This window comes from Lytechinus variegatus, chromosome 12 (assembly GCF_018143015.1).
Source record: "Lytechinus variegatus isolate NC3 chromosome 12, Lvar_3.0, whole genome shotgun sequence".
NCBI classification, from domain to species: Eukaryota; Metazoa; Echinodermata; class Echinoidea; order Temnopleuroida; family Toxopneustidae; genus Lytechinus; species Lytechinus variegatus.
Window position 1 is genome coordinate 22,875,461 of NC_054751.1, and position 118,892 is coordinate 22,994,352.

Sequence of the window (118,892 nt, forward strand, 5' to 3'; positions counted from 1 at the left end):
CTTCAGATTTTGATGAAATTTTCAGCATTTTGCTGCTTTGATTTTTCTCTATTTATTCAAATCAACATTTTTCTGGGGTGGACTTGACCTTTAACCCTATCTAGGCCGGGGGGGGCCTCGGAGGCCCCCCCCTCAACAAATCGCGCAATATTTTCGCCGCGCGAAATTTTTTGACCGCGCCACTCGCTGACTTTTTACTTTCAAGTCTTGCGCAACTTTTGAGACCAACTTTGCATCCTCCGGGTACGTGGTTCCGAAATTACGCAACATTATGTAAGTGCATGTCAGACCGAAAATTGCTCAAAAACGTGATTTCGTGTACAAAGTCAATGCAAATTGTGTTTTCAACCAAAATTCATAAATGTATGATTATTTTTAGTTTTGCTGCTCTAAATGTATTTATTTTATGCTTTTTATGATCACAGAAGAGTCCCCAACAAATTTCATTGAAAAAACAATGAAAAACAAAAGGTCAAAAAACAAAGAAATACATAAGAAATTGCAAAAAACAATAAAATACATAAGAAAATGATTTGATATCGCAATTTTTTTCATGTACACTTGCTAAGAACACCACAAAGAGTTTCTATACCAAAAATTAGTACATTTGGAGCTTTATTTAGGGAGTTAGAGGAAAAAGTATGATTTCGCATACTAATTACGCATAAATTAGCATAATCACTTAATAGCGACTCGCACGAAAAAAATTACTATACAATCTTGGAGATTATGTCCCAGGCAACCAGCATGCCAATTTTCGGCGCGATCGCGCGGTCGACGGCCGAGATCTTAGGGGGGGGCCTGGGAGGCCCCCCCCCGGCCATATGAACTCCCAAAATACCCCGGCCTAGATAGGGTTAATGAGATACCTTTCTGTAATCTTGACAGGGTGAAATCAATGATGCTGATGTGCAAACCATGTGACTCTACAGAGATCACCTGACCATCTAGCATAAAGGTCACCTGATCATCCTTGGTGTCTCCAACCAGCACATTGCCCCAATGCAGGTCACGATGCTCAAACTCCAGCTCTCTCTCGGCTACAGCCAAGGCTCCGGTCACCTGTCTTATCACACTAACTGCCTGGTAGATGTTCTCAAACTGCCGGAAGATAATTGATACTTTCACGTTATATTCTTGGCAGATGAAAAAGGGGGTTTACCTTTACCACTCAAAGCATGAATGGAAATAAAAGAAGGTACATTAGTGTCTTCCCTCAATTGCATTAAGCCATCAAAAATATTTGACTGGCACAAAACATTACATTACGCTCTTAAGTAGATGACCAAGAGTTGGTTATCTTAGATGACAACTTAATGTCAGAATAAAGTCCATATTTCCCCTACAGCAGCCGTACGGCGAGTCGAAAACAATTTTTGTACTAGCTACATAGAGGTGGTCTTAATAAAATTGGATAAAACGGCTGTTTTTGACTCGCTGTATGGCCACTGTAGGGGAAATATGACCAAAGTATAACTGTCAAATTACACAATTTTCAGGTATCCTACAGGTGAAATTATCTGTGAAATGCATATAATGTTTGTTGAATGCCAACAAAGATGTGTCAATAACTTCACAGAGTCATTTTACCAACAGTATGACAGAGGTCATTTGGGCTTGGCAGTTAGCATATTATTGAAAGGCTATGTTCCACTTCCCAAATTTGCAATCAATGAGTGTGTCTATGTCACTTCACCAAGGTTGGTTGGACATGTGTCTTTAAACCTCTTTATTGCACGATGATGTCCAGTTGTGAGTTATGCATACCTCAAAGCTCTCAAGATCTTTGCCTCCATCGGCAAACTCAAAGACGATGAACAACTGATCACTTGGAAATATATCTAGGATAAAAGATATGTCGACAAAGTTTAAATATATGGAAGAGGGTCTTTGACAGCCGAAAAGGAGGATGAAAAGAAAATTGTGAAAAAAAGCTTAATACCATGCAATAAAACAGAATGTTATCATTTCAAAAGCAACAAAATCTTTCCTTCCACTTCAAATTTATAAACCATTAGACTTGACATGAATCAAATTTCAATATAACAATGAAAAAATGGTACATGTGGGTAACTGCTCACAAATAATTTTATGAAAATTTGAAAGATCATAAAAAATAAAATTTTGAATTACAACTAAACTGAAAAAATTCTTTGAAATTCCATCATCAGACATGACCTCGCTCATAATTGTAAAGGAGGAGGCACAGAATACAGACCTGTATATCATAAATCAGGGTGCTATATAAGAACTTGCCCGATTGCCAAGGGCAAGTAAAAGTTAGAGTCAGGCAAATGATTGAAGTAAAGACCAAAACTACTTGCCCAAATTGGGCAAGCAGAATTCACACAGTAGAAAGCAAAATTCTCAGAGTAGAATGACCAAAATTAGGGTCGATACTTGATATTGACCATAATTTTGCTCATGGCAGGCAAGATAAAATCACTTTGGAAAAAAAAATGCAATAACAAGGTAGATCGGTTCATGTCAAAAGAGAGAAAAGTGTCAATGGTTAATAAAACTTAAAACTGCAACACTTTCTTTTGAAGAGGTAAAAAAAATTTCAAGGATTTTTTTCGGGCAAGTGCAATAGATTTTGGGGCAAGTATATTCCAACTATTTAAAAATTTACTTATCCGATTGGGCAAGCGCTTCTAAAAAGTTATGTAGCACCCTGCATAAATATACAAATAAATAAAATAATAAAACCCTCGTAACAAAACAAAGAAGCTAAACCTAATATTCTTACCAGGTCTATCATTCTCCGAGGTCTTCCTGTCGTCATATTTGTCCCACTCATCAAGAAGCTTCTTAGGGTATGACCCCTTGACACATGACACACGATTGACTCCAATGAAGTTTGTTGTCATGGTATCCTCACCTTCTCGAAGTACACTTAGCTCCCTGTATATCAGTGACAAATAAAATGATAGTGAATCCTGATTCAACCTAATTTTCACTTATGAATAAAATTGATCGTCAAGTGCAAAAATGATTCTACGTAGGTGCATATAATATTAGCAGCTCAAATAATTTTAAACAGTAAAAAGTTGTCACGGGAATGTTGAGCACACAAAGATTTGGGAGGTCAAACCATTATTAACGCACAATATTTTATCCTCCCAAACACTTGGCTAGAATATTAAGCCACCCAAAACTCTGATCTACCATCAGAATATATAGGTAACATATTTACATAATATTGACTGGCCTTGAGGGTAACATCAAATATGTCGCCTGCAACAGAATCATATTTGGACGAGGGCAATATGGTTCTCTTAAGGGCGACATATTTGATGTTTCCCGAAAGAAGAGCCAGTCAATATTAATATTATTACCTAAGGCTGTACAATGTGTAATTCAAGCTACTATTTGGAACAATTTATATGCCTGTTTGCTTATCACTACATGTACTTCTGATTTCAGGTTATTCACGACCTTATCGGAAGTAATCATTAATAAGCAATTGTGACGTAACTGTCCGGAGAGGGCAACATGGCAAATGTTTACCTAGTTGGTCTCGGATTGAAAGTAGCAAGCAAAATATGACTTTTATTTATCTGCTAAGTTGCCTTGTATAGGTAATAGTAATTAATACTGACCATGAAATAACAATTTCAGGGAGGATCTCTTCAAATGGTTTCTGACTTTCTTCATTCACAGGGAAGTCCCCTTCAACAGGTATGATCTGAAACAGAAAATGAATGAATCTCAAACCATCAACCACAAATGAGAAGCAAAGATAAATACAAATGATGCATAAAAGTGTACAATGCTCAACAGGAGAATATTCAATTGCTCATCATTCTCGCATCTATTTTGAATATATTCTGAAATGTGATTCTATATTGAAACCACATATATACTTGAAAGCAAAATCTTGATAAGACCACAGCACAGACAGTATTGGACTTTCTTTTTAAACTTCAGTACAGTCAGAAGTTTTAAACTTCTGACTGTACTGAAACAAGACAATCAAAACACGAGAGGCTCTTGAAAATAGTATGGTAGATCCCAAAATGCAATTTAATTGTGTTGTTTTGGCCTTACTCAAATCTAATTCTCATAAAATCATAAAACTGAAGATTTTAAGGGCAAATAGATGAAGTACCATAGAACTACTGATAATCCTGAACTCATTGTCCTAGGATGTTCTAGGCCTTCACCAATCTAGAATCTAGATTTCTTTGACTGCAACAGATAATAATTCTTTGCTATTGATGATCCTTCACCAATAATTCATGGACATTCCTGGCTCTACCAACCTAGAAAATTAAAGTACCCTGAGAGTTTAAGGTTGTTATACTGTTGATAGTCAACACATAGATCCATATTCTGGTAATTAAAGCTAATGAAAGTAGTTGCAGTAAAACACTGATTTTGTGAGAAAGTCTGTAAAACCAAGGTTAAGTATTACTATATCATATCATCATGGATCTAGATTTGTACATTTACATAAACTGAACTTTGTGAAATCATAAAATCTAAGCTGAAAAACGATCACACTGAAGATCGCCAACACAGATAGGTACACGCAGGTCAGTGTATATTATTATTGCTGGAATAAAGACCTGAAGGAAGTGCCCGAATCTGCGCTTATTTTGCTTATTTCTCAGCAATTACACAATTTCTTCCAGAATCCTTTCGCACATATTTTTTATTCATACAAACAGACACTTGGGTGGTCATTATATTGGATTCTATAAAAAGTCTTATTGAGATCGTTACCAGAACTGGAATTTATCTTTAAACCCAAGTGTAGCCCTAGTCTAAACTAGAATTTTAGGCCACACTTTTATGGATGCTGAGTGTCACAAAACTTCTCCCACATTCATGGTAAAGACATCTTACCTATCAAGTACTAAAAATTCCTTGTATTTTCCTTTTCTAATTTTTATGACAAAATAAATTCAACAACCTTTTCTGGCAGGAAAAATTTGGAATCGGTGAATGAGTTGACGATTGGCATTCCATAAAAGTGTGGTCTAAGTTAACCAAGGTTTGACTATACCATGGCTATAATACTAACTTTAATTAATCACTTTTCATGAAATCCATATCTAAGCGCTATTAGAATACCACCTATAATCTTTGGACAACAACCATGAAACCAGTCTTACCTTGAGAGCAACAGACTTCCTACTGTTGGTGGTCCTGAAGACCTCACCATAGACCCCTTCACCAATCTTGACACACTTCTTCATCATGGCTGACGGTATGCAAGCTGAGAAGGTGATGAAATCTTCCTGGTCGCACTGGGCGAGCACCTTACATTTAGGGGACAGCAGCTTGCCGGTCTTCCTGTTCCTAGTCGGCGTAAGGGCAACCTGATTTGTGTAAAAACGCATAACAAAGAAAAAGATTCATAGGCTAGCAAATGAAATGTGTAGTGTAGTTTTTCATGAGACATAGTACATGTAGTTGCTAATGCTATTATTCTGATTTTCTGCAACAAATTATCAATATAATGATGATCAACACTACTATAGGCATGTACATGACCATTGTACCATTAAGTCTGTATAAAATTGAACCCACGCCCCCCACCTTCAAAATGAAAAAAAAAAGAGGGGGAGAGACAGCATTGTTCCTGAAATTATATAAATGTGATCTTCCTTCATCATTAAGTGTATTTTTGTCTTTACTTCAAGATGTCTTCATTCAAATTGTATAATTTTTCAGCTTACCATATATTATAAAAGTCAATCATAATCACCAAGCATGAAACTAGACCCCAATAGCCTGTATTCTTGAAAGAGGTTTTAGATGCACCATGGTACAAAACCATGGACTTATCAGATAGCATTTTTTTGTACATAATAACGCTTATTTCATCGCAGACACTAAGAAAAATCCAATTCCATTTGTGCTTACAGTAGCAAAGGGCACTAAAAGGGAAGCACTAGAAATCTGCATAATCCATGGTTTTGCCCTATGGTACAAATTCAACCTCTTTTGGGATTATGGGCACATAATTTCTCACAAAAAACCCTAGAGATCTATCAATTCAACCACGTTTGTAATCTCCTATCTTATAAAAGAAATATTCATACCTTGAAGCTGTCAAGAGCAAGCCTGCTGATACTTTTATTGACTAAAGGTGTCTTGATACTTTTTGGTTCATCTAACATGGTATCTTTCCTTTCTCGAGGGAAGCGCCGATGATTGTTCTTTGACTGGCACAGTGATTCATGGTCTCCTGATACTTCTGCTGCATCAGAACAAATGCCAGAACTAAGCGATATCCTTTCCAAAGAAACTTGACAAGAACGGAGTCTGACCCCACTCTTAAAATCTGCACCTTGGTCCTGTTCTGGATCCTGGTCTAGATCTTGTTCCCGATCATGGTCCTCATCATCAAACAGGTCCATGGAACCATGTCCGAGCTCTTCTATGGATTCATTGGATATCCTGCTCAGCTTCACACTGCATTCGCGAGTCCTGCAAAGCTCATAGGAATCATCCACCGAAGACTCATCTAGATGGATAGCAGAAAGACGAGATGCCACCTCTGCCACCTGATCATGCTGCCTAGTCCTTAACCTTCTTGGTGCGAAGAGAAATGAATCATCATCACTGAAGCTTAAGATCTGAGGAACGACAACCCTCTGACGTTTCGCACGTCGACGTCCATGACTGCCTGGCGAGAATGGGACATCACGCTTAGCTCTGCGTCTTGTGATGCAGCCTCTGTTACCAAGAGATTGACCGAGGCTACGTTGATGCGCTTCACATGGTGTACTGGTCTCCACCATCCCACTACCAAGTGTTAACCCATCCACTATCTCTTCATTCAAGATGGGACTGGTCGCATCATCACTACTGCTACTAGTTTTCTTCTCTTTTGCGATATTGAAGATCAAATCAAATGAAGAATTGGGTGCCTTAACTCCCACTTTCCCTCTCAATATCCTTCCAGTTTTCATGTTATTTTCTAACACATCAAGGTCTTTCTCCTCCTCTTCCTCTATGCTGTTTGCTTTGACTTTCTTGTACTGCCGGCTCAGTTTAGAGAACTGTCTGTCCTTTCCAGTTTTGTTCCCTTTTGAATTCTTTTCTTTGGATGCATCTGTATTTCCATCATTATCTTCCTTGGCATATCCCTACCAATAAGAAAAACAGACAATCATTTACAAACTTGTAAAAATAGCAACTTTACCTCTTCACTCTTTGCATTTTATTCAGAGTTCTCCCATTTCAAATGGCAAAGCATTACCCTTTACTTGGGAAGTTTCAACTCTGTCAATGTTTATTGTTACAAGTTTATTAAATCAATTCTCAATCAGGTAGTCTACATTTTGCTAACTTGGCAATTAACAATTTTATTGCATGAGATGCTAATAACAGGCATTCAAAATTAAAAGAGTTGTATGTTCTTTGATAAACAAAGCCTTGAACCATGAATGACAAAAATAAAATGTATAGGGATTTTGAGCTTTGAAATTTGAATCATGAAATTACTTCCAGCTATTCCAAGAGAAGCTTTGGAAGGGTGTCATTATGGTGAAATCTTGGCCCCGTTCACCTACAAAAGTAAAAAATAACCAAGTTTGCCAATGACCATTCAATGATTTTCTCTTACCTCAAGTGCGGCATTGGCTTTCTTTGCTGCTTTTCTCTGTGGTTTCTTACTTTCAACAACATCAGCAGGAAGAATGTTTTCTTTCTCTGACACACTGGAAAGTTAAACATTGTAGACAAGAATTATATCACTTCACTGAAAAATTGATTTGAAAAAAGATAATAATAAAGAAAATTGCAAGGGGGTTATTTTAGAATCAATCACATTTATTGTCAGTTTAAAATACTGGGATGTTTAAACTCTAGAATTCAAAAAGGTGATATTCATACAACATTTTTGATTGGCAAACAGGTATGGACTGGTTGTCAGGCTACTCCATATATTGCATTTAGCAGCGACGATTGAATTTGACCGATTCTATCTCCCTATTGTACAAGCCACAGAACCCACCGTATTTTTTAGATATGTATTACATGTAAACTTTAAAGGTACTATAATGAAAAACTGAAGAATTAAATAAGGATTTTGGTAAATGTTAATGACCAAATATAACTGGTTAATAATTTGATTTCTGTTAGACTCCTAAAGAATGAAGTGTTAGCATCCCCAGACTGGTTACCTACTAAAGTACATCCTTACTTTATTGCAGCGGCATCTGAGGAGGCATTTGAATCATTATCGGGTGAGCTGAAAACGTTGGATATCTTGCGTCGTCCTGCTAAGAGGTTTGGTGAAATCCAGTTGTCTTGTTTTATTGTCTTCTGTTTGAGGCGTCCATAGGTCTTTACGACCCGCCCATCAAAGGCCATAGTGCCACGTATTTCTGATTGGTATGTCAGCACCTGTAATTGTAACAAAATAATAAATATCTAGAAATCAGTGTTCAAGCTAGACCCATTTTAGTGGTGGTTGCTAAATTGCTTGGCATTACAAAGTTTTTTTCATGTCTAGTTAGTGGTCTTAAAGTTTAGAGAAAAGGAACATCAATACAATAACAATCTGACATTAGCAAATCTTTGAAAATAAATTAATTATCAAATATAAGATTTACTTTAATGTAAATTATGCAAATAAAACAAGATTAAAGATGAAAATGAATGCAATCCTCTTTGCAAGAAGTTACATGTACGTTTTGAAACACTATTAATTTGAAATTGGTGGACAGAAACAGTGTCTTCATGAGTAGTGGTCAGAAATCTGTGCCCGACCACTGCCGCCCACTGTAGCTATAGCATCGCTAGAAATACATGTATGCCCTTCAGCCTCTGCCCTTTTGACAGGGGGAGTTCACCCTAAAGCCGGGACTGTACCTGTAAGTCTAGACTAGTCAAACTTTGATTCTATCGGCTCATGATCACTAAAAAAAAAAACCTGGGTTCTGATCGGTCGCAGGTCAAACCGATTGCGATCACATGCGATGTTTTGAAATCAGCCGTGAAATATCTGTGAGAACAAATACTGGCCCAAAATCACCAATTTTGAGGAAAACCGGAGCCTCATGGACACGGAGGGAAATACGGGTGAAGAGTAACATATTAAGGGCATTATCGTGGTTTATGTCACCAGTCCATTCACTGCCATTTATTTCATCAATGGCGGTGACTTCTTTCCACTCCCATTGACTTTGAATGAGCGCACACACACAACTTGAAGAGAGGTGACTTTAATTTCACCGATTCACGATAAGGTAATGTTGTAAGTTAGAGCAATTACGGGATCGGAGTTCGGTTCGAAAGTTTTGCTCCTAAAATCGAATTCGGTTCGGATATCGGATCGGAAGATATTCAAAAACAAAAAAATACATTAAAATTTGTATGTGGCCGGCATGTGGACAAATGCTGCAAGCTACACTGATGGCAGAATTTGTTTTGATCTCCGACAAAAGCGGAGGAAGAAGATGATGATTTGTTTTGATCTCCGACATAATCGGAGGAAGGCAAAGAAGATGACGTTCCAGCGCGCGACACTACCGCTGATCAACGATAGGCCTCTTCTCTACAACATCGTGGTGATGGCAGAGTCCGTCGTGAACTTTTAGAGGTCGCATTACTTACCGAAAAGGACGCACTACTATCCGAAGTTGTTTCGGATGATATTCACCTTCTCTACAACACCGTAGAGATGGCGGAGGTAATGGTAAACTCTTAAAGGTCGCATGACCTCTAGAAAAAGATGCACTATTATCCAAAGTTGTTAACGATGATATAATTCACCTACTCTACAACATCGTAGTGATGGCGGATGTAATCGTAAACTCTTAGAGGAAACATATTCAGATAGTCATGAATATTACTGTGCATGTCAGCGTGTTCAACTACATCTTATTTGCCTCCGCTTAATTAAGATCAAAACATACATGACATATCATCGTCTTCTTGTTATTTTTCTTCTTCCTCCATTTTTGTTGGAGATCAAAACAAATTATCACCAATTCATCATCATCTTTTTGTTCTTCCCCGATTATGTCGGAGATCAAAACAAATCATCATCTTCTCCTCCACCTCCCTTCACTAATATCGGAGATAAAAAATTTTCTTCTCCTTTATCTTCTTTTCCTTCCACCGCTTTTGTCCGAGATCAAAACAAATCACCAGCGCTTTTTGACGGCAAACATGTCGCCATGTGTGTTTTTTTTTTGTCTTGTTATGTTTTGGTTTTTCTGATCTGATTTTTTCCCCACTGGTCACATATCAGAGTTCGGAAAAATGTAGAAAAAAGGGGAAAATCGGATCGGGAATTGGAATAAAAATCGGTTACAACATTACGATAAGGCCATTTCAAGTTGTTCATCGATCTTTCTCGTTATATTTTTTTCTTTAATTTTTACAATAAACATGATTTCCATCCCACCTTTGTGACTCGAAATATCCGGACTGAGCTGATTCACCGTCTCAGCGGTAAGGCCGAATCAGATATCAGTGGAGTGGAGCCTGCACGAACTTCGCTCGAGGTAACCGTACATGAAACGCAACACCTGGGACTACACAAAGTCTAGACGAGATCAATTCTCAGTAAAATCTAACTAACGTTAGGGCTTGTCACGTCATCTATTCACAAATCAGATACCATTTCATTAATAACAAAAATTATTAAAATCAACGGCAATCAACACAAAAAGTGACCGTAAATACTAATATGAGTGTGCTTACAAAGATTATTGGAGAATTGTTTCTTTCAGTAGCGCCTGCAATCCAACCTTTCGACAAAATATATTCAAATTAACCGGTTCTCAGTATCAGCGATTGTGATTGGTCAAAGTCATTGTTGCTGCTCCTTCTTTTTTTATTAAACCGTCTGTCATTGGTTAAGAGTGCTGAAGGCGTTGCTAAACTATAGGTCAGAGAGAAAAAAAATACTTTCCAAAATCTTAAAAACATCGTTCACTTGTTTGTTGATTATACACCCACCTTTGATTTAGTTATGCATTTATTTGTTTTTCTTTGTTTATTTACTTATTACTTCATTTATTCAGTTATTCCTTCATTTACTTATTCCTTCATTTATTTATTTATTTATTCATTTATTTATCAATCATTAATGCATTCATATTCATTCATTTATTTACTTATCTAATCATGTCTCTGAAATTGAAACGATATTTATTTATATTTCATGATGAATGATGGTTTTTATGCAAGGTGGCATGCATTCTAAAATGTTTGCTTTTTCTTTAATATTTGTTTATTTATAATGTTTTATTATTATTACCATGTAGCAAGTGTATAAGCTCATTATATATTTTTTCAATTATTGATTTGTATTTATATATGCAATTGATTTGTATGATGTCGAAAAAAAAGATGGATAGGCATATAGAAGTGAATAAACCAAATAAATTCAAAATCAAACTCAAAGTTACCGAATTAGTGGTCTCCAACTTGACCCTGTTCAGTAACAATATAAAAAAGTAAACAGTAATAATAAGAAAAAAGATACACAAGCATTATGATAAACATGTAGGCCTATATTTTTTTGAATAATTGGTGTTTTCAATTATAAGCATGTTCAGAATTGAATTATCAATCGTAAAAATCAAGTGTAAGATCAATTACTTTGGTTTGTGTTACAAGACCCTGGATTAATTCATTGACAAGGCCTTGCCTTGCATAATTTGAAGTTTGCATCACAATTTATAGCTCCACTTTCCCCTCCTTTTCCATAAATTAAAAAATAATAGGGATGCCCCCCCCCCCCGCCTCCCCCTTGGCACAAACTGTCGGTCTGTCTATATTTCTATGACATAAGAAAAAAATCGGGACCAATGAGAGCGATAGGATATCTTAATTCCATGACATTGATATGTCTCAATTCGGAATGATCGAAAACCTCTACAAAAGAAGAATTTTAGAAATTGGATCAAGGTGAAAACGGGGTGAAAAACTATACGTCATGGCACCTCCGATAAATGGATAGTTAATCCTCCATCGATCTGATGAACAATACCATGACATAATACCACCATTTTAGTCCATAAACCTTCACCCCGGGGCTAGTATTAAATTGTTGGAAGGGGGAGACCCCGCCAAGACCCCCGCCCCTCCTCATATCTCGGCCGTTGATCGCAAAATCCTGCAAAAAAAAATTAACATGCGCATCATTATTTGCGATAATTTTGGGAAAATAGGCCATAGATGAAGCTCAAAAAGTGCTAAAATTTGGTGCACACGCTCTTTGTACACGATTACTTTAAAACGTAGGCCTACTTTAGCAAATAGGGTATAACACATTGAGAAATCTTACTTCTTTTTTTATTCCTTGTGAACTTCCTTGTTTTTGTTACTTTGTGTTCTTATTGTTTGTGAGGTTTTTTTTCAATGGAATTCCTCGGAGATGATATTCAGATCATAAAAATGTGAAATTAATTGTTTTGATGCAAAAATAATAAGGATAGATTTTACATTGAAAGAAGAAGAAGAAATTTAAAAATAGAAGAAAATATCAAGAAAAAAAAATATGGATATTCAAAAGGCAAGGTTTTCTTTAAACATACATTTTATGAATTTTCAATCTCAGTTGTGTGAATCATTTGTAATACGTCCATGTGTGAATTGAATTTAAATATGATGATGATGAAGATGATTTTGATGTGATGATGATGGTGGTGGTGATGATGAAGATGATGGTGGTGATGGTAGTGATAATGATAAAGCAGGCGCAGATCCAGACTGGGTCGGAATTATCAATTTGCCTGAAAATTTTTGACGAAAAAAAGGGTCATCAATGAAATTGCCGGACGTTTCATCCCACAAAACTTTGACAAGTAAAAACAAAAAACAAAGAAACAAATCAAAACAAAATGAAAAAACGTTCATTTTATGGGGTGCGCAAATGATGCATTCTACATGCTGCACAAGTACATTTTCTTACATTTTATGGGATTTTTTTTTATTGAAGGACTTTGCTGCAGATCATTTCCTCACATCTACATTTAATATATAAATTTCATTTTTAATTGAAAAAAAAAATCACCTTCTAATTAATCATACATATGTTACACCTAATAGCCAGAAGAAGAATAAACTGTATATTATATATCCATTATGGAAATTGAATCATAATACGAACATCAATCACCCCACTTAACATTGTACAGACCTGATTTATGTATCAGTGCTAATCAATTCGCCATGTACAAAATCTTCTATTGTATTTTATTCATGCATCTTCTATAATCATGGACCTACTATAATCATAAAAATATGGTTTCAACTATTATTGGCTTTAAATCGGAGAACTGGTCATATTTCTGACAATATGATGAGATATAACATTTTGTAACAAGTATAGACAGCGAATTTAGAGCAGACACCTTGTTATACTCATACTACGTCAAGAAGAAAATTGATAAATGAATTGTAATTTTCATTACAATTTGTTAACGGAAACTTTTTTACGGAGATAAATTTTGAAGCTCTTCAGATCGCATGCACAGTCTCGCTTTTGATTCCTGTACAGTAAGGTGTCTTTTTCATTTTATCAATGTGTAGGCCTGTTTTGCATCGCTGAGTGTGTAATTTGGATACTTTACTCCGAAAACATAAAAAACAAGTTTTTATAATTATATACATCCTCAAGAAGTATGATTTGCACCCGGGTTGTATTCGTCGTCGCATCTCTTTTCTTATTCATTTCTGGTCTGTCTAGTTCGACAGAGATAAAAGGTAAGTGATATTTTATAGGAAGAAGAAGTTTTGGTTTAATGGTGGCACAGGTGAGTGTCGATCACCAGAGCTGTGAATGACACCGTTCAAGATTCGAAACTTATTGTGATTCTTGACTATTGTATATACTAGTATCCATTTACACCCCAATCATACATTGTTTTTGCCGCATTTGAAACAGCAAACCTACGATGAACATTTTCACGTTCCGTGCTAATTGCGCATGGGGCAGCGGAACGGCTTCGAGAGTGTGGGGAGGGGGTCTCCATTTTTTCAAGTTATTTCAATTTATTTTATTTGATTTTAAACAGAACAAAGTAATGTGGTCGAAATAATTACAATGAAATTATCCAGATAAAATAAATTGAGGCGTATACAATATATATTTATCTATAAGTAAAAGTTAAACAAAACACGGAGTATTATAGGCCTATGTAAGCAAAATTATCATAAACAACATAAAATTAGATTCTGAGAAAATGGAGGGATCCACAGATTTTTGTTTACATTTTTGTATGAGCGTTTAGTGAAAATAAGTGCAGAGTGGAAGACCCCTCAACCCCCGCGGTTCCGCAGCCCCTGATGCACTTATCAGAAGGACTAATTGTAAGTTCCACTTTGTTGAACAATTGCAATAGATATGTTATGACGCTCATAATTGTTGTTGATTGTCATTAATTTTATTGGTATTATTTTCGTCATTATTGCGGTAGATGTTGTTGCTGATGTTGCAGGTAATGTAACAATAAGATTGGTATAAAAAAAATCTGAAAGTTTTAAGAACTTCGAGGAAGGAGCAACTGCCTCCAGAAGAAAAAAAAAATGTTTTCTTGTAACAATTCTGGTGCTTTAATAATTATGTTAACGTTTTTGGTTCAATACCGTAATGAACTGTTGAATATCATCATTTATGTAAAATATTTGAGAGTACCCGGTTTAATTCTCGATCTGATTTTCATTTATAGAATCTGATTTATCTCCATCGGCTGATGATTGTGACAATCCCACTTTAACATCAATGTTTAAGGCACAAAAGAGACAGGTGTGTATATAATTATCAATATCAATCTTTCATGCTTTCAAATATACATTTAATATCTACGCTAAAGATAAATCAACTATGTACCGGCAATTATTGTTATTTTGTGAAATAAAGTAAATGAATTCGTTGTTTAAAGGGACCATCCGGAAATTGAATATCATCCCCCCCCCCCGGCATCAATTATGTCATTTTTAACAAGTTTAGAAAAGTGCCTCACGTTAGGATGGAGACAAAAATAATGGATGTTTCTGTTTTTATTTTCACACAATAGGCCTATTGTTCTTTTAATTCTCATTGTACTATATATAACATTTTTGCTGTGTCTACACTTTCATTTAATCACTAAAACAATTTAATGCTGCAAAACTTTTTTGAAGTAAAAGACAGTGTTTATTGTACCCAACTAATTTGATTTTTCTTTTATTTGTTTTGCAGAAACGGAGCGCACCATTACGAGGTATCAGTTTAAGAGATTTTTAAGATAAAAATAATTGTTTTTAACATATTAGAAACCTATACCCTTGTGGTATTCAGTTATTCCTTAGTTGTTAACATGGAAATTACCCGAAAGTTCCGCACATGTCTTTCAAATTTAGTGATTTAACATAGTTTTTGCCTTTGCATGTTAAGAAAAAATCCCGGGAACAAATTAAGGGTTACCCTTACTAATGGCAGACCACTTTCTGGACAAATTAATGATATTTGAATTGTAAACACGCTTTAAATGATAAAAATCTAGTAAAAGAAAATGTTGCAGATGTCTGAAATAAACTTTTGTTTATATTCAATTCAGTTCAGAAAGTGGAGAGCACAGGGAAAAGGACACCTGTCCTTTTCTTTTGAAAAAAAGCACTTTCTTAAAACAAAGAAAAATTACTTATTTACAGTGGCGTAATGGGGCAAACATTTTGAAGGGGATGTCGTATCACGTTAATTTCTGAGAAGCTGTGAGCGAGCAAAAATTTTCACATTTTTATAACGGAAATCCAATTTTGTGATAGATTTTGACAACAAATATAAAAAAAATGTATTTCACCATTCGCTCTATTTTTTAGTCGTAACAAAATTGGGGGAGGGGGCAAGAGCTCCAATTATGTACGTCATTGCTTATCCACCCCACTCAAATGACTCGTGAAGCTTGATTATCCTTACAAGTTTTGTAATTAACGTATACAAATGAGAATATTGTTTTCTTGTTTGAAAGGAGTGCACTCGTTAACACGTAAAATGGGCCCTTCTCAGGTGAAAGGGGAACAGAACACGTTCATAAGGGGTACTTTTCTTGGGCAAAAAAGGGACACTGATACGAGATGGGGGCACTTACAAAAATGCAAGGGGGCACTTGCTCACACATAATACGGGTCTTTTTCAGGTGTAAGGGGCACAGAAAACGTTCGTGAGTGGGCATTTTTCGGTAAAAATTGGCAAAGATTCGTGAAATGGCGCTTTCTAACACTTAAATCGGAGCCTTCTCAGGTGAGAGGGGCACAGAATACGATTGAGAGGGGCGTTTTTGCTTTTAAAACATGGCACTTATGCGAGAAAGGGCACTTGGTAACACCTAAAACGGGTCCTCCTCAGGTGAAAGTGCCATAGTACACGTTCGTTAGGGGGTATTTTTCGGTAAAAATTGGCCAAGATTTGAAAAATAGCACTTTCTAACACATAAATCTTGGCCTTCTCAAGTGAAAAGGACACAGAACACGGTCGAGAGGGGGCCATTTTTGCTTTAAAAAATGACCCTTATGCGAGAAAAGGTTATACCTAAAATGGGTCCTCCTCAGGTGAAAAGGGCACAGTACGCGTTCATGAGGGGGCATTTTTCTTGCGTAAAATGGGGCATTTTTTCAGTGCTTCAAAAAGTGGGGGCACTGTGCCCTCCTGCCCCCCGGATCGCCGCCCCTGAAGTTAAGGTTGTGCTTACCTAGGGTTAAAATGTTAATGTGGGTAGGAAAATTATTTAAAAATGTTAAGATGCTCCTGTTTCATTTCAGTCGGTGTAAAATGCAAAAGAAAAATAAAATTTTGAGAAATGTACCGCACGGTCAGTTTGCTTTCGCCGTGTTTCCTAGACACAGCGTGAAGATGAGGATTTCTGTGCAAACAGATTTCTGCGAGTTTTACAGAAATCAGCGCTCACTCAAGTGTAACATTCAGCCAAATTTTTTTTTTTTCATTTGAAAGATGAGGCCATAATCTAAGAACATTTGTAAGATAAAATTATCCCCGTAACTTTTTCATGCAGTTCCCAGGACTCTTTCAAAGTGTAAACTTTTTATTGATACGCACTGTAGGCATGGGAGGGTGCTTGTGCCTTTCACGACCAATGCGTTTTCTCTGATCTAAAGTTGATTTTAAGCCCCGATGTATTTTGATGTACCTTCATTACTGCTTAATATAGCTTATTGCATTTTTTTTTGTTGGGGGTAGAGCAAAATTGCATTCAAAGAATGAAATCAAATTCGTAAACAGTGTCTGTATCGCACTTGATATAAATATACTGTATATTATGATATATTTTGAAGATATATGCCAAATGCCAACTTACATGGATACACCTTGTTCGGTAAAACTTTTCAATAAATATGATTGTTTTCACCTTTTAATATGGTGCAGTAAGCTTTATTTTGCACTGTAGAAGGGGCGGGATTGTAGCCCATAGGAAGGGGGTGTGAATTGAAAATAATGCACCAGTAACCGCACATTTGCATCATTGGACACTGGGTTACAAATGGCAAACTCCCATTCTAAACGGCGGAGAGCTTGACATTTTTACGTGCTGTAGGTTAAGATTCTACATGTAAACTTAATTGGGCAACTTGGTGGTACCCTATACGCAAAAATACTTAAGGTTGCATATTTTGACATGTTTACGTGTAGTAGACGGTCTCATAGGCCATGTACAAGACCTGGAAAAGTTGTTAGGTACAAGGTTTTTTTGTTGATTCGTGTTCTAGATGGGTATTGAAGTAAATTCAGCTTGGTTGCCACCTTGGCAACCTTGAGCAATTTTTTTAATTCGCCTAATTAGCATAATCATCTAATTAGCATATGTACGATATGTAATATACTACTTCTCTTAAACAGAAAGACTAAAAACATAAATCATATCATTTTTCTAAGAGGTCCTGTGACGAGGAATCGATTTATAGCAATAATTTAAATATTTAAGTTATGCAATTATCGTAATCAGCCTAATTAGCATAATGAGCTAATTAGCATAAGTGTAATATATACGTATTTGTGGATGTCTATCCAAAAAAATGCCCAATATGTAGATAATGCATCTTTTTTAGGGTTTTCTATAGCGAGGAATTATTTATGACATTATTTTTTTTTCATTTTAACCAATATAATCGCTGTAATTAGCATAATTCACTAATTAACATATATGTGTGTAATATATATAAAATACATATTTCTTTGTCATTTCATATCGAGAATGCCCGAAAAATGAATAATACAGCTATCCTATGTTTTCTATGGCGAGGAATTCATTTATGACATTATTTTTTCCATTTTAACCAATGCAGTCGCTGTAATTAGCATAATTAGCATAATCGACCTAATGCACTAATTAACGTATAGTGGCATGTAGATTTATTTGTCAAAGTACTACAACAGTCTGAAAACATAAATAATACAGCTATCATATGGTATTATTCTATGAGGAATTCTTTTGTGAAATTATTTTTCCCGGTTTAACAAATGTTATTTTTTAATTAGCGTAATTAGCATAATGCGCTAATTAACTTATGAGCAATATTCTACATATGAATATATATTTCTTTGTCATTTTATATCAAGAATGCCCGAAAACATGAATAGCACAGCTATCCGATGATTTCCTATGACTAGGAATTCACTTATGACATTATTTTTACCTTTTTACCAATGTAATTTTCGTAGCATAACGCACTAATTAACATACATGTGCAACATATAAATATATATAACGGTGTGTATATATTTGTGACATTTTCTTTTGTGACATTATTTTCCCCGTTTAACAAATGTTATTGTGCAATTAGTGCAATCAGTATACTGCGCTAATTAACATAATTCACAATATAATTACACACACACACACACACACACACATATATATATATATATATATATATATATATATATTCATTTGTCATTTTATATTTAAAAAAATGCCCGAAAACATGAATAATACAGCTATTTCATAGTTTTTCTATGACGAGGAATTCATGGTGTAATTAGCTTAATTGGCATAATGAGCTAATCAAAGTGGAACGCCTCTGGCAGTCTCGCCTGCATTACGCGATTTTATATAGCAGCAGTTTTGACTTTGAAAACAGCTATTGCATAAAATATTCACGTAAGAACAATTTATATGATGTCCATTGATCCAAAATGGTCTTAGACCATGATCAAATGACCTAACATGTGTGCAAAACAATCCTTCGTCCTTGATTACCCATATGTTTATGTTTCATGAACTAGATCCATAAACTTTCTAAGATATGATGCCAAGTTAAAAAATACCCCTAACATGGCCAAAGTTCATTGACCTTACATTACCTTTGATCTTGGTCATTTGACCTGACATGCGCACAGGATATATAGGGATAGGCCTACATGGTTGCATTTATTTCCAAGTTTCATTAACTACATGTGGATCCATAAACTTTTAAAGTTATGACAATTTCACAAATACCCCCAACATGGCCAAAGTTCATTGACGCTAAGTGACCTTTGACCTCGGTCATGTGACCTGAAACTCAAACAGAATATTCAGTATTACTTGATTACCCTTATGTTTAAGTTTCGTGAACTAGGTTCTTACACTTTCTAGGTTATGACGACATTTCAAAAACTTATCCTTGGTTAAGATTTCGATATGTATTCCCCCAACAAGATCTTAGTTCATTGGCCGTAAATGACCATTGACCTTAGTAATGCGACCTGAAACTAAGGCAAGATGTTCAGTAATACTTGATTACTTTTATGCCCCAGTTTCATGAACTAGGTTCATATACTTTCTAAGTTATATGACATTGACATTGCTTGGTTTATATGATATCAATGTTGACGACGCTGCCATCGACGCCATCGTCGGAAAAGCGGCGCCTTTAGTTTCCCTCTGCAATGCATGCGAGACAATAACTACAGTGACAACGAAATATATGTATTGCACCTGTATTTCAATTACCACTAACCATATGATAGCTGTATTTTTCATGTTTTCAGGCACATTCGATATAAACTAACATAGAAGAAATATGAAAAAAAATGAAAATCCATAATTTATTGTTCGAAATAGACATGAAATACTCCAAAAATTGCTTTTCCCAATTGATCGTGGGCCCGGCAGCCGCTGAGCAGGGCCAGATCGACGAGGCTCTATCTCTTTAATCGTTGAACGTCAAACAGGGTAGCAGCAACTCCCATCTTTTAACGTCTTTTGGTCTGACGCGGCCGGGGGTTTGAACCCCCGAACTCCCGGTTGTGAGACGGACGCTCTACCAACTGAGCCAACACACTGGTCATAGGAATACATGTCTTGATATATTGCACATAGATGTTGATTAGTGCATTGGGCCAGTAATTCTAATTAAGGCATTGACATTGGTTAAAATGGAAAATTACTGTCATAAATGAATTCATCAACAATTGATGACAAAATGACCTGGAAAATTCATACAAACCATATTTCAAGATTCAAGATTCAAGATTCAAGAAATTTATTTCATTTCCAAAACAAATATAAATCGAATGCAAATACAAATCAAAGTACGAATACAAAATAATTTTTAACTTAGCATAATTATATAACAAACGCTTGTATGAGCGTATATGGAAATGAGGGGATCCACTAAAAAAGCATTGCTTGTAGAGCGTGGATCCCCTATAGCTAGTTGAATAAATGATTTATATAAAGCAATTAAGACAAGACAAAGCAATAAAAATTAAGTAAATATGGAAATTCATTCGGCTGAACGAATATACAATATCATAAAAATGGGAAAGTAAAATGTGATAAATAAAATAGGAAAAACTATTTTAGAGTAAGAAAGGAAATGATAGCAAAAATGGAAATAAGGTGACAAAAATATGGGACATGTATTATCAAAGACACACACACATACAGACACGCGAACAAAGAAAACAATATAGTGACATATTAGAGGATGGAGGAGAGAGAGAGAGAAAAAAGAATTAGGCTGACCGATAGAGGGAGAGGGAGAGGGGGGGGGGAGAACAAAATTTGAACATGGATCAACGAGAGCGCTAGCATGAAAACACAGATTTGGGATTGATACCCGGGTGATAAAGGAAAATTTAGTGTTAAATACAAGATGCATGGAGCTAACAGAGAAACAAATCAACTTCGTTTGTAGGATACTAACAAAAATACTTTTAATTTTCTCTTAAAGGAGTTAATGGAGGGGGCCTGTTGAATATCATTGTGGAGAGAGTTCCAAAATTTTGGGGCTGTAAAAATGAAAGTACTTTGAGCAAAAATAGTTCTTAGCATTGGTAGATGAAAGTGATCGCCATGTCTGGTAGGATATGTATGATTACTGTTATTTTGAAGAAACATATCGTGGAATACGGAGCGAATCATGTCGTTTTTATAGTTGTACATAAACTGTCCTAGTTGAAATAAATACAAGTCTTGGATTTTAAACAAATTATATTCGAGGGATAGCGGGTCAGTGTGAGAACGGGGATGTGAAAATGAAATGATACGAAGAGCTTTTTTTTGTAGTAGTAATATTCTGTTTAGTAAATTTTTGTGTGTATTGCCCCAAACCAGGATTCCGTAGTTGAGATATGGTAATATAAGAGAAGAATATAGAGTTAGTAGAGAGGTAACAGGAATAAATGTTTTTAACCTATTTATGATGCCTATGTTACGAGAGATGGTTTTGCAAATATTGTCAATGTGACATTTCCAGGAGAGTTTGTTATCTACATGGACACCCAGGAATTTGATTGACGAAACACTTTCCAGCTGAATATCTTCAATACATATATCAAGAGGCAACGAATCTATAGTATTACTGAATACCATGTATTTGGTTTTTTGAAGATTGATTGATAATTTGTTAGCTCTAATCCAACTCAAAACTTTAGTTAATTCATAATTTATTATTTCAGCAAGAGTAAGCGGATTCTTGTGGGAAAAAATAAATTTGTGTCATCCGCAAAAATAATGAAAGATAGAATACTGGATGCTCTGCTAAAGTCATTTATATACAAAATAAAGAGGAGTGGTCCCAGGATACTTCCTTGCGGCACACCACAGCTAATATTGCACATATTTGAGGGGTGATCATTGAAAGAAACAAATTGTTTTCTGTTGGAAAGGTAGTTCCTGAACCAATCCAAGGCCTTCCCACGAATACCATAATGCGAAAGTTTATGAAGTAGAATGTCGTGGTTTATTGTATCGAAGGCCTTGGAGAAGTCCAGGAAAATACCAACCATATGGGAAGACTGATCGACTGCATGAGTAACTTTTTCAACAAAAGATAATAATGCATGAACTGTACTATGCTTTTCTCTAAAACCAAATTGGAAATTAGAGAAAATGTTATTATCACAACAAAATTTGATTGTTCTGTTATATATTATTTGCTCAATCTTATCTAGAAATACTGGTATAATGTATAAACTTAATTCAATGTTTCCACTCAATATTATGCAAATGTTATATTCCACTTTATTACTTCCGTATTTAAACTATGGCATTCTTGCCTGGGGAAATTCTAGCAAGCTTCAACTTGATAAAATTTTGGTTATTCAAAAGAGAGCAATTCGTATAATTTCCAATGCCCATATACGGGCTCATACAGGTCCTCTCTTTTTAGAAAAGGGTGTTTTAAGAGTTTCTGATATTTTCTTTCTGCAATTGGGTTCTTTTATGTTTCAACTGAATAATAATGACTTGCCTCCGGCACTTAATATATGTTCATAAAAAACAACCAGTTGCATGACTATCCAACACGCCAAGCATTTTCATTTCATCTTCCAAAAACCAGAACAAAATTTGCCCACAATACTATTATTTATTCAGGTCCCAAATATTGGAATTCTCTCAATATCGATATAAAAATATCTGTTAGCTTAACTGCATTTAAAAGAAAATTGAAAACGTCTCTTTTGAGAAAAGAACCCAACTGTAAGCTTTAAATACACAATATATATTTATCTATTTGTACTCAATTGCGTATTACTTTTAAGACGGTCAGAGAGTGGATTGGGCACCTGGTAGCGAGGGAAACTCTTTTATCAACCACATACCTCTTCTAAGTTTTGCTTCGAACCTTTGATACTTTTTCTCTCCTAGCAACTATCAAGTACTTTTCTTTTCCTCGTCTGCCAGGTGCTCCATGCCCTCGCTATGTCCGTATGTTTACCATTGTAATGATGTATTCATATTTACAGCAGCAGATACCCTTACAAAGGACCCGTCTACTATTTCACTGGCATACGATCAATTCTGTCAAAATATTTTACGTCATACTTAAACTTCGCAATCGTGAACAGCAATATAATAGACGGGTCTTCTTTCCTTCTTTCTTTCTTTTATGTCTTGTTTTGTCCTTGTCTTGTCTAGTAACCTGTGTGCCCCTGATCTTTGTAACGTTCTCTGTTTTCGTCCTTGTCCAGTTTCTGTAACTTTCTCCGAACTCAGTTCTATTTTTTCTATAATTATTTGTAGCTATCAATGATTACACATGAATTATTTGTTAAGGGCCTATCCACAACAAGCTTTTGCTTTACTTTAGGTCCATACACTTAGAATCTGCTTTTATATTGTAATTATGCATAGTATTTGGAAAGAGTATTATGTTTTTCTTTGTATTTTGATTGATTTGTGGAAAATAAAATGAAAAAAAAAGAAAAAAAAGGAAAAAAAATCAACATAGAAAACATTAGAAGAGCTGTATTATATATGTTTTCAGGCCGATGTAGACATTACTTTGACACAGAAATCTATTTATTGCAAATATAATTAATTAGCGCATTATGCTTATTAAGCTAATTATAACAATAACATTGTTTAAAGGAAAAAGATAATGTCACAAAAGAATTCCTCATCATTGAAAAACTATAAGATAGCTGTATTATTTATGTTTTGGGGAATTCTCACTCAGTATAAAATGACAAAGGAATATATACATTGCACATATATGTTAATTAGCGCATTATGCTAATATACTAATTACGACAATTACATTGGTAAAAAGGGGAAAAGTAATGTCAGAAATTAATTCCTTGTCATAGAAAACCATGGGATAGCTGTATTATTCATGTATTCGGGCATTTTCGATATAAAATGACAAATGAATATATGTATTGCACATATATGTTAATTAGCGCATTGTGCTAATTATACTCATTACGACAATTACATTGGCAAAAAGGAAAGAAAATAACGTCAGAGATTAATTCCTCGTCATAGAAAATCGTGGGATAGCTGTTTTATTTATGTATTTGGTATTTTCGATATAAAATGAGAAAGGAATATATGTATTGCACATATATGTTAATTAGCGCATTGTGCTAATTATACTCATTACGACAATTACATTGGTAAAAAGGAAAAAATAACGTCAGAAATTAATTCCTCGTCATAGAAAATCGTGGTATAGCTGTTTTAATCATGTTTTCGGACATTCTCGATATGAAATGACAAAGAAATATATATTTTTATATGTACTACACATATACATGTATATGTGTTAATTAGTGCTATATCCTAATTATGTTAATTACAGCAATTACATTGGCTAAAATTGATAAATAATGTCATAAATGAATTCCTCGCTATACAAAACCCTTAAAAAGATGCATTATCTACATATTGGGCATTTTTTTTTTGATAGACATCCACAAATACGTATATATTACACTTATGCTAATTAGCTCATTATGCTAATTAGGCTGATTACGATAATTGCATAACTTAAATGTTTAAATTATTGCCATAAATCGATTCCTCATCACAGGACCTCTTAGTAAAATGACATTATTTATGTTTTTAATCTTTCTGCTCATTAGGCTAATTAAAAAAATGCTCAAGGTTGCCAAGGTGGCAACCAAGCTGAATTTATTTCAATACCCATAAAGAACGCAAATCAACAACAAAAAATTGTACTTAACAACTTTTCTAGGTATGAAAAATATACGTTTTCAGATTAACGAACATCGAGGTATAGGCAATTTACGTGTTTCGGAATTACGAAGTGTAACCCTCCAATAGATGCCTTTATAATGAAAAGGACTTTTTGTTGTATTTTCTATAGAGACTGGGTGCGACGGAAGTGGTCAGTCCCCCCTGATGACTATCACATGTGACCAGGGATCGACGATCAATATCACCGAAGGAGCTTGTGTCAGGGTTACTGATTGTGATGCTTATGACCCCTCCCTAGACAGTCAGTGTGATGACAGAGGCAAGACGACTGGCTGGGCTGCATATTGCAGGACCACCAATCCATGTACGATCACCGGGACATGCACTGCAGGTCAAACATGTCCTGGGGAATTCACGTATATCTACGCAGATTATAAATGTAAGCAGAATAGTTTAAACCAGGGAAACGTTAGTAATCGCACGGTACCCCCCCCCCCTTGCTCAAAGATGGGAGGAAGAAGAATATGTGTAACTCTTATACCCCTATTCTTTATCCTATTTTCAAACCTTTTTCTTTTCTTTAAAATTTCGAAAAACATGCCAAATATCATAATTCTTAAAAAAAATCAAAAATCCTAATTCTAGGGGAAAATCATATTTGTCACTTTCCACTTAAAACTCATAAACTATAAAATCCTACTGATTGTCAGCTCTGTATACCTCAATAATGAAGAAAAATAGTGCGTGTATGTTTAATGAAATTTGATGCATTAACAAATCCATCTTATTACTCGACAAAAGGAATAAATCAATAAACAGTATACCTTACAAGCGTAATGAACCAAAAAAAAAGTTTGCGCCGGCCGGCCAGATGGCGCATAATATATGATAATATAAATACAAAAACATAATTTTGGTAATATATTGGACATAATATTCAGGAAATAGTATATCAAATACCCCTTTCTGTCTCATTTTTTATTTACTCCTTGGTCCTGAAATTTAGTGGTTCATGGCCTCCGATCCCCTCCCCTCCCGTGTCTGCACGCCACGTGTTTATAAATGTAAACATGATAAACGAGTGAATTAAGTTCGTGAATTTATGACTTTATAAACGTGATGATTTGGACGCACTTCTGTTTTCCTCGTATTCTGGTAGTTATTCATCGTTTTTTCTACTCGTTCATATAGGTATATCAGATGAGACAACCAGGCAGACTACATTGACAAGTGTAGGTATAAAAGGGCGTATTATAATTTTTGTGAAAACATAACCGTGTTCTAAAAGAGAGTATAGAGGGGGGGGGGTCGGGCGTCCAGACACTTTATATTTTCCATATTTTTGAAGCTTTTTTTGTATTTGGATTACACTAAAAATATGAATTCAATAGTTGTAATCATCTTCTATTTTGTTCTCTATATAATATTTCCTACCATTTTGTATAATCGACGAAGCTTCGCTTGTATTTTTTTTCAAATGACTTTCTAAAATTGATCGTCTGGACACACAACCTGTCCGGACAAAGAACAACTGGGTATATAAAATTAGTTTTATATTTTCACCTGTATGTGTGATCATCTTCCATTCAACCAATTAACATACATGAAACAAAAAACATTGGGTGATTTCAAGTCCGATGTTGGCCTTGGTGTTGGTGTTGAAATTTGGATTGCTTCCCCTATATAGCTCTAAAACTTATTCAGAGTTTTTAAAATTGATCCAGATCACATTATTGACATCTGAACAACAAGTGAGTGACTTTTCAGAACCATCTTCATTTTTATGTTTGGTGTTTTAATCGTGTAAAAATTGACCTAACACCAACACCAAAAGGTCAACACTGAACTTGAAATCACCCATTGAATTGTTTAGAGTTAGCCGAAAACTGTAGTTCTTTCATTCTCATGAAACCTATAACATTCTCCAATTCATTTTGTCAAGTTATAAAGTCATATACTAAGATTACATTTTGTCAGGGGATAAAAGATTTACACACACTTTTTTGGAGCTCAATGTCAGTATAGTTTATTGAATATACATTCATCACGTTCATTAAGATTTATTGCATTCCATTACCGTTGTACTTTGCAAACCATATCAGTTTGTCGAGTTGGGTTAAAAAAAACTGAAGATCTAAGCATGATAACAGCGTTCTTGAGTTTGATTAATGTGATTTTTCACCCTTCTTGGAGAGGGACAGTGGTCCTTACCTTACCAAAGCCTACTTCACAAAGTCAGTCGACCGGTGAATGAAAAATATCAAGATTATCGTATAATTGAATATTCAAATCAATACTGACGGAAGAGTGTTGATTTTTTTTACACCTCAATAAAAGCCCACTCCTGAAGAGTCTACCGAAAGCCCGTCTCCAACACCAGGTAAATAATTCTTATCCAAAACTTTATTCTAGAAGTTATCAAGCTCGATCGAATCACTCTAGTTGCTTTATAGTAATTTAGATTAAGAAACATACATAAATTATCATTATGGGTATTGTTTGTTTGTTTGTTTGTTTGCATTTATTTCTGCGTTCAAAAACACAATACAAAATTATTTATAATTACAAAATACAAAATAATTCATAATATAAACAATGTGGTCATATTACATAATAAATACAAATAAGGATGTGAGTATAAATTAATCTTTTATAAATGTAAACATATACATATAAGGTAAAAAATGAACGCAGGAGACCACCATCGTGAGCGGTTAGGCTTGAATTGATGGCGGCCTCATAAAAGATTCGTGACTAAGATTGATATTTACTGACCAAGTGGGTGCATTGCAAGTGCAGGTGCTGGTGCTGTGTATAGCAGTTGAGTAAAATCAGAATATTAAATAGCGAATGTGAATATTTGAGTGAATGTTTTAATTTGGAGGGTGTTGTTGATAAGATTGAATGATAGTTTTCTTTAGAGTGGCTTTTAATGAGTATATGGTTGAACACGTTTTAATATTGTTTGGAAGACCATTCCAAATGTCAGGACCATGGTGTCGTATTGATTTAGAGGCAATTACCAGTCTGGGGTTAGAGAGGTGAAAGTTTCCGGATATGCGCGTTGGGTAAGTATGGACAGTACTATTAAATTTGAACATGTTATCAAAGGACGAAGGGAGCAGTTTGTTAATATATTTAAACATAATTATAGTTATTTGAATAGTATATAAGTCGGCAATTTTTAATGTTTTCAGTTTAAAAAATAAAGGATCGGTGTGAGCCAAATAATGTGATCCTGTACAAATGCGAATTGCTCTTTTTTGTAATTTAGAAATAGAAGTAAGTTTTGTGGAACCACAATTAGCCCAAACAACGTTACAATATGTTATATACGGGAGTATTAACGAATTATACAATAGAAATAAAGTTTTGTGTGGTAAAATAAATTTCAACTTGGAAATTATTCCAATATTTCTCGAGATACATATAATGATATGGTGCAGATGTTCATTCCAAGACAAAGCTTGATCTATGATGACGCCTAAGAATCTAGATTGAGTCTTCCGCTCTAATGGTGTGCCGTCAATCTGTAAGTGAATTGGAGAATCTGTAATATGAGAATGTTTAAAATGGATGAAGTGGGTCTTTTTCGAGTTCAAGGATAGTTCATTAGCTTTAAACCACTGTGAGACTTTAATTAATTCAATATTTAAGATGTTATTTAAGGAAGTTATATTTTTATGAGAAAAAAATATATTTGTGTCGTCAGCAAATAATACAAATGATAAAATGGAAGATGTATTAATAATATCATTGACATATAATAAAAATAAAAGGGGGCCTAGAATGGAACCTTGAGGGACACCACATTGAACTGGAAGTAAACTAGAATCGTTGCCATTAAAAGTGACATATTGTTTTCGGTTTATTAAGTAATTTTCAAACCAAAGGAGTGATTGACCGCGAATACCATAATAATTAAGTTTTGAAAGTAAAATATTATGATTCAGTGTATCGAACGCCTTACTGAGGTCACAAAATATACCAATGACATGCTCTTTGTTGGCTATGGCGTTTGTTATTTTATCGTAAATTTGAATTAAAGCCAAGTTTGTGGAATAATTTTTTCTAAAGCCATATTGATTAGAAATTAATAAATTGTGTTTGTTGATAAATTCATAAAGTCTATTATAAACTATTTTCTCGAGGATTTTGGATATACTAGGGAGAAGAGATATAGGACGATAATTGCTTATTTCATGAGGATTGTCTTTTTTGAAAATTGGATTGACTTTGGCGATTTTGAATAAGTCAGGAAATATACCTTGTGATAGAGATTTATTAAAAACATGACTAAGAGGGTTTGCAAGCGGATGAATTATTTCTTTTAAAAGAGACATACTAATTTTATCATGCCCATGAGATTTGGAGCTATTAAGAGACCGTGTAATGTTGAGAATTTCTGTGGGGTTCGTAGGGTTCAGGAAAAATGAATGTGGATTAGGTTCGGGGAGGTAATCTGTGAAATGCGCATTTTGGCTATTGATCTTGCTTGCAAGTTCGGGTCCGATATTTGTGAAAAATGAATTGAATGAGTTTGCATGAAGGGAAGAGTCAACTTTGGAACCATTTAAAGTCATGTCATCAGTAGGTGGGGGATCTGCACTTGTTCCCATTAGTTCTTTGATGATTTTCCAGGTAGTATAAGTGTTTGAACTGGCATCTTTTATTCTATTAGTATAATACATTTTACGTGATAAACGAATTAATTTTGTTAACTTGTTGCGATATACTTTGTATTTTTTTAAATTGGCTTCAGTAGGATTGCGTAAATGTGACTTGTAAAGGCAATTACGTGTCTGTATTGATTTTAATAAACCTTTTGTTATCCATGGTTGTTTGGGTGTTTTTCGATTATTTTTTACTTTTCCTATGGGAATATTCTTTTCATAATAATGTTGTAATTTATTATTTAAGAGATTATACGATGTGTTTGCGTCAGTTTCATTATAGACATCCTCCCACCCCTCAAGTAATAAGTCTTGCTTCATTAATTCAATATTACGTTTAGATTCTTTTCGATATGAGTGTTGGTTAATTGATTTGGGGCACGGTAATTTCATTTCACAAGTTAGAAATATTGGTAGGTGGTCTGAAACTTCAGAGCATAGAATTCCTCCTATCATTTTATTATTCATGTTGCTATGTACGTTGGAAAAAATATTGTCAATTTGAGTAGATGAATTTGGGTTGATTCTAGTGGATTTATTGATGAATGAATGGAAGCCGAATGAGTACATTAGTTTCATAAAATTGATTGAATGATTACTGTCGACCGAGGGTAGGAAATTGATATTAAAATCACCAAAAATAAAAGCATGTTTATTTTCATTACCTATTGCATATAAATATTGCTCTAGCTCTTCACAGAACAAATCAAGATTAGAGCCTGGTGGTCTATAAATCAAACCTATGATGATATTTTTAAATCCTGTGTTTTCAATTTCAATGAACAAAGACTCTGCATGCAAGAGTTTCACATCGGAACGGATCTTAAATTTTAGTTTATCAATAATATAGAAGGCCACGCCTCCGCCTCTTTTTCCTTTGCGGTCTGCCCTTATCAACTTATAATTTGGTAAATTAAACAAATTTGGGGAATTATCATGCAACCATGTCTCGCTAATACCTATAACAGAAAATTTGAAATTATTCAATGTGTGTAAGAGATTTTCAAAATATTCGAAGTTTCTATTGAGACTTCTTAAATTTGCATGTAAAAGGGAAATATAATCGGAATTACTATCAAACATATTATTAAATTCTTGAGGTGTATAGTATTTGCTGTCATGTGAATTGTCTATGTAATTATCAAGAATAAAAGAGAGGGACTCCATCAAAATTGATAAAATGTAAAGTACCATAAACTAAGAAAGGGGTCAACTGCAAGGGTGCTTGTGGTATAGGTGCGCTTGCTAGTGATTGAACGGGTGTTCATGTATGTCTGTGGTGCAAATGTGCAGTCAATATCAATATAAATTACATGTACAAAAAGAACAAGACCCATCTTGGTCAGCAAGAACATATCATTGGAAGCATTAGAGCAGAGCTCAACCACCCAAGTACATATAAGATTTGAAATCATTACACTTTAAAAAAAAAAAATAAATAAACGGTCAGTTGAAAATGAATTAAGAGTATACCCAGAAATAAAAGTTAGGTACAAGTCTAGCGAACGATTAAAAAAAAGGAGATTGTATCAATCAATTTTAAGTAGCAGATTGATGCCCTTGCAGTGCAGGCCTATTAAACAGTCACTTTATTCCTGTTCTGGTGAGTATTTTGATAGCCATGCATGACGGAGTTGCCACGCCTTCTCTGATCAGACACGGGCAGGGGTGAACATGCGCGAGTTAATAATCAACATAAATGTCGGGCTGTTTTGGAAAAAAAAACATGTGATGAAATGTATTAAAGCCGGGTGTAATGCCTACATCAATCAGTATTTAAATACCTGACCCGTTGGGTGTTTTAGTGATTTAAAAGCAAAAATATGTGTGCATTGATCATGCATAAAATAGCCCGCTTTCTCTGATCAAACAACGCATGTGCGAGGGTGTCGGGAGACACACAAGTTAAAATTAACATATTTAACAAGTCAATGTTATTGGTAGGGTAGATTGAAATTAACCCATGCATATAATAGCGAACATAATAGATGGACGTTTGTTCATGCATGTATAGCCACACCTTCTCTGGCAAGGTCGCATGCGTGTTTTTAATCATAAAGCGAATCTGAGACACACGTAGGCATGGTAGGTGTATCTTCATGTTCAATATTGGATAGCCACGCCCCCAATAATCAAACAGTGTACGTACATGAGGCATGCAAGCACGCGACTGGTGTTAATGTCATACCATGCATGAACAATGGAATAAACCACAAGAATTCATTGATCGTTATACAATATTGAATTACAAATCGTTTAACATAGCTGGTATCAACACCAATAACAGAGATAATGAACCTTTATCTATTGCTTGTCAAAGAAATTGGATTACATCGTTTAAAATAGTTGAGGTGATCAATGAAATACCATGGATGAACAACGAAATTAACTACATAATATGCGTTGATTCTCATACAAATTGTTTAACATAGCTGGTATCAAGATCAATAATAAAGATAATAAACACCTTCATTTATTGCTTGTCAAAGAAATTGGATTACATCGATTAAAAATAGTTGACAAGGTAATCAATGAAGATGCAATTCATACATCCATGCATGTCTGAGTTGTCACACCTTCTCTGACCAGATACGGGGCTGAACATGTGGAGTTAATACACATGAATATCGTGTTGATTTGGAAATAATGAGATGTATTAAAGCAGAGTATAAAGCCCACATCGATCAGTATTTAAACACCTGATCCGTTGGGCGTTTTGGGGTGAGTTAAAAGCAAAAATAGGTGTGCGTTAATCAAGCATGCAAAAGCCCGCCTTCTCTGATCAGACAACGCATGTGCAAGATATCTGGAGATACACAACATTAACATATTTAACAAACCAATGTTATCAGTAAGGCATATGGAAATCAACACATGCCTGTAGTATTGAACACGTTAGTTGAATAGATGGAGGTTTGTTCACGCATGTGTAGCCACACCCTTTCTAGCAAGGGCGCATGCGTTTTTTCGATCATAAAACGAATCTGAGACACATGTAGGCATGGTAAATGCATCTTGTTCAATATTGGATAGCCACGCCCCAAAAATCAACAGCGTACGTAGATATCGAGTTGATTTGGAAATAAAGAAATGTATTAAAGCTGAGTATAAAGCCCACATCGATCAGTATTTAAATACCTGATCCGTTGGGCGTTTTGGGGTGAGTTAAAAGCAAAAATAGGTGTGTGTTAATCAAGCATGAAAAAGCCCGCCTTCTCTGATTAGACAACGCATGTGCATGATATCTGGAGATACACATCATTAACATATTCAACAAACGAATGTTATCAGTAAGGCATATGGAAATTAACACATGCCTGTAGTATTGAACACGTTAGTTGAATAGATGGAGGTTTGTTCATGCATGTGTAGCCACACCCTTTCTAGCAAGGGCGCATGCGTTTTTTCGATCATAAAACGAAACTGAGACACATGTAGGCATGGTAAGTGCATCTTGTTCAATATTGAATAGTCACGCCCCAAAATCAACAGTGTACGTAGATAAGGCATGCAGGCACGAGACTGGTGTTGGGCATGGAGTTGAAAGAGAGATGCATGAACAACATGATCAACCACAAGAATTCATTGATTGTGACTCAATTGGATTATAAATCGTTTAATACAGTTGGTATCATGAACAATAATAGAGATAGCACCTACATCGATTGCTTAGTCAAAACAAATTGGATTACATCGATTAAAATAGTTGAGAAAGTGATCAATGAAGGTGCAATTACCATATGAATTTATCTGAGCTTCGTTCAGTGTTATGGTTTGATTGTGAAGAGTCTATAGGCGATCGAACTATTAAAAAAGATGACAAAATTTTAAATAAAGTGGTTATCAATTCAGAGATTACATTAAGCAGGTAATTTTTTAGAAAAAGATACAGAGAACAATGGATTTTACACGCTTCTCTTTGTATCTAGCCATGGCATTGAAATGATGATATTGTTAAGAAACATGAAGAGGATTCAAAATGCCATGCTCCCCTTGTGCCCTCTCCTCCCTTCTCCTTTTTTCTCTGATCTATAACCAATTTGATAAAACGTCAACATTCTGTTGGTAAATATTAAATGAAAATTTACAATCCAAACAATATGCCTGATGGGTTTCTTTGATAAAGAAAAGCAGCAAATTTGATTTCATTGAATGTATATACACAAAGCAAAAACCATTAAGCATTGAAAAATGTGGATTATATATGTGTTTTCCTTAAGAAAAATAGTGTTGAATGCTTTTTGATGATTAGAAGTCGAAGTTATATTTAACCTGACCTGATCAGGGGTAAAAGAGAAGAAAAAAAGAATCGATTTTTTTTCTTGTTTTGTTTATAAAATACAAAATATAGGTTCAAGTCTAGAAAATGAATAAATATATTTCGTATTTTATCAATCAGTTTCAAAGAGTACACTCATGCCCATGCAGTGTAGGCCTATTTAATAGTCACTTTAATCCTGTTAAGGTGAGTATTTCATGTATATATGCAAGATAGCCATGCATGACGGAGTTTCCACGCCTTCTCTGATCACACATGGGGTTGAACATGCGGGAGTTAATGATCAACATGAATGTTGGGCTGATTTGGGAAAAAAAAAACATGTGATGGAATGTATTAAAGCAGGGTGTAACGCCCACATCAATCAACCTGACTCGTTGGGCGTTTTAGTGATTTGAGAGCAAAAATAGGTGTGCATTAATCATGCATAAAATAGCCCGCTTTCGCTGATCAAAGAACGCATGGGCAAGGGTGTCGGGAGACACACAAGTTAAAATTAACATATTTAACAAGCCAATGTTATTGGTAGGGTAGATTGAAATTAACCCATGCATATAATAGCGAACATAATAGATGGACGTTTGTTCATGCATGTATAGCCACACCCTTCCCAGCAAGGTCGCATGCGTGTTTTCAGTATTAATGCGAATCTGAGACACACGTGGCATGGTGGGTGCATCTTGTTCAATATTGGATAGCCACGCCCCCTATAATCAAACAGTGTACGTACATCAGGCATGCAAGCACGCGACTGGTGTTAATGTCATACCATGCATGAACAATGGAATAAACCACAAGAATTCATTGATTGTTATTGTTATATAAATCACTCATTTCCACCATGCATTTTAAGATAAATTTCCCTCTACGTAAAATCATTATCAATTATCTCATAAATTGTCTCCAAAAAAAAAATGAAAGGTTAGTCCACCCAGAAAAATGTTGATTTGAATCAAAAGAGTAAAATCAAACTAGCACAACACTGAAAGATTCATCACAATCGGATGTAAAATAGGATTGATATGACATTTTAAAGTTCGGCTTCTTTTTCACAAAACATTCACAACTCAGTGACCTGCAAATGAGCGAGTCGATGATGTCCCTCGCTCACTATTTCTTTTGTTTTTATTGTTTGAATTGTACAATATTTGAATTTTTACAGATTTGACAATAAGGACCATGACTGATCCATGAAATATCAAAACCATGGTAAAACCTCATCTTCAGGTAGAAATAAAACTTGTTTCACAGGACAATGAGGAAAAAATTAGAATATTTCATAATAAAATACAAAAGAAATAGTGAGTGATGTCATCAGTCCCCTCATTTGTATACTGATCAGGATGTGCATAACATTTTTATGAAATTAAGCGAAACTGTAAAATGTCATAACTTTCTTATTTTGCACTCGATTAATAGATGCATTTCTATTTTCATCGTATTCTGGAAGTTATTCATCGTTATTTTTATTATGCATAGGTATACCAGATGAGACAACTGGGCAGACGACATTGACAAGTGTATGTATTAAAGGGCATAATTATTTTGTGAAAAGTCGTCTACAAGAAAGTATAATCAATATTACATTTTCACTTGTATTAATGTATGCTCATCTTCCATCCTACCGATTAACTATACATGAAACAAAAACTTTTTTATTATTTAGTCAAATATATTTTATATTTCTTCCGTTCCCATTATATGCTTCCACGTCAATTCATCAAAGCCACATACTGAGATTACATTTTGTCAGGGGATAATAAATTTTCAATCTGTCTCCTGGAGCTCCACATCAATGCATTTATTGACACATTAATTGAATATGCATTCCATTGCCGTTTTTATTATGATTTACAAAATATTCCATTTTATCGAGTTAACGTTCTTGAGTGTGATTCATGTGCTATTTTTGCTCTTCTTGAAGAGGGGCAGTGCATGGGCCTTACCATACCAAAGTCAGTGGACATCCATAGGGGCCTACTGACAGAGGAATGATGATTTATATTTTTCACCTCAATAACAGCCTACTCCTGAAGAGTCTACCGAAAGCCCGTCTCCAACACCAGGTAAATAATTCTTATACCCAAAATTTAAACCGCAGGTATTAAGCTCCAGGTTGGGCTCGAAGTCACAATAATTATTTGTTTAAAATGTACAAAGCAATAACGATTATGATATTTCATTTCTTCCTGATTTTATGTTTATTCCCCATCTGCTTGAAAACACTGTATACAATTATCAATATGGAGTATTGTCTTACAGAAAAATTGCACATACTCGTAATATTCATACAACATCTATATAAAGGTACTTATGCCTTTTGTGAAATCTCATCTCTTGGTGGGTGGTGGATAATATTTATTATTTAATAATAAGTAAACTTATTTAGCACTTATTACTCGTAGGCCTAATCTGAATCGTCAAGTCAGTTTATGAAAACTTGTCAATACTCTTGAGGAATAAACCAAAGGCTTTTTATTCATATGATTTGTGATACAAATGCCCAATAGTATTACTCCTCTTTCCAAAGTATAATCACAACATAGGAATCCTTCATTCATGTTTATCATGTTTATTATCTATTAAAAGCGAATGGAGTGTTTTGGGGGAAATTTGGTATTGATAAAGATCACAATACACGTCTATATTTGTGATTTTTTTCAGACTTTACCACCATACACCAGTCATTACCTCCAGGAGCAAACGTTGTACAACAGAGGACATCCCTCTTCAAACGGATTGAAGGAAGGCTCCTTCAAAATCACGTGATCAAAGTCATACGTGGATTGTCATTGGTCGAATGCGGAGCCGAATGCAACAAGCGGCATAATTGCCTGTCATTCAATTTCGGCAACGGTGTCTGCAAGCTCAACAACGGGACAGTAGCGGGGAGTAATGTCGGCGCAGGAAACTTTTTTAGAGACGAGAGATTCAATTACTATGAGAAACAATGAAATGATATTTTACTGGTTCATTATTAATGTCACGGTGATCAAGTCACAAAGGGGATTTGAATTAAATTGAATAGAATAACTTTATTGTCCATAAGGAAGTTCCCTTTTTACTGGTTTACACACATGTAGATACAATGTTTATACACAGAACAAAAAAAACAGTCAGACATCTGTTTGACAGTGCTAATGCATCTGGATATGTTTATATAACGTTACGTTTACTTGTTAGAATTATAATTTATAACTTGGCGTTGTGGCGTGCGCTGTAATCCAAGCTGTGGGGGAAGTTACACATTGATGCAGAGGGTCGAGGTTCGAGCCCTGGTCACGTCTTTCGGATGGTGACGTTAAAGGTCGGACCCAGACGTAAATAATCATTTCTGATTGATACACGTCTGACAAAACTCAAACACACGCACACCTATCAAGAGTTTAGTGAAGAGACAAAAAGAAGTTGAAAATAAATATAGCAGCCTAGAAAAAAGAACCAAACTTACTTGATATGAGTTTTATTTTAGATACACTCTAAAAAATGGAATGTTAAATCAACATTTTGAAAGGTTGGAGGAGTGACAACATTTTCTAAATGTTGCATTTACCACTTTAAATGGTCCTACCCAACACTTAAAATGTTGGATTTAGCTTTATACAAAGTTGGATGTAACATTTGGAAAAGGTTGTCACTCCTCCAACCTTTTAAATGTTGATTTAACATTCCATTTTTTAGAGTGTACAATCAATTTGTCCCCTTGCCCCACTATATTGTTATTTTGTTTTATACATCATCTTCTGATTTATAAAACGATGTTTTATGTGATTTTAATAATTATGACCTTATTCAACCCCTAAAATAAAGTTTTTTTGGAAAATCGTCAACAATGTGTAAAATATCAAGGCACTTGAATTACTTACCCAATCACGCTGGCGTGCCCCAAGGGACTAAATTAGGTCCTATCCTCTTCTTGATTATGATAAATGATGCTTGTGAAAACACATCAGTCGATTGCTATAATATGTAGACGATCTTACTTTGTTGGAATGTCGTAAAGAAAATTATCCTTCTGACTTACAATCTACATTATACAATCTGGATCAGTGGTCCTCCCTAAACCATATGAAGTTGAACCCTTGCAAAAAATGTTATTCACTAACTGTGACATTCTCCAAATATCCTCCTGCTGATAACCTACCTCTACAAAAACTTCAATCTGTTAAAATTCTTGGTGTAATCGTCAAATCCAATCTAAAATGGGACCTACATATCATGGAAATCATCAAAAAATGTAAAGGGAAGTTGTGCATGGTTAGGCTTTTGAAGCGATATAGGTTCTCTCTACACTGTTAAAATACCCGTGATTTTACAGAAAATAAACAGAAGATTTTGCAGAAAGCAATAACAGAATCATTCTGTAAATTCATAAAACAGGAATTTTTCTGCAATTTAACATAACAGGTCTGTTAAAAAAAGGGGAAAAGGGTGTTTTATTCAAGGAAATTTGTAAGATTCCATACACCAAATACCAAATTCCTGTAAGATTACGCAATTCAATAAGATTACAGATGATCTCGAGACTCTGCTGCAGGAACTTCTTTTATTTTAAGGATAAATTTTCTAACAGTGTATCGGATCTGAAATTGGTATACATGGGCTACATTCGTCATATGGAATATTGCACCCCAGTCTTTTATGATGGGCTTACAAAAAAAAAACATGTGAAAAGTTTAGAGCAAATTAAAAAATGAGCTTAATTGTAGAATCATGTTGGGCCCAGACTACACAGATTATGCCAGTGCTGGCCTATTATGTGAAATATACTCTGGAATACAGAAGGGAGAAACTGAGCCTGGATTTCGCAATGTCTTTAACCAAACATCCAACATTCAGTACCTGGTTACCCCCTCCAAAAACTTAACCATCAATCTCCGACATACTCCTAGATATCAGCAATACAAATGTAAGACAAATCGATCTCGCAATAGCCCCATACCATATTTCATAGATCTCCTGAATAAAGACATGCCAAATCAATAAATTCATTGCTCATTTGAAAGCAATACCAGCCTACTTGCAATATCAAGTTTTTTCACCAATGAGGAAATCAACTCTTTTATTTAATATCCATATATTTTTATTGATCTTTTACAGCTTACTTATTTTGTTTTCATTATTCTTAATTTACCTTTTTCTCATTATCTTATGCACACGTATGTAAATTTTCATTGTCTAAGTATTCTTGCCTGTACACATATTTCTCATGTCAGTTTTTACAAAGGTTACTTCTTTTTAATGTTTGAAATGTGTAATGAGTCTTTTAATTGTTCTTACTTTGTATGCATGACCAATTCAGCAATTTGGCTGCGACTCATGATTTAGAAAAAAAAAATTGAATTGATTTGAATTGTTAATGCCTGTAAAGAATACCGGGAAATGAAACTAATGAATAAGCGTATATTGGAACCACTGCTGCTCCTTGGTTCTCGACAGCTTATGGCATTGGGTTTGATGTGATGAGTTTTGGGAAGAAAACTGTAGTCCCATTCAGTCACCTGTATTATCTACTGTCTTGTATGTGTTTTTTTTTTGTCACTGTTTTATTCACTGTTTTATTTCTATTTTTGTGTACTTTTTATGTTTGTGTTTATGCTAACTTATTATCTTTGCTCAATCCCAAATCCTTTTCATGGAGGCATAATAATTGTAAATATTGTGATTATATTGGAAAACTAATAAAACACATAGTTTAGAAGAAAAACTGAACACGTTTATCTCGAATCTGTGCATGCTTAATCAAGTATTTTTTTAAAAAAGGCTATCCAATACCCCATCTGGAAGCAGGCCCTATTTTCTTGGTCCGGTAAACAAAATGTTTGTAATTTAATGCAAATTTCAATGGAAATATTTAATTTGTTACTGCTCAATGTTTGGAGCAAAGTGATCATGCAACAATGATTTTGAACTCTTGATCTGAAAAGGGGACATTTCAACTTTCACGCACCGCTTAAAAGTTAAATCAACGAACACATCGGATTGTATATTGCTAAATAAATAATGCGAGCGCGAAGCGCGATCTGATTTTTTATCTACTGATTGCACATTGAATGAAAATTTCAAGTACTGTTTTAATTAACAGGATAATTAATAGTATATCAATCGACAAAAAAGTGCGAGATATTTTTCAACATATTGACCCGAATACGGACGAGACATTCTGCACTTAAATTCATGAAGCGGTTTACTATTCAAATGTTGCGAATGCGAAACGCGAACTGATTTTTGTAAGTACCTGCAGACTGTACACTCTGTTTTGTTAACAGCATTTGAATTCATGAACAGAATGTTATATAGAAATAACGCAAGCGCAGGCTACCACAAATGGTGCATTTTAAGTGCCTTAAACGCAAGCATATATAGGCTGCTTTTAAAGGGCTACTCCGGGCTGAAAATATTCATATTTAAATATGAGTAAAACTTACAAAGCAAGATGCTGAAATTTCATCAAAATCTGATGACAAATTAGCGAAGTTGAAAGTTTGTTGGTTCTTGAAGGACAAAAATTTGAATAAACCTAATTTCATATAATAAAATACAAAAGAACAAGTAGGGATATGACGTCACCAGTTTGTTCATTGAATATTCATGAAGACATACCTTGAACAGTTTTTGCAGGAATAATGAAAATCTTTAAAATACTATAACTTTGCTATTCCTTGTCCGACTTTGATAAAAAGTTTTAGTGTTTTGTTTGTTCTTTATCCTGCACCCGGTATAGGGCCTGGCTCATACAAAACACCCACACATACACACACACACCCACACACACACACACATATATATATATATATATATATTTATTTATATACATGTATAGATATATATGACTCATGAGACACAGACACGTATCTCACCAACAAATTAATGCGAGCGCAAAGCGCGAGCTGATTTTTTTTTAGTATACTGACAGGAAAAGCGTGCCTGTTTAGAACTGTTTGTAGTAACTCATGAGGAGGATACATATCTCACGACACAGATAGTACGAGTGCCGAGAGTGCGCTAAAAAATTTTATATTCTGACCTGAAAGTTTGATATTCTAAGCATTTTTGGTACCAATGATTAAGATTGGTATCTAAAAAAAAACAATAGATGCGAGCGCGAAGCGCGAGCTGAAAATTTTGATTTTTCGATCTGAAAAAATGACAGTTTAATGGACGTTTTTTTATAAAGAACAAGATACATATCCAGGAAAAAATGATTGCAAATCGAAGCAGGAGTTCTTTTGAGGCGTTAAAGTGAAAAGGGGACATTTGCATTTACCTATTTAATCATGAAAAGTATGGGGTTTTTTTTATTTAGGGGGGACTTACTTTTTGTTGTTGTGTGTGTGTGTATATATATATATGCCTCATGAGAGAAAGAGACATATCTCACCGACAAATTAATGCGAGCGCGAAGCGCGAGCTGAAATTTTTATAGTATACTGACCTGAAAACAGGAAAAAGGTGCCTGTTTTATAGTAACCCATGAGGATGATACATATCTCACTACACAGATAATGCAACTGCCGAGGGCGAGCTGAAATTTCTTTATATTCTGACCAGAAAGGTTGATATTCTAAGCATTTTTTATACCAATGATTAAGATGGGTATTTAAAAAAAACAATAGATGCGAGCGCGAAGCGCGAGCTGAAAATTTTGATTTTTCAATCTGTAAAAATGACAGTTTAATGGACGTTTTTGATAAAGAACAAGATACATATCCAAGAAAAGATGATTGCAAATCGAAGCAGGAGTTCTTTTGAGGCTTCAAAGTGAAAACGGGACATTTGCATTTACCTATTTAATCATGAAAAGTATGGGTTTTTGCTACAGAAATGATGCGAGCGCGAAGCGCGAGCTGGAAATTTTTATAATCCAATCAGAAAAGCGGGCATTTTGAGCACGATTTTAAATAAAGAACGAGTTGTGTATCTTATTCTCGCTTAATTGTTGAACATTACAATCTTGTTTTTTTTTGCCATATACGGAATTATTGGGGGGCAAAATGATATGTTTGCCCCCCAATATTGGTGGGGCGATTGCCCCCCCCCCCAGGATCGACGCCTCTGCAAATAAATTGAACTGAATGACCTGAAAGGTTTTCTATTTGTCAGTCATCTTCCCCTCTCGTTTTCTTCCTTCATTTTTATATTTTCCTTATCACTCCCATTCTTTTTTTTGGTGGTCTTCTTATTTTTTATCGGCCGGTCCCCCGGACTGGTAAATCAGATATCGACACTTCTTTAATTTTCGTTCCCATTCCCCTGTTTTTGTTTCTGCATGGATCGGAGTGTCAGAATATCTGTGTTGTATTGTATTGTATTTTATTTATTTTCCGATTTTTCAATTAAAAATAATAACAACGATAGATATACTTACAATTACAAAGAAATTATCATTAAAAGACGGAGGAAATATTAAAGAGTAGAAGGAATGAATAAATGCTCATGCATGTCATACAATATTCATTTGTAAAATATTGTAAATAACTCTTGTACTTTTCAGTTTATATGTTTTTGCTTTGCTTCTGTTTTGTGTTATTTCTTTCTTTACATGTACGTCTATACATAGTTCGTTATGGGGTGCCTTTTATAGAGGCTAAAATGGCTGGGAAATGATCCCGGGAAATGATACTGTTAGGTTAGGATTATAAAATGTCAAAATGAAATACATTTGACCCCTTTGTCGTGCATATAAAGGCAGGTGCGTAACAGGGGTCGGAGGCCAGGAGTGGGGGGGGGCAAGAGCCAAAAATTTCCCCGTCATATCATGGCCTTTTTATGATTGTGGCCCGAGCATTTCTCTCTTTCTTTCCCTTTCTCTCTTTCTCACTTTTCTCTTGTTCCCATTTTCCCCCCTTGTATTCCCCCCGGGAGGAGGGGGGGGGGGGGCAGCTCGCCCGCCTGTTACGCCAATGTAATAGGGGGCATGATCACATAAAATGTTTTCAAAAATGTATTACAAAGAACTGTGGCTTAATTTCTTTTTAACCTATTTGCATGCAGGTTGAATGCCAGGGGTCGAGTGAAGAGTAGAAGCCTATAATATTGACTTTTGATGGTAGCAAGACTCAACGATTACTATGAACCTTTTTAATACATTTTTTCTTTGTTGATTATAGTGGAGATGATGTGTGAAATTCTAACCAAATTTTATGATATGTCTATAGATCATTAAATAGCTTCAAATTGGTATTTTGCGTCGTTAAACTTCCGCGAAATTCAGTTATTACGCAACGTTGATATTTCGACTGCTAGCGTTTTGAGCTCAGACACCCGAAGTAGTTTTACCCTTTTTAGAAGAGGTGCAGTGAAAAAGATCAGAAATGGGATATGCATTGGTGCAAGGGGCGAGCAGAGGGATTGGATTACAATTTTGTCGACATTTGCTGAACAAACGACCGACGACATTTGTGATTGCAACTTGCCGACAGCCAGACAGCGCCGCGGAGCTTCAATCACTGCTGGAGGATTACCCGGCCAGACTTCAGGTACGTCGTAGTCCACATCTCTCCCGTTACCGCACTGTGCACTGGCCGCTGTTCATTTACCGCGGCAACTCAAACACGAACTAGCTGGCATTATCGTGATATAGCTATAGACCGTTCACTTCATACAGCAGCGCTTTATTCAGTCACACGCACTGTTCCCTATTTCCACCTCCATTCACTTTGTACACAAGTGCGCGTACGCAAATCTACGAGTGTTTCCCAAAACCACTATTTGGCCAACTAGCTCATAAAGTCATATCATAACCACTCATTCAATGAACAAGGTTATAATATAACCTTGTTCTCAGTTATATCTCCATGTGTGACAAAATAAGGGTGGCAATGTTTGGCTTATTTTCTCTTTTTCTTTGGGGCAAATGCTTGATTTTTTACACTGACAGTTTCCATTAGACCTGTTAATTCATACTGTTTGGCTCTTAATCTTATTTGAATTTGATTCTTTATATAATTTTTTCTTAATTAAAAATAGAGATCAAAAAATGAAAATTTTCTTGCCATATTACTTTCCACCAATAGAGGGCGTACACAAAAATATGCCCAAATTTCAAGTTTTTGAGCGCTCTGGTGAATACAAAAATTATTCCCACATTACTAATGATAAATAAATTAAAACTGTATGGAAATTAGTAATTTTGGTCACAAAAGTGATATTTTAATGATTTTTTAAAGTGTGTGCTCTATACAGCATTGGCATACCATAGTCCTACCTGTAGATTCTCCACAGGCCAGATGGTAGCAGTGAACAAGTGATCATAACCTTGTTCATTGAATGAGTGAACTAGCTTAGGCAGTGTAAGGCCTTGCCGCTGGTATGTAAAGGGGGGGGGGGGGGGTCTGCAAGTGCAATCATAAAAAAAAACTGGCAATAGTTTTTGCCATGACTTTTGGCCTTTTTATCTTTCCATATAAAAAAATTAAAGGCATAAAACCTTGAAAACAGAATATGACAAAAAGCTGTAAATTGGAGTTTTTTAATTTAGGTTACGTGACATTGATTGTCATTGACTTGTAGTAGTTTGTGCAAATTAATCTCGCCTCAATTAAGTTTTATGAGGAAAGGAGAAATCTTTAAAGGTCTTGCCTCAAATGATAGGATTCGAACCCACAACAAATGAGAGTGCAAAAATTATTATCCCATTGTGCCACAAGTTGATAGGCCTATCAAAGATCAAGTGGTTGCCAAGTTTATAGCCTTAATGTTAGTCGTTACAATTCAGGTTTGTGAACATTAATGATGCATGTGCAATCCTTGACTTAATATTTGATACTGGGAAGAAAAAGTTATAGGAAAACAAAAATTTAGCAACCTGGACAGCGGGGGGGGGGGGGGGGGGGGGGGTCACTCACTTGCTGCAGTACCAAGAAAAAATGTTGAATGATGACGGTAAACTTTCTTTTTTTAAAGGGTATTTTCAGTATTTCATTTGATGTTATAAAGAAAAATTGGTTTACTTTGTAACTGGGCCTTTGACATTCACACCATTTACATGTAGGGTTAAATTTGGATAAAGTAGGCCTATAGCCTCATGCTAATTACAACATTAAGTGGTAGCATTTGACAACCAAGGATAATGCAGGGACAACGCTAGACAGCTGGCAGCCCTCTGTTTCGAGGAGTTTTTAACATTTAAATATTTTTTTATTTCTCATACACAGACGGCTCGCGATTGTGCAGCCGCCATTAGGGGGTTAACAATGAAAATTCCCGTTGACGGGGCTCATCGATTTTTGTCTTTATTTCATAAAAATATATTTTTATAAATGGTTTTGGCCTGAAATGCACCAAAACAGGAAAAAAAACAGTGACTTACTTCGGCTGTCGTGCAACTCCCACTTCCTTCCCTGGTTCATCCGAACTTAACACATAAACATATGCCCATTGAGTCCCTGTACAGATCGAGTAAGAACTTCGGTCTCTGTAATTGGTGAGTGGAGCCACTGGAGTTCAGCGGAACAACCAATGTGACAGAGACCGCAGCCTTTTGTCTAGGATAAAGCTATTTAGGATCCAATTTTGAGATGGTTGGAAGAGCACAGGGCCCACTTCAGTCCACGAGTGACCCCTCCCCCTCTCTTCACATTAGACCCTAAATACTGTGATCTTACCATGAAATTGTCACCTATTCGGCCCACCTTATGGAAAATAAAAATTTTGCAGAAATTGTTCATCAGGGACTCAGTTTTATGATTATGAGGGAAGCAATGAAAGCTCTCCTAAAACTTTTCAGGGGAACAGTAGGGGAGCACTGAAAAAACTCTTCTTTGACATACAAGGAGCTTTTTTGTCCAATTAACAAAATAGATGGAGGAACTAAATTACATCCCACAACCAAAGGAGACAATCAGATATATTATGTCTATTGTCATTCTTGCTATGTGGTTATTGCTTACTTTGTAATTGTGTGTTATTTATAAATAAAAACCCTTGACAGAGCTCAGAATGAGGTTTTCGAGGTTTGCTCTAATACTTTAACACTGGTTTATGTCCCCAAAAAACAGTTCGCTGAGGCGAGCGATAAATCGCTCTACCTGAAATGGATTAAGGTGAGTGGTAGTGAGTGATTGCTCTTGCTTGCATTAAAACTGAGTGCTGCACTCACTGTTCACAGGCCTTGCTATAGTTCGTTTTAAACATCGTGAAACAGAAACAAGTTATGAAATTAAAATTGGTTCTATCGTGGGTCTAGATCTACTCTTGTTTCACTGTCACATTATCACTTATCTTCTGGAGTGACAGGAGTGTGCAATGTCATTTTCCGGTGCTTACCCTTTTCGCAAAAATATGAATATCTTCTGTGTTTAATTCCTCCATTCACCGGAAATCGGCATGTTTCAAGTTGCCGCAAGAGTAAATTAAAATGATGAGCTGACTTTTGGTAATGGTGTGCATCAGTTTGATCAACAAAGTGCTGTCTTAAAAATCTTTATCATAGACAAACTTGGGGGTAACTACATAATACATGTACATGTAGATGAAATCGGGTAAATGGTACAAGACAATATCAATGACACCAGTGAGGATTAGTCTGGTTCGTGCTGCATGGAGATGAAACTTTAAAGTCTGTATATCATGTGACTTGTTACGACCAATCATGATGCTTGAAATAATACATGTATCTAACTTTAAATGTACCGGTATATCACAACAGTTTATAATCACACCCATCTTCACATGTGGAATATCTTGGTGGCTTCAAACCAATATTTCATTATTGGAAACACTTTTTCTCTGGGAATTTTAAGAATATTTCATATTTAATTTTCATGAACCTTAACTTGGAAATATGATAAAACATCAATATCGATGTCTCATGTGCTCTGGCAGTTTGTTAGATTTTTATTTTATTGAAAAAAAGAAAGAATTTTACCATTATGAAATCCAGATATTACATTTTTCCTGATCGCTCCTAGCAAGTGAATTCCAAAATATGGCTTATTAGAATATGCATCAGATATACCCACACATATCCAGTTGAATATTAAACTCAATTAATATTTCAGAAACAATTGCATCTTTTCTTATCGCAGGCTCTCAAATGAAATTATTTACAGTTTTTTTTAATCTGTACCAGCAAATATACATGTAGATAATCAAATAACCACAAAGGTTTGCATCATTGAATTTTTCCTTGTATAAATGACCTGTATGTTGCAATGCAGGAATATTTTATCTGTACCCATTTGTAAGGAATAGTGATTATCATATACCATGGCACAGGGGCTTATTTCATGTCCTTATGCTTTTTAAAAATATAAACCATTCTCCTGATGATAGACTTTGAGCACACTGGTAAAAATTACAAATGAACAAAAAAAACCTGTCAAGATTGCTGATGATAATGAAAATTATATGTATCATTTTTATGTAGCACCATTTCTACTTTTATAAAATACCTTAGAAGACAGAGACTGAAAAAGAATACAAGAGAAGTTGTCATTCAAGTGCTCTTTCTAATGAATCAAGTTGAAAAAAAGATAAGTGATTATTTATAGAAAAAAAGGTTTGAAATCTCTATTGTTACATCATTGTTGAATAAGATTTATTAAGTTCCTGCAGAGTTTAGTATATGTTAAGGAAAGTTGTGAAATGATGATATTTGGATCAGGCCCGAAGTCAGGTTTTCAGTTAGGGGATTGATCTTGTTTGTTTTCTCCTCTCTTCTCATTTGCTTTGCATTTTTTCTTGCTTTTTAGAAATTGAAGGGGTTCAATCAAACTTCCCACCCCCCCCTCCCACACTGGCTAAGGGGCTTGCAGATTCATTTTAAAAAAAATTCTGTTGTTACATTTGCTTTGAGTGTAAAAGAAAATATTTTTACAGACAAATTTTAGAAATAAGAATTGTTTGTCTTTCATTTGTTTTGGTGTTGAAACAGATCATGCAGTTAGATGTATCAAATGAGGAAAAGATTGCATCTACTGCCAGAGAAGTTAAAGAGCATCTCCATGACAACAAGAGTAAAGGACTGGACCTACTCATTAACTGTGCAGGGATGCTTCATCCATCTGGGAGAGGAGAGACTAGTCTTAAAGCAGTATCTCAAGAGGTATGCCATTTCGAAAAATCTGTGGATGGATCTGTGGTTAACCATTGTTGTGAGCAGCAGTTTGATTGCTTTCTCTGACCGCACTCGGATATGAGAGAAAATTGATTGAATTTTATCCTACATGTGTATTAGTGTTTATTTACTTTATGATCCCTACACTACATCCAGAATATTTTTTTAAAGTCATTTGCGTTTTTCAGTGATACTCAGGTAAAGAGTTATTCCCCACTTTTTTTTTTAGACTGCTGTACGTAAGTCAGGTTATCATCATCCGTTAAAGTACAGTCCACCAGGTTGGTGTATCATCGTACTTATGAGATGATTGATGATAAAGATATTGCCCTTTCTCACTATGATAGTTGTAGGAAATATTTTTGCATAAAAGTGTTATTTTGCTGAGCATGCTCATTCTGGAAATTTTGCTTTGATTTTGCAATTCTTAAAACATTCCCTGTGTTCCCACAATTAATACATTTATAGAACCATTTTTCACAATTAGATAAGATTATATTGTCATTTTAGTGCAATATTTTTTTGTTCACAATGACTTGTTTTTCTACAGTGATAATGATATTTCCTGATGTGTGTGTGTATTACGCATTGATTTTTAAAAGAGATTTAAAGATTTTTGGGGGTGTACTTTGATTAAGAAGACCATATAAAGTAAGATGAAAATTTGTAAATTTTGATGTTTTATTGCCAACTTTATAAAATATGTGAGGTATGTATGAACTGAACCCTGAAGTACCTGCATTAATACTTGCTGTAATTGACTTGCTTGACAGGGTCTGATGTCAACCTTTGCCACCAATGCATTCGGTCCTCTTCTGATGGCCAAGTACTTTGGGGAACATCTGACCAAGGGGAGTGGAGAGTTTGGACAGTCATCATCAGATGGTCATTCAGGTGTACTGGTCAACATGTCTGCTAGAGTTGGTTCTATATCGGACAATGGTAAGTAAAGAGAGAGAGAGAGAGAGAAAGGGAGGGAAAGTTCCTCATCATTTTATTTTTTTTTAATTATTATCAGGGAAGACACTGCCATTAGAATGGGAACACAGTGTTTGAGTATAGATTTTCAAAATGGACCCTGAGAAGGCAAAGTTTATAGTCATTCCCAAAATATAGGGAAATGCTATCAGTTAAAAGCATGTAGGACACAGTAGTATCCCTAAATCATCATGTTGACCAATGGAAACCAAGTATTTACAGATGCCTCTCAGAATGTTTCAGACCAGGAAATATCTGGCCGCTCTGACACTGTTGTTTTCTGATGTGTATTGCAAGACACCTCATACCCCTTCCACTTGCACTGCACTGGCATTTCGTGTTTAACAACGATGCAATCAGATAGTTATATTAAACTCCTATCACTGACTTGTCTTTCCCTTTAGGCTACGGTGGATGGTACAGCTATCGAATGTCAAAAAGCGCCCTCAACATGGCAAGCAAGAACCTGAGCATAGAGTTCTCCCGAGGAAGACGGAAGGTGATCTGCGTCAGTCTCCACCCAGGGACGGTGGACACGGACCTCTCAAGACCGTACCATAAGAACGTCCCTGTGGACAAGCTCTTCACCTCGGAGTACTCCGTCGAGAGGATGATGAAGGTGATAGAAAACCTGACAGTTGAGGATTCCGGGAAGTTCTTTGACTTTGCTGGAAAGGAGATCCCTTTCTGATGATTGACAAAGCGATATTGATTCTTGAACTATTCTGGAACCGGAGAGCAAAAGAGGACACTACCAAATATATGTGCTGTGTATACTATGGTAAAAAAGGTCTCATCAATACCTTTTACTGGTATATATCAACATCAAGATGACTATTTAGTAGGAAGCCGATCAGTCTGTGTGTGATGTAAACCTACTCTTGCAATCCAATATTTGCCTTATTTATAGACCAAATTTGTAAGATTTGTAAGCACCATAACATCTGGCTGAAATGCTGTTCAGTGTATCTTGCGAAGTGGCTCAAAAGATATCGTAAAAACTTGAGTGATATTTGGAGAATGGTCATTATCAGTGATAAGCATGTGGTCATAGAAGATACTCTCTCTCCCTTTTTTATTTGTTGCAACATATTTGAAAAGAAAATTGGCTAACGTATTGAGAGAACAATAAATTATTCTGATACTGTCTTGAAAATATAACATTAGTTGCCATTTCATAATACCAATTTGAATGTCTCATTGGATATAATTTAATTCGCTCAAGTCAAAGCAATTTTTGAAAACCAGATTATATGAAAGCATGTGCTATATACCTATTCTAAAGTCAAATAAAGTCGGGTATATTTTTGTGTTCCCACAAGAACTTATTTAGGCTTAGTTACTGGTATATACATATTCTATCTTGAGTTAGGTTTTTCAAAAATCATATGGTATTCATAATATTCCTTTGTCTTTAAAGGTCATGTATTGAGGTACTCCCATTGCTCATGGCATTATCAGTTCAAGTCACAATACCTGTAAGGTCAACCTTTGTTGAGAGATCAGCTGTTTATGGGTTGATTTTTCCCTTGTGTGGTGAGGGTTACTAGAACATAAGTTTGATTTGAATTTATTTTTTTCATTCTTGTTTTTCATTTACATTTCATGATAATAATAATAATATAGGTATATTTACCCAGGGAAGCCACTTCAGTTCTGAAAACTGTTCTCCCAGCGGCCCCTGCTATTATTATTACCCCGGCTTTAGCTGGGCTGCCTCGATGCTCAAAGCATTCAAGGAATTTCTTCCTACCAGGTACCCATTCACCTCACCTGGTAATATAATAATAAACAAAGAATAATTGGATTTCAATGTAAAGTTGAAAAGGTGAACATGTAGAGAAAATTAACAAAAGTATTCAATAACCAAGTACAATAAGTGAGAGAAGTACTCTTTAATATAAAGACCAGAAAGCCAGAAATTATTTTTTAAAGACCATTTAGTCCTCTTGAGTGGCCAGCAGTCTCAATATACAAATGAATTGTATCATGAAAGTAGTGCAATACTTTTCAAAATAAATACTTTCCAGTGCTATGCATTATTAAAAGGATGTATATTATGGATATTTTCATTATTCCAATAACAAAAATCATGAATTAATTTTGCTTGTGAAAGCAAATTGATAAAAAAATAGTTCTTTTATAAAAAAATACATTCAGAATTCTTGAAGATATTATCTCAGTAAATGGGAATGTGATCTTATTGTTTCCCCTACTCTATATGATATGTATTTTTGTACATTATTATATTATTAAAGATTTTTTTCCCTTGAAAATGAAATTGTACTTGTCTTTGGAATTTGTTTAAGGACAAGCCCACCCCAACAAAAAGTTAATTTAAATAAAAAGAAAAAATCCAAAAAGCATAACAAATTTCATCAAAATCGGAGGTAAAATAAAACGTTACATTTTAAAGTGTCACTTAATTTCACACAAGTTATATTCAAATCCTTGGTGGTATGCAAATGAGGAGACTGATGAAATATTCCAATTTTCTCCCTGTTTTTGTGTGAAAGAACGATATACTATACTATATGGTTCAATCAAGTTTGATCTTATTATCAAATCTGTAAAAATGAACTATTGTATAATTCAAACAATAAACAAAAGAAATAGTGAGGGACATCATCGACTGACTCATCTGCAGGTCTCTGAGTTGTGCATATCACTGTTTTGTGAAAATAACTTTCTAATTTTGATGAAATTTTCAGTATAATGCATGTTCGATTTTTCTCTATTTATTCAAATCAACATTTTTCTGGGGTGGACTTGTCCTGTAAGGATTTGAGGGGATTAAAGTAGATCAATTGAAAACATTTCTTATAAGTTACGAGATTAAATGGTCTAAAGATTCATCAATCCACAGGTTTATAATAAGATGACCTAGGGCTCAATATCCTGAAGGTTGGATAGTAAAAAAACAAAGTAAAGTTTGCTGTTCCAAAGATGCATTAATTCAAAAATAAAACAAGGTTCATTATCTCAAGTCTGAAAATGGGGTTTATTCGTTTAGTTCATTAGTTAGTTGTATGAATCACCCTTGTTTCATTTAAGGACCACCAAACCTTGGGTATAAAAAACGTTTTTTTCATTATCAGACAAGTGATTCTTGGGAATAATGAAACTTTTTTATTGTTGGATTGATTAACATTTGGAGTATTTTCTTATTGGATTAACAAACCCCTTTTAATTCCAGACCAACAAACACCTCTGTACATGTCATTTGCATGTGTTTGGAATAATGAACCTTAGCATGAAGAACATTCAGTGTAAAACCGAAGACCAATCCATGCAAAGGATCCATAAGTTGTGGATGATCTCTGTATCATTTTCATTGTTATAACATCATCGTCGATTTTCATCATCACCATCATTATTCATCACCACCACTTCATCACACTTCTTCACCGAAGGCCTAACTTATATTTCCAATTAAAAAATTTGAATAAAAAAAAATTACAACTCTTGTACTTGATTCTAATATCTGAGCCACTCTTTATCTTCTTAACTGGGAACCAAATAAATGGTTGAGAAGGGGAGGGGACAAATCTTCAAAATCTGGGTGAGAAGAAAAGAAAATTTAGGGAAAGATTTTGCCACCAAACGGGGAAAAATAATGCGTTGGTAACAAGAATAGTCTCAACACAATGTCTTCCCAAAGTATCTTAATTTTACCAGTACATATTTCTTTAGTACCAAGTCTGACTTGAGCATGCTGTAGGTTTCCCAACCATAATACCAAGACCTCATTTCATTTCTAAACGAGTAGGAGCTCCAGTCTACAAATATCATCTTAGCCAATTGAATAAGAGAATTTCAGTATTCTATAATTGAACAAGGTAACTTAGAATTGATAATAAACTTTATGAATGGAGACCTTGTAAGATCTGGGGCCTGTTTTCAAAAGCAGTTGTAATCAAACGCAATTCTAAAAGTCATAGGTAACTAGATCTAGAACTGGACTATGATTGCAGGTGGGTGTTCCATAAAGTTGTTCGTAAAGTTACACACAACTTTATGAGTGACTGGAACATGTTTTTATGTTGTAAATGAATGACATAGGGATGTATCATCTAGAACAAGAAGGGGTCACCAGTCATGCGTAAAGTCATTTGTGTCTTATGAACAGCTTTATGAAACACCAACCAGGTCCATCATAAAACTGATCCATGATGGAGTTCCTCACCACTTACTCTTCCCAGAGATACCACGATGGCTCAGCCCCTTACTACAACATTGAACATAAAAATTAAAATCAGTACAACAGACCAGGTTCTTTGATGTATATTTGTTTCAAACATTTAATTGAAACATAAATGGCAGAGTTCATACAGGTCAAGGTCAACAGTTGGTATCAATTGTGAATGAAACTAATTGACATAATACAGTGATGCAGTAAGACACTAACATGGGGCTTATAACATCTTGGAATAAAATTGTAAATAAGATACATACAGACAATATCGAGAACAGAGCAGTAGAAATTTTGTATGAAAATAGTCTACGATCAGGGGGATATTTCATAAAGCTGTTTGTAAATTAAGAGCGACTTTAAGAACGACTGGTGAACCATTCTTACCCACTAAATAATCACCATTGAACTTTTAATCACCAGTCGTTCTTAAAGTTGCTCTTAACTTACGAACAGCTTTAAGAAACACCCACCAGGACACATTGAATTCAAAGCATCAGAAGACATATAATAATGAGGATGAAACAAAAACTGCTCGTCTTCAACATGGGGGGGGGGCAATAATTAAATTCACTTCATACATGAATGGTAGGCTGTATGTTTGAATATGAAAGGAACTCACTCACATATGTCCTAGCCATTTTTAAATGAATATACACCATAATACAGGGTATTCAAATTATCCACACGGATAGAAATTACTCTATGTTTCCTACCTCAATTACACGTCCAAGAGTTTTTATTAACAATTAAAATTAAGATACTACTTATATTTCCATAAACCATGCTATTAATAGTCATATCTTGGTTACATAATCTCATCAATAGCAAAATATTATTTTAAAAAATCATCGAAGACTATCAAAATTCTGTTGACTACAGAGAAAAATCTGTCTCTTTATACTTGAACCTCAAATCACAAGAAAGCAGACCTGGGTTCCATAACACAAAGGTTTGTGATCAATCAGACGATTGATTTTCATGATTGATAGCACATAACAGTCAATGCAACAATTGTAGAAAAAAATGTTCCACGATGATGACTAAGTTTTGTGTAACTAACCCCTGGACACTAACACAAGATTAGCACTAGTTTACAGGGCTTTCACACTTGTTACTATGTGCAATCAATCTTACAAATCAACTGTACGATCAATCGCTAACCTTTGTCTTACAGGCTCCTATACTTGCTCCAAAGATTAAGGCTTTGAAGCCAGTTGTTTATTGCTCCCTAATAGTAGCAAATTACATACATGTATACTAGTAATACATCTTGTTCATACATTTTACCATACAAGAAAATAGAATTATAAGAAAGATTTCTCTTTTTCTACATTGTACAGGCATACATGGAATAATAATAAAAAGCCTGTCAAATATTTATGATGTATGTACACTCTTAAATAACAATGACTTGATAAACAATAGATAAATAACATTATACACATTGATTATGTGGATGAATACTCATTTGGGCGTTTCCAAGAAAATGGAAGGAATTAGAATAGTTTGCTGTACTAACGATGCACGCACAGGAGTCCATTATGCGATTTATCCTCACTTGAGTTGAGGCTCTGTTCACTGAATGAAGCTGTTAGGCTGCGTGCGATATAATGAACATGCACAGCCTCAAGTATGGATAGGTCGCATAATGGACGAATGAATACATGCACCATTTGATTTATACGACTCTTCTAGATCGCGTTATTGACAAAATAGAAGAAATAAAAAGATGGAATATATATTTGCCTTTGGCAACTCATTTTCTCTGATAACACGATTATTTTTCCCTTTGTGTGAAAGCAGTTTTCATTCTTTTGTAACATGCGTCGAGTCATGAATCTAAGTGCGTACAGTCAGCCTTGTTGATGCGCTTACTTCGATGCACGCAAACACAAAATGTATGTACATACACATGCTCATTTGTACACACCAAGGGAGAGAGCTCAACCGTACAATGGAAAAATAAAAATGTATGGTTGCCATGTAATGGAAAATTAAATTCGCATGCAGCAAAAAATGGCTTTCAACCAATCAAATCACAAGAATCTTTGTTTGTATGAGTTGTATAAAATCTACTAGATTAACTGTAGCAATAAATAGAATCTGAAGTGGAGTTTAGAAGGAAGTCCACCCTGAATATAGCTTTGAATAGACCAAGAGGAATACGGCAGTGAAGTTTTGAGCAGTTTGATGAAGAAGTATGACAAATATAAAAACAGTTTTTCAGGTCATATAAATGGGCATCTAGTGCTATGATGTACTAAATGTATCCTGCATGGGATTCTCAATTTGCTTACTAAAATGGCAGTTCAAAGGGAATTAAGATTTTTTTTTTAATCTCATTTGTAACATAAGGGAACTGCTGCAAGAAGAGTTTCAATCAAATCAAACTCCACAAATAAAATGCAATTTGAATTTCAACCAATTAAAACCGCACATTCAGAAATTGTGTTCACTTTTTGAGTTACATTTATAAGCAGCTTTTACTACACTGGAGCCAGGTTCAACTGTATGTGAAAGCTATGGTCTAATGCGCTCCCCTCGTAAAATGAAATTTGACGACATACTAATACCAAAGTTATGGTACACACATACATGTATATGGATATTCAACATAAAAACTAGTACAGTCACAAAAGGAGAAAGGTGGCAACTTAAAAAGAAAATGAGGGGGGTAAAAAGAGAGGAGTGAGAAGGAAAAATGTGAAGAGATTTTGTGTGTGTGAAAATAGCAGAGCTGCCAACCTGAAAAAGGACATTTCAGTATTTTTAAAGCTGAAAATCAGTATTTTGACGAGGACATCAGTATTTTCAATGAAATGCCATAAGACAACACATTAAACAGAAACTTTAGATATCAGTGTTTTGCATGAAACCATCAGTATTCTTATTTTTCAGTACTAAATACTGAAAATCTGTACTACCTGGTACTTGGCAGCTCTGAAATAGTGCGAGAGAATGTGAAAGAAATATAGGACTTCAAATGGAGATGAAGATACAACAATAGAACGGGGCAAGAGAAAAGCGGGCATAAACAGAGGAAAATAAATAAATAGAACAATATTTTAAAGAGTACAATAAGACAAAGAAATGTATTCTGTATAACAGTTTTACAACATGGAAAGATCAATTATTACTAAAAAATACATACAAAAGACTATCAGTAAGAATATCAATCAAAAGGAGGCTATACACTGTATCTTGCATTCCCTCACATCTTATCGCCAAATGTGTTCATTGTTCAAAATATACCATCATATATCGGACCACTTTCAACCGTCGACAGTTTCAACCATTTCATTGCTGTTGAAAATATAAAACAAACATATCATTTTCACCTGTATGTGTAAGCACCATTATCATAAATCTCTATAAAATAATAAATTGTTCATCAACCCATGCAAAAAATAGACAGCTGTAATAACAATAAATCACTGACAGTCATGTCAGTAATTGTAGTGACATGACCCATTTTGTCTCAGAAATTAATTTCAATGTTTGAGTACCGGTAGTTGATAGAAATATATATTTATGTTATAAAATGCAAATAATCATACACAATGGCTCTACTAACAATGAAATTATAGTTTAAACCATGTAACTTGATCCAATCTGTTCAACTTCCCCACATAGGTAGCATGAACTTATTTACCTATAATTAACCTTTAAACTTGCTTTGTTACATTGTTACAATATTTCAATTCAGACCAAGACCATTCCTAGTATTTTTGTCCAACATAATATGAATGACCCGTTGAAAGTGTCAGTCATCATAATCACATCCATTGTATAAGAGGGGGACTACACAATAAATGGAAAATGACTGCAACTACAGTATATTCATTGTGCAATCGGTGCAAGCAGATATTCAAAATGTACTGTATATCATTGAGTAGTTTAATGTCATGATTTGTTATCTGCCAGAAAAAAAGATCCTATGAGTTGCCATGGAAGACCAACTATTTACATCAAGCATGATTTGCATAATAATCTACTGTATAGAAAACTATGGTGAACAGAATACCAAGCTCATAAAAAAAATCTGTCTAAAAATATATTGAGTAATAGGTCATTCCATGCCAATTCACCCAATGAAAGTGCAATTTTGCACCCGACCCTCTCAGAATTCGTTGTAAATTGGTACACATAAAATTCACCATGGCTCACGCACAAAACAAAAAAATTAGTCAAATCGGTCCGTCGGTTCTCGCGCTACGGCCCGCCGGTTTCTCCTTGTTTTGACAAAAATGGGCGTGACCTTCAACTTTCAATGGCCATTGCGTCGTAACATGTGGACCAATTTTCACGAAACTGGTACCAATCAAAAGGAAATTCAGAGAGGAATCCAAAACATGCATCAAATAATGTATTGGAGCGATTTATAAGGTCGTGACCCTTGACCTTTACTTTGACCTTGAATTTGACCCCTGGACAAATAATTTTTTGACTTGATTTTCGTGTATGTTAATTATTTGTATGATATTGACAAAATATGTTAAAACCAATGATGATATTTTATTTCTTCACCTTTAAAAACTCTTCCAAAGATACCATGAAATTTCACTCTAGTCCCACATACTGATATTCATGTTAGTAAAGTGTTCACCAGTTACATGATTTCTTCCAATCTTAAGTCACAGTATGCAAACACATGAAAAGAAATTAAGCTCATCATTTCACAAATGAAACATTAAACATTTATGCTCATGAATAGGTATCTGCTTAGGCATTTTGATGTTCTGCAATATATATCATATATATATATATATATATTTGTGTTAGTAAAGTGTTTAGTTTTCTTATCAAATTGTTGAGTATATGCTTATTTAAGGCTCCCATAATATATATATATATATATGATATATATTGCTGAACATCAAAATGCCTAAACAGATACCTATTCATGAGGATAAATGTTTAATGTTTCAGTTGCGAACTGATGAGCTTAATTTCTTATCATGTGTTTGCATATTATGACTTAAGATTGGAAGAAATCATGTAACTGGTGAACACTTTACTAACATGAATATCAGTATGTGGGACTAGAGTGAAATTTCATGGTATCTTTGGAAGAGTTTTTAAAGGTGAAGAAATAAAATATCATCATTGGTTTTAACATATTTTGTCAATATCATACAAATAATTAACATACACGAAAATCAAGTCAAAAAATTATTTGTCCGGGGGTCAAATTCAAGGTCAAAGTAAAGGTCAAGGGTCACGACCTTATAAATCGCTCCAATACATTATTTGATGAATGTTTTGGATTCCTCTCTGAATTTCCTTTTGATTGGTACCAGTTTCATGAAAATTGGTCCACATGTTACGACGCAATGGCCATTGAAAGTTGAAGGTCACGCCCATTTTTGTCAAAACAAGGAGAAACCGGCGGGCCGTAGCGCGAGAACCGACGGACCGATTCGACTAATTTTTTTGTTTTGTGCGTGAGCCATGGTGAATTTTATGTGTACCAATTTACAACGAATTCTGAGACGGTCGGGTGCAACCACTGGGTGAATCCAGATGGAATGACCCTAATACTATCAGAGTTCACAATCATAAATACACTTTTGCAGTTGAAATGTTGAGTTGTATGTTTACATTTTTTAACCATAAAATTTATGAAGACTTATTACCCAAAACTTGCATAAATCTACACATATTTCACTTGCAGAAATCCATACACAATCACAATAAAAATGAGAAAGTAGTAGAAATTGGATGTGATGATTATTAATGCAATTATCACGTCCCAATAATTGTTAAAATCAATTTTGTTATGTTTGACATCCCTATTTAAAAAAAACAAACATTGATCTCTTTTGAAAAGAGTGAACGGAATGCTGTTTGTGGTTATCAATAGCTATAAACAGAGTAATATTCAAACCGGAATTACACACATTAAATTAATTTCAATGCAAAAATTAGTATTATACATTTGGAATATTAGGTGAAGTCAGAGAGTATAATTGTTTATAATTTTTATTTGACTAACTTTCAAAGTTTACTTTCAAAATTACAGTAAAAAAGTTAATTGCAGAAAATATAATTACTTGTATCTTACATTTCTTTTGCAATTTGCTGTGTTATAATTTATGCACATCTGTTAATAAATCCTCTGGTAAACTTCCAGGTAAAACAATGTGTGTAATATGTGGCAGTGACTATAACTTTTAAAGCCAAATCCACTATAATTCTGTTATAGATCCAGAGGCGTAATCTCATTCTTGGCAGTGGATAGCTATCATGGTCTTATTTTTAGAATAAAATATGTCTATCCGAACCTGTTGCCCAGTTCCTATCCAAGTGGGTCATTCACCCTACCATAGCTGATCTGCAGTGTATATTACTGCTTCATTAATATAAAAAAACACTTGAACATTACTCTTCCTTATTAAACTATGCTGCTACTCAAGACCTCTTTCCTGTAAACATTGTTAAATTGAATCCTCTAGGCAATCATGAGCGACTCTTGTATTGGAGATTTTGAGAACCATTACATCTGTTTTTGTTTCTGAGCAGGAATATCTTTACCTCACTGATACTCTTGGAAATGAGAAGACTCAGAGATACATTCTTCCAACAATCACCAAAACATCTAGCTGAATGCATGGAATGGACTGCATACAAACTGACCCTTTAAAGCATAAGAAGATCATCACTAACACTGTATGACTTCCTCATTGTCAAGTTCTTTGGTCAGTTGTTGGACTTCTTGTTCCAGCTTTTTATTTTTCTGGCACATCTGCACATAGTTGAGCTGCAGCTGCTTCTGGTAGGCGATGACCCGATGTTTCTCCTCCTGCCAGATACCGTGCTCTTGGCGAAACTCTGCCGTTTGCTTCTCCTTGTCTTCATTCAAACGTGATATCTCCTGCTTTAAACTGGCAACCTCCTTTTGGAGCTGACCAACAGCCTTGGGATCCGTACGCTCAAACTTTGGTTTGTCTGGAACCGAGGGTACCATGGATAGTTTTGCAAGGTTCAAATGGCTTTCAGAGAGTGTCCTCACCCCTACAGCCACCCGACTAAGTTTTTCCTTGAGACGAGCGTTCTCTTCCTGGAGGGATTTTACATGCGATTCAAGCTGCTGTTTTGCTGCTCGTGTTCCAGACAGTTCCCTGTCTAAAGAGCCTGACCTTCGACCATTCTCAGGGTGTTGTCTATGTACCCTGTCAAGTTTCACTTTCAAGGCAGTCATTTCTGCATCTCGTTCACCAAGTTTTTCCCTGATGTAGGTGATTTCTGCGTGCCGTTGGTGGAGTTTCTCCTGACATGCTTTCAACTCTGCTTCCTTCTTCTGAAGTATAGAGTTTGACAGTGCTGGACCCGAGTTACGCTCTTGTGTTTGAAGCGTCAATACCTGTTGCCTCGCTTGCTTGAGCTCTTGCTCTCGCTTCACTAACTTTGCTTGCAGTTCTAATCTATCCTGTTCAAGACGTCTCTGGGTAGGATTTGTCTTATTATCAACACCATTACGCTCGTTCCCCTTTCCACGCTCTCGTAATCTTCCTTGAAGTCTCTTAATATCAGCATCTTTCTCTGCGATTCTCTTCTGCAACCGAGCAGACTCCATGTCTTTCTCAGTCTGCAGCTGCTGTAATTTTTCCACTGTCCTACCAAGCTCAAGTTCAACTACATCAATCTTTTTCGAATTATGAGAACTACCCTCCACGCTTCCTTTTGTCTTTTCAACTTTCTCTTCCTTCTCTTTCAGCGCACTGGTCATTCTTTCATTGACCTCTTTCAAGTATGCCACTTCACATCTTTCCTGGGCCAGTTCTTGTTCTTTTGTCTTGACAAGCGCCCCCAATCTATCAATCTCATCACCCTGGTTCTTTACCCTCAGCATCAAGCTGTCCCTTTGGTCCATTGTCTTTTTGGCATCAGCCTTCACCTGTAACAACTCTGATTCCTTCTTACTCAACAAATGCTGCTGGCCACCACTGGTCCTTTTAGTCACTTGCAACCTCGCTTTGTCCAACTCGATTTGCAATCGCTTCACATTCTCCTTTTCGTATTGCAGTTCGTCTTTAGATCGCTTCACGCTTTCCTCGAGACGCTTGATCTCGTATCGTTTGTTTGTGATTTCTTGCTGGCTTTCAGCTAATACTGATTGTTGTTCCTCCACCTTCTTGCCATTGTCTTTGAGTCTTGAAAGTTCTTTCTGTAGGTCCTCAAGCCTCAGCTTCAACTGTTTCCTATCCTGCTCTAGTCTGTAAATCTGCAGAGGACACCAAAGAATACAGAAACGTATGTGAAATTTTTTCATCCTTGACAAATTATTCATAATACATTATCCATAATTTCAGAACACCTTTCCACAATTAAGAAAATAGAATAATTATGATATACTGATTTTCAATTCAAGTCATTGTGTGCTTTAAAGAAGGGCATTTTATAAAACATTTTTCACCAAGTGATCAGCTGTTAATCAAGATATCTATGATGTTGCAAAATAGTACTGACACAGAATTGTTCTGACAGGTATGTGGGATCATGCCACTGCGCTGAGTCACTAATGTGGTCTGCCCACTGGATGCTCAGTGTATGAGGATCCTCTATCATTTGTCACCTTCAAAACTATTTAATGACTCCATTTTGTCTCAAACAGTTTAGGGCCTGTTGCAAAAAGACTTATGGTCAAGCATAGCTCAAATGATTCAAATACAACTTGACTTTCAATCAATACAATGTGCATATTAGGGACTTGTACTTGATTGTTTGGATGTAAAAATTGAAATATTGTATAATTCAAACAATAAAAAACAAAAGAAATAGTGAGTGAGTGACATCATCGACTCTCTCATTTGGATGTAACTGGCTCGTTCATATAACTAGTTTGTTAAACATAAGCGAAACTTTGAAATGTCATAACTTTCTTATTTTACATCCGATTTTGATGAAATTTTCAGCATTGTCCTTGTCTGATTTTTCTCTATTGATTCAAATCAACATTTTTCTGAGGTGAACTTGACCTTTAATTACATGTACTAGGAATGGATATGGTACCTCTCATTTTGTCAAATGTAAATTTGCCTAATTTTGACATCGTTAATCCATTAACTGGAGCAATTGCAATTAAAAATACAAGTATTGTGTAGCCCAATGAGCTTACCATGTTCTATCCTTCATAACTCATTCATACATACAGCGAGGAATGGTTTTATGAAACAGAACTTAGGCTTATGTAGTAAAAGGGTTATGAACCCATTCAGCCTGTTACAGTGTATATTTTATCCTTCATAATCTCCTTCATAACTTGCAGAGCGTTTTTAAGAAACAGGATCGTGAAGTAAAAAAGGTCATGAACGCACTTATCTTGCCATATTCTATACTTCATAAAGTCATTCATAACTTGCCAAATGCTTTTATGAAACAGGATCACGTAGTCAAAAAGGTAATGAAACGCAATTAGCTTGCCATATTCTATCCTTCATAAAGTCTTTCATAACTTGCCAAATGGTTTTAGTAAACAGAACTTAGGCTCATGTAGTAAAAGGGTTATGACCCCATTCAGCCTGTTACAGTGTATATTCTATCCTTCATAAACTCCTTCATAACTTGCAGAGCGTTTTTATGAAACAGGATCATGTGGTCAAAAAGGTCATAAACACGATTAGCTTGCTATATTCTATCCTTCATTAAGTCATTCATAACCTGCAAAAGGGTTTTATGAAACAGGCTCATGTGGCCAAACGGTTACATGAACCCATTCAGCTTGCCATATTCTATCCTTCTAAAATCTTCCATGACTTGCACTTTGCAGGACCCAATGCTCCTGTAGTCAAGAGTGCTCTGAAAGCTCTTTGACATTCACAATTAAGTCCTCAGTCATTCGGGTCAAACACAGTATGACACTTAGAGGATTTCTAACCTCCTTGATGATAATTAGAGCATTCATTCTATTTCCTGCCCATCCCACCTGTTGCATTGGCTGCTCTATATATTCATTTCATTAAATGAACAAACTGAACAGGAAGCTATTGGAATCTGTTATAAAGACCCACGGCACCCATGTGTCCAGAGAATGAAGTGATTAATAAAGTGTCATCATGAAAACTGTTATCCAGATATTGCCCATATGGATATGGTGTTATTTTATGTGTGTATTTCCCTCTACATGAAAAGAAAAACTAGCACATCAATGACGTGGAGCTCATCCGCCATCTCACCACGATTTAACACAAAAGTTAATTTCAGCCCAGTTGACACTGTAGTGAATTATATTGGTGACATAAACTGAGGAAACAAAATTGAAATTTATGAAGAAATTACATAAAAGAAGCATTTTTTTTGTGATTTATGAATAAATTTTGTATAAATTAGCATAACTAATTTTCTAGTCAAAATTTCTAAATTCTGTGTAGAACCTTGGTGAATCTCATGTAGCTCTCAGATGGAACAAAAAAAAAATCAAAATAAGTTAAGAAATAAATAAGAATTTCTTAGTGAGTTTTGAAAAATATGCATAAATCAGCATATCTAATGAGTTTCAAAATTCTGCGTTGAAATTTTGTATCCCCACCTAGAGCTTTCATTTAGAGCAAACAAAATTGAAACTGATCAACAAATGAAGGAGAAAAAACATTTTTTTTGTGATTAATGAATAAATTTTGCATAAATTAGCATAAATAATTTTCTAGTCAAAATTTCAAAATTCTGTAAAAAATTACCCTTAAGATTATAAGCATATTGAATAACTCATTTGTTCATATCCCTCTCCTAAATCTCAGAGAAAACGATACGGGAAATATAGCTATTAAGTCATTTGACTCTATCACCCATGACAGACCATGCTTAATAGAGTCACACATAAAGTGACAGCTTACGGTAAATATTGAATAATCCTATTCTGGTGGAAATTGCGCTTAATAACCAATAAGGAAGAGGATCATAGAATTCTTAATGAGAAAATTACAACCAATTATCCAGTATGCATCAATATGGATGATAAAGTCTGTGACTATGATGGTATAATATATACTTAATGAGTTAACATTTCTTGTGCTGAGTGAGATGGAGACAACATACCACACAACAAAGTTTTCTTGAAGCAGTTAACAATTATTTTTATCCTCATATAAAGATTTTGTAATTTTATAATCAGTATTGACGAGCACAACATTTTGATTCCTTTTAACATCACTATATTAAAAGTGAATCAATGTGCAAGCAGGTAAAAGAGATAGACTCTCTCAAGTATTCCTGATTATTGCTCATATTTGAATGTCACATATCTCATAATTTGGGTCTATTCCATGATGTGGGTACCTGTTTGGTTTGGTTAGTTACGATCACTTGCCTAAATTACCCTACAGCAGGATAATAGAAGGAAAAAATTGGGGCTCAGGGCAAATTCACCCTGAAAAGCCCATATCAATAGCCCTAGAAAACTAAAAGAAAACCCCTCAAAGTTCCATAGGGTCTAATGTAAACTGAATTTATAGTGTCACAAATTTGGGCTGTTGAGCTGAAAAAAAGTTAGCTCGGGAAATAAAATTTCTAAATTTTTCCTCTGATCAATACAGATTTTCGTTTTGCAGTGACTTTTGCACTTACAAAATGTCATGGTAACCTGCTTTGTGGTCACTGCACGCTAAGTCAGTGGGGTGAAACATTAACTGCTTGTCCACTATATGGCAAAGATGCTGTTTGAGGGAAACCCAAATTGTCGTCACCAAAAGGTGATATGCTAGGCAAAGTTAGTCAAGTTCAAGCAAGTGTCTTGTACTGCTTTACTCCACAGCCAATCTTGCTCTGAGCACAGACTATCATAACACATCTATGTAGTATTCTACTAGGCAACGTGAAATATTGAAAAAAAAATTTGATCGTGCTGCAGGGTAATTGAATCTGATGATAATTGACCAAACCAAACAGATAACGATATCAGGTAAAAAAATATATGAGGGCCCCTTCATTCCCAATTCCCTGTACTGTTAAAGCTCATCTGATGTTGCAGAATTAGGCAATGGGTTGTGAAACAGCCCCCTAAAAAATACATTTTTTGCCTGACCTACATAATACAGATGATTCGATGTAAAGGGGAAAATGAGTATGGAGAATGTATTTTCGTGAGAATCTATCTCCTACCTCTTGCTGTTGGGATCTCTGCTGTGAGAGAGAGGAATCCTTCTCCTGCTGGAGCTGGGTCTGGAGACGGTTGATGCGGCCCTCGTAGTCCCGCCGTTTCTCATCCTGGACCTGGAAGATGGTCTGCTCGTTGACCTCCATCGTGTCCCGCATCGTCACAAGCTGGTGCTTCATGTCCTGTGGAAGATAGAATAGAGCGGAGATGGGGGAGAGAGAGGAAGAAGTAGGAACGAGTGAGATGACAACAGAAAAAAAGAGCGAGAAAGGGTGAGAGAAGGAGAAAGAGAAGTTGAGAGAGGGAGAGAGAAAGACAAAGGATAAATTTAGAAAACAGAAAAGAGAAAAGAAAATTGTGATAAAATGGAGAGGTAAGATAAAGCAAGCGATAGTAGAAAGAAGATAGAAAGTAAGAGATAAAATATCAAAATATTTAGAAAGAGCAAAAAGGGAATAGAAATAAAACAAGTCATACATTGATTAAACAAAATCATAAATAGCACAATACCTCTCTTTTCAAAATGAAAGCACTTCGAAGCCACATAATACACATTCACCACTTGCTGATCCAAAATTCATATAAAAAGCTCCAAATGTGAAAAACTTTTGTAAAAACTGCTCAAACGACTGCAACTCCACAAACACAAGAAGCTCCAATTTGCCAAACCAACTTCGGAGAGGATGAATATTCCTCCCGTGTTTCATGAGTCAGAAGAGAGTAATGGAGAGTTTGATTCAAGGAGCTAACACAGAAGCTTTAATGGTTTGAATTCAATGGGTCTTAAGGAGGAAGACTAGCAGGAAGGTGATGACAGCTGTCAACAGAAAAGCAGCGAGCAGTAATCATTTATCATGATGATGTAATGGGTCATGGTAAGATGGTGATAAATGAAAAATGTTTCCATCATTTATTACCTTTACCTATGAATAGATAATTAGCAGTGGTGTGCCCTAACTTTTTAAATCTTTTATATTCCCCTGAATCTTACATCTATGTTGTACTTCAAAAGTATTGTTGAAGCAGGGCAACAGAATAAGAATCAAGACTTCTAATAACTTCAAATAAAATTTATAGTTTTTTTAATTCAATATTATTGCATTATTCTTGTAGTTTAAGGTTTTAATAATTCTATTAAAGATGAGGGAAAATAATGCTTTATTAATATCAGTGGTCTTTAAAGTAATTTAATGCCTATTTGCATTTTTTCAGTAAGTATAGTGGAAATATTATCCTCCTTTCCCTTTTTACATCATATAGTACTGATAATTCCTATGAATTCAAGTGAACGATAGCATTAACATCTTATTTGAATATCAGTAGATTGCAGGCATTCATTTTTAAAATCTTATTTCAAGCAAACAAAATATAAAACTAAAATGACTGACTTTTGGTGAACATAAATCACAAACAGATACACAGCAAAAAAGAAACCGCCAATACCACAAAAGTGCTCAGAAGTTGCGATATCACAATAATTGGATTAAATCAAACAGCAGGAAAAAGTAACAAAAGTGCAAAGCTAAAAATAATGACCAGTTACCCAGTGTGATAAAAATATATTAAGAAAAAATATTGACAAAATTTTGCAAACCATAATGAAGCAAATAAAAGCAAATGTTGTTCAAATGGTTTGTTTTGGGGTTTAAGTTTCAATCAACCTGTATTTGCATCATTAACTTCAAACCTATGGTGTGGAGATGCAGTTTGTCTATTGAGGGGGGGGGGGCTTGTCAGGCAAATTTTGATGGGAAAGTGCGAAGGAAAACTGCATTTTTGTGCTTGACAGAAGACATTCTTGCACCTCCTGACGATTACCATCAGCTATGCCCCTGCCGTCACAGATTGAAGCTGTTTATTTCTGAAAATTTTGTCTGATGAGCTTGCTATGTAATTTAGCAGGTGAAGCATTGTACCCCATAGTACATGGATGTGATGTGCATGTGACTGAGAGCAGTGAAATCATCTAGATTTAATCCAGAAAATAAATATGATTGGTGAAGCAGTGCATGACAGCAAAAGATCAAAACATTTGAAATAATTCACACAACTAACCTGATCATGCTTGTTCTAGAAGAAAATTAATAAAAAGATAAAGACAATGATCTATTTAATAGTTGAAAGACCATTCAATCAATTGTCGACAACAAATGAGATGTCAATATTGCAATGATGGAAATCTGTAAACTAATTCATGCACAAATCCAGTGGTTCTATGGTTTCAACTCAAAGGATGCATCCTGCATGCAGTATTAATCAACATAATTACCAGAAAAGATTTATTTTACTCCTATGAACTACATCAGACCATCTCAATTATTTTTTACATCACAAGAACATAAAATTAGGGTTTCTTTCTTCACCCATACTTCTATAGATTTACAATAATTTGTATTTTTTAGCATAGCCTATAATAAAATAATTTTATGGATATAAACATACAAATGATATTCTGGGCTATGTAAAACAAAGAGATACAATTAATAATAACTGATTGTATTTTATATGTGACTGGCCCCCGGTCAGATCATAATGTAAAAATGCTTGTTACACTGACCATATTCCCACAGATTGTCATCACATTCTTTCTTAAAACCTCAATGCAAATACATACTACCTCATGAGATTGAGATGTGCTATGTTTGAGTAACAGAACCAAATTCACCTTTTCTTCGTCTATCTCCTCAACAGGCAACATGGTTAAAACGTTGCAAATACAAAAAAATATGGTGCCCACAGGAAGTGAGAATAAACGATCAGTAGTTGTCAACTTGCACTCCACCGAATCCAGAAAATACAATTCTTTGCTTGGTTCTTGGAGCTCTGTTTCCTGTCTGTAAAATCCTCTACAACATATCTACAGTGGCACTTTAGTATGTCATCTCTGAGGTGATTAGTCACGCCATTATAAATACACGACGGACTGACTGACTCTCAATCAGATGAACATGGATCAATTGATTGTTTGAGGATTGCATAATGGCAAGCTACAAGGTCTAAGGGAGTGTTTCATAAAGCACCTTGTCGCTGACAAACTAGCCCTCAGCCAATCAGAAGCAAGGATATCTGTAGATTTTAACAGTTGTCAGTGATTCACAAACTATGATGGTCTGGGGAGTGTTTCATGAAGAATCTTCTCAGTGATTTTCACCGACAAACTTGCTCTTAGCCAATCAGATGCAAGGATTTCAGTAGACTATAACAGTTGTCAGTGACAATCACTGATAATCTTGTTACATGAAATGCCCCCTTGATGTATAATGGTGATTTGTACTTTGTTAAGGTACAAGGTTTCACTCTGAGGCATTACGAAGGCGTTATCTGCCGTTAACAGTTGTTCTCACATCAGTAAAGTGACACGATGACTGACTGACTCTACAACTGTTGTTTACAAGGATCATTACAAGGATTTGTAGGATAACTTTTTAATATTTACCCCTTATTTATTTTTATTTACATTTCTAAAATTAAAAGAAAAGGAAAATGTCAAGTTGTAATGTTTCCTTATATACCTTAACAGTAAATGGGGCCCAATGCAAATGACCCCAAACTGCAATATCTGAAACAGGTGAAGCATTATGAAAACAGCCGTTTTATTCATTTTTATTAAAACCAACTATATGTAGCTATTATAAAAATTGTTCAAAGAAGGCTGTTTTCGACTCACTGTATGGCCGCCGCAGAGAAAATATGACCGAGGTATTACTGATTGGTGGGCTAAATAACATTCTAAACTTGATTACATAGATAAAGGATTGCGTAAATATTTCCTACTTTATTGACTGCAAGATCCCAAGAAAAGAATTTTCAACAAAAATGTTGCAAAATTCTTGATGCAGGTGCTTCTGGCCTTTCCATTCAAATTGATAAGTTTTTTATAGATAGTTTTGAAAACTGTCATTTGGGGTGTGTGTGTGTTTATCCATGGCGATGTGAATCTGTCTGTCTTGTCCATATATGAAACCTGAAGGATTTTTTTAAAGCATTTTATTGGCATTTTTAATTTGACAAGTTTTTCAGATCTGACAACCTTCTTCAACTCTGATTGGTTGAGTAGCACAGGTGTTCTATTGCTAATATGGTATGTGTAATAGAGAATATCAGACCAGTCGTTCATGAAACTCTCCCCGGGATCCAGTATTGGGTATAACTATTACCTGAACTTTATTCCTTAGGATCCTATTCTCTTCTGCCAAATCTGATTCCTCAGGTACCGATGAAACCGAGACTGGAGCATAGACATGGTCTTCCCCGTAGTTCCTTGGCGATGTCAGGTTAGGATGGCTATGTTGCTTAGTGTCCTGCCCATGCGAGGCCACTAGGGGGCGCTGTCCATCTCCAGGGTACATGGACTGGCTATGGCTGCGGTGACGCCCTCCATTGCCGATCTTCCCGGGGACGGTTCCACTCTGATGGATGTTCGCCCAGCCACCACCGCGGTTGATGAAATTCAGAGACTGCGCCTGCTGGAGTTTCTGGTGCAGAGCAGAGCGTTGGGAGGCATCACCCTTGTGGGGGAGCGTGGACTGGTGGTGGCCGTTGGAACTATGGTTGCTTTGGTGCCCGTTTGTTCTATACGTCTGCTGCATCGGAGTGATGTCCTGTAGAGACATGGCCTTGGTGGGTGGTTTGCCAAAGTGCTTCCCGGCAGAGAAACCATGGTTATTGTTGGTCATCAGGATATCAGGAGGATGCGAGTACGTTGCCATGGTATCCGATAACGAGGGAGACTGAGGAGAGATCTGTTTGTATGTGTCTGTGGGAGAAGTGTTTGGAGATGCAAACCTGACAGCGATGGGTTTGATCAGCTTTTTTTCTTTGGTCTGAATGGGGGGAAATAGAAATATAGCAGTTATTCTATTAAATTGTAAAGAAAATTAAATACATTGTATGGGTATATAAGCAATGCACAATGTTATTCACCAGGCACTGTGACAGGATCTGAGGCACAAAGTTACAAGATAGATTATACTTTCTGGTTAACCTTATTCAAACATCACAGCTGTTTACTTTAAGCCTAAATATCACAAACAGCCCTTTACTGACTAAATGAATCTCTAGATGTAATATGCAGTTCAACCCATTGCTTTCTGACAAAGGCATTGCCATCAAGGAATAAAGATTATGATGATCAAGTTCATTTAAAATTAGATAAAAGGCATTGATTGATCACTATTAATACCAAAGGATATTTTGATTACTTTTTATTCCTCATTACATTATCTCAGCAATATGCCTTTTAGAATCTGTCCCTTAAGAGCAACAAGGACTTTATTTGTGATTTAATTCCTTTCCAGCAGGCAGCACTCTTAAATCTCTGAATGTACCAGCAAGTACAATCTGTCAACCAAAGGTCTTCACCTTTTCAAGCTTTCCACTAATTGGAGTGAGCTTTGGGGGACCTATCGACTCGGTGTCGTCGTTGGGGGCAGGGGGCTCCTCAAAGACAGAACTGTTGCTGTTTGTGGTGGTGTCGCTGTAGCCACGGTAACCACTGTCTGCCAGTAGACTGCTGGTGCTACCCATGGTGCCATTGCTGAGGACGGTGGTAGGTGATTGGTCGGCCGATGATGGTGGGATGTGAATCAGAGAGGCTTGATGAAGTCCGTACGATGTGGAAGAGGAAGATGTGACCATATCACACGCTGCCATACTCAACACTCAACTCAGCCATCGATCAATGGTGTCTCTGAAAATATCAATAGAAATTGAAATTGAAAATAATTTATTTCTAATTGCAACCAAACCTTTCCTCTAGGGGATTAATAAAATAAAATGAAAAGAAAATAATGTATGCCAAAATAAATAGACCAGTGGAGGTAAAAGGAAGAAAACAAGATCACAAGACTAGCAGAAAAAACAGCTTTGAAACTAATCTCATCTTTTCTTTACTAGAAAATCATACAATTCCAGGCAAGTGGAGACTCTCAATCATCATGATCACAATCATTGTATGGAATTAGAATGCAAGAGAACCAATTGCATTACATGTCAACACTTCCTACATGTATGCCCCCTTTTCAAACAATCATGGTGTGAAAGGCAGAGACAATCATGGACAAAACAAATTCTTTCACTCCAGAATCAATAATAATGAAGAAAAAAACAGTCTGAAAACAAGTATGACCAAGATGGACATTTCCGGATTATTCCATCTCCTCTCCACAATTTTCATTTTTGACATTCTTGAAAAATATTTTTGAGGGAATTATGCTGCAAAAAGTGACAGTTCTCCAGTGTTTACACATACACTTTTAAGCATGCTTTGTTAGTTGAACACTGTGTGTACACAGCTTGATGGGCAAGCATTGCTTAGCATGGCCGATCATGAAGTCATGTCTGGCAAACAATGGAAAATGACTATTCAAGTCAGGAATATTTATTGATGCTTCCCATGACATATCAACAAGTATATTTGTCTTTTGAAAGATCATTGACATTGTTTTTATCAAATTTAAATGAGAATTTATCACAGAATTTATCACAAATTCACGATGGTTCTCCTGTGCATATTTATCATTTCATTTATTAGTTTACTGTTTAATGTGTTTTTATATTCTAATGAACAGTGAACTGGACAGTGGACACACCCAGTGTAACACTGTAACATGCTTGATATTAATAATGGTGTGATGGTTTCTTTAAGTGTTTCAAGAGCAAGAGATATGTGTAATTATAAAAAAAAACTACAAGTAAAGACATATATTGCAGAGCAGGATAATGGCTTCATATTATTCTCTCTCATTAATATGCCTGTATACATGTACATGTTAAGCGTAGAAGAAAGTGTAGGAAAAAGCATATATGTTGAACTGAATCATTGAATACAATAACAAATCTATCAAGATTTCCCCCAAACCATCATGGTGAAATAAAATCAGGTGATTTGATGAGGATTGACTCAACTAAAAAACAGTCATTATAACAAGTATAAATGCTTTTCAATAAAAAAAAAAAATGTTTTGACTATACCTGTACTTGCATCATAACAGACATGTGATGAGTGTATCCTCCAGAAAAAATGACCTTTTATTTTTGGCAAGATCGGCCACTGACTAATAATAACCACATTTCTTTCACTCTGGTGTTATCATGGCCTATTTGATAGCGATACTGTTAAATATTCACCATACAAGTCAATATACCAGGTAAAAACCACTTGAATGTTCACCGAATCTCTCCATCTATTCATACTGATCCCAATAATAGGTGGGATTTTCTTTTTCTTTTTTTTTTGGTCTGTGGTTTAGCGTATACCTTGGCCACACCGCGCCAAAGCTTTTGATCCGATTCAATCTTTTATGATCAGTGTTGCAGTGATATATTTACTTAATATCATTGAATTTCACTGGGATTTCCTTGAATACTGTTCAATAAAACAGGGTTATACTGCAGTGATTGTGATGGTTCAAATTATATTGTATTTATATCTTATGACATGGGCCAATAAGCAAGAAATATTTTAATTTGGCCTAGAATAATTATCAGAATCTTCCACTCCTTAATTCTTTAAATCCCCCCAAAATGAAATATACAACATTCTTGATCCCTTGCAAAAGAAGTCAGAACTAGAACTAGGACCTTTGTCTTAACATTTGAAAAACTTTGAAATGTTTAATGAGAACCTTAATATTTGTTGTGAGATATGAAAAAAAAGAGAACAGAATAGTGTAATGACCAACAAATTAATAATAATTTGAAGTCGTGGGGGATAATTCAATCCACCCCCCCTACCTTTCAACAGCATGTGGCAATGCAATTTCTGTTTCCATCAGTAAATCTTTATACATTTCTGTAATAAACTCATATGAAAACAAAGCAAAAAATAAGGGAAATGTTTGAATAATACTGACCTTTGAGCCCTATTGTATGTTCTGGATTTTAGAATAGTTATTGGCTTTGATCTTTATCAGCACTTCAAATTTCAAGTTGTTGCCAAATGTTGCCAGTCGGAAAGATGAAATCCATGATTTTTCCCTCCAAGTTTGATTTTGTATTGTGAGCAAATATAATTTCTTTTGAGTTTTTGTTGATCAAATACTACATGTTGCATGTGTAGTCTCTCATCTCTGATGATTTTATTTTAAGTAACAGCTCATAGAATGACACATTTATTGTACATTTCAAAGTTCCAAACAAAATTTTTCTGGGCCCTCTTTAACATTTCATTTCAAAGCATATCCATTAAATATATCTCCGCAGTTCACAGAAGCATCTTCTGAAATGAAAAGTTGAAAATCATTGAAATTCACATATTTAGATTGTTAGATTTTGATGATGATAATGATGATGCACAGCATTTGTATAGCGCCATATATCTGTCAGACATTCAAAGGCGCATTGGAGGAGCCAGCCAATCTGGGTCGCCTAGAAGGGCGTGCACACAGAACTGTGACCCACAGGTCTCTCCTCTCCATTTTCATGGAATGAAGTTACAATTAATTTCATTAATACTATAATAGAATATTAGTTTCAACGCTCTGGTAACTACAGTCCGTTTTCCATGGTTTGAATTCAATTTTTATTACATAGGAGATTTGTGCTGAGTATGCATGTCTTTGTTGTTTTTTAAGAGGGGGTGGGGTTGACAAGGAATACTGCTTTTTTAAAATCAAAGTTGGAATAGACAGACTACATCCAGGGGCTCAAAGGTGTTTGGTTTGTGACTCAATCAATCGGTCTAGGATCTGCAGTCATTTTTAGGTCTAGGGGTCAACAACGAAGCGTTCTTGACCTTGTTTGCATTCAACAAGTGCATGTCAAAACCAGAGGGCTACAAAAAGTTTTCAAGTTTTCAAAGTGTTCAAATTGTGTTCATGAAGTACCCCCACCCTAAAAAAGGGAGAATCAAGCTTTGTACATTGATTTCTATCTTAAGAGCAAAGTTGTGTTTCTACACAGGATCCTGTATATTATGTAATATAAGTTTAATGTTTATGCTGTTCATTGCTTTATTGCTTGCATAACCTTTATTTCAGTATTTGTTTTCAATTGTTTATTTCATTCATTCATATATTTTATTTATTTATTTATTTATTCATTTATTTTTTATTTTTTATTTTTTTTTTTTGGGGGGGAAACCTGGACCATTCTTTCACACCCTTAGTCCAAGTTTCACAAATAAAACTGTTTGACTGTTTAAAACTGTTACCATGGTGATTTTTATAAAGACAAAGTTAAAATTGCACGTTTTGTAAAACTTAGGCCCCTGATCTATCTATATCCAGTCAAACAATCAAGGAGGTTTAATAATGGGTGTGGGGCTGTGTGACACTCTGACTCAATGTCCTGGTTATATATTTTAAAATATTTTATATGGGTCACCTCAAAATTGCCTTCTTTGTACTATATAACTACCCTTGTCAAAAATGGCTATGATGAAAAGGCAAGGCCCTAAGAACTATAATCTTTCTTTTCATTTTTATAGGCTACCCCTTCCAGTAATTTACCATCAAATAGTATTGATATAAAAATGCAGACCAGGCAATAAATAAAAGTAGTCCACAATATTATTTTCAGTACTATTAAAGTGCAGAGAGGAAATATTTATATTAAAGAGCATTAACCTATAGTAAAAAAAAAGTAATTCACTCTCCAGAATCTGAGAGGTTAGGCCTAATACAAGTTGACTAGGGGAAGTATATACATACAGAGGCCTAAAGTCAATATCAATAGTCCGAAGTTATCAATATCATAGGAAAATAATGATCAACTTTGGTATATACTGTCCTTTACAATTACAAATACATATTTTCTGACCTCCATGTTGGTTATTTACCCTTCTCTTGCCTTCTTACATTTTATGTGAACCCCTGATTTTTCATTTTCATGAAACCAATTTATACTAAACATTCATATCACTGAAAAAAATTAAAATCAATTTGCTTAATTTCCTCACAATTATTAAAGAAAAATGTATAGTTTTTTGGTCATGCTTTAAATCATCTCATCATGCTTTTAAAATCTCATCAAGTATACTTCAAATGCAAGGATATCTCAACTTCATAGCTGATTTTATTCCGAGTTGTCTTGCAAGAGCAAACTTCAATGCTCTATCCTTCTGATATAAGCATGATCTCTGAAATTTAATAAAACAATCATCCAGGCACTCAAAGCCAAAAAGGTCACGCTCATTATCAGCTAACCAACACTGAACAGAGAGCTCCATATGTACTACCCTTGGAACTCGTCATTGCCTCGACGTGTCTTCATTACAATGTAATTATACTGTGTATGCCAATGTCATTATTACAAGTATGCCTGGGAATTGAAATAATACACAAACTAGGGAGAAACTGGGTCGCATGATTTCGTAATAACAACCTGAAGTGAACTGCGTAAGTGGTGAACAATTATAAAATCCATACATCACTTTCATGAAATTGGATGGAGTTCACATACTACGAAAAAACAGAATACAAGAGAATAGAGAAAATTACTGTAAAAAAAATGATAAAAAATCCAAATCTAAGTGAAGAACACATTTTTGGGGTTAAATAATCAAAGATCAGATGATCCGCTATAAATACAAGTTATCAGTTGACAAAGAAATATTTTTAAAAAATCAACATACATGTATATGGACAGAATATATTTTTGTTGAATTATGTTGTTTAAAGAGAAATGGCACCTTTTGTGTCATATCTCTCTTTTCTTTATCATGTCTGAATTAAAAGAAAACCTGATAAATGATTAAACCCCAAAATGTGGTTAATTTTCATTCCATCGAAGCTGATTTTTTGTAGGTTTTTTTTCAAGCTATTCTCAACATAAATTCACAAATATAAACTTTTATTCATCACAATACGATAAAGAATGTTTTTTCTTTACTGAATCATGTTTTAACATGTCAAAACTCCTTGTAACATTTTTACATGAAATCCTGTAATGAAAATATACAAATCTATTCATTTTGAATTTTTACAAAATTTTAAGAGTCAACTAGAGTTTACAGTCAGAATGTATTCCTTAGTTATCTTGAAAAACCTATTGCAGAAAAAGAAAAATACAATTATAGAGCAGTTCATTTCCATTCCAGTCCATCGAAAATGAATTAGAAGGTATTATGACACTTCTTCAAAGGAAAGCACAAAGAAACAAACTCCAAAAGGAGAGTGAACTTACAATAATGATGATGCCAATCAAATTCTCCAGGCAATAAGCTAGCAATCATAAAGGCATAAGAAATACCCTCCGGCTAATTAATTACTCCCCAGCCTAAGCTTCATACTTAATGGGGAGATGGTTCATTAAATGCTAATGAGCTTTTATCTTTAGTAGATAAGTGTGGAGTTTACATAGTGAGTTAGAGTGAAGGATTTTATTCACAGATAGGGTGAAGATGTGGATGCAGGAGACAAGAGGAAGATACTACATGTGAGAACAAAAAGTACAGTGAGAACATCTAAATGAGAATCAACAGAAATATATCTAAAATGAGAGCTTTAATATAGAGAGAAGGAAAAAATCCAGAAAGGATTGAAATAGCAGAGAAAAGATAAAAATAATGATACCTAGAGAATGACAGAAAAAGAAAGAGGAAGATACAATAAGTGACAATAATGCAAAATGAATACAAGGAGTCTCAAAAATAAATCTGAAGAAATGACACAGATATTCTAATGAGGACAAGTGAGGGTAATGATATTTTCCCAAAATTTCACCTCCCAAGTTATAAAAGTTACAAAATTTTGATTGTCAGTTCCAATAATTTCCCACGTGTATGAGCAAATAAAATCAAGGAGCTTGAAATCTATGTAAGATGAGCTTGAATGTGAGTCTCCCTTGTAACATAGTTCTTGCATGAAGCCAACATGTGCTGCCGATTAGGGCATGGGAAAATATCCCACAGGGGCCAGATGTTTTTGTGAATAATTCATTAGATTAATAGACTTAATACATGATGCTAACTATATCAAGATACATGTAATAGAAAGATTAAAAACTTAGATCCCCCTCTTCCCCTTACATTCTAGGCTATATGAACATAAATTAGACAATAGACATTTTGAGTTCATAATTCATTTGAAAAAGGTTGGTTGAAGAACATTTCACTGTTTTTAAAGACGATATTACATTCAATCCATGAAGCAGTGTCCAAAACACATTATTAAATACAGAATCTCTTTATGATCTCTGAAAGATAATCAAATAGTTGCAACTGGAATTTCAAATCGGCCTATAGGCAATGATTACGCCTAGCTTAGCCGGGTAATATAGGAGTGCCTTGAGCATCAACAAGGTGGATATGTGCGCAATATAACTACCCTATATTTATCATTATTATTAATGATCTTCACTACACAACACTTCATCAGAAGAGAGATCTTCCTCATACTAGTAAATATATTTCAGTTGGCAAAATCATGTCAAAAATTAGTGATTTGTTTTGTTTTCAGAATAGCAGGGCCTATGATGGGGGGGGGGGGGGAGAAAAAAATTGAATGTACATCTCATTAGATAGCTCAATACTTTTTTGTCTTCTTTCATTAAGCAGTCAGCATTGCTGTATACAGTAATTTATTGCTTTCAAATTTCAATTGCCCTAATAATCACCTGTGTTTCAATAATGTAGGCTATATATGTTTTGGCATTAATTTCAAGTTTTAATTTGCTGCTGTGTGAAGAATATTTGGACAGTCAGACTTCAGTAAACATTCCTTCATTCCGTATTATGAAAGGAAAAGTGGGCATATGTATAGTTGTAGGCCTACTGGAAATCACTGGCTGTTTATCTCCATGTGTGTATATGATATGGTGATTATGAAAATATGCTCTGGTTGCATTTTCAGGATGAGGTACCCATATCAGAGGTGAGGAGAGCCAGTTGACATAATAATCTTATCAATCATACCCAATACACAAAACTGAATAAACAAATAACTAGAAAAATGTACCCAAATTTCTCAAACTCTATATTTAAAAACCACTCACAAAATATAGGCCCTATGCATCAGGTGCAATGTAGGCCTACTATGAATCCATCTTATAAGGTGGTTTCAGACCGCCTCGAAGTTCGCCAGTTCCAGGTATTCTCTGATCGGGAAATTTACCCCGATCAGAAAATACCAGGTATTTTGGTAATGTGAAAGCAAACTACGCGTAATTTCCCCGAAAGAAAATACCCGCTAAATAGTAGGTACTTGGTGAAATTACGAGAACTTTCGTGGGGATTTTTCCAAGGTCGCAGGTATTTTGGTAATGTGAAAGCAAATTACGGGAACTTTTAGCCCAGCGTGTCGTTGGGCGCGGCGGCTTGGGTGGCTGCTGGGCTAGTGATTTTGAATCTCGCCCCTTGCCTGCTTATCAGACCATACTGCGCATGCTCGTAACTTCGGGAACTTATCCCGAAGGATGTGTTTCGGGGCGGTGTGAATGCAGGAATAATTAACGGGTATTTTTTAGCCTTAAAAAGTTCTCGTAATTTAACGGGGATTCTTGTGATCGAGGCGGTTTGAAACCACCTATAGATAACAATGTTCATAATTATTCTGTCTTTTTTAATAGTTAAAATCCTGTAATATTAAATCATGATGAAAACTCACTGGTTTATTAAAGGCCAAATTCAGTAGATTTTTTATGAAATGACCACATTCCGACATTTTCAAAAACAACTTGACATGTTGTATACCAACATTAAAATTTCTACACACAAAGTGAATTTTATGAATGCTCATTATCAGATGGTTTGAAAGAAACATTCCATCCAATGTCTCTTATGGAAAATATTGACATTTACTCATTTCACGATCAATAAACATGGAATTCTTTTCCATTGTTTTGATTTCTTTTCCAGTGCTCAGGTAATTATTCTGGGTTGTTTACATCTGTTGTGCCAATTTCACATGTATGACCATGACAAGCTATGACGCAAAGATCGTGCAGACAGTGATACACATCAAGGCGTTGAACACAAATAAAAATCCACGCACTTGTGACTCTGATTAAAGGTAAAGCGGAGTTCTGAATATTTCACCATATGATGATTCTCATGTAGAAGAAATTGACTTCAGACAAGTAATGAGCACTGTAATGCGAGGTAAAATGTTGATTAGCACTGTCATAAAGGCAAGCTGTACAAACCATCAATTTGCCTAATATCTAGATATCATACATGTATCTTAATACGATATGGAAAGAACAAAATAAAAAGAGCTATTTTCTCTAAAAGTGCAGCATAAATGGTACTACCTTATGAATTACAGGAGTCATGATGTAATTTTTACTTTTTATTCAGACTGACTCACTTTTTTTTTTAATTGCAGAACCTTCCCAAAACAGTCCCTAATATTGCTATCATTCTCCAGGGAAACATTACCCTTGTTGGTCTATATTCCCCTACTGGAATGTCAACACTTGTTTTCTTTCAATTTCAGTTTCTGAAAACAAGTATTAACACGTTTTATGGATGGCCTTCTTTCTGACCCAAATTTAAGCTGAGGCAAGGTTACAGGAGACTGATCTACACTACAGATTTTTTTCAAAATAGAAAAAAATAGTATTTTCATATTTTCATACATTAACACAAACACGGGGGGGGGGGGAGCCACTTACATTGACAAGTGGATACCATGCGCGACCAAAAAGACACGTTAAAAGGATGTCTTTTTCAAGATAGGGCACGATACGTACGTAACGTGATAAGGGTGTCAAAAACACAAAAATAATGAAAAAGGGTATCTATTTCATTAGGAAAGCTACGTGTTTAGGGTCGAATTTGCGGGGATGATAAAACAAAATGAAAATGTTTCATAAAGGATGCACTACGTGTTTAGAGTCCGATTTGCACGACGTGTGGAAGGTGGGGCCGTACTAAACCAAAATAATGATGTGTAGGCCTAAATACTAAAAGTAAAAACGACGACCGACGGACTCGTGTCATATCACTGTATTTGTTTAGGGGTTCATTTCAGGGAATACTTGTCAAGAGTATCGTTTTGTTTCCAATACTTGTCAAGGGTAGGGTTTCACACGCCAATACTTGTGGGGGTGCATTTTCAAAATGTGGAAAATACGTGTTTAGGGTGCTTTTCGAGACGTCACGGTCGCGCATGGTATCCACTCGTCAATGGAAGTGGCCCCCCTCCCCCCGGGACAAACACAAAGACAAACAAAATTCATTAGTTTTATTTTCTTTTTTTTTTTCATGTAAAAATCAATCCTTTTTATCGATTCCTTTTGCATCCATCATTTTTGCTCACATTTTAACTGACTATGTGATCATACTATTTTGGCATAGAGACTATATTCCATTAATAAAAAGGGTCATATTTACAGATGTATATTTTGTGATGTGTGTTTTATCTTATGTAAAAAAATGTAAATACCAAGAAACTAATAATAGTAACAGTTTTACCTTGCCGTGTGAATACAGATTACAAGGGCTTTTACAGAAATTTTATAAGTTTTATGAGGGCTGTGGGGTCAAGGAATTCATATCAAACAGCAGACTTTATTCAATATTGGGTGAGATTTTGATGAATTATTGCTTTTTGCCAGAGGAAAGTCTCAAGTGATATTACTCATTCCAAAGATATTTAATATTTAGTTTCTATGATTTGAAAGCATGGCCTCTGCCCCCAGTCCTACCTATCAAGATTTATAACTCCCAAAAGTTCTGTCCACCCACACAAAATAACACTGTCCTGGTAACTTTTTCTTTTTCAAATATTTGGTAAAAAATAGCCTGTGAGTCTTGGAATCGCCTTATTTTTGTCTCCGCTTAACTATGTAAAAACAACATTTTATCATCTCCCTTTGAATTACCCCTTGAGTGGTAGAATTATTACAGGTTCTATTGTGCAACTACTGGTAACATTCCTCATCTGCATGATCTGCAGATAAGAGGTGTTGTGGCTCAGTGGATAAGTCACTGGATTTTGAATCAGGAGGTCCAGGGTTCGAATCCACCACAGCACTCGCATCCTTTGGCAAGGGGTTATGTTTGCCACTCTCTATCCAGGAGTAGTAAATGGGTAGGCCTACCCGGCAGGAAGAAATTCCATGAATGCTTGAGCGTCCGATCAGGGTACCCGCACTAAAGACAGGGTATTAGTATACAGCTCATCAAATGGTTTGAAAGAAACATTCCATCCACTTTGAAACATTGTATTAATTAATGTTGCTTATTTATTATTATCTGTGCTGATAATGGTAAACTGAACTTTTTCTGGAATCTCGGATTCAAATTTTGATTATGGTTGATAGATAATTTCAGACCTAAAATGCTAAATAAATGGTCAAATGTATAAATGTACATACAATAATTCAAATATTTTTCAATATGTTTATAGGTGTATCACTTTATATTACTTACAGATATAATGCATTCCTTGTAAACTCTGACGATCAACCCTGGAGAGGCCACTGTTCAAAAAGTAAATCCAAAATTTATCTTTGACAAAACAATTTCCTCTTTGTCTCCACACCTTAGCCTCAATCTACATGTATAGCGAGGAGTATAGTATCATGCATGTGTTTTTTCCATACTAAAACTCCAATTATTCCAACAAATGAACAATACCAGTCGCCTCTCACAAAAAGAAACAACAGGTAGGCCTACAGTATACACAGGAGTAACTGCAGGAATTCACAAGTTTCGTACTGAACACCAGTCAGCCCATCAAACAAACAGAGCTTTCGGCAGCCAATAACAGGTCCTTTTCACCCCAAGACAGACTTATTTAGCATCTAGTCAGGAGCGATTTTGACCCCCTCATAATACCGCGATTCTGATCGCTGAATGGGCGGGTAACAAGAGGTATGAGGGGTGGGGGTTATGGATGATGGACACCTTTAATGACTCAATGACTCACAAGGGCTCTTCTCAGGATGAACAAAAGAGGCCTGGAACTCTGTCAAATGCACGGACCTATTACAAAAGGGATGGCTTAGCTTTTCTAAAGTGTCCTGTAAGATGTCTTGTTCTTTTCAACCTTGGTTAAGTGTAATTTGTACTTTGAGCTTTTAATAATTGAGATGTATATGTGTCAACTAACTGTTCCTCAAGAAAGAAAAGAAGTACCTTGAGATAATGGTCCCTTATGTTCTTGCGGGTTTACTCAAGCTCTTTTTTCCATCATCTGATAATAAGATTGTCCTAAACTTCGAAAGAATATTCTGCAATCATTAACTCTGGACAGCTTATCAACCCCCCCCCCCCCCTTAAAAAATGCTTAAATCAGTGAATTCAATAGTTCTTATTTCCACATAAATATGTAGTATTGAATTTGCTAATAAACTAATTAATTATATTCCGCTTTCATATAGCGCTTAATACATGTACATCAGAAAAACATCAGATATAATATTATTTCCCCTAAAATTAATTGTACACTGTTGAGTGTAATGATTCATGTTACGTTTTTGGAGCATGAACTCATCCGACATGAATGCTTAATGGACATAACAATAGATCACAAGATCAAATGTGAATTTCCTGAATAACTATGGAGGGGCTTATTGTCTGGGTGGGGGCTCTATATGATATAAATAACTAAGTATTTCTGACTTCATGAATAATGCTTTACAATCATATTTAGATCAGATGAGTCATTCTCAATTACATACTTATGTTACATACTTTTCAATAATGGGGAACCGTATTCCAACTTAAAAAGCGGGAATTATCTCCAATCTCAAGGAACGGTTACAAACTTTAACCTTGTGTGTGGCATGTTTCCAATCACGGCTCTCTTGTGCGAAAGCCACAAGGAACTCATTCATTTGGCTTCGAAAAGAAGGATTTCATGCAAGATTAACTTTCAGAGCTTTCAAACCCTGAGTCGGGGTGATTGTAAAGGAATCCCTGCCGGCAATCATCTTAAAACGAAGCTCAGAGCATTCCTTAATATAGAGGAGAAAAAGAGTCAAGAGAGTCGAAAGAAAATGATTTTACAATTTGTTAAGTTGCTGAATTTACCGTAACCTTTTTGCAAAGGGGATTGCAATTCTGTATCGCAAGCACAAACATTAAACTAATCGTGCAAAATATATCTACCACACAATCTGAGTATGCAAAAAATAATGTAGGTCCTATTTCCTGATTAACTGCCTTTCAAAATTTATGAATTTAAAGGAATTGGCACCGTAAAAGTGTCACAATTTTCAATTTTATATTCATGTAATGTTGTTTCCACCAGTATTTTATTTCATTTTATAGGCAATATGACTACTTTATTCCAGCCGTACAGAAACCTTTCTCTGTTTTTTTTCTAAAATCAAGATCATAATCATATTTTGGCTCCAAGGTCATAAATAAAGCCCCTGTTGGTAATATGTGCACAATATGCCTAACTACACATCCTGATATTTATTTCTCAATAATTCATTTTGGTAATGTATTTCATTAGATTTTAATATTTTGTTTTTCTTTTTGTTCAAAATTTATTTTGTCAAACTCGTATGTGAATTATCCTGATGCATTAGCTTTAATATAAAGGCCTGCATATTACATTTGTTTTATTCTGTGAGTCATCACTTGAAGTAGAACCATTACAGTGTGAAAATCACATCAACTTGTGAAAACAGAGACTGTTACCTGACTTCTTATCTCTCTTTGTAACAAAACCTGTCTTAAAACTTTGTCTTTCAATTGCAGAGCAAAGCTGAAAGAGACACAAGATTGGAGTAACAATGACCCTGTCAATAACATTATCAGAGGAAAGGTAAATAAAGGCTTGAGGTGACTAACCCAAGCTATACTAGCTCAAGTTTACCTGACAAAGTTATCCATAGGCGGTGCTGCACCAGCCCGAGTTTGCTTAATCTCGAGATTTTAGCCCGATCGGCCCTCTTCACGATTAATCTCAAGATTCAAGAAACCCTGTCTCCACCATCGCAAGAAGAGCGATTCCTGCTCGATCGAGGCATCGATGCATAATATGGTCTGGCACCATGAATGAAATAATCCTGAGTGCGTCTGCACCCACGAATAAGCGGGATAATTCGTACAAAAAATAGTGCATTATTTTGAAAATGGTCCCAAAGTGACGTTGGAATGCAATCTCAAGATTAATCCTGCGAACTAGCGCGATAATTGCGTGTCCATTGCAAATAATCTTGAGATTATTCAGATCGGGACAATTTGCCGGATCAGAAACTTTGAAAACTCAGGCTGGTGCAGACGGCCCTCATGTGAGTACAGTTATGTGGGGGAATTTTGTCTGAAGGGAAAGGGTAAATTTAATTAGGGTGTAAGTTATGGTAAAATATTTGGAAATCGCTTAAAATGTAGGCCTGCGTCTTGATAGTAACTGACGTTGCTTGCCTGGCAATGCAGCATTTTGATATTCATCACCAAGATTCTGAAAGTTAACTTGAGTGATGAAGCATAAATTTCTTTTAAAATAACAATCTTGATAATTTTTTTCTCCATCACTACAGAACAGATACATGTACATAAAGCCCATTGCCTTGTTTCCTATAGACCTACTTTGAATCAGTAAAGGTGACAGGTACAAAACAAATCTGAGATTCATTGCGATGGTCTATGAGGGTCCATACTCAATGCATAATAGCTCCATGCTCAATGTATCTTCCTGGTATTAGTGCTGTGACCCAAACCTTCACAATCAATGGATGGAAAAATAAAAATAAAAGTAATTTCCCAATATAAAACTAGAAGAGAAATATACTGTATGAGCATTTGTTGAAGAAGGTAGGGAACCTTGAAGTGAATTGTAAACATCAAGGTGACTATACTGGATTTAGTTTCGACCTCACTGGGTTCTCAACGCTCTGTCAATCAAGGATGACAATTTAGATTTTTAAAACTGATAAAAGAAATAATAGTGTTCAGTATTCCTATGCCTTTATGTTGGAAATGACAACTGCAGTGAATAAACTTCAGAAAAATCATGGAGATAAGAGAGATCAGTTAGCCCCCCCCCCCGGAAAAAAAAATTTGACTTGGCACAAGAGGCTAATGAAATTTGGGTAGGAAGTGCATTTTTTTTGTCGTCGGTGGTTGTTGTCGCTAATATTTGCATTTCGAGGATGACATCAGCAGATCAAATGTGTTGGGGTTCGTACGATCCTGCTCCAGGTTCTTGGGCTCGCTATCCGCCACATCCGTGAATAAAACCGTCACGTACCTATATCCAAAATCCTGTAGTATAGATACCATCTCCCCATGATCTCGGACAAAAGGAAATCGGAGAACGGGCCAGTGATTTCCTTGGCTGCCTTGATATTTGTTACAATAAAACTATCAGAGGCCAGATCTTGAGCGGTCCCTCCTATTGTACATGTAGCAGCAATATCAACCTAATGGAGAACGCTAGAGTACGCGGGCATCGAATTTGCCCATGAACTGGACGCCATATCCAGCCATCTTGGATCATCCATGCAGCTCTACCAGGCCAGCAGTATCAGCGTACTGCCCGCCCAGCCCGCTGCACTCGGCATGCAAGAGGTGGCCAATACATGGTACGGCGCAATATCAGAGAAAAAAATGATTGAGCGTAGGGTCAGTGATATTTTTAGGGTCAGGGGGTTGCGCCAATTAAACATTTTTTCTTTAGTATCTCCATGTTCGAACCAAATATTGTGTGTATAGCAACCCTCTTCACAGCAGTAACATTTCTTTGTACATCAATAACTTTAGTTATCTTATAATTTGGAAAGAATACTAGTCTTGATTAGGTGGTCCAAGTGAGCCCATAGGCTAAAGGTTATCTGTCAGGGGCTATGGGACACTGTACAAGGTTACCAAAATCAAAAGAAATCTGTACGAAATAAAATAGAATGAAGTCAAACCAATTCAAGCATATTATTGCCATACAAAATTTGACACCTTCTGAAATTGGAAATGCAAGGACAATAACAACAAGGTATGATTTAATAAAATGGAATTGGTCTCCCTTCAAAAAGTGATAGCTTTTACTGCCAAGGTGATTCTGGCCCTTTGAATTGGAGAGTCCTGCTGAACCGTTTTACTTTATTTACCCAGGCCAGGCCTTCTTTTTGATAGGAGTATTGTGTTATTCTGTTTACAGTAAAGGGTCAATTATCAGCACTATCAAAGGATGAAATCTACTGATGGCTGGCATCCTACATGCAATGACTTCCTGCTTACATGAAGCTCTACATATGGTTCCGAAGTCCATGGACCAGAGTAGTAGGTCCATGCTTGTGTGTTCTGCAAACCCTCACTCGAGTTAGGGTCTGAATGTGCAGCCTACTAATGCTTCATTTACTGAATGCCCTCTCGCTCAGGATTTTTTTTGCATGTGCTAGTCTTTGTGTGGAGACACACTTGTTGATCAAAGTTCCAATCAGGGTCTGTGCCTGCAGACTAGGTCCATGCACAGTCCACATCAAGAAACTTGTTGATGAATAGATTCAGTACAGCCATGGACCTTCTAATCAGAGTAGGTCCATGGTACAGCAAAATGTCTGTAAACGACCCTTAATAACTACTGGACAAATTCTTTTTTTAGGGAGGGGAGGGGGGGGGGGGTGCAGGCCTATATTTTTGATCAGCCCAAATCCTAATTTACAAGCACAATGAAAGACTTAAACTGGTTTGGGGGCTGCCAAAATAAGACAGCATTTGGGGCAAAAAAAATAGAAAGCCAAAATCTTGGTGGAGGTAGAAAGAAGTAGATTTTAAGGCCTACAAAAATTACAAAAGTCAGTCCAATTATCTTCCTTTATTGTTTAAAAAATACTACAATCAAATATTCTATGAAATGAAACCTGAGTGAAATCAGTCAGTGATTTGACTTTAATCACTGCTCAAAAAATCCACTTAGGCCTACACGTACCTAAAATGACCACAAATTACCTCAAATTAAATCCTTGTGGCAACACTTTTGTTTGCACTCTTAGGTAAATGACCCATCACTAAAATTAACCAAACTATCCGCCTTTCCCAGAAGTCACATTAAAAAAACTAGTCCTTTATCCAATCAACGGAAACAAAGAAAGATCTGTTCCTCCATGTTGACAGATAAAATCTTTTCCTTTCAGTAATTCTGTCTATTCTGGAAAAAAGTTTAAAGCTCTATGGTTGAATGATAAAGAATAGGGAGGAAAGAATGAAGAGGGAATCAAAAGACAGGTGGAAAAACAAAGATACAAGTGTTTTCATTCATTACTGACAGCATGGCTGCTGATGCATGTCTATAGGAACATCCTTCCATTAATTGTCCCCTAAAGGATAACTTACTATTTTGGTAGCAATGAATAACCCATCATATAATAAAGAATAATTTTTTTATCACAAATCAATGAAAGAAAAGATCTATCCAATACAAAAGCATAGATCATTTATCATGAGAATACATCAATAATCCATGTTCACCGGTACACCGAATGTTTATGCTATGTACAAGAGTGTTGAATTCTTTTTATTAGAAAATGAAACTGACTCAATGTTTAAGGTTCTGTTTAAATACAGATTCTGCTCATCTTATTGGAGGAACTATCACTATTTTGAAAATCATTTGAAATGATGTTCACATAATGCTGTAACCGATTTTTATTCCAATTCCCGATCCGATCCGATTTTCCCCTTTTTTCTACATTTTTCCGAACTCCGATTTTTGACCAGTGGGGAAAAAATCGGATCGGAAAAACCAAAACATAACAAGACAAAAAAAAAACATGTGGCGACATGTTTGCCGTCAAAATGCGCTTGTGATTTGTTTAGATCTCAGACAAAAGCGGTGGAAGGAAAAGAAGATAAAGGGGAAGAAAATTATGATTTGTTTTTATCTCCGATATTAGCGGAAAGGCAGGTGGAGAAGAAGATTATGATTTGTTTTGATCTCCGACATAATCGGGGAAGAACAAAACAATGATGATGATAATTGGTGATAATTTGTTTTGATCTCCGACAAAAATGGAGGAAGAAACACAACGAAAAGACGATATGTTTTGATCTTAAGCGGAGGCAAATAAGATTTAGTTGAACACGCTGACATGCGCGGTAATATTTACGACTATCTGACTATACGTCCTCTAAGAGTTTACGATTACCTCCGCTATCACTACGATGTTGTAGAGAAGGTAAATATCATGGTGAACAACTCTGGATAATAATGCGTTTACCGTGATGTTCACCTTCTCTACAACATCGTAGTGATGGCGGAGGTAATTGTAAACTCTTAAAGGTCGCATAACCTCCCGAAAAAGACGCATTATTATCCAGAGTTGTTTACCATGATATTCACCTCTGTACAACGTCGTAGTGATGGCGGAGGTAATCGTAAACTCTTAAAGGTCGCATGACCTCCCAAAAAAGACGCATTATTATCCAGAGTTGTTTACCATGATATTCACCTTCTCTACAACATCGTAGTGATGGCGGAGGTAATCGTAATCTCATAAAGGTCGCATGACCTCCCGAAAAAGACGCATTATTATCAAGAGTTGTTTACCGTGATATTCACCTTCTCTACAACATCATAGTGATGGCGGAGGTAATCGTAAACTCTTAAAGGTCGCATGACCTCCCAAAAAAGACGCATTATTATCCAGAGTTGTTTACCATGATATTCACCTTCTCTACAACATCGTAGTGATGGCGGAGGTAATCGTAATCTCATAAAGGTCGCATGACCTCCCGAAAAAGACGCATTATTATCAAGAGTTGTTTACCGTGATATTCACCTTCTCTACAACATCGTAGTGATGGCGGAGGTAATCGTAAACTCTTAAAGGTCGCATGACCTCCCGAAAAAGACGCATTATTATCCAGAGTTGTTTACCATGATATTCACCTTCTCTACAACGTCGTAGTGATGGCGGAGGTAATCGTTAACTCTTAAAGGTCGCATGACCTCCCGAAAAAGACGCATTATTATCCACAGTTGTTTACCATGATATTCACCTTCTCTACAACATCGTAGTGATGGCGGAGGTAATCGTAATCTCATAAAGGTCGCATGACCTCCCGAAAAAGACGCATTATTATCAAGAGTTGTTTACCGTGATATTCACCTTCTCTACAACATCGTAGTGACGGCGGAGGTAATCGTAAACTCTTAAAGGTCGCATGACCTCCCAAAAAAGACGCATTATTATCCAGAGTTGTTTACCATGATATTCACCTTCTCTACAACATCGTAGTGATGGCGGAGGTAATCGTAATCTCATAAAGGTCGCATGACCTCCCGAAAAAGACGCATTATTATCAAGAGTTGTTTACCGTGATATTCACCTTCTCTACAACATCGTAGTGATGGCGGAGGTAATCGTAAACTCATAAAGGTCGCATGACCTCCCGAAAAAGACGCATTATTATCAAGAGTTGTTTACCGTGATATTCACCTTCTCTACAACATCGTAGTGATGGCGGAGGTAATCGTAAACTCTTAAAGGTCGCATGACCTCCCAAAAAGGACGCATTATTATCCAGAGTTGTTTACCATGATATTCACCTTCTCTACAACATCGTAGTGATGGCGGAGGTAATCGTAATCTCAATAAGGTCGCATGACCTCCCGAAAAAGACGCATTATTATCAAGAGTTGTTTACCGTGATATTCACCTTCTCTACAACATCGTAGTGATGGCGGAGGTAATCGTAAACTCTTAAAGGTCGCATGACCTCCCAAAAAGGACGCATTATTATCCAGAGTTGTTTACCATGATATTCACCTTCTCTACAACATCGTAGTGATGGCGGAGGTAATCGTAAACTCTTAAAGGTCGCATGACCTCCCGAAAAAGACGCATTATTATCCAGAGTTGTTTACCATGATATTCACCTTCTCTACAACGTCGTAGTGATGGCGGAGGTAATCGTTAACTCTTAAAGGTCGCATGACCTCCCGAAAAAGACGCATTATTATCCACAGTTGTTTACCATGATATTCACCTTCTCTACAACATCGTAGTGATGGCGGAGGTAATCGTAATCTCATAAAGGTCGCATGACCTCCCGAAAAAGACGCATTATTATCAAGAGTTGTTTACCGTGATATTCACCTTCTCTACAACATCGTAGTGATGGCGGAGGTAATCGTAAACTCTTAAAGGTCGCATGACCTCCCAAAAAAGACGCATTATTATCCAGAGTTGTTTACCATGATATTCACCTTCTCTACAACATCGTAGTGATGGCGGAGGTAATCGTAATCTCATAAAGGTCGCATGACCTCCCGAAAAAGACGCATTATTATCAAGAGTTGTTTACCGTGATATTCACCTTCTCTACAACATCGTAGTGATGGCGGAGGTAATCGTAAACTCATAAAGGTCGCATGACCTCCCGAAAAAGACGCATTATTATCAAGAGTTGTTTACCGTGATATTCACCTTCTCTACAACATCGTAGTGATGGCGGAGGTAATCGTAAACTCTTAAAGGTCGCATGACCTCCCAAAAAGGACGCATTATTATCCAGAGTTGTTTACCATGATATTCACCTTCTCTACAACATCGTAGTGATGGCGGAGGTAATCGTAATCTCAATAAGGTCGCATGACCTCCCGAAAAAGACGCATTATTATCAAGAGTTGTTTACCGTGATATTCATCTCTCTACGACATCGAAGTGATATGTTGTAGAGAAGGTGAATATCATGGTAAACTACTCTGGATAATAATGCGTCTTTTTCGGGAGGTCATGCGACCTTTAAGAGTTTACGATTACCTCCGCCATCACTACGATGTTGTAGAGAAGGTGAATATCACGGTAAACAACTCTTGATAATAATGCGTCTTTTTCGGGAGGTCCTGCGACCTTTATGAGATTATGATTACCTCCGCCATCACTACGATGTTGTAGAGAAGGTGAATATCATGGTAAACAACCCTGGATAATAATGCGTCTTTTTCGGGAGGTCATGCGACCTTTAAGAGTTTACGATTACCTCCGCCATCACCACGATGTTGTAGAGAAGAGGCCTATCGTTGATCGGCGGTAGTGTCGCGTGCTGGAACGTCATTATCTTATTTTCCTTCCTCCGATTATGTCGGAGATCAAAACAACTCATCATCTTCTTCCTCCGCTTTTGTCGGAGATCAAAACAAATTCTGCCATCAGTGTAGCGTGCCGCATTTGTCCACGCGCCGGCCACATACAAATTTTAATGTATTTTTTTGTTTTTGAATATCTTCCGATCCGATATCCGAACCGATTCCGATTTTAGGAGCAAAACTTCCGAACCGAACTCCGATCCCGTAATTGCTCTAACTTACAACATTATGTTCACATACATGAACAGATCACACTCGCAGGTTACTGCGAATGCTCAATTTTCTATGGCTCGAGAGAGGCTGATTCATACAAGTAGGCCTACACGTGGGCCTACAAGCTGTGTAATATGGCCCACAATTTTGTGTACATCAGTGATAACCATATAGGCCCTATCAAAATGGATTAACGCCTTTCAAATGCTGATCCTCACCCTCAAAACTATAGATGAATGTTGAGATGCTTATGAAAATTATTCGCATAGAGTATTATAAAAAATATGAAACCCTATATCAATGATGGTGTTTTAATTATAGTAAGCAACACTCTAGGACTTGGGCTACATGGACAATATTGTACAGAACACTATTTCTCTGTAAAATAAAACTTATGGCATTTTAATTTTGTTCCCCCTAATGGCCAAACAAGGTGTCAAGTTTCCCTCTGAATCTGATCATCTGAGTTCGAAAGGACAGGCAAGTCCATTTCCTAGGATAAACACTGTCTACCTGACACTCTCCAACAAACCTGTGACCTCTTGACCTCCGACCAGCTTCAAAGCATCAGGCTCTGAAAGGGAATTGCCCCTTCGGCTCTTTTAAACCCCGGAGTTTATATGACCCCTGCCGGCACATAAACACAGGATATTTTCTATTTCATAATTGTTCAAGTAACTAGTCATTTGACCATGGTTTCTTGTGAAAACATGGTGAGTTTTCTCTGTATATTACTTCACTTGTACGGTCATACATCACTCTATTATGAACCTGTATGGAATGTGGATTACACTGAATGGAGCCTGATATATCCACATTCCTTGTCGGAATAGGTAAGGCTTCCACATAAAAAACTGTATGAAATAACCTTCAGTGAATTGCTTTACCAAAGATTTGTCAATGAATGGGGATCCCAAAGATTTGATGACAAGTGGCTACTAATTCAGCATTTCAGGAGGGTTTTGATGAAAATAATCGTAATAATTATAACATATGTGTAATAAGTAGGCCTATGTATTAGACTTTATGTTTTCAGTCTGAAAACCTCATGACTACCCAACCCTGGATCCCTCTGTAATTCACTGTGTCAAATACTGTGGAGATATACCTGCAAAATTCTTCAATACACTATTTGAGGCCACTAAACAATGAAAACATTCAATGCATACCATTAAAATTTCCTGGCCCCATCTAGACATAGACCCATAATTGTAGTATATCCAATTATCAAAGCCTATATATCGAAATACTACTAACATTAATAATAATGAACATTAGTTGTAAAGCGTAGCCTACATCACTCACGCATAAAAGAGAGTCCATCTAAGGGCTTAACAATACAGAGGTTGGTTAGGAAAGAAATAGAAAATGAAGGCCCAAGCTGTGCCTTCTTGCACCTCAGTATGTGATCCATAATACGATTATCACACAATTATGAATTCTTTTTGTGCACCACATTAGATAGAGAGCACCTGCTCAATCAAATCATCTCCTTTTCTAAATGGAAGAAACCCCCTCAAGATATGAGGCATTTAACAGGCTTCAAACAAAGGTAGCTCAGAATGTAAAATGCTTTTCACACTGCCTTTTCTTAACCCCATACTATCCATAACCCCCGGACTATCCTTAACCCATACTAATATATTTTTTTGGTTTCAGACTGTCATTTTCAACCATATACTATTTACTTTATTGCCATATTGAGGATTCTTATCACATTTCTCACTGTACATGCCTTAACCCCAGACTATCGCAAAACTCTTGAATACTGATGACTTTACTTATTCCCCCCCCCCCCCAATACAATTGATTTTACTTCATTCATTTCAAATGTTTTTGGTATTTATTAATTCATTTTTTGATGTCACTAATTTTTAATAAGCACCTTTGTCTTGTAAAATACTAGGCGTGAACTATCGCGCCACGTAATATTCATGTGGAAGAAGGTATTAATTCTTTTTAAAAAAAGCTCCAAAAGGCAGTGGCAAAAATAGTCATTTTTGTTGCCAGTCACACCAAACAAAGAAGAAGAAGAAGCCACATAGATTCAAGATTTTCTGTCACCATTTCTGTGATTGATTAATGCTTAGCTCACTTTTCCTTAGCCCGGTTTGGTTTCACACTGCAGTTCTTAGCACCACAATTAGCTGGCTAAGTCGGCTAAAAACTCAAATAAAGCTGTCAATTACAACCCACTTATGCGGCTAATAGCAGCATAATTTGGTCGTAAAATCGGAGGAGGACCAGAGTTATCCGCATTATTTTGATGCTGCTATTATATGCATAATAGCAGCATCGGGACCAGATTTTGACTTTATGAACGCATTTCCAAATAATGCGGATAATTGCCATGGTGCGGTCACAAGGTCACCCTTTTCAAACACCTCCGCATCGGAGGGGGCGTGTCCAGTTGTCATGACGATTATCCGCCTTTTTCAGGACAGGCGCTCGTAAAAATAGTGCGGATTAATTTCGGAGTTTGTGAACGCAATTTTTATTGAATTATCCACATTACTCTTAGGCGGCTAATTGGAGGATGGGTTTATGAAAAGGGTATCAGATATGACTTTGCTATTAATATCAAGCACTAACTTCAAACTTTGAAAATGAATAATCTTTATGATACCTCAAATAGAATAGGGCCTGCTTTGGGTTAAATTTGATGGGGGTATGATGTACAGTGTAATGTTTTAGTAATCTTCGAAATCTTCAAAAGGATTTATGGTGTGATATTGTTTTCATTAAAATTTTAGACTCTGCACATGGCAAGTGGTAACACTAAACTATCCCATGAATGGTATTAAAAAGAGGTATCTTGCTGTGTCAAAAGTACACATGGGGTTAAGAGGCTTTAGGGACTAATGATTGGGAGGGGGTAATTACTTGAAAATGGAATTGGACCACAAGTAGGTCCATCCATCCACAATTGGTCAAGCAACAAATGAGGTCAGGGGGAATCACCATTTATGCCACTATACACAAGAAGAGCAAATAGCCAATTTACCAATCCATACTCAGATATATAGGCCTACAAAAAAATATACAAGTCTTGTCCTGATGATATTGATAGAGATAATGAAAAGGTTTCTCATTATTGACTATAGAAATTATAAACTATAAAGAAGTGAACAATGAATAGAGAGACAGAATAACATCAAGGACATTACATTAAGGGAATAAATTACAGACAAAAGAGAAGTATCTAGTGAACATGAGGCCTAAAAAAGGCATGTAAGGGCAAATTGCAGAGATACAAAAAGAAGGGCGGGGGAAACGGCAGGGTCCGGATTAACAAAAAAAGTTGCCACAAATAAAGCACGGAAATGCATCTGGAAAAGAGAGACAGAAAACAGCGAGAAAAGAAAGTTACTAAGAGAAACAGAGAGTTGAGGGAGGAAAGGGGGAAGAGGAAGCAAAACGGCAGACAATGTAAACATTTAACATGCATTATCCATCAATTAAATGCATGTTCATGTTTACACTGGTAATTATGAGATGTTAGTCAACGACAGACACATGATAATTACAACCATTAACACACCTGTCATCAATTGAATCATTATCCAACACTAATTACATTTTACCGCACCAGGCTGCAAACAAACCATGAGTCAATATAATGTGACTGCCTGATATATCGCAGCTTATCATAAAACAAACCTGTCAGTATGAATTGCGAGTCACATCACTTTCTCGTACGAGAACAGTCATATCATGTCTTCTTTGAGCCAAATTAAAGACCCAAATTACAAGGGATTTGGTTAACTATACTATACTGCTATCATCCATGTAAGTTTGAGCATTGACTTTGATCTGAAAAAAATATAAAAAATATTGCCAAAGGTTTGAGAAAAATTCCATTTTGATCATATGATTTGTGGCCTCATATGCAAGCAGCATTCCTACAGTATAGCGAATGGTAAAATATCAATGACATGACATTTTCTCAGAAAATTGCAAATTTTTAATGTTCCTTTTGTATATCAATTTAGATTTTTCATTTCACATCCGATCATGAAAAGAAAACACAAAATTAAGTCATCAGGAACCATTAAAAAATGAAATTCATGCATTTTATATTACATAACATATGGCTAGTTTTTGATGTCACAAATCTAAAACTTAAAATTCTATTAACTTTTTGACTTTAGCAAAGTTTCCTCAAAGTCAAACCTCCAGGTGAACTTCCCCTTTAAAGGTCATTACAATATGTCTACTCATGTTTTGGTAAAATTCCTAGTCTCAGGAATTGAATATTCATATTTCTCAAGACTTAAAATATGTATTTTGGAATTTTGATTACCATGCTACGCTTCTCAGCAATCTTTATCTTTTTGCTCTTGTATATTTTATCTGATCAATTTAACTCGAACCCAATCCTGCAACAAAAAATCAATTTGACAATGCATGAATACTGTGCTTATCCTTAAAATTGGTGTCTAAACAATACAATAGTGAGTCCTAGTTCTTACCATATATCACCATACAGCATCCATAAGTTGATCCATTCAGTTTACCATGTGATTAACAAAGTATGGCAGGGTAAGAGGTTCAGATCTCAGTATACACAACACCTAAAGAACAGGTCTGCTCCTGAAGAAATATGGAATAGAACAGAAAAATGGAGTTAAGATGGTTATTTGATGAGTAAGAACTTTTATAAAGAATAATAAAAGGGGGAGTACTGTTCCAGAACTCTATATAAAACATAATAAAGCAGTGCAGTGAATGCCTTATTCAGGTTTTTCTTTTCTCACCTCAAGTATACAAACAATACAATGCAGATCTGAGCTTTGAAATCAACACAGGCTCGGAGTGAAATGAACAGTGAAGGTTGTACTAAGTGGACAAAACCACAGAGCTCGTCCAGTGAGGGCCAAAAAATCAAAACCCTGTCAAGTGGTCAAGTCTGGATTGAATTGACACAAAAATGGGAAGAAGGGTTAAATTCCAAAGTAAACTTTTCCGAGTCCAAAGAGTGCTGGAAGCGCTTTGTGACAACAAGAGGTGTTCTGTTATGGAGACAATGCACCGTACTTCAAGCTCCAGCATGTAGGTGTCACTCTGGGGAACTATTGGACCAGTGTCATTGCTTTACACTACAGGCGCATGCAGCCATATAATGTTGTGCTTCATTCAAGCAGCGCAGGGGAGAGGGAGGCACACATGTATGATGATACAGTCGGGCTGCTTATGGTTGACAATTGGTGGAGGACGAAAGCAGTAAGGTTTATATGGGAAAAGCATGAGCTGGTGGGTCCGAGGGGGATGGGTCACGATGGGGGGCTCGGAAGGCATAAGATTTCATGAAGAGGTGTCAAAGCAGGTGGAAGGGGGAACATGGGAGTATTCAAGGGGTGTGATAAGGCCTTCATTCATGAGAACATGGGGTATTTGGGAGAGTGTGATAAGGGTATTCACAGTGGACAAGGGTATTTTGCAGGGGTTAAATTGGGATGTAGGGCCAACATTTTTAGTAAGTAGGGCCTGGGGTCGATTATTAAAAGAGAAGGTGCAAAAAATAAAGGGGCAATTATATCATGGACTGGGGCCAAATGCCCTGTATGTAGTATGCCTATTCACTGTGAATGAATTGGAAAAGAAACTTTAGTCCTAAGGAGGGACCAGGGATATTATAATCAAGAGTTTTATTTGTCATAAACTTAGAAATTCAACATAATATAATTTAAGAAAATTTTTGGTCATAATGATAATGTAGCCCCATTAGGGACAGTGATTTTCCGCGATCGCGGAAAACGGACGGAATTCACGGAAATGGCCTTTTGAAACAGGAAGTGGCATTTCAAACGGTAAATCACGGAAAACATATTTTTCGTCAAAATACACAGAATATCAACATAAATTACTCCAAAATCTCACCAAAATACGAATATTAAATGGCCACAAAACCTCACAAAACACGATCTCACTTCACCACAATCACAACAAAATCAACACATCGTGACTGCTCTTCACTCCTTCACACCCGATCGTACCCCTCGCCCCCCGGTCCTTCCCGGCCGCTCTGGCAGGGTACGGTCGATCGGCCGTATCGAAAACATTCACATGCAGGTCGTGTTTTGCTGCCCTCTACGTTTGAAAATGTACAGCACGATCTTGAAATCCAAAATGGCGGATAGAATGAAATCGTTGACTGCTCGAAACGATGTCCAAACCCCCCCAAAATTATCTATAAAAGTTCATTCAACAGTGAAATAATGCTAGAAATGTGAAAGGTGAGGATGTATTCATGTTAGATATACGTGTCAAAATATTTTTTGTGCCCGCATAGATCCGATTAGAGTGGATTCTACTGCGTTGTTGGTACAGTGACAGATCCAAATTTTGACCACCGCGAGCGTTAACTTCTGTTATTGCTACCGGATGGGTAAACGGAATTGTCACTTTTCTGTGTGTACAAAGTCTATGGGGAAACAGAATTTCCGTTTTCTGACATGCCGAAACGGAATTTAAGATTTTCTGAAACGGAAAAGGCAATTTTTTGAAACGGAAAATCACTGTCCCTACCCCATCTATCTAGAAATATTCTATTCCGAGGCACGTTGTTATTACTCGTATTACCCCGTCTTTAGCTCAAGCTGCCTTTCAGCATTCATGCATTCAAGGAATTAATCCTGCCGGGTACCCATTTACCTCACTTGTGTTGAGTGCCCCACAATGTGGATAAATTTCTCCCTGAAGGAAATTACACCATGGCTAGGATTCGAACCGACGGCCCTCTGTTTCAAAGTCAGAAGACTAATCCACTGGGCCACAACACAAAAATTCAATGACTCGAACAAATCAGTGTCCATACATTGTAGAAGTAACATATTTTGCCTACATGTATATCTCACAACAAACCCCTAAACCCCACTTATAAAATGTCTAAAATTGAATAGCAGGCATATAAATCTCTGTTGCAAGTTATTTTAGCCAATTTGGGTATCACTCAACACAGATGTACGTTATTTCATTGGAAATGAAGTTTAGAATCATAACAACCTTTCTCGATTCTGTTTATAAAAGTGAGGTGAATAAAGGAGAGCCTGCATGTGTATCCGTCGCCAAGCCTCTATAGAACCGTGTACATTATTACTCCCCAATTATACAAAATTTATTTATACACAGTCTGCTGTATATCGCCCCCAGGTCTTTATATTCATGAAGAGTTTAAACCGAAACCCGAGTTGGTGCATGTGTTTGTCATTACACAGTGTCAAGAGTACAGGTTTGGTGACCTTGCATGACCCCCTAGCTTTCACCTTAAAGTTCAAGTGATAAAAAGTGCCTTTCAAGACCCACTACAGAAAGGGTGGGTCCCGTTCAGGGAGTCTGAAAGCAAACAAAAGTTTTCATATGAAACTACATCCATGCGGGAACATGAAGTTCAATGCATATGAATTAATGGGTAACACTTCCCACATGCAAATTCTAACTTGAAGTTTCCCCCTTGTGAGCCTTCATAATTTCAAACATATTCATGTCCCTTTTATCTCATAAAAGGAAACCAAAACCCAAGAGAAGCAATCTTATTGGAAAGAGTAAAATGAGAGGAACAGTTTAAGAAAAGTTTCATCAAAAAATTATTTTAACTCAATTTTAACAGACAATAGTAACTAGAAATTTGTAAAATAAAGAGAAGTGCCTCCTGCCTATCAAAGCTCCCTTTCCCCCTATCAAAATTCACAATCTGGTCAACTGTCATAAACTTGAACACCATAACTATTCTGTGCCATGAATTGCTCTCTATAAATTTGAATTGCCCCTGTTGTACAAAGCCATTAGGAAGCAGTTTTTATTACTTTTATTCATTGCCTTTAACTACTCACCAATCATTTGTGATTCTGTATTCCCCTAGTCAACTATAAGTTTCCCCTTGAAATTGTAAATGACAATGTACCCATGAAAAATAGATCTTTCAATCATTTTCAATAGAATATAAAAAGCAAGCAACTCATGCCAACAGTGGAGAAAACAAGTGACACAATTTTTATTTCATTCAACTCAAATAAAAGTTTTATGAATTCATATAGTTGCTTGAAAGTCACAAGATGTGATGTGGAACTTATACATCTCAAAATTGCTCTGAAAAAATTACATAAATGAAAGTGAATATATGTATGTAGGCCTATGAAAAATTTAATTGTCATTGGTATTAAAGCTATTCCCAACATAAGGTAGCAAAAATCACGTTCAAAGCCAAATGCTTATTGCCTATTAGACCCTGTTCTCATAACCATCCTAAAACTAATACTGGAAACTAGTTTAATGTGAACGGTCAAAGCAGTCTTGGAAGCCATCTTCCAAACCGGTTTGGATAACCACCTCGCAATTTAGTTTCAAGATTGCTGTGCCTTGTTAAACTGGTTTAAGCGTAAGGACACAACCATTCTTCAGGAAGCGATCTTGACCTATTTTGAGCATGCTACTCCAAGCACTGTGTATAATTATTTTGCGTATAACATATTTAATTCCTCACTGAAAGCATTCCTGTAGCAACAAGACCGCTTTATGTGAAGTGATTTTGAAAATCACCTCCGGGTGATCAGGAGGGAACGCTAAAAAACTATATTCCAAACTGGTTTCCTGAACCGTTTTCCAGTAAAACTAGCTTTAATAAAAATTATAATGAATATAGGGTCTTTTACTTTGAGATTGGTCTTCACTTCATTTTCGTTCAAATTGTCAATATTTGTTGCTCTTTTTCTAATGAGCAGAATGACAAATCAAAATAAAAATAAAAAAATTATCATCTTTTATTTCTTTTGCAAAATGAAAATTCAACAGTGATCAAGGTCTACAATACTCAGTCTGCCAGCAAAGATTACTGAACAAAGGTTGAATAAAAGTAGGTGGAGAACTATGAATGAATTCTGCTCCAAAATTACCCGCCATTTTCGAGGTCCAGGTACCCATAACCACCCACTCAATAGAGGTGACAATCGAACACTATGATTTCTGGTAGACCGCGAGCAAAACATTTGGTTTGGTCATTTGTGTCAATAGAATCTTGTTGGCTTTTACCACAAAAATCTTCAATCAGTGTAAACAGTGCATGCCTATGGCAGATGAATGTTTATTTTCACATAACTACTCCAAAAAAGGGAACCTGTACATACTAGTTATAGAAATAGGATGGAATTAATTTCATGTGGTAGTGTCTGAAAATTTAGGCCTATTTATTTAATGCCTATTAATAAAGGGGAACCCAACCCAAATAAATAGAGGAAAAATACAAATCAGACAAGTTCATAGGTGAAATATTGAACAATATCGGATAAACAATAAGAAAATTCTTAATTCTTAAAAGTTGTAAAAATTGGTAATAACTATACCAATGGAGACTTCAAAGTGGTCTCATATGTGATGTCACAGTGATGTGAGGCAAGGACTACTCTTCCATGTACTCCAATCATGGACCCTACATGCTCCAATACATATAATGGCAAAAATGTCTTTTTTTAAAGTTTTACTTCAAATAGTATTTTTCTTTCATGAGGAAATGAAATAATACACTACCTGGGTTATATAAGGCTGTGCTGCACCAGCACGTGTTTGCTCTTTCTTGAGATTTTAGACCGATCGGCCCTCTGAGATTAATCTTAACATTCAAGAAACCCCATCTCCACCAGCGCAAGAAAAGCATTTCATGCTCGAGCAAGGAATCGATGCATTATGGTTTGACACCGTGGATGAATAATCCTGAGTGCGTCTGCACCTGCGAATTAGCGGGATAATTTGTAAATAGCATGCTATTTTCAAATGATCCTAAGTTGACTTGGGATTGCAATCTCAAGATTAATCCAGCTACTATCCTGCTGATTGTGTCTCCATTACAAATAATCTCGAGATTGTTCAGATCGGGATAATTTGCCGGATTTGAAATAGCGTGCTAATTTGAAAACTCGGGCTGGTGCAGACAGCCCTATTGAAATAACTGCCCCATGTGAATAGGTACTTGGAGAAAACCACAAATCCCTGATAATTAAGTACATGGCCTATGGGACAGTTGTCCTTGCCCCCTGTCATAATTTACTTACCCAGTTGCCAATTTGAAATTTAGGGATCTCAATTTTAAAGCAGCCATAACTTTCTCATTGCTTCTCCAATTTCTTTCAAACTTCTACCATTCTGTAATACATTTTTATTTTATGACTAAGGCTGGATTCCCCAACAGAAATACACAGGTAGGCGTTACGGGTCGTTTTGCTGAGGACAAACAATGATCTGAATCTGATAATTTTATTTTGATATCTTCTTTTGCTAATTTACCAACCAATGTTTTTAACAATTTCTAGTCTGTAATCATGTAGAAGAGGATTAATGCCAACTATATATAACACAGTGATTAATTATTTCTTAAACATTCTTTTAAAAAAATCTACAATTTAGGCGGTGGTGGTGGGATATTGAGCGTTGGTTTGGGCAGACAATTTTGTATTGTGGTGGTAAAATATGAACTAAAATCGTCTGAAATTATACAGGCAAACATCTACCAAACAAACATGATCAGTACTATTTTTTAGTTTAAACAAAAATACATGTACATCTGTTATAAGTCCCTTCTGTAATACAGCCTACAATAGCAGTTAATATTTGTTTCTAAAAAGTAAAGTCTATGATTGATAAGGATTAGATTGATAAGACTGTGGGGGTGCCGTGGTCTAGACTTTTGTCTTTCGATCAGAGGGACGTGGGTTCGAATCCCAGCGATGGCATGTTTTCCTTCAGCAAGAAATTTACCCCCATTGTGCTGCACTCAACCCAGGCGAGGTGAATGGGTACCCGGCAGGATTAATTCCTTGAATGCATTGAACGGCAGCTCGAGCTAAAGCCGGGGTAATAACAACTCGCCTCAGAATAGATTATTTCTAGATAGATGGCGCTATATAAATTCCTATCATTATCAATATCATTTTTGTGGGGGGGAGCTAAGGTTGGGTGTTGGTATATTGCAGTGGTGAAATATGAACCGAAATGATTTGATAGATGACAAACATTCACAGGTAAAATGTGATTGACGATATTAAATTCTAGATTTAAATAAAAAGAAAATTCCTTCACACTGTTCTCGAGTCCCTTCTGTAATACAAGAAGTTTTAATATTTGTAGTCCGACTTCAAATTCTTAGGCGTTGTACATTATACATGTAAATCTGCAAGAAGCGGAAATCAGTTAGCTACATGATGCGCTTTGTGCCTTTATCCACCGAGTTGGTTTGGATAATAGAACCAGGCTTGCATGACCAGCTCAAGGGTTTTGTGGGTTTTGGCGGCAGGTGGGGGTTGCCAGTAGACAGAGTGATTTTTATTCATCTTCCATCCAAGGTCTTCAATACCTACTTCCAATCCCTGTTCATTGTTGGCTGGGCATTTTATCATGTTATGACATATGCATTCTGTAACTTTTGAGTGATTATTTATTGGTAATGGCTGCATCGTAATTTGGCTGCCTTCAAATTACAGGGTACTCATATAGAATATGTATTGTAGAAAAAGACAAGGAGAGCTGAGGGAATAGTAAGGATGACCTCTGTCAGTACTTCGGAACAATCATATCACAAACGAAACATTGAACAAGAAATAATCCATTTTAGTAGGAAATCTCTATAACATAATTGCCAAATGAAAACTGTCCCACATGTTGAGACTTTTATTGGCCTTTATGGTATAGGACTACATGTCGGTTTCATGTTATACATTTTATAGACTATAGTATAACCTTGTCTGTCTATGAACCGGATTATTTTTGAATAGTTAACGGAAATAGTATTACTCATCTAATTATTTGTTAGTTTGAGCCTAAATAATCCAGAACCATGAATTGAGAATGAAAATAATGGTAATATCACATAGGCCTAAACCTCTGAAGGTGCAATCAGTTCATAATTAATGTGATTTCTTACCCCAAAACAGGGATGATATTCCCCTCTGAAAAAAAAATCTAAAAAGTAGCCAGGGGTGGATAAGTCCCTGCCGAAGTCTGAGACGCCCTGGTCGGAATTAAAAGCTTTTGCATAGTAAAGAAATCAAGTGATTTTTCAAGGTGAGTCTGCATGATAGCCTTACCATTTGACTTTAAAAAAGCAGTAAAACACAGCATGAGAATGTTCTTGGGCAAAGGATGTCACATAAAAAAAATCTTTTTAAAATCTGAAAAAAATTATTTCAGAATATCATGCCTTCCAAAAATACATAATTGTAAAAATTCAAATGATATTATGTTTGATTTTGAACGCTTCCACAACAAAAATTCCCTCGGATTGACTCTTTCTAAAATGCTTAATTTTCAAAAAAAATCTACAGCAAATCTGCTTCAGACAGGGTGTGGAGGTCCGATCTTGTGAAGTACTGATCGCATCAAGGAGCACAGAATTGCATTATGTGGTCCCACATGTAGCATATCCGTGTTTGCTCTCTCCATTTGATTTCACTTCATTCTACCCCATAGATAATTCTTCCAATTTGCCCTAATGGATGGAAGGAGCCCATCATCCAATCTTCCAATTTACCAGGTCAACCTTACGCCCTTGTCGCCATGTTTCATCGAAGACAGTCTGGTGGCTGATCCCTATTACGTTAAAGAAGACCCTTGCCAGGACATCTATCAGCGACCCAAATTAGATCCAGGGATGGAATTTCGGTAAACCAAAGAAATCGCTTGAGTCAAGTTGAAGAAATGTGGGATTCGCAAGCTAAATTGCATTATTCATTCTTTCATATCAAAATTAAAATGAAACCTTAGGATGAAAAACTGATCTGATATAAAGTAGGGCCTACTGATTTGATTTCCATGCCGAATATAGGCCTACCAGGGATATGTTGTTGCATATCCCTGGGCCTACAGTGTATTAGGTGGGTTTTTTGAAATAATTTAGCAGGAAAAACAGGGTCCTCTTATGGTATGAAAGTAGAACCTCTATTTTTTCAGAGATCATTTCATTTCATTTTTCCAGGCAGTATGCCAGGTTTACAAAATGAATTTCAATGTTGGCACTTCTACTGCTTTTTTTATCATATACCTGAATAGGGGCTCCTCAATTTCTCGAAATGTTATTTTTTCATGATAAAGCATTGATTGGATGCCCTTGAAGATGACCATCGAGGGTGACACTCTTCAGTTCTAAGAACTTTACTTTCTTGTCCAATACTTCCATGTAGCTACTCCATGCTACTTCTATGCAGAGATCAGAGTTTAAAACTACTGTAATGTATGTCAGCTCTTCGGATGCGATTCTTCAACATAGGGAAACCAATGTAATGATGCAAATCTCCATTTGCCACTCAAGTGTCAATTTGCTTTGTTTACGGAGCCGCCAATACCATGGTTCCTATCCAAATTGAATCCGCAAAGTACAATACACAAATCACACACCCTTCTCTCCCTATGAGCTCAACCCCTTTCCCCTCCCCAAACCAAACAATGACAGCCGAGAATGCTCAATACTCCGATTTAATTCCACTATTTAGCAAGGTATGGTAGCAATCACTTGACAAACAATTGAGGGATCTCTGAAGTCCCATTCTAACCCATCTTCCGAGCCGAATCCCTTTGATCTTTTGCATGAAAAGGCACAGAAAAGTCACAATAGCATTTGGATTCGTTTTTATTTCAATGTTGAGTTTGCAACAAGGGGTTGGGATGGGAATTACGAGGGATCAGAACCACAGAAATGCCAGAGAGGGATGACGATAAACCCAAACCTGAAATTTTTTAATTCAATTCTTTTTTCTGCTTATTTTCTCATGTGTTAATAGAGTTGAAGGGTTTTTAATTATCCTATACATAGTGCCTATATTTAGGACTGCCATTTGTGATGAGAATCTCATTCATGAATTCCAAGATGAGATCGAATGCAGATCAAGTCTAATAGTCTAAATATTGGTCCTCTTAAGAATTGCATGTACTCCACAACCTTTAGAATTACATGTATGTACTCCACACGCAGTCTGCATTCACAAATGCATGAAACCATCTACCTCCATGATGAAACTAATATAGGCCTACCACTACCACATATTGAGATAAACAATTTCTCTTTATCTATTGATACCCACATCAGGGAATTGTTGTTCCATTATAGAGCACATTACAGGTGTATGTACATGTAGGACTGTATGTAGGCCCTACATATTTCATTTAAGCATTAAAATACATTATCATAAGGCACACATGTCATAAGGGTATATAACAGAGGGCATTTATATCATGAAATGTATAAACAAATAATTACAATAGGCATATGTACATGTAAAGTTCTCTCTGTATTAACCCGACATAGACATTACATGTACTTGCATACAGTTTGCACTTATCGGAGCAACACTTAGGCCTACATCTAAACTGTGCATAATTTATAATGATGTAATTTGCCCTTCAGGGGACAATGAAGTACTATGTGTGAAGGCTATCGGGACTCCCTGCAGTAAATGGAATGTGGGTGAAAGTGAAATTTTCTGTTGATACATGACAAAATGGTAAGGTGTGAAAATGGGTTAGGCTGCTCAATGTATGGGGGGGGGGGGGCACTTCCATTGATGAGTGGATACCAGGCGCGACCATGGGGTTTCGAAAAGCACCCTAAACAAATATTTTCCATATTCTGAAAATGCACCCCTTAAAGGACAAGTTCACTCCAACAAAAATTTGATTTGAATAAAAAGAGAAAAATCCAACAAGCATAATAAACACTGAAAATTTCATCAAAATCGGATGTAAAATAAGAAAGTTATGACATCTTAAAGTTTCACTTAATTTGACAAAACAGTTACATGCACATCCTGGTCGGTATGCAAATGAGGAGGCTGGTGACGTCACTCACTCACTATTTCTTTTGTATTTTGTTACATGTATATGAAATATGAAATATTCCAATTTTCCCCTCATTGTCAAGTGAAACAACGATTAATTTCTCCCTGAACATTTGGAATTAACATTGTTTAATAATATATGGTACAGTCAAGTTGGTCCTTATTGTCAAATCTGTAAAAAATGAAATATTGTAATTCAAACAATTAAAAAAACAAAAGAAATAGTGAGTGAAGGACATCATCCATTCTCTCATTTGCATGTGACTAAATTGTGCAGATCACTGTTTTGTGAAAAATAAGCGAAAATTTAAAATGATAGAACTTTCTTATTTTACATCCGATTTTGATGAAATTTTCAGCATTCTGTTATTTTGATTTTTCTCTATTTATTCAAATCAACATTTTTTCTGGGGTGGACTTGACCTTTAACACATATTGGCGAGTGAAACCCTACCCTTAACAAGTACTGGAAACAAAATGGTACCCTTGACAAGTATTCCCTGAATTGGGCCCTTAACAAGTAGGCCTACAGGATTATTTTAATTACATCATGGACCTGATCACGGAGCTAGCTTCATCTTTACTTTTATTGGGCTTAGTACTGCCCCAACTCCCATATCTCGCTCAAATTGGACTCTAAAAAAAGTACATCCTTTATAAAGCATAAATTTGTCTTTTTTATACACTCACAAATTCAACCATAAACATGTTGCTTTCCTAGCGAAATATATACCCTTTTTTCAGTATTTTATAGTGTTTTTGACACCCTCATTACGTTACGTACGTAACATGCCCAATCTTGAAAAAGAGAGCCTTTTGACACGTTTGTTTGGTCGTGCCTAGTATCCACTTGTCAATGGAAGTGGACCCCTGGGATGTATGTCTCTACCTCCATGATCAGAAGCCTCTATTTAAGGTCAAGTCCACCTCAGAAAAATGTTGATTTGAATCAATAGAGAAAAATCAGACAAGCACAATGCTGAAAATTTCATCAAAATCGGATGTAAAATAAGTTATGACATTTCAAAGTTATGCTCATTTTTCACAAAATAGGAATATGAACGAGTCAATACATCCAAATGAGAGAGTCGATGATGTCACTCACTATTTCTTTTGTATTTTATTGTTTGAATTATACAATATTTCAATTTTTACGAATTTGACAATTAGGACCTCCTTGCCTGAAGCACAAAATGTTAAAATAATGGAATTCCACCCGTTCAGGGAGGAATGAAACTTCATTTCACATGACAATGACGAGTAGGGAGAAAATAAAAATATTTCATATTTCACATAATAAAATACAAAAGAAATAGTGAGTGAGTGATGTCATCGACTCTCTCATTTGGATGTAACTGGCTCATTCATGTAACTATTTTGTTAAAAATAAGCAAAACTTTGAAATGTCATAACTTTCTTATTTCACATCCGATTTTGATGAAATTTTCAGTATCATGCTTGTTGAATTTTTCTCTTTTTTATTCAAATCAAGTTTTTGTTGGGGTGGATTTGTCCTTTAAAGTGCTCCACAGTAATTGCATATAGCATAATAATTAATTATCAAATAGGCCTGACATCTGTTGTTGTTTTTTTATTGCAGTTATTGACCTATCTTTATTCAAGCAAATTTATATTCAAGGAAATTTAGAAGGTGCATGGCAAACTGATAATAATTTAAATGACATGCACAAGGCAAGCTGCCATCATGGGTTCGAGGAGTCATGGACACAGATGACTTGAGGTAGAAATCAAATATTGAACCTTCAATATTCAGCAACCTCTAAAGTTCAGACATGGTTCGGAACAGTAGGCAATTCTGCAATACAGGTACATGTAGCAGCTCTTCATGAATTTATTTCCCAAAAAAAGTATGAAAAGTAATGACTTCTTGGGAAAAGGAATGTAGCCATTATTGATTAATCAAATGATTGACAAATCTCTTCAAAGGCAGAGTTGATAGATGATGATAAACCAGACAAGTCAAGAATACTGTCTGATTGGAATGTATCATTATTGATTACAATACAATGGAGGTTACATGTACACGCAGGAATTAATTGATTAGGTAATCCCTGATTAAAACTGTGTGCTTTGTTGTCATTATCAATAAAAGGAAGCAATAAAGCATGAATTTGGCGAATTAAAACCCAAAGGAACTACCTACCAGAAGTCAATATGCCTAATTTAAATTATGGTACAATGCAGACTGAATGTATTTGTAAGTACTTCAAAGGGAAGAGGATTGGGCTAATAGCTTTAGGCCTACCATGGACCCATGGAAAGATGTGCATCAAATTTGGTTTATGGTTTATAAAGGGAGGGCTTGTATAATTTTTTCTTAGATCGACATATCCATTTTAAATGGTTTTATCAATTCCAGTATTTTTATCCAACTATTTTACATGCTTTATTTATGCAGTTTTCAGTCTTATCTTTTTGATTGTCATGCAAACATGTACTTATGTAATGCCATTGTTTATTGTATTAAATTTTTCACATGTTATTGATTTATGAATAAAATGCAGAAACTCCTGCTTAATAAAATAAAGACAGAGGGAAGCCACCCCCTTAAAAAAAATATGTTCTGTAACCATTACTTCAGGCAGTGCTGCACTATCCTGAGTTTGCTCAATCTCGAGATTTTAGCCCGATTGGCCCTCTTCACGATTAATCTCGAGATTCAAGAAACCCCGTCTCCACCATCGCAAGAAGAGCGATTCCTGCTCGAGCAAGTCATCGATGCATTATGGTGAATAAATAATCCAGAGTGCGTCTGCACCTACGAATTAGCATGATAATTCATAAAATACGCGCTATTTTGCAAATAATCCCAAGTTGACTTGGGATAGCAATCTCGAGATTAATCCTACGAACTAACGGATAACTGCGTCTTCATGTTGCATATAATCTCAAGATTGTTCAGATCGGAATAATTTGGCGGATCAGAAATAATTTGAAAACTCGCGATGGTGCAGACGGCCATACTGCGATGGAAAAAAATAATAAAAATCCCCTACCTAGGCTATACAGATCTGAATCAAAACCACAATCGGCTACAAACGTTTACCATCTTTTTCATCTTTGTCCTCTGACCTTACAGCTGCTTTGGAATACAGCAATTAGCTTTCAGGAGGATAACCCTCTCACCCCTATGCTCAAAATTTGACCTCAATCTGCATGCTTCCCTTTTTGGTTGGAGGAAACAACTACCCCAAAAGAATTGGAAAACCACCCTGATGGTTTGATTCTGGAAATAAAAACTAATGGTATCCCCCAGTCATCCAGGAAATCTGACAAATGTCATAACTTTTGAAATCCTTTCAGCTGACTGGCTGAGAGCAGATTTGATAATGAAAATCGCCGATGGTTGGCTTTGTGAGACACACCCGCAGGATAAAGAAGAACATTGTCTTCAGAATGCAGGAGACGAGAGCTCAAAGGAAAACATGATTACATGTGGTCGGCTTTTGCATCGGCTCGAACCACGAGGCGATGCAGAATAGGCTTTTTTGTTGTGTGTAAACGCGATGAACTTGCATCGCCAATTTTGTACGACCAAAGTAGTAGGTTCAGAACCACGAGCCAATGCAGAATCTGATTTTTTACTACATGTAAACTGAAAGCAGATTCTCCATCGGCAATTGGCGCGCATTTCATTTACTTTACCATTATGACATACTTGTAAGCGCACGGATCCAGCGTTGTCTTTATTATGACATATATTGTTGGTGCGCGGATCATTTCAGGTTTTTGCCCCAAAAGCCGATTCTCAACTGGAGCTGATGCAGCATGTAAACGCGGTGCAAGATAAACCAAAAGCCAATTATGCATCGGCTTTTGGTTCGGAACCAAAAACCGATCACATAAACAGGGTAACAGTAACAGATTTAAAGATAGAACTCATGGGAGTACATATGAATCGGCTGTTGTTCATGTTCAAGTTAGAAAATGAATTTGTTCAAATCCTTGAAATAGGTACATGTATATGGTCAGCATTCCCCTTTTTCCGATTTCTAAAATCCAACCCACAAAATAGACCAACAACACATACATGAATATGACATCAAGTAGTACCAAGCAATATTTCTATAGTATAATTCTAGCTTATCTGGAAATTGATCTGGCCTAAATCTAATGATCCAGGCATAATGACATAAAATCCAGCCTGGCTGACCACTGTACTTGTCAGTTGATGGATACATGTGTGTTGAACCAAAGCATGGAGCTGAGGTATTTATAAAGAGCTATACTTTGAAAAGTTCAAGGCTTTGTCATTAATCTATTATTAAAATTCTTTAAACATGCATGTGTAATAGTAGGCCTCTAAACCGCACAAAGCTGGAATGACTGGATTAACTATTTATGTCAGAGTCAATTAAATAATAATGAATAGAGGCCTGTAATATGACTGGACTACATGTAGTTGACTTATTCAAACAATTCTTGTTTGGTTTAGTTCACCTTGCTTCTATAAAAAAGACTGACTTTAATAATCACCATGCAAAAAATAAAGAAAATTATCTTTTTAAAAAGGGTATTTTCAAATCAACTTTGGTTTCAGACCTGGGTTATACCAGAATATAAATCTACAAATTGAGCAAGCTTCTTTTATCTCCTGTATTTACATAAGCTTTGCAAGATCATTAACAAGTTCCGTGTATGAGCATTTGATGTAATGGACCTGACCATCTCTACTACACATACATGTACTTTACATTTAACAAGGGTACTGGACCTACATGTATATTTAGGCATAAAGTGGCGATCTTCCAAACAGGTTTATAAAACCACCTCGTGATGTAGTTTTCAAGATTGCTTTGCCTCGTCAAACTGGTTTTAGCGTAAGCGAGGACACAACCGTTCTTTGGGAAGTAATCTTCGCACATTTTGAGCGCGCTACTCTACACACTGTGTGTAAATTACTTACGATGCGGTTTCGAATTTCGCACGAAATGTGTCACCCTCTGAGAGCATTCCCAAAGCAACAAGATCGCTTTTATACATGAAGAGATTTTGAAAACCACTTTTGGGTGATCAAATGGGAACGCTTGCAAAGCGATCTTCAAAACTAGTTTCCTGGACCGGATTCCAGTAAAACCAGTTTAAAAAAAGTAGTGAGAACAGTGTCTTAGCCTACAGAATAAGAGAACATTCCATCACAGGTTGTAGGCTACATATATTACAATGGAGTGGGGCAAGGGATCCTTTAAATTTAATTGAATTCATAATTTATATCAATATTTAAAGTAAAGTAGTTGGCATTCTTTGCCAATCTTGATTCTCTACCCAGGTGTAATTGGGTAGGCCTATCTGAACTTTAGCCTGAATTAATTGCTCTGCTAAGACCACTCTGATAGAAGTGATCATCACATTCCAGTAGAAAAGTGGTAATTACTATTTATAATAATAACATTTTCCATTTATAAAGTGCAGCTACTATAATTGCTAACTCTACTGCACTTGATACTGGTATCATATTTGTGACAATAATCAAATGATAGCTGCAATGACATTTCACTGAGTGCAGTATTTCAAGATATTTTTTCTATTACATCTGGCATTTCCATGTCAATGATTCAACACCAATAAATTCCAATAAAATAATATGTGTCTGAGAAAGAAAAAGCAAGCCACAAGATCCATGTCCAATCAATACACCTTCACAATTTCTAGGAACCTGCATGACCACTGGCCAATGGTCACTGTCAATGACTTTATTATGACGCCACGGTGAGCAGCTGCTACTCATATCCACCACCCACTGATTACACCACAAATCAATATTTCCTATTTAAATCATCCTTAGAAATACAACAGCATTACTACCACTGTATGATAACAATGCAAGCTGCCTTGTATTGTCTGTGGTAATGGAAATGTCTCTGTCAGAATTCATTGATAAGCAAGGAATTTGAAAAATTGTAATAAATTAAAAGAATGAGGAAATTATTCTTAAATGATCCTTTTTGATTTTTTTCTCCTAATAGTACAGTAGAGGCCTACACTGTTCAACTAACATTTTCAGACACATACTTTAACATGGTATAGACCATACACTGAAGTAAATTTAGCGATAATTCAGTCAAACATTGAATTTCCTCTAGTGAATGCCATCTTTTGCATAAAAGTCAACAAAGAGAAACATTCAGAATCCAGAGAACAGGCTAGTACACATGCAGTAGTTTCCAAATGTTGTCAAATTATCATTAGGGGGGGGGGCAACTTATTTTGGAGACCCAGTAAGTCCTTAATCATTTAAAATCTGGTTGAATATTAATGTAAACTGGATAGAGTAAATTCACCATGTGGTTGTAAAATGCATCACCTTACTGTCACATGGGGATGAATACTTCGGGTGGTTAAACTGTGAGTCATTAAATTCTACTCTTCAATCACAATGGTCCAGAATATACATGTAAGAATGACTGGAAGCAACACCTATTAATCTAGGCTATCTGGTAACTGTTTGAAGAATCTTTCAGTGATTTGAAAATGCTCTTCTAACACAATTCTTTAATTGTTAAAATTATCATCAGCACATGTACATCACCACCACTTAGTGATTATCATCAGTTTTCATCAACATTATCATGAACAGCAGCGTCATCATCATCATCATAATCATAATCATCATGAACAGCAGCATCACCATCATCATCAATATCATCATCGTCAATATCATCGGCACCATCATCATCATCAATATCATCATCATCATCAATTTCATCATCATCATCAATATCATCACCATCAATATCATCATCAACATAAATATCTTCATCATCAATATTATCATCGATATCATCATCATCATGAACAGCAGCATCATTTACATTATCATTCTCATCATCATGATAATCATCAATATCATCATCACCATCATCGATAATTAAAGAAAAGTAAAGAGAAGAGTATGAGGTCATTTGCACTTTCAGTCTCAACAACAGAGACCTTTCAATTAAAAAGACATTAATTTTGCTGTGTTCACAGCCTTCAAAGAAAGTCAGCTCTGAAAATCAACTCTGTAATAGTATCCACTGTAAGACCAGGGGAAATTTGGGAGCATGAATGTGCCTTGTGGTATAAAGTAAAAGAAATTTGTTTGATGACTCATGGATTAGAAATAATAGTCTCTATAATATAACATCAATAACATTACATCAATGCAAACACGAGAGTGATTCAAGGTTATAAAAACTGTAACTGAATAACACCATAAAATCAACTTAAAAAGGGGTGTGGGTCATTTTAAGTAGAATTACACAAACATGATCCACTCATACTGCACTTCTTTGACAAGATTCCAGCACATAATGATAATGGTAATGGCTGCTGAAAAAAATAAACAACTGAGAAATTTAACAACCTTCAATATGCATTGCACTCACATACTGGAGCATCAAAATCCCTCAAAATTGTAATCATTTGATAACCCAACTGAAGAAATGAATAATTTATGAAAGATGCAATAAAAATACTATTAAACTAAAATCAATTTGGCCAATGTGAATTTTTATGGCATAATCATCAGCTTGGGAAATCCAGGAAAAACACATTTACAAGGATGAATTACAATGAGGTAAGGAATTTGATTTCTTGTAACCAATCTATTCACGAAGAGAACAACATCATCAAGTATGAAGAGAGCTTTATCAAAAGGGTCCATTGTCGGTGAGGTTACGGATGAATTTTCCCATGGATAGATTTCAATGGTTGGCCCGGATCATAAAGTCAGTAATCTGCCACTTCTCTCACTATAATGAGACCATTGAAGTGGCTTTGCACACACCACCAACACTCCTGAATGATATTAATACTTCGTCAGAGGACATGAACTATGCATATTATCAAAGCCATACACATAGTTGAGGAAATAAATCACTGAAGTCAGTTGGGACAGACATTTGTCTCAAAATCAAATCTTCTGAATTCTGAAAGCAGGTTTGGAAGATTGAAATCTCTGATAAATTAGTATTATAGCCAAATGCATTTCTGCAAAATAAACAGTATTTTTCACAGGGGAAAGCGGTTAAATGTATTCAAATTTTTTTCTTGGGGGGGGGGAAGTACTCTTTAAAAAAATCGTATGCTGGGATTCTTACTACTCTACTTTGCAATCTCACTATATGTGAGAATTATTGGAAATTTATATTGAGGGACAATGAGACAATTTCTACAAATACTGATAATTGCCTCTCAGAGGTGAAATATTTCATCGAAATTTGGCAGTCATACATAAAACCTATAACCTAAAAATATTTTGTGTGGCATTCATATCTTAAAAAAAGTAAAACTGCACAGCTAACTGCAATGCTATAATTAAATCATTCCCTGGTAAGGCTCCGTTTCATTGAGAGCCTAACTTACGTAAATTAGAAAAAAAAGGGAAAGCCTTCACGAAATGGCCTTCTCAACAATGACCATTTACTTCCACTGTAATTACGACCTGTTTTCCACTTCCCAAGCAGCTTTTGATTTGTGAAAAATTCACCCATTTTCGCACTGTCAACATTTGTTTGCTTCCCCCTTTTACACAGCCCCTCACACCACAAAAGATTCTCCAACACTCTGCCATAAAAGCACCTCCATGCAGAAGTGGTACATTCCGCCTACTCAGTTTGCACTTCTGTATTTATAGCCAGCCTTGAAATGGGATTGGATTATATTAACGAAAGAATTGACTCAATTGAACGAAACTGGGTATTGCAAAGTGAATGCATCATTAGTTATAGGGACATGGATTTCAAATTTACTTCTATAAGAAACATACAATTAGTCACACACATTACATAAAAATGGTGTTTGGTGTTTACAACATAGAATTAGGCTACTCATTTCCCAAGAATGCTTGAATTGCTGATAAACAACACATTTATCTTCCCCCATCTCTCTCCCTCTCTCCTCGCTTTTCTTTTATACATTTTTTTTTGGGGGGGGTTAGGATCAACCCCACTATCCCATTCCCATGTCTGTGCACCAAACACTTTACACATACAGGTATGATTCAGGAATTTCACTGGGGAAAATTGCGCTTTGAGTTTGAGGTCCTATCATACAACACCTGAAATTTTGCATGTTTTTTTTTTTATACCATTTTGACTTTGATTTGTCTTGCAGATCTGCACAAATACGTTTATTGAACTTTTTTTCACATTTTTTTATTGGGATTGTACAGATCCCTCCACAACTAAAGGAACATGTGACATGGATATACTGAAATTAGACTTGAAGCATCATCACTGCACAGTGCCCCCCCCATGGGTCACAGCCACTTAAGAGTGGACAGGATGAACAGCATCCGCGAGAATCATCCTGAAAAAACCCTCAAGGGCAGGCCGCAAGGACACTCTCAACACAGATTTTGGGCACACAAATGTCCAAGACTTGCCTAGACTCTATTAACATGCAGGATAACCCAGATTTGCAAATTACATTATTCACATTTCATTTTAGATCTTTAGGCCACTGTAATTTAAGGTGATCTTTTTTTTCTATTTTTTTTTGGAGTTTATGACACTCTGTTAAGTCTATTCCCCGGGAGGGGGGGCACTTCCATTGACGGGTAGATACCATGCGCGACCATGGGGTCTCGAAAAGCACCCTAAACAAATATTCTAAAAATGCATCCCTTAACAAGCATTTTTGTGTGAAACCATACCCTTAACAAATATTGGAATCAAATCGATACCCTTGGCAAGCGATATTTTAGTTATGTCACGGACGTTGGGTTTACCTTCACCTACATCACTGGGTGTATGGCCCAACCTCCCACACCTCGCGCAAATCGGACACTAAACACGTAGTGTTGACTTGGCAAAAAGTACATCCTTTATTCTTTTTTATACCCTCGCAAATTTGACCATAAACATTTAGCTTTCCTAGCGAAATAGATGCCCTTTTTTCATGATTTAATGTTTTGACACCCTTAATATGTTACGGACATAACATGCCCTATCTTGAAAAAGACATCCCTTTTAGTGTTTTTTGGGTCCCCAGGGTCACGCATGGCATCCACTCGTCAATGTAAGTGGCCCCAGGGTCTATTGACTGTGGATAGGCCCACACTAAGTTACAAAATTATAAATACTACATGTACATGAACTTGATAAAGAGATTGAAATTCTCATGAAAATTTTGCAATGTAAAGACTGCAAGGACTTAAAGTGCAGATTTTGTCATCAAATCTATGAAGTGGATGTAAAAAAAATGATTGCACAAACAATGAGAATCATAATCGAGGTTGTTCTAGTAGTAGTAAAGTCACAGACTGTGACTTTTTAAAATATATTGTGTTTCATACTTTTATTTGCAGATATTTTGCATAATACACATCAAAATATATGAAAAGGTTTCAAATCCATTTTTAATATTTAAACTTTTTTATAAACTAAAATAAGGATGAAGGTCCAAAAATTAACATGATTAAATGCCATATATGTTCAAGGTGTCATCATTCTGTCTTTTTCTTATCAGCTTATTATAAAGGAAAACACTCATACATTGATTGGAAAGACCAGAAATTTTACTCACTTAAGTTGTTCTGTAAAAGAATAATTCATTTTCACTCAGGCCAGGGGCAGTGGAACCAGGGGGGGGCTTCACCCCCCCCCCATTACCATGATTAGTTACTTTCATTTTCAAAACTGTTCCGCGGCCCTGAATATAACAAACACAGTGACAGTCTCCTTGCTTGGACTGCAGTAGACCAAAAGCTTCGGTCTCTGTTTTGTTGGTTGTTCAGCTGAACTTCATTGGCTTTACTCACCAAATACAGAGACCGAAGTTCTAGCGCGATCTGTACAGGGGACTCAATGGCCATATGTTTATGTACTTAAGATCGGATAAAACGGGGAAGTGAATTTGCGCGACAGCCGAGGTAAGTCACTGTTTTTGTTCCTTTTAACTTCATTTTTCTCCGTTTTTTGGCAATTGATGCCAAGAGGGAATATAAATTTGCACTCTGGTCACTATAATTTTCGAAATTTTTATTCATTAAAGACAAAAATTGAGAAGCCCCGACGGGGGGGTTTTGCATTGCAAGTCCCCTAATGGTGGCTGCACGATAGCGAGCCGTCTGTGTACGAGGAGAAATAAAAAAAAAATGTTAAAAAACTCCTCGAAACAGACGGCTGCCAGCTGTCTAGGACTGCAGCTGACTTCTTAATATTGGGTGCCCACTGCCCAGTACTGCTGTACGACTCCGAGTTAGAGATCTAGAGTAGGGAGAGTCACCACCACCTGTATTGCTCTGGTATTTAATAATACTGCATGCTGTACCGGTACAGTGCAGTCATCGGATCGCAAACCACGATTCTTCTTCAAAATAATGCATTGACATTATTCTATAAACACAAACGGACCAAATTCTATCAATCTACGGTACACATACCCCGGTACTGTACGGTAATACATGTAGTTAGGCCTACAGACGTAAATGACTTACTGAAAAACCTTGAAAGTAGACAGGATTCTGGAACGTTGCAAGACTAGACTTACAGCGGGCTTTCCTCGATCGGCAGCACACCCTTTCGTTAGAGAGATTCGGAATCGAATTAACTCCGCGCATCGAGCTAGCTCCAGGTTGTGAGTACGGTTAGAGAATTTGATTTACCGCTTAACCTACCGTGCTGTTCTTGTGTTGATGCTTGGGTCGAGCTATCGCCTCGCGAGCCGAGATGCTTGCGTGACCGGAGCTGGCGCGCATCACTTTTTTTTTAATCCCATCGAAAAACTGTTTCTAGTTGTATAGACCTATCCCTGATAAGAATCAACGCGCACGTCTCTAGCCGGTTTAGATAATATCTTTTACAATAATTGTTGCTGTCGTATTAGATAATTGAAAACACGTCACCAGATAAATCAGGACAACCCCCCCCATATAACTCCCGAGTAGATTTTTTTTTAATATATAAAGTATTCTTTTATTGCTTCTTCCAGTGAATATAAACAAATTGATCCATTCATGTTTCCAATTCACTAAAAAGAAGTTAAAAAATAATACAGAATAAAAGATGGCTGCCCCCAAATAACTCCAAAATGACCCCCCCAAAAAAAAAACTTTTCATGGGGGTGTTCTCTATGAAAAAAAATCAGAATTTCACCAGCAATGCCAATAGGCAGCATTATGAATAATGATACAGTACAGCACACAATTGGACACATCAGAGGACGAAACAAAATTCCAAACATCAATAACCCAAACAACAATGGATCACTACAAAACCAGCCACATCTTGATGAAGTTTCATCACACAGGTCTACCTCCCTCCTTCGTGTCCACAAGAAAAATACAAATACTCATTTCAATGCTATTTTTAGTTGTTTTTTTGGAGACAGTGCCTTGAAAACCCAAAGATTCTGATGAAATGCAATGTCCAAGCTGAAGATAGGTGATGAGGAGGAAAAGGCTCCCAAGTTTCAGTTGGAGCTTATACACTGAAAGATGCCATACCACAGGAGAGTGAGTATTGAATTGATTCAGCAGAATTAAAGTAAAAGAGTGAAGTAAAATTTGTGTTTCGAATGGAGAAAAAACAATTACCCACCACCATATCCATGGTCCATTTCCAATTTGTCAAATTGCCAACTCGTCTACTGTCATTAGGTCTACCATCAGTTTGTCTACTATCCACACGGTCTAATTGTCAATTCGTCTATTCACCACTTCATCTAAAAACCAGTTGGTCCAATAGCCATTTAGTCCACATACCCTTTGGTCTAATTTGACTAAGAGTTGATTGTGCAAAATGAATGAAAATGATATGGATAATGGACTAACTGGTTAGGAGACGAAATGATCATTGACAAAATGGTTATTA

General features: G+C 35.9%; 3 protein-coding genes and 1 long non-coding RNA gene across 7 annotated transcripts in view; 2 read left to right on the forward strand and 2 right to left on the reverse strand.

Moving 5' to 3' along the window:
* The window catches only part of LOC121425155, a 15,425-nt gene extending 4,669 nt beyond the window's left edge, over positions 1-10,756 (reverse strand). The window contains exons 1-9 of the mRNA XM_041621154.1: positions 10,672-10,756; positions 8,162-8,364; positions 7,583-7,676; positions 6,054-7,103; positions 5,121-5,327; positions 3,603-3,688; positions 2,750-2,904; positions 1,768-1,841; positions 870-1,101 (exon numbers count right to left, since the gene is read on the reverse strand). Coding sequence (XP_041477088.1) covers positions 870-1,101; positions 1,768-1,841; positions 2,750-2,904; positions 3,603-3,688; positions 5,121-5,327; positions 6,054-7,103; positions 7,583-7,676; positions 8,162-8,331 — 2,068 coding nt within the window. The 5' untranslated portion in view covers positions 8,332-8,364; positions 10,672-10,756. The remainder of the gene's footprint in view (positions 1-869; positions 1,102-1,767; positions 1,842-2,749; positions 2,905-3,602; positions 3,689-5,120; positions 5,328-6,053; positions 7,104-7,582; positions 7,677-8,161; positions 8,365-10,671) is intronic.
* A 16,408-nt stretch (positions 10,757-27,164) lies between these two features.
* On the forward strand, positions 27,165-36,934 carry LOC121425140. The gene is made up of 4 exons (XR_005971477.1): positions 27,165-27,225; positions 35,277-35,317; positions 35,821-35,863; positions 36,462-36,934. It is a non-coding gene; the product is annotated as an uncharacterized LOC121425140 (long non-coding RNA).
* A 6,049-nt stretch (positions 36,935-42,983) lies between these two features.
* On the forward strand, positions 42,984-50,466 carry LOC121425606 (C-factor-like). Its single transcript, XM_041621724.1, has 4 exons — positions 42,984-43,276; positions 47,674-47,844; positions 48,630-48,798; positions 49,239-50,466. The coding sequence occupies exons 1-4, from the start codon at positions 43,112-43,114 to the stop codon at positions 49,523-49,525; spliced, it is 792 nt and encodes a 263-aa protein (XP_041477658.1). The 5' UTR covers positions 42,984-43,111; the 3' UTR covers positions 49,526-50,466.
* An 8,104-nt stretch (positions 50,467-58,570) lies between these two features.
* On the reverse strand, positions 58,571-117,615 carry LOC121425306 (leucine zipper putative tumor suppressor 2-like). 4 transcript variants are annotated; one of them, XM_041621331.1, is made up of 7 exons: positions 117,518-117,615; positions 95,734-95,854; positions 70,482-70,809; positions 69,278-69,943; positions 67,176-67,190; positions 65,126-65,302; positions 58,571-61,253 (listed from the first exon to the last, which is right to left on the reverse strand). In XM_041621331.1, the coding sequence occupies exons 3-7, from the start codon at positions 70,770-70,772 to the stop codon at positions 59,691-59,693; spliced, it is 2,712 nt and encodes a 903-aa protein (XP_041477265.1). In that variant the 5' UTR covers positions 70,773-70,809; positions 95,734-95,854; positions 117,518-117,615; the 3' UTR covers positions 58,571-59,690. The 4 variants fall into 4 exon arrangements, with proteins under 4 accessions (XP_041477265.1, XP_041477266.1, XP_041477268.1 ...); XM_041621332.1 differs by lacking the exon at positions 117,518-117,615 and adding an exon at positions 96,019-96,384; XM_041621334.1 differs by lacking the exon at positions 67,176-67,190.
* Between the last annotated feature and the right edge of the window lie 1,277 nt (positions 117,616-118,892).

What these genes read in the sequence shown, in the direction of transcription:
- LOC121425606 (XM_041621724.1), top strand. Translation starts at nt 43,112, where the DNA reads ATGGGATATGCATTGGTGCAAGGGGCGAGCAGAGGGATTGGATTACAA. An exon ending in TTAAAGCAGTATCTCAAGAG is followed by an intron (nt 47,845 to 48,629) that starts GTATGCCATTTC and finishes CTTGCTTGACAG; the next exon opens with GGTCTGATGTCAACCTTTGC. An exon ending in TGGTTCTATATCGGACAATG is followed by an intron (nt 48,799 to 49,238) that starts GTAAGTAAAGAG and finishes CTTTCCCTTTAG; the next exon opens with GCTACGGTGGATGGTACAGC.
- LOC121425306 (XM_041621331.1), bottom strand. Translation starts at nt 70,772, where the DNA reads ATGGCAGCGTGTGATATGGTCACATCTTCCTCTTCCACATCGTACGGA. An exon ending in TTAGTGGAAAGCTTGAAAAG is followed by an intron (nt 69,944 to 70,481) that starts GTGAAGACCTTT and finishes CCCCCCATTCAG; the next exon opens with ACCAAAGAAAAAAAGCTGAT. An exon ending in AGAGATCCCAACAGCAAGAG is followed by an intron (nt 61,254 to 65,125) that starts GTAGGAGATAGA and finishes TGTCCTCTGCAG; the next exon opens with ATTTACAGACTAGAGCAGGA.